At 35.9% G+C, this 126,415-nt stretch overlaps 1 protein-coding gene across 1 annotated transcript; it reads left to right on the forward strand.

Annotated features, from left to right (window-relative positions):
* Window positions 1-10,565: 10,565 nt before the first annotated feature.
* LOC124365405 (cilia- and flagella-associated protein 47-like) lies at window positions 10,566-119,764 on the forward strand. Its single transcript, XM_046821385.1, has 34 exons — window positions 10,566-10,803; window positions 23,299-23,497; window positions 26,373-26,527; window positions 31,500-31,662; window positions 33,297-33,394; window positions 36,028-36,250; window positions 39,183-39,289; window positions 48,930-49,066; window positions 53,358-53,435; window positions 53,997-54,144; window positions 54,828-54,982; window positions 61,709-61,858; window positions 64,972-65,170; window positions 66,168-66,312; window positions 70,768-70,932; window positions 71,686-71,876; window positions 72,302-72,533; window positions 75,698-75,982; window positions 78,002-78,163; window positions 79,140-79,528; window positions 84,191-84,417; window positions 85,743-85,957; window positions 89,496-89,729; window positions 91,112-91,399; window positions 92,345-92,401; window positions 95,424-95,465; window positions 96,715-96,801; window positions 98,882-99,040; window positions 99,140-99,309; window positions 101,726-101,876; window positions 107,962-108,095; window positions 109,805-109,943; window positions 116,063-116,206; window positions 119,690-119,764. Exons 1-34 carry the CDS (start codon window positions 10,598-10,600, stop codon window positions 119,762-119,764), a joined length of 5,709 nt encoding a protein of 1,902 aa, XP_046677341.1. The 5' UTR covers window positions 10,566-10,597.
* The last annotated feature ends 6,651 nt before the right edge of the window (window positions 119,765-126,415 follow it).

Below are 126,415 nucleotides of genomic sequence, written 5' to 3' on the forward strand. Positions count from 1 at the left end.
TAGTAATATTTGTATCCCTGTTTCCAGCCCAAAAAGGTAACAACGCTAATCCAACTGAGGAAGATGAATTGTATGTCTTTTGTTTACCATGTAGGTCTATAGTAATATTTGTATCTCTGTTTCAGCCCAAAAAAGGTAACAACGCTAATCCAACTGGAAAGATGAATTGTATGTCTGTTGTTTACCAGTAGGTCTAGTAATATTTGTATCTGTTTCAGCCCAAAAAGGTAACAACGGTAATCCAACTGGGAGATGAATTGTATGTATGTTGTTTACCAGTAGATCTAGTAATAATTTGTATCCCTGTTTCAGCCCAAAAAAGGTAACAACGCTAATCCAACTGGGAAGATGAATTGTATATATGTTGTTTACCAGTAGCTCTAGTAATATTTGTATCCCTGTGTTCAGCCCAAAAAGGTAACAACGCTAATCCAACTGGGGAAGATGAATTGTATGTATGTTGTTTACCAGTAGGGTCTAGTACATATTTGTATCCCTGTTTCAGCCCAAAAAGGTAACAACGCTAATCCAACTAGAAAGACGAATTGTATGTCTGTTGTGTACCAGTGGTCTAGTAATATTTGTATCCCCTGTTTCAGCCCAAAAAAAGGTAACAACGCTAATCCTAACTGGGGAAGATGAATTGTATGTATGTTGTTTAACCAGCAGGTCTTGTAATATTTGTATCCCTGTTTCAAGCCCAAAAAGGTAACAAACGCTAATCCAACTGGGAAGATTAATTGTATGTCTTTTGTTTACCAGTAGGTTCTAGTAATATTTTGTATCTCTTTTTCAGCCCAAAAAGTAACAACGCTAATCAACTGGGAAGATGAATTGTATGTCTTGTTGTTTACCAGTAGGTCTTAGTAATATTTGTATCCCTGTTTCAGCCAAAAAAGGTAACAACGCTATCCAAATGGGAAGATGAATTGTATGTATGTTGTTTACCAGTAGATCTAGTAATATTTGTGTATCCCTGTTTCAGCCCAAAAAGGGTAAACAACGCTAATCCACAACTGGGAAGATGAATTGTATATATGTTGTTTACCAGTAGCTCTAGTTAATATTTGTATCCCTGTTTTCAGCCCAAAAAGGTAACAACGCTAATCCAACTGGGAAGATGAATTGTATGTATGTTGTTTACCAGTAGGTCTAGTAAATATTTGTATCCCTGTTTCAGCCAAAAAAGGTAACAACGCTAATTCCAACTAGAAAGACGAATTGTATGTCTGTTGTTTCCCAGTAGGTCTTTTAGTAATCCAGCATCCTGTAGTGTATCCCTGTTTTTTTTTTTCAATAAGCCCAAAAAGGGTAACAACGCTAATCCCAACTGGGAAGATGGAATTGTATTATATGTTGTTTACCAGTAGGTCTAGTATATTTGTTATCCCTGTTTCAGCCAAAAAAGGTAACAACGCTAATCCAACTGGGAAGGATGAATTGTATATATGTTGTTTACCAGTAACACTAGCTCTACAGTAATATTTGTATCCCTGTTTCAGCCCAAAAAGGTAACAAACGCTAATCCAACTGGGAAGATGAATTGTATGTATGTTGTTTACCAGTAGGTCTAGTAATATTTGTATCCCTGTTTCGAGCCCAAAAAGGTAACAACGCTAATCCAACTAGAAAGGACGAATTGTATGTCTGTTGTTTACCAGTAGGTCTAGTAATATTTGTATCCCTGTTTCAGCCCAAAAAGGTAACAACGCTAATCCCAACTAGAAAGACGAATTGTATGTCTGTTGTTTACCAGTATGTCTAGTAATATTTGTATCCCTGTTTCAGCCCAAAAAGGTAACAACGCTAATCCAACTGGGAAGATGAATTGTATGTATGTTGTTTACCAGTAGGTCTAGTAATATTTGTATCCCTGTTTCAGCCCAAAAAGGTAACAACGGTAATCCAACTGGGAAGATGAATTGTATGTATGTTGTTTACCAGTAGGTCTAGTAATATTTGTATCCCTGTTTCAGCCCAAAAAAGTAACAACGCTAATCCAACTGGGAAGATGAATTGTATGTCTGTTGTTTACCAGTAGGTCTAGTAATATTTGTATCCCTGTTTCAGCCCAAAAAGGTAACAACGCTAATCCAACTGGGAAGATGAATTGTATGTATGTTGTTTACCAGTAGGCCTAGTAATATTTGTATCCCTGTTTTAGTCCAAAAAAGTAACAACGCTAATCCAACTGGTAAGAAGAATTGTTTCTGTACTGTTTGTGATATGTCTGCTTTGTCTACCGAAGTACGACATGTGAAGTAGGTCACATTACATTTGGTCATCACATTTCTGCGATGTCGTAACACCCTGTAATTGTGTCTAATACCATTGACAAGAGAACGGGTGAGTCATACGACCTAGTCCTCACATAGTATACATACAAATACCCTGTTCTATATTGTATTCCTTAAACGAAAATATTTTAACTTTTTAAAATATTTTGTAGTTAATTTTTAGACTTATATATTTAGTTATTTGGATGTAAATAAGGGATTTTAGTACTTATCGAGAAAAATTTTAATTTCTAACCAAAATATGTTGAATGGCATTTTAAATACATTAAAATTCGCGTGTTTTTAATTGGCACCTCTTAAAATTTGTATAGTACACATTTGGGTGTCTCAAATTAATAAAATACCTCAGTAATTAAAAAATGCATATCTCTGATCCAGTATTAGTGTACAGTTAATATTAAATAAAACTTACAATGACCTTCTTTTCTATCACTATAAATTCACTCACTATAAATTTAAACAAATGGAAAATAATAAACAATGTTTTAACAGAATATTCTTAATTATATTAGACACGCTCTTTTAATTAATATTTCACAACTTTAGAGTCCCTGATGGGATTTTTCGCTACTTTAAAGACCAGTGGGGCGTAGCCCTGAGAGGTTTTCGACATAAGAAGGCCTATATTCATACCATGGATTGCAAGAATATCCATGTAAAATTTTAGTGCAGTCGGTTGAATAGTTTACGCGCGAAAGCAAAAGAAACAAATAAAATCACTTTCGCATTTATAACGGTATTAGGATTAGGACAGGATATTAGCCTACTAGAAATGTTAAAAAATGTAACTAGAACAATTTACACCGAACTGTTGTTTCTGTATAGGCCTACTGTGTAGCCCACTGATACCATGAGCAAAAGGGTTTATCAATTACTAGTTATAAGAGAGCTTGATTATAAGACATGTGTACAAATGTTTTTCCTCTCATTTAAGCCTCAGCGTCTTAGCTATGGCGGCTTCGATATTCACTGGTTTTTATTGTCAAAGTACATGATTGGACTTCCCCGGGATTTGAACCCGTGATCTCTCGGTTAGAGAGCCGAGACTATAACCATTAGTCTACGGAGGAGGGCTACAAATATTTACTTGGTTTAAAATTATCCAAGACACAGAATGTTATTGTTTTACCAAAAACAGCTGATAAGAAAATACATAATTGAGAGCAAAAGTTTTTAGAGACTTGCTTATGGTAACAATACATTCCAAGTCCTCCGTAGACTAGTGGATAAAGTCACTGCTCTCAAGATCACGGGTTCAAATCCCAGGGGATTCCTGTCCATCAGACAGGAATAACAGCCGCAGTGACCCAGACAAGCAAGCATAGCCAGGAGCTGAGGCTTAAAAACATCCCAAGAAGTTTTAAGCTACTAATATTAAAAGCATGCGATTTAATTAATAACTGTACAAATCATTACGTAATATAATAATAAGTCATACAAAATAAGTAAGCCTAGATATTATTATTTATTTATCTATCGCATTAGACGATTTTTGATAAATGTAAATGTATTTTAATGTTATATAATTAGTTTAAATAAATAACAGTAAAATATCGTATTGTTTTAAAACCATGGCTAAAAAAATTATATTTCGATAAAAATCTTCTTGCGGTGCAAAAAGTGTATAAAATATAAAAGAAAATAATATAAACAAAGGTAAATAAACAGTTAATAAATAGTAAATGCAGATGTTATGAACTAATTATATGTAATATAAAATTAAGTTAATGTCATCTGCATTTACTATGTATTAACTGTTGTTTGCCTGTGTTTATATTATTTCCTTCTCTATTTATATATTATTTATAAACACCAGATGTTCAAATCTAAATTCAAAAACTTATATTCATTTCCTGTCTCAATATTGACCTATGGTCATAAAGACACGAAACTTCAAAATTGTCCGTACTACATGTTAAAATATAGATGGAGAGTATATTTGATGGTTTTTGTTAGTTACTATTGTACGTATTTTGTCCAATTGATACTCATTAAGACTTCCACACACAAAAAAGCTGTAAAGTTCAATTAAGCCAATGAATGTGATTTTATTTGACTTCAAATCGTGAGCATGACTTACGTTTAACTATGATCATTGTTGTACAACCCTCAGCTATTGTATACTCACAGACCTTTCATTGTAAATACGCTAACCTAACAGCTCCCACGAAAGCTACATTTATAAACTATCACTGTTTTATTAGCACCAAGAATCGGACCCGTAGGGATTCACCAACCCCACTGCTTTATTACGTAAGATATCGCGGACGGCAATGTTTGTTTTTGCCCTGCGGGGGTTGCGGGGAGGGTACCACCTGTGGATAATGGTTAATTATTGCTGCTATTCGATGCCGACCAGCTGTTGTTAGTCGCAATCATGTCTCGCTACCGTTACTAGCTACGAGTTACTTAGCTACACTAGTGTAGACCTGTATCAGTATTATTAAATTTTACACTAACTACGTTCGCATTAATTGCCCTATTCCTTTGTTATTCCTTCACAAAAGTAAATGTATTTGTACGTATCAACGCTCTGGTGTTTTAGATTCACTCTTTTTATAATACTATACAATAATACACCTTTTGACACTTTTTATCGATTTTTTTGTGCAGGCTACAATGTATTTCGAATTCGATGAATTCATCTTCAGGTAGTAGGTTAAGGTAAATTAAGTAAATAAATAATTGAAACCAAATCGTCATATGTTTTTTAACTACCTATGTGGCTAAATTTAGTATTTAATTTTGTATGTAACTAATTTATATCGCTTAAAAGTCTATCGAATAATCATTTTTCGTTAGAAAATATTCGTCATTTAATAATACATTAGGATTAATTTTGGCACTTTTGTAAATTTCAAGTCGTGTTAAACAAATCAAGACAATCATGTGATCACGACCGACCAGCTGGCAGGAAGTTGACTATGATCTTTTTTTCACAGTAGCGCTGTGACCATGATCGTTGTTCCCCTTTTAATATGTATTACATGTATTATTTCCTTCTTTTAATATTTTAGACTATGATCGTTTTTCCACAAAATCAGCAGTGCTGTGTTGTAGAGCTCCAACTCAGCTTTACAAAAACATAAATATGTCAATTTTTTTTGTTTTTGGACTTTGATCGTTTTTCCCCTGGACCCTTCAAATGTTCCAAAGTTGACAATAGGTGACTTTTTTGCAGGCGAGTAAATTTCAAGATTGTTTTCGATGTTTGTGTATGTATCATTTAAATGGTCAGCATATTTTGAATTTGATTATGTCCTCAATGCTTTTATTTGTTCATTAAATCTAATTTTGAATGATCGGCCGGTTTGTCTAATATTACAAATTCATTGCATCCTTGCAATTTAATTTTTATACTTCACTCTTGTTCAATTTTGAATTTTGATTTTGGTTTGTCTAATTACTTTTGCCTTTGATTATAAGGCTGAGGTTGTTAGAAGTCTTGAAAGCCAATTGATATCCTTGTTTATAAAAGGATTTGTTTATTTTGTGGCAATGTTTACCAAGGTAGTCTGATAGAATGTATTTGATATCTCTTTCTTCTTAAATTTAATTGTATATTACATATCAAACACTTTTCGAGGCTACATCTCTAACACTCTTTTTAATTTTAAGGCCATACAAAGAGGAATTTAATTTAAGCTGCCAATGCAGTAAATGACCCGAAACTATGTACGTGAGTAACGAACGGTCCAGTAGCCGCAGGTTTGCCAACTAACAATTATAGTAAAAAAGGAAAATCAGTTTAAAGCATAATATGGGCTCAGTGTGTTAGTAATGGGTATCTAAATCTAAGGCCTCATTTTCTGATCCAAATATTCTCTCGTGTTGCAAAAAATATAGGAATCTCGCATGTATTAAGTACTTGAGTAAGATATGAATTCAAAGGAATTCACTTGGAACACAATGTTTTTTTGAACTGAAAACTCAACGTATAAGCCTATTATTTCTCGTATTATCTCGTAATAAGATGATTTTATTACTTATACTCGAAACCTTAATGGATGACTACCTTACAGTAGTCCAATTCAGGACTCCATCATCCACCCGATCCAGCGACCTGTTTGTCAGCCAACACCACCCACTAACTACACAGAACACAGTGCGATGGCCCAGCTTCAAAGATTGTTGATTTTTTCGAGGACAGTGTAGCGATTCTTAAGACAAAAATCGCGTGGCATTCATGTGGAAAAATTATTTTGTGGCTTCAATTAATTTTTAGCGCTGAATGGAATGTTTGTCTCAACTTATGTCTGCTCTATTTATCATTATTAATTCGTTTTCATTGTTTTGTTGTTTGTTCGTTAGTTTTTTTTTTTTTTGTTATCATCTAATCGTATCAATTATTTACTGTTTAAATTTTCATCTGCATTGTTTTTTTGCGCTTTACACCCTATTATTATCTCTTTCTATTCTACTATTGTAAAAATGGAGATTTCCTTTGGAATTATCTATAAGAATAATTATTATCTATAAGAAACCCTAGTTCCGCTTTTGTTGTGGCAGCATCATAAAAATATAGCAATTTCTGATGTGGGTAAATTTTCTACACTCTTTTGTTACACTCTGTTTACCTAACTTATTATATAGTTATCATCCTGATTGTTGAAGTTTGTTCTAAGTTTATCTTTTGTTATTTCTTTTGGAAATTTAATTTTGTTATTTTCAAATTTTTTATCATAGGTATTGTTATAGTTTGTTTTCAAGTTTATCTCTTGTTATTGCTTTAAAAATGTTACTGTTGTTATAGTTGTTCAAATTTTATTTTTAATTGTCGCCCTCTTTTTCTTGTCTAGACACTAGACTTTTTACACTTGTTTGCTGTTTTTGCTCACTAGCTCCTGACTTCTTTTTTTGTCTTATTTGCTGTCCACATATTTAATGCATTGTATATTTATATAGTATTAGTAGGCCTATATTGGTATATTGTATTAGTTATACAAAATATTGATGTTATTGTAAAAATGGTGGACACTGTTGATGAATAAATAAATGAATTTAAAATAAAACAATACCTTTATAAGACAGTTTAGCAATTTCAGTAAATTTATTCTTCGTGTATTCAATTTATTCAACTGTCGCGTATTCAAGTGACGTTTTAAACATTTCAACAACTAAATTTCACTTTTTCTACTGTGGAATTTGTTTATTATACAATGTTTACCGGCTTACTCAGTGGATATATACAATATGGTACCGGCGATATCCACGACCAGAACACAGTTTGTGCTGCGCTATGAGCAATTAGTATGTGGCCGCGGAATGCTGGAAGGCTGAGACAGCCCACAGTGACTCTGGCGGGAATGTTGGCAGCCTGCAGATCAATAGGCGGGCCGCGGCGACCAATCAGAGTCGCCGTTCCACGGGCCCTCTACCGCCGCCATTTTGACCGGCCCGGGACCCGAGTATTTTGTCATCCCGGCATCGACTTTCCGGGCATTATCATAATCTTAAAAGCTCCCAAAATATGCTTCAATACTTTTAATTAGCGTTTAGTTAATAATACAGCGGAAACCCATTTGCCGGGCTCAAAGCACGGACGTAGGCCTAGTGGATTTGTAATGTTGCCTCACTGATGCGAGTACACCTTTGATTTTTGATCAATTTAAATAATGTTGACGTTGGACGTTAAAACTTTAAAATTAATTGGATACTGTTATGGTGGATTGGTCTATTTATGTACAGACGGTACAGACTTATAGTTGAGTTTTTTTGAACAATGTACCAAACAGGGGTGAAACACACTTAGACTATTCATTAACACTCAGTTTATACACATCTTACACATAGCCTACACAATGCGAAATATAACACTGATGTTTTAATATAAAATAACGAAGGTAGAAAGTTCACTGGTGCAGAATGAAATGTGTATTATGCAATAGTTTGCCAGAGAACTAAAGTACTAGGTTATGGACTAGAAATTGTTTATTTTTAAACTAATTTTCTGCTCTGTTTGACTGTATGATATCCACTGATCAGTTCTAGTGTGTCATATGACCTGTCCAGTGTTGTAGGGGTTGCTAACTATCAAAGTCCAAACCCTAGGCCTAAGTGTGTCTAAGTAGGTGTGTGTACCTGTGTGTATTTTATGGGCACTTAGATGACAAAATATAGTAGGCCTATATATAATCTAAGAGAAGATCTCGTCAGTATACAATGGACTAGGCGTTTCTAATGACGAGTGCTTCTTCTTCGCCGACTTTTATGGATCTCTACAGACGAACATGACTCCAGATTTCAGGAGTCAAGTCTGAGACAAGGTCAGATCCCAGACGCTGCACTAAGAGGAAGGCGAACTGGAGCTAAACTGAACCTTCACATAAAATAATATCATCATTTGTCCTCACATATACGTCGAACACAGATATAAACAGAATAAAAAAGATTTTCTCGGTAATCGAACTCGATATCTCCCATTTAACATTAACCTCAAGGCCGTAGTCAGCGAGAGGATCCAAAGGGTCCGGACCGCCCCAAATTTTCAGTAAAATAATACTTTTTTTAGTAAACGATTATTATTATTTAAATAATTCAGTATTACTGACGTACTGCTGAGAGATCGTTCTCAACAAGGAAACGGGCGAAGAACTTTATAAGGAACAAAATGGGGCCTTACTCTCTGTCCATTACGGGATAGTAATATCAGTTGTACTCTAACATATATTTTTCCCCCGACATTTTTTCCTGGCTACGTTCTTGCTTAACCTCACAAATGTGAGAAAGGTCACTTACTTAGTGCGGTAGTTACTTTTCCCCTTCCTTTGTTTATTTGATTTGTTATTTGCAATATATTATGGAATTTCCAAAACAGAATCCCTTAAAACAGAGTGTATTTTTATTCTTTTATCTGTGTATTAAGTTATAAATCACTAAACCATTCGATACTAGTATTTCTTCCTATTTTTTCTGAAAAAAGGTTAGGCCTATAACTAATAAAAATCTTTCAACAGACTTTTCTAACAAACTTTACGTTTATTTTGGCCAAGAGTAGTTTGTTAAATTCAATTAAAATATAGCACTTGAAAAGAAAAAAAAGATATTTGATGATTATTGGTTAATTTATTTACTCGTGGCCGATGATGCTTATAAACGCATACACGCAGTTAGGTTTTATACTATGGACTTTCTCTAAAAACCATAATTTTAAATCATAATACTCTCTTCTATATTATATAGTGTGAAAGTACAAACAAACTGACTGTATGTAGCCTACCAATTAGGCCTATGTTAGGTACCCTAAGTCACGGGAATGTGACTTGTTTAGATTATATCGTTGGGCGGTAACACATAGTCTACATGTTGTGGTCAATCGACATATACCAAGGACGTAGCAAGCGAGGGTGTTCAAGGGGTTCGGACCCTCCCCCAAATTTTCATATGTCATAAATTATTTTTTTAGTAAACAATATTATTATTATTTACATAATTCAGTATTATCGACATGTACAGTTGAAAGATCGTTCTCAACATAGATACAGGTCAAGCACTTTTTAAGGAATAAAATGGAGCCTTACTTTCTGTCCAATTTGGGAAAATATCAGTTGTTCTGACCCCTCTCCCCAAAACTTTTCCTGGTTATACGTTATTGAAGTATACCATATTTTGTTACTCTATTTTAGTCCTTTGAAGTGTTATATCTTTAGTCACTATTACTTGTAAGCTAAGAACAATGTTTTACTAAAAGACTAATATCAATATAACACTGAAGTGTTTTCTTGTATTCCTTACCGTGTGTTGACAAGTTCAAATTTGTTTTGCCTATAATGTACATTTTTTACATTACCAAAAAAGTACACTATTAAGTACAATAAAGTGCCAATGGCTCAGTGTAACGGGTACATTAGTTATCGCAAGATGACCGGATCAAGCATCGTCGAGCGTGGCTGCTGCTTGGATGGGTGACTGCAGAGCTATCCTGCCCGGCCGTTGGTGGTGGTTCGGAAGTCACCTTTAAGCCGTTGGTCCCCAGACTTCGCCTGGTAAAATAAGACTTATTTACTTTACTTTTATCAGTTACCATCACATTTACCAGTTATATTCGAAGCTCATTCCGTTAAATTAATAGGCCTATAAATGGAAAAGCACCGATACACTCCAAAGGCACCCGAAATTTATTAGATAAAATAGCGCATCAAGTGAAAATATATATTGTTAGAAATCGATCAATTTCAATCGTTAACACAACTGATTAACGGTTCTTAACAGCTGTTCTATATTTATTTTGTTGTTTGTCACACACTGTGGTTGCTTTCTAAACAATATCGTACAAAAAACAGTTCTGGGCATCAAAGAGAATGAAGCAGTTCAACAACAGCAACAAAGTAACTAGAGAATCCTCTACTTCCATTCCCTCCAGGGAACAACAATCCATCCTGGAGACTCCGCCCGGCACCAAGTCCTTGGTCAAGTACCGTTCCGTAGACGAGGTCAGCATCCTGTCTTCACTCAAGAGCTCGGGCCCGCCCAAGTCCTCCTCCATCTTTGTGGGAGACGATGTCAGGTCAGTGTTATGTCCTATGACCTGACCTTTTCAGGAGTTGGTACTTTGGCATTATCCGGAGGTCACTGATGTTGAAGAGTTTTCATCAGGCAAAGAACACAAATTGTCGGTACAAGAAGAGTTCCAAGAAAAAGTAATAAACGGAACTTAGGATTAAACGTAAGTAATGCATGTATTAATTGTTGTCAACCCTTTCACTACCGTGTCCGACTACTAGATTTTTACAAAGGTTGGAAGCTGTATAAGGTATCATAGTGATGGGTTTCCTCCACAGAAGAAATCAAGACAGTATCGTTAGAGTAAGGTACAGCGATCTTATATCTATTCTACAGTACGAGTGGGCGTTTCTCTGTTATCTCCATTGAAAATAAGTTAATTTATTTCTCTACACAATCCCACTGTAAAATTGTTATCGCCGATTATTATAAATGAGTGTTGGACATTTGCCTTTTATAAATAGCCTAAATGTACTTTGACGGTACAGTTCATATGATCTGTAAGACTGAGATACTGTGTAATGGTGAAACTTTGTTTTGTCGTGTAATGTTTTCGTCTCAACAAGACCTTTAATATTATACTTTAGACAGGTATGACCCATGGAAGGCTTCAGTTCTGTTCTCAGTCCAAGATCTCCCCCCCCCCCCCCCCTACATAGTGGTGAAGGGGGGGGGGTCTGCTGAAACCATATGGGACCCGTGTCTAATTATTCTAGCAACGATATTTGTTTTGAATCCAATTTTGGGTTTTTGTAGTATCCGAAATGTAAACATCTCAATTTCTTGCGGCAGGACTACGAAGTTGAAAGCCCACCCACGGTTACTGCAGCGTAATCTGAACCACAGAGTAATAAGGTATATACAGAGTGCTCGCGCCATAGGGAAAATTGACTCGGCCATTACTCTGTGATCTGAACGTCCAGTTGCTTGGGCAGATAACTTCTATATGCTCTTAACTTCTAATATAACTCATAACTTCTTAACTGTCCATTATCCTGGAGAATTGAAAGCTCTATGGATTGTCGGATGGTTTGTTGCGGTTAAAAATACAATTGTTAGTTTTTTTTTTTTTTTGTATCTTTGACTTTAGAATAAGATACTAATTATTACGTTCTGATGCTTATTTTATAAGCAAAGCACTGCATGGAATGTTTTCAACAAATTGTTCAGTACTCAACAAGTTATTTTTAAATGAGATTCCTGAAAATAGTATTTTTTTACACTTTGGAAGGGTTTTCTCAGTAACCACAAAATATAATTATCTGCATGGTTTTTTTACATATTGTGTTTTACTAACTGGTCTTTAAAATAAACTGAGGATTTTCAAATGTAATATTTACAAAACAGTATACATAGTTTTAAATATTAAAAAGTGTTAGATTTTATATGAAATTTTTAACAGCTTTTTAAAATTTTGGTAAATCAGTTTATTTTGTTTTCATTTATATCAGAAACAAAGTTATAGAAAATGTATATAGCCCCTCATAAAAACGTTCGTAAAGTTGAACATTTAAAGCATTAGCGAGATAGGAGTATCCAAGACAAAAAGACTTTAATATCCTTTAATATTTCGTTTTTCCGAATAATAATAATAATAAATATTAAAATATATAAATAATAGTAAACACTAAACGGTGTCATTGATAGGGGTTATGTTGTTTGACGTGGCAAGTAAGCGTGTCACAGAACAACATTGTATTAACGCCAGCTTAGTGTAACGCCTGCAAATATTAAGGAAGCAACCCGCAAAACAGTTCTGTTTTGGCGTTGCTGCTTTGTGCTTTGCAGGCAGGAGCGTTGACGCCTTTGTATACAAATATCTCTAAAAGAAGTGAAAATTATTTGACTTACGGATTTACCGACCTTTTGTCCTCCATATCAGCCCAGATTGTTAGAGGTCTACTGCATACACATTCGGCCTCTTATACACACGCACACACACGCAAACGCGCGCACATACATAGTGTATAAATGTTGCACTTGTCATTCAGTCAGGGCACTGTCGAACGCTTCTGAATGTGTGATCCCCACTTTCTTTATGACAACGCAAAGTCCCCAAATAATGTTCTTAATAAAAATACTTCTCTTTATCCGAGCATCTGCCATCGTTCAGTGATACAAAAACAAAAGTATCACTACGTTTCGAGATCTGCAATCTTGATCTCTTCTTCAGGTAAATAACTAACTAACACAAAATTACAAACTAGGTTAAAATAGAATAAATCATACCTAAGACGTGGGCATACCTATTGTGACCTGTACTCTGTAGTTTAGTTTTAATAATCAGTGTTGTGTTTAGTTTTGTATTAAGTGCATGTTTTAGAATGAGTGAAGTTAACACACACAACATGGTGGTTGTGATTCCTGACTTACGCATGTCACAACGCTCTGGTATGATTGGTTTATTTTAACCTAGTTTGTAATCATGTGTTAGGTTAGTTATTTACCTGAAGAAGAGATCAGACTGCAGATCTCGAAACGTAGTGTTACTGATGTTTTTGTATCACTGGACGTTGGTGTTCGAAAAATCCTGTTTCCCTCACAGTCCTTCCATCGCCAAAAACAAACTTCAAAAAAAGAACTCTTTAAGTGGGCGGCCTAATCTACACTAATCTTAGCTCCACGAAATAAGGATGATTACCATGAGATGGTGAGACCACGAATGTTGCTGCCACGAAATCTTCGACCACGAATCTTGACCACGATCCGCGCACACTGCTGACGGGAATTTGGCTTCGTGGCCGAGACAGGCCAATTTGGCCACCGGATATCACCACAGTTACACCGGAAGTGGGCGTTTGAATCGGCCACGCAAAAAAAGTGTCCATGACAATTATTATCGTGTAATTATTACTTGGTACAAAACAACCCAATAGAACAAACGCGTGATTTTTCACATGTTATGTTGTGAATTGTGTCTGATTTAGGTTCCACTGCGTAGCGTAAATTAGGCCAACCACAAAATCATGAAACCACGAAGTGATGAAGAGAAGAACGAAAGAAAAAGAATAATAAGGCTTAGTCCCTATTTTTTCTTTTTTTTTGTTATTTAACTGAGCCCGAGCAAAGGTACAGTGGAAGACGTAAATATTACTGCTTTTGATTCCGAAGAAAATGCAAAACTCACGAGCCATAAAATACTTATTTTTTTTAACAGTTTATACAGTTATGCAGTTTATAGCCTTCTAGAAAAAGCTGTATGTTCACGTGAGTACACAAAATACAATGATTTTGAACGAAATAAAGTGGCAATTTCTTACTGAGCGAATGTATGGAGTTGTTTAAAGATGTTGCAACAATAATAGTCTTCAGTTGTTCTTCAAGATGTGGACTTACATAACCGTGAACATTGTATAGTAGTTGCCAAAAGGGTTTTTTTAGTTTGTGCATACCTTTCACACTTTCCTACGAAGATCTTATTATGATAATATTAGGCTACACATTGTTGAAAACAAAATTAATCGAGAGGGAAACTTCCACTCCGACTATTCTATAGTTGTAGACCTAACAAAAACTGCTATTGTACACTAATTCTAGTGAACCTGTAGAATGATTTTTGAAATTCCTACCAAATATACAAATCTGAAGTTCTCCATAGATTTCAGTAGCGTAGCCAGAAATTTCATTGGGGGGGGGGGTCCGAAACCGGGGTATCCGGGGGACGTTTTGTGTGTTATTTGTTAATGAGTTCACTGGTAAAAGGTAAATACCAAAAATATGGAGCTTTAGTAACTGCGCCTCATAGAAAGTGGAAATATGTAATAGGCAAATTCAACTCTCATAGAAACTCTAGTACCACAAATTTTCTTGTATAGCTACAGACACTTTACGAAGTTCGATTCTGGCCGAGTAGAAGGCACCAACGTGATGTTGGATTCACTGGATAAGAAAGAAAAAGAACAAAACAGAACTTCACTCAAGCGTATAATTGACACAACTATATTCTGTGGACAAAATGAAATACCCCTTCGGGGACATTGGGTCACTGACGGCCGAAAACCCTTTAGAAAAGGAGGGCAATTTTCGAGCGTTGCTCGGGTACAGATCAAGCTAACGGTCGGGAAATGCACCGGAAAAACTCTACTGATTAGAAGTTCGGCTACTTTAGATTTCACTGATTGAGGTATTTATGAATGAGTTATAATGACGTTTTTTGTGTCATTACGCTGTAGACGAGTATATAATTATCGGAAAAAAAAAAATCACTTTAGGTCGGAAATAAAATACACCTGAAAAACTCTAATGATTAGAACTTCAACTACTTCGGACTTCAGTTATTGAGGTAAACGTGGTATTTTTGATTGAGTTAGGTTAGGACGACGATTTTTTGTTATCATTAAACTGTACTCGACTACCTATATAATTATCGAGAAAAAAAATCATTTCCGGTTGGTAAATACCGAAGAAAAGCTCTCTACAGATTCAATTTTGACAATTTTGGATTTCACTGGTTGAGTGGTTGAGGTAAAAGAGGTACTTATAATTATGTTAAGACATTGATTTTAGGTATTAATTCAACGCCGACTAATAAATATATAATCATCGAGAAAAGAAAAGAAAAATAATCACTTCCGATCGGAATATACTAAGGAAAATGAAATAATACCTCAATCAGTGAAATCCAAAGTAGTCGGAACATCTTATCAGTAGAGTTTTTCCGGTGTATTTTATTTCCGACCCAATGAATTCTTTGATAATTATATAGGTATTAGTCGGGCGTTCAATTGATACCTAAAATCAATGTTCTAACGTAATTCTAAGTACCCACTTTTATCTCAACGACTCAACCAGTGAAATCCAAAATCTCAATCAGTAGAGCTTTTCCTAGGTATTGTGATTTTATTGTTTTTTTCTCGATAATTATATATGTATTAGTCGGCGTTGAATTAATACCTAAAATCAACGTCCTAACATAATTATAAGTACCAATTTTACCTCAACCACTCAACCAGTGAAATCCAAAATCGTCAAAACTTGAATCTGTAGAGAGCTTTTCTTCGGTATTTACCGACCGTGATTTTTTTGATTTTTTCTCGATAATTATATAGGTACAGTCACGGTAGGTAGAATAGAAACGGTATGGGGCCACGCGCATGTTCCCCCACCACTGACGACGTCAACGGGGCCCACTCGCTGCGGTGCCCAGCTCATAACAACGTTACTAGTGCTCCTTCCCAGCATTGTTTTATTGCGTTCTTGCCATACTCTCCAATACAAATTTCCCGCAAGTCGTATTTTATAACTGAAATGATGTTTTGTCTGCTATTAATTGTTAATAAAAGCTTTAAAAATTTAACGAATATAATATTATCAATACACATTGTGAATAGTACAATAAATTACACTAGGTCTACACTTGGGCCTACATAGCTGCATTGATATGGTGATCCGAATAATATTTTACACATGAAATAATATTATTGTTAGTGAATTGAAATTTAAAATATTACCATCCTAAATGCTTACAATAATAATATTATAATTAAACATATAGTTTGTCGTGTCAAACAGTGTGCTTGAAAAGTCCCGGAATGGTTTTATTGTTTTACCATTTCTTGTGAAGCAATGAGACTTGGCATAAATGTATCAATATTACCCACAAATATAGATTTTTATACAATTTTAAAAATACGTTAAAGGAAACGTTAGGTTAAAACACAAATAGACAAAATAATGCATTAGCAGAGTTATTATGCATTACTTACTCGTTGAAATTATTGAAGTTTAGCTAGCTTTTTTGACTCTTTTCTTCCACAATTTTGTTTTTTTTGTTTCCATAATGTTTCCTCTTGTCACTTTTCTTCTTGTTCATTGCTTTTATCCTGAAGAATGTGCGTGTTCGCACAAAGCAAAGAATTGCATACTCATCTATATTGCAATATTTGGTTTTCAAAACACTAGTCAAGTTTTCATTACATTGCAGTCTTTATTAAGGCTATTTACACCATGAAAATTGTTAAAGTCGATTTCCATATTTTTTCACAGTCCATTCCCATTCTCTGGTCGGTCTCATCAGAGCTCCACGTGATATAGCAGAGAGCCAATCGTTTTGTGATGGAAATCTTTCGTTGGATGACCATAAATAAAATTTGATTCCAGTTTTTTTCTTCTTTACCCTATAGGGCTATATATCCAGCAGCCAGCATTTGAATCAAATCCGTCTTTTCTTTAGTCAAAACATCATATTCATTATAGTAGCTACGTTTCCGATATCTCCTGCTATTTCTGGCCTCAATAACTCCTATCAACTCATCTTCTTCTTGTGGTCCAACTTCTATAAAACTACTAGTTTCACTTTGTTCAACTTTTTCTCAGAGCCTTTTTCAGCAGCACAATCGAAACTGTTCAATAAATCAACGCTGAGGGTGGATGTCTCTTCACTTTGACAGTTTCCAGTAGCTACAATAGAACTTGCAAAGTGGCCTAAAAGTAAAGCTTTTATTCGTTGTCCAACAGCTATCGGTAGAGGGTGGTCATAAAATCGTCCAAGCCCACGAATCAGGGAAAAATACGATTCAAGGATGTCCTGATTGCACCTGGCTGCCATGATGTAAGGTAAAGCCTTCAGCTCTCAAATCATTGTAACAGTCCCTGAATACTCAATATAGAAATAAGAAAGCCATTTTGAAATGGTAACAAGTTGGACTTTCCCCAAGACACGCATAGAACTGAACAAATCAAAGAGCTCATTGAGAGCGTGATTTTGCTCTGCTAAATGTAGCCCATAGGCTACCTTTAGTTTGTTGCATGGGTGATTAGGCATTCGCGAATTAAGAACATCAAAGCCATTGTTAATGATCCTAATAAACTTCACAATGGATTCATTTCCGGGAAAGTTAAATTCAATTGCTGTAGCAACTGTCCCCAGAGAGTAGCTCTGCGGCTTTTCTTACATTTTGCCTCTCGGTACCTGACAAAAGTATATGAGAGGTGGAAATTTTGTAAGCAAACTTCAAATCCTTTTCATGTTGTAGTTCAACGAGTTTTAGAAAAAATTTCTTTTGAAACTAACTTCGCGCCAATTTCAATTGATAACCATGATCCAATAAATGGTTCCTACAAAGTTTAAGCAAATGTGGAACATCAAAAAACGCCCAAATTTGACGAGTGGCGTCAATTGGATTTTTTAAACTAGTTACTTTGCCAGGTATAATACCCAAGGTTTTCATAAGCTTTTGGTTAGATGGTCCCATGTCACTTACAAAGGCCCTTACTCGAAAACCTGTAGCTTCCACCTTTGCAATGGTTTCAAACAAAAGTGCCTTATCTACAGGTCGGTCAAAATCATAAAAAAACGGGTTTGCTTCCACTTACCTACTATGCCTTCTGACCACAATCACTTGTACCATGGAATATGGACCCAAAATTCGATCTTCCACATTATCATAACATAAGTCAGAGTTGACCTTCATTTCATCGTAACATAAAAACCACGTTTCTTTTCAAAATCACTAAACACGTTAACTGAGTTTTCCATAACTTTTAAAACTCATATCAATGAAACACCTGGTTTTATAGAAAAGTGACTTAGCCGACGTTTAATAGTAGTCTCACTTGGCAGTGGGTGCTTTAACACATCTCTAACGAATGAAAATGCCTTTTTTTGAAATACATCTTAATGTAATTGCCTTTGAGACATCCTCTTGGCTCCAACTCCTACACTGACCTTGCAAAATATACTGTTGTTGTGATTTTGTAAAAAGAGATTCATATGAACTTAAGTTTATTTTCCAACACGGAAATTTTTGCAATTGCTTCGGCTAATTGCTTATTCAACAATAAATTATATTCTGATTCACTTTTGTCGTTTACTATAAGGTTTTCATCATTGGTTGATTCTGGAATCGCATCAGACGGTTCATCTATGTTGGCGATCTCACAAAAATGTTTACTAATTTGTTTTTTTGTTTCCCTACTTTCAACTCGTTTTAAATCGTGAGATTGCACGTTCATTTAAATTTGACAGACCAAAGAAAGGAACTGCTGTGTTCTTTAAAATCCTTCTACTTTTCGTATTTAATAACTCAGATTTTAAGTCTCGCTCGAAATCATGTTCCCCAAAAATGGGCTGAGCATACTTTGGCGTTATCGACGTTAAATTCATCGGCCCTTTTTGCATGCATTTACCCATTGTTTTCTTAAATCAATATCCGTAGGGAAACGATGAAAAGATATTCCCGTTTTCTTTAGAATGTCTTGAATGGTTTGAACAACCAGCTACTGCACAACACGGCATTATTATTATTACATTTCACTAGGCCAACACATAGTCACATACGGTACTTTTTAACAAAAATTAAGACTGTAAATAACTTAAAACTTAAATATATCAACATCAAACGCACTATAGACACCTTCACTCAGCCTACTGTCAGACACAATGACAAAAAACGCGGGAAACATACAGCCGAATGACAGCCGGAAACAGACAGTAGCTTGTAGTTCCACGTAACCAGGTAGCGGTGAAGTCGGCGCTGGGCCCCGTTGACGTCACATGCTACTGCGCAATCCCTCCTCGCGACCCCTACCGTGTCTATTCTACCTACCGTGGGTACAGTGTACAGTTATAATGATAACAAAATTCGTCGTCCTAACTCAATCGAAACACGACGTTTACCTCATTCACTAAAAGTCCAAATTAGTTGAAGTTCTAGTTTTTCAAGTGTATTCACCAACCAAAAGTGATTTTATTATATTTTTTCGATAATTATATACACGTCTATAGTTGACAACCTAAAATCAACGTCGTAACCTAATTCTAAGCAGTCATTTTACGTCCCCGAGACGAATCTGAACGTAGTGATCGCTAATTTAAACTGTTCGCCGTGTTACGGTTTCAGGGTACTTTGCGACGTCACGTGACCGCGTCCTATAGAAATACCATGATTACATTACACTATCCGAAAGGCCCAGCCCAAAAGTATTGTTCGATACTTTAAGATTTAAACGAAAGGACAATTCTATTTTTAACAGTGGTTACTTTAATCAATTAAATCAATCAATTTAATGTTTGTAGACAAGATTAATGATAACTCTCCATTTTTCTCCTGCTCCATGCTTTATTTTTTTTAATATGTCTTAAAATTCCGGACCCCCTGGACCTCCCCCCCCTTCGCTACGCCACTGATAGATATTATAGAAATACTAGACATTGTTGGCTTTTCCCACCAGTTCCTGATGAAAAAAACCCGAATTCTGGCTGCCTGTACGCATGATAACTAGAAGCTGGGAGGAACGCCGATCCGAAGTCTGTCATGACTTTACTGTAGGCTAGTCACGAGATGACCCCTGGCCCAGTACACGGTGCAGCTGTGTATTGCAGTAGTACCACCTTATTTCGCAGGCACTTATGTCAGCAATTACGTATGCAACAGTAGAATACACGATTATAGTTAGAGTCTAGAGAGAGATGACTAGCGCCTTCAATTTACCGGTATGCAAAGAGGCCAAAGATCATCTCGTGACTCACCTACAGTAACCTTTTAGAGAGCAAAGCTTCAATATACAGCGAATATGTTTGCCGCATACTCTGGTCTACAGGCAAGAATAAAATAGTACTATAATACAAGAACGTAGCCAGGAAAAAAGGTTCGGGGGTCCAGACAACTGATATATTTTCGTAGTGGACAGAGAGTAAGACCCCATTTTCTTTCTTGAAAAGTTCTTGACCCTAGTAATTGTCAGTAATACTGAATTATTTAAATAATAATAATCGTCGCTGCCTACGTCCTTGCTATATAAACTGGCTGAATACATCATTTGTTCCACTAGCTCATTAAAACTTGTAATTACAACTGAAGCATGTGAACTGAACAGTGCTGTTGAGTTTAATCTTTAGTAAACAATTTATTTTCATCGTCGACTCGGCATTAGGCTACTTTCAAAGAAAGTTTGAAGGATAATTATCACACTCTTATGTTTACACCACTGTCAATCAAGAGGTTGACGCCAGGGCGTTCTCAACTAAACTTTCCGCCTGAGATAGCTAAATTATTGAAAGAAATCTTTGATGGCTAGGAAGTAACCAGCAAGGAGGTCCAAGGAGTCCGGACCTCTCCCAATTTTTCAGTCTTTTCAATAATTCATTATTGCTTATATGTACTGCTGACATATCGTTCTCAACACTGAAACGGGTCAGCAACTTTTTAAGGAACAAAATGCGGAATGAGTGGTTCACTGTACGTGCCTTACTTTTCTTTCTGTCCACTACGGAAAAATGTCAGTTTCTCCAGAGCAAGAACTAGATATGATGATTTAGAAGTCAAGATAAAATCAGTTATTAACTATTGTTTTGAGATTTTAAAAATAATTTATGATACTCTATGTAGTGGTCATGAATACTGATTAGCATTCGTAGTAATTAAATTTTGTAGTGGCGTAGAAGTCGGTATGATGACCCATCTCGTGTGCGTAATGGTGCTTGTATTGCAAAAGTGTCTCGTCCAGAAATGTGGACTTTGCTGAGTAGTAGTGTACAGTCAGTGTTCCTAATGATGACCTTTTGGAGGAGTATGAGATCATGAATATTTCTACGAGCATAAAGAGAAACAAGACCAAGCTGTTTTTATAGTCGGTGTGTAGCCTACAGTTAGATAATGGTGACCATCTTTGAACCGAGAAGTTTTAATAAGACGGTGCTGAATCCTCTCAAGTTGGGTTATAACTCCTCGTTGGAAAGGCATCCAGCTAGAAAGTTGTATTCCAGAATAGGACGTACAAGCACTCCGTAGAGGTATAGCAGGGCGTCCACTAACCAAGACAGAAGATAAATCCAAGAGTTGAGTTTTCTCTGTTACAGATGTGTTCTGCAGAGAGCAGAGTTGATGTAATGACTCCGAAATGTTTATTTTACCTACTCGATGAAGATTAATGATATACAGAGAATAGTTCAAGGAACTGGGATTTGAAGATCTTGATGAGAGGTCATACAAAGCATTTAGCTGCATTCAGTTTCAAATACATCAAAGCAGCAGTATTCTACTACGCACCTTAGTTCACTCCATTGCTACCTACAGCGCTAGCTGTCTGGCAATGTAGGGATTCAGCTGTTTTGTGCAGCACCTGTTTAGTTGTTGCTCTGTTACTGTTTTGTAGCTGCTAATATTCGATCAGCTGACTGATAACAAGTACATTTTTATCAAACATCTGTTGAGATTATTTACATTGTTTCGAGTCATTAACCTCAACGCGTTTTCATTAATTAATTAGTTGTCGTGTTAGCCATTTATTTGGTTCTAGTTAGTTAGAGAGTTAAAGTAGATAAACTTATAAGTTAATTAAATTTATACTTGGTAATTTTTATACGTTTATCACAACGTTTACTGATAGACACTTGTTTTACCTACACAAGATCAATACAGTTTATGAGTTGAACTGTAATAACCTGTAACAATAATAATATAAATTTTAAATGTTTTGAGAAGTTTATGATGCTTAGTTTCAGATAATTGTTATGACTTAGATAATTAATTATGTATATTACTTAATATAGGGATTTGGTTATTTGTAAATATGTTTTAGCTATATGCGGTAAATATGTCTTTATTAGTGTACCTACTGTCTTCATACACCATATTATCAATACCTGGATTTAGCACTAGAAAAGTCTGTAATGGCAAATACTTCCTGGCTCTCGATGTTAGCCCATCCACAATGCCCAATAGTACATGTACAACTCAAATAGTAACCTTCAATTTACTCTGTGCCCTTCGGGGGAGGGTAGGTTGCCATGTAACTCCCTTTTTTATACAGGTTATTTGATTTTGACCAAATTTGTTCTAAAACGTGTTTTAACGTCCAGTGAAATTGTAGAAATATGTAAGCACAGAAGATGTCATTAAAAGTTCAAGCTGACTATGCCCCAAAAGCCCTACTATGACCTCATTTTTAATGACTTGGGTTTTCTCCAAATTTGTGAATAGCCTATGTAAGATCAGACTCCTTGTCATGTAGCCCGACAATAGTCTGTTTAAATTTCCTACTTGAAAAGGAAATAATGCTTCTGTTTTCATTTACTTTGTTGTTGTAGAAACTGTTCATGTATTTAAAATAAAGGTGTATACACAATTTAATAAGATTAATTTTAGACTTAAAAATAACATTACAAATATTCAGGTAAAGAAAGGAAATAGTATTTAAAAACATTACCTGTATTAAGAATGTATAATTTAGGCATAATTTTTTAAATATTTTTCTGGCCCTCTTTCCACACTAGTGTGTTGGGGAATAAGAAATCAAATCTGTGGCGTGTTTTCTACAGATTAAACATTAAAACACAAATTGTAGAAACAACGTTGTCAAAATCTGAATTTCTTTTAGAAATGGAGGGTCTTGGTACCCCTCCCCATTGAAGAGTTTTTGCAATTCCTCTATATGGACTTTTAATGAATCCTTCTGTGGTTAAATATTGGAACATTTTCATTTTATTCAAACTTTTACACATACTTGTACCACCAAACAATGGCAAGGTGAATGTAGTATGCCTTGTTTATTGTTTCAGTTTTGGCACCTTATCTAAAGATTCAGGTTTGGGAGTAGTGTCTGGACCCAATTCTGTAGATGTTCATGGCATAAGAGTCGTACCATCAACAGTCACTTTCGCTGACACCTTTGAGAATCAGAGCTACGTCAAGAAAGTGTTTGTGCAGAACGTCTCAGATCGTTCTCTCACCATCAGAATATACAACCCAAGAGCATGGGTAAGTCTTGGGTTCTTCAGTTAACAGATTTATTGCTGCGGCAGAAGTGCACATGCAGTTATATACCTGACATGCTACAAATTTGTTGACTTATTCATTTTATTAAAGGCCTGTCACTTTTATTTTTGTGACATAAACTAAAGAAATTGCACATAGTAAGGAACTTGTAGCCTACACGTGTGTAATTGATGTAACCTCTAATGCAGTCACCTTCATCTCAGTTTTGTTAACTATACTTAGATACGAAAGAAATGTTTACAGTGTGAGGTGAACTCATAAAATTAACAGAAATCTATATATGACACAGAATGTTATACATTTGTTCTATCCTCATATTCTTACTCACCTGAAAGTCCAGATAGATGTGTACACGTGGGGTGTCATGTGTAATGAGTAATAATGAACAAATTGGCCTATTTACAACATGTTATTCATTAACATAATATTTCAGTTAAGTATCAGATAAAAGGAATAGTTCATGAATAAATGTAATGTGATCTGATGGTATACTCGTAGTTCAAGACAGTTGCTGCTCCAGCTAAGCAAAGAATCTAACAATTTAGTCAATAGACAATGCTCTTTATCATAAAGATTAAGTTTAGAATGATTTCCATGTTAACAAAGGAATGAAGTAGTCATCAATGTACAGTTTCTATTTGTAAATCTGTGGAAGGTGTGTCCTCCAGTCCAGAACTGAGAGTAGAAGTGGCGCTGAAGAAACACTTGGTAAGGAACTTCTTCAGATGTTCTGCTGTGGGAGTTTGGAGTAGTTTAAGTAGGCTGCTGCCTTGTATGATGGTTTCTTTTCGTACAAGGATAGATGGTGTGTTTCGAAATCAAAGTAGTGTCAGTTTTAACAGTAATGGTCTTTAGTTCAAGTCTGCCATCTGGCAACGAATGTAGAATTGTTTAGAGGATGCAAAGAGTCATTACTGTTAGTATTCTCAGTTCTCTGAAGACTTCCCAGCAGCAGTCTTGAGGCCTCAGTCCTGTAAGAACTCTAACAGCTCTCTGTTGCATTATGAGGTCTTTTCTGAGGTTTTTCCCTCCCCAGACTTATTCAATACCTAACGTGGGGGAGAAAATGATAGTATGTTGTAGTGCATTGCCAATTTGTTTAATTTTTCTTTTTACATAAAGGTCAGTTTTTGGCAGAATTTGTCCAAATGAGGCTTTCAGGTTAATGTGTTGTCTAAAGTAATCTCTGGGGATCGCTGGGAAATGCTTTGTGTAACTGGGAGCACTTCAGATTTTACTTTGTGCCGTGTTCCATTGTTCATTAATGTAAACTTTCCCAGCTCCTGTCTGTCACTCAAGTAGCTTTTGAAGCCCTCAAACTCTTTACTATTAATTCTTAGTTATTAAGCTGTAAATGTAATGTCCTAGGCAAGCTATAATAAAATGGAGAAAGATGCTTGTGGTCATGCAGCCTTCTTCAAGTTTGTTAATGCTAGTTTCAACTAGTATACAACAGCTGTTGTTAACTTTTACTTCATGAAGTAAGGAAGTAATGTTGTTCCAAGTGCCCTATTGATGTATTGGAAACTGCTCGTTTCAAGATGTTAGAAAAGATAATGATAGTGATATGGGGGGATAGCTGCTTGGGTCATTAATTTTGCCACTCTTACATTATAGTTATATTTTAACTGTTTTTTTTTTTTTTTGACAATTTGAGAATATTCCTTGGTAAAGAGATTAATTCATTAGTCTAATAATGGGATTATATCCCATAATTTTTACAGAATTCCACTACTTTTTATAATAAATCATCTCTTGATGAAGATTTTGCTTTAAATTTTTATATAAATTTACTAACTTCTTAACAGTTTTTCCGTAAAAGTACCATTTAGGAAAGTTGGATGATGTGTCTTGAGTGATTGTTATTGGCTTGCCCATTTTTTAAGAGTGTTTTTCAGTTATATTGACTAAAATTTATTATTCAATGGTTTGCTTTATCTAGTTGTGAGGAAATGAGTTAACTCTCTATGGTCGAATTATGTAGCAGAGGGTTTGAGGTGAGCACCTTTCTTATCTGGTTAATCACATTCCATATGGTCTCTTGTCTGTCTGCGAACATTTTGGCAATGTGCTCTTTCTGGAGAGATTTATGTTACAGATCCTATGTATTCTTCTTTTGTGCTGTGTCCTTCTTATCCTCCAGTCATCCTGTGAGAACTCAATGTAGAAAAGGAGGTTTTCAACGTAATACAATTTTTGACTTCTCTCCCCCCCCCCCCCCAATGGGGTATTTTGGAGGTAAATCAAAATTTTTAAATAGGAATCCCTAGGAACCCCCACAGTTTAAATTGCATTTAAAGTTATTGGAAGGCAAATAAAATATTCATTCAGTAATTATTTTGAGAACTTAGGACACAAAATCGTAAAACAAGTCATTACTAGGATCAAAAAACATCAACAACCTTGATTAACATAGCATTTACTAGGATGTGTTTTGTCTGACCAAAGCCCATTAGGAAGTCCTGGAAATACAAATAGCTTATTTTGCCATATCATCTACTATTGTTTACCAGTTAGTATGTGAGACACATTCAAACCACTTTGACACAGTAACTGGACTGAATTTGTCTTTCAATGTAATTTAAACTGAGGGGGTTTTATAAAATATTCAAACTTTATTGGCTACCAAATTTCATAAAGTAACACGAGAGCTCTTGTTTGCGCCATTCTTCTTTTTATAATACATTTAAAATGATATGTCACTTGCTAGGGTTTTCTATTTAAAAAGTTTGATGTACCCCATTTTGGGGGGAGGCAAAAATTTTCTTACGTCAAAAACCTCCACAGTTGGTTATATAAACATCCCTCAAAGTAAGTTATATATTCACTAAAGTTACGTCTTGATGCTTATTTGTAGTCATTCCGAGTGATACCGATAGAACGAGGATACCAGCTAGCTCCTGGACTGAAGATTGTACGCTGCATGCACTACACTTGCACCAAGTCCGGGATCGTACACTCCAGCCTGCCCATATATGTCAACGACAAGTGTTACCATCTCCCTTTGGAAGCGTGAGTTATCTTGACAGTACAACAAACAGTTGATGCTGAGAATGTTGAAACTGAGAATCAACATGATGTTGATGTTGAGTTCTGAGAATATTTATTTATATTATAATGAGTTACAATGTTACCACCCATCTGCCATGTAAAGTAACTCCAATGTTTCTTTAGATTTTTAGGGACTTTGGAGAAATGCAACTATCAGCTAGTGAATACAGAGGATAAGCATGTATACAGAATAGAATACAGAATACAGAAAGCTTTATTCATAAACGTCAAGTTTAGAACAGGTGTCAAATACAAAATAATATAAATAGAGATAACAGCTTTTAGATAATCAAATATTTATTTATTTCCATATCACAGTTAATACAGGTCAGGTCTAACCTAAATCACAGCAGTTAATGTTTCATGATCCCAGAAGAAAGGAACTGTAAATACAAAGAGTTCTTAACCAAAAAAACCCAAACTATCATGTCAAACTTTACTTCTTACTACTATGTACGATTAAATAAATAAGTAAGAAGATTATTTTTAACTCAATAATGATACCAGTACTAGTAAAAACTCTATCATAAATACGTAACATCATAACAATAAGACATAAAATCAAAATTTTTTAATTTATATCAAACTGATAATATAATGAAGCAGTAAAACTTTAGATATCTTAATAGAAATATTACAAATGTGTAATACATTTATGTTGCAATGGCATTAACAACATATTAGGACAAAATGCTATAAATATGAAAGAAAGAAAGAAAGAAAGAAATATTTTATTCCAAACTTTGTACAAATTGACAATAAATGAAATGGTGGAAATACTAGCCATCTGAACAAGTAGCGATGGCTAGAGCAAAGAAAACTTAACTAAGTGTTTTACACTGACAGTCAGTCTACATAGCTATCTTCTTGTGTACCTGGTCGACACCACAGCACTCGCAATCTAATGCTTGCTATTGCTTAAAATAACTCTTTTTTACAAAAAATAATATATACTTTAAAAAACATAATAAACGTAAAATTAAAATAAAGTATTACACCACATAATTGTTTCATCTACCACTTCTAAGTGAAAAAAAGATACTCTATTTTACATACAGATTAAAGTGTGGAAAATAACTCAATCTAATGATACCTGTTTCTATCTATTCTATATCTATATCTATTCTACCTGTTTTTTTAAATTACAGGCTTACGATAAAATCATAAATAAATAACTTACGTCATCTTTTAGTCAGTAACCATTTTCTAACTTTATCCAAGAATTGTTTGCAGTTTTTATTGTTTATTTTAACGAAATTTGGCAATTGATTGTAAATTTTCGGGCCCAAAAAAATGAAACTCTTTTTAAAAATAGATTTTTTTACTTTAGGATGAGTGTAGAGCCCGTGAGCCACACTTCTAGTATTGTTATAGGCTCTGTCGATGCCATAATTTCCACTTCTATTAAAAAATATTTTTAAGACTTTGTAGACAAATAAATGACTTAAGGGAAGAATCTTTAAGTGGTTGTATAATGGAGGCGCAGAGGCACGTTTTGGTTGGAAGGTAATTATACGCACAAAATAATTTTGCGTTACTATTAATAGGATTAATGGACAACTTTGTCTGTCCCTCCCCAGTTTTCAATTCCATAGTTTAGTCTTGACTCTATAAGTGAAAAATAAAGGGTCCGCATAAGATTTAAATTTACAATATTTCTTAAAAAATAAAATTTCCTTATGTTTTTCCTGAGTTTTATCTGTAATTGTGAAGTATGAGTTTTCCATGAAAGTTTATCGTCTATGTAAACACCAAGATATTTTAATTGATTAACTTGCTCAATTTTAACACAATCGCAAGGTTGGATGCACTCATTAACGACGTGAAAATGTAAATCCGTGTCGAAAGAAAAACCCTCTAAGGTCAAAATTTATAATTTTGGTCTTGGAAACGTTAATTACCATTTTATTATTGTTGCACCCAATTTCGAAGTGATTTGAGATCCTCAGTTATTTGTGTCCAAATGGGAGCCCAATGTTTATTTGTGTAACGAAGTGAGGACGTCGTCAGCAAAAGCACTGATTTTTTCCGTACATTGGGATATTTAATAGGCTGTTTATAAACACTAAGAATAAAAGAGGCAGAGAGCACGGACCCCTGAGGTACGCCTTTTGTTTATTATTTTTGGTGGACTTAAATTTTGCTGAATACGTACTTGCTGTGAGCGGCCAAATAGGTAGCTTCTGAACCACAATCAAGGGAATGCCTCTTATCCCAGCCTATTTCTAATTTTCCAAGTAAAATTTTCGTGATCGACAAGGTTCGAAGGCTTTAGAGAAGTCTATAAACATCCCCGATGGTTTTTTCGCCATTGTTAAAAACCCTTGTATACGCCTTCAGTAAAATCCACTATTGCCAACTCGGTATTTTTTCCCTTTAGTAAAGCCAAATTGTTTTGTACTGAAAAAATTTTGTTTATTTAAAATTTCTAGAGCCTTATTTTCATTGCTCTCTCTCACACACCTTCGATAGCACAGAAAGCAAAGCAATCGGTCTATAGTTTTGTAGGAGGTCCCGCTTACCATTCTTAAAGATTGGTACAAACAATACTTTCTTTTAATTTGGTTGGGAATTCCCCTGTTAAGAAGCTAATATCAATTAAATGTACCAATACATGACAAATTTCTGGAGCGATTTCCTTTAATAGCTGAACCGAGAGAGAGTCACTGCCCACTGATTTCTTATTCTTGAGAGATTTGATTATTTTAAGAATTTCTTGTTCACATACGGGATATAAGAACAGGCTGTTTATTTGGTAGACGCAACCAGATGCATCCACTCCACCAGTGTCGGGCAAGCCGGCCACTAGTGATAAGGGAGCGTTTATGAAGTATTCATTGAACATGTTTGCCAATTGTTGTTGTGGATCCTCTACACTGTTGCCGTCACTGTCTTGAACACACGTTATCAGCTGCTTATCTGTCTTATCAGTTAGGCTGTTAATCAACTTCCACTGCTGAGCACTGATACCTTTACACGCATCAAATAAACTTGAATAATATTTTTCTTTCGCCTTAGTAATATCTAAATTGAGTTTATTTACAAAATTACTGAAATATGTTTTGAACCCTAAGTCATATGGCCTTTTTCTTTTTATTTTACTTAATTTGTTTCTTCTTTCAATTTTATTCAAAAGGTACTCATTAATCCAAGGGCTTTTGTATTTTGCTTTTTGATATTTATATCTAATTACTTTAGTGTCCTTACTACATGACAAGGCCTCTTGGATTGCATTATAAAACGCTGTTACTGCAATGTTTACATTCAACTCAGTTTAACACATTATTCCAGTTAAAATCATTTAAAAAATTCTTTAACTTTTCAAAATCGACTTTTTCGCAAGTTACAGTAGAACTACTATGTTCAGAGAATCGGTTAACATTATTTTCATTTTTAATCAACAAAGCTATTAAATTGTGGTCAGTAATTTCGGACTTAAAGTTTCCTGATACAAATTTGTTTTAAATTTTTATGTCTGATAAAAATATGGTCTATGCAGGAGGAAGATTCTGGCGATATTCTAGTATGATTGTTAATAAAGGAAGAAAATCCATTATTGTACATTAAAGAAAGATATACTTCTGCCTCTGCATTGTATTTTTTTATGCAAATATTAACATCACCCAGATAAATTACATTTGTTGAAAGTTGGTTTAATATAGGTTCTAGTTCTTGAATGAAGTTATGTGCAGTATGACTTTGTAGTCTGTAAATGCAAAATATATTAAAAATATAATTTTTTATTTTAAGCTCTAGAATTAAAATATCGGCGGAGGTCATTTTTTATGCATTTGTCTCTGGTTCTAAATGTATCACGAACGAATGCTATAATACCGCCACTACGGTATGTTTGGTTACAGTTCGCAAAACTAGAATATCCCGGTATATTGTACAAGTAAATTTTCTTCTTTCGAAAATCCAGATTTCTGATAAAACTATTAAATCTATTTCGTGGTCTAATTTCGCTAAACTGGCTAGTAATATGTCAAAATTTTGTCTCAAACTTCTAATATTTATATGGATGCAGCTAAATGTAATTTCAGAGGAGGCAAAAAAATCCTTGCTTAATATTTAAAATTCAAAATATTATTTTCTGGGTCCATATGCTAAACTAATTATATACATGGCTGATTGCTATATGATACAGTTATATAACAAACTATGTACATCTCTGTACTCACATGTCTCTAACACTCGTTTCACCAGTGATCTTCAATACTCTATCGCCGCTGTCCTTCCGTGCGAAGATCTTCCCGTCCTTGGTCCAGACGAACTTGTAGCCGCGGAGTTCCCTTGCAGCCTCCTTGGTCTTGAAGAGGAGTTGCTTGTTCGCTGGTGAAAGGTGCTCATTGATGAACACCTTCTCCTTCGGCATCCTCGGGTTGATCTTTGTCAGCTGTCAGGGGTCGCGTCGCTTTGAAGCCGTTGATCCACGTCTCCTTGTCTCGTCGGGACTTGAACTTGACGACGATCCCGTCGTATATAAAAGCAAACAAACTCAAGTGACATAATAAAAACCAGACAGGCTCATGTCAACATAACATCTTTAATATTTTCAAAATATATGTCAAAATTAATGCATTAAAAATCCAAATTTCTGGATTGAAATGTTTTTTTTAGTTTAAGATGAGTTCTTATTTAAAACACAGGATTTACCCCCATGTTATAAGCGGAACCTCAAATGTGCGACCAGTAGCTAAAGTCTGTGACTATTACGTTTACAAGACGATAAAGCTTCTACATTTTTAAAAGTATTATAATAATTAGCCAACTAATAAAGTGCTGTCATGCCATCAATGTTGTATAAATTAACCTTCTGAAATAATAATGTATTTTAAATTTCACTATTCCACTGGGATGTTACCCAACTCTTTTCCCATTGCATGGTGATCTCTTTTGTGGTCATTACTGTAATTTTGGTATTTTGGTCCAGATACAAGGGGCAAGCATTTGTGGCAATCAGCCCAACATCAATAGATTTTGGCCGAGTTGACATCGGAGCGAAGCCTGTGGAGAAACGACTGGTGATACGCAACGCCAGCTCCTGCGCCACCAAATTCTTGGTAGATCTTGGCCGCAATGAATTGGATCTACAGGTATACCTCTTCGGATACCAACAACATATCAGTAAGGATAGCAAAAGTTCATTAGAATGCACATTAGCATGTACAGACCCATTAATTAGAAAATAATTTACAATCTGCCTTCCTGGTTTTAATATTTTTTGGGATTTGTAACTGTGTTGTACCTGTGTGACTTATTATTGCACTCAGCTTGTTTTAAGAAAGGGTGAGATTTTCTTAAGAATATTTGCCTCCCATTAATAATTGCATTTATTCAGGCAAATTTCACTTTTTTTGTTTAATACCTTTAAATTTTATTTTTAAATTTAATTTTGCCCTTCTTCAAATACTTCTGAAAAAAAAATTATATGTAGATAGTCCAAAAGGAACTTTCATGTTTCCTGAAAAGTCATAACTCTGTAGTAAAGATTTCATATTTTGTCAGAGAAAGAAGAGATGTCAGGATAGGTACATAAGAAAATGTTACATACAATATCATAAGAAGAGTATGTCTGGATCTCTGATCTTGAAATTCATAGAAGAATAATGGAAATTTAGAGGAATACCCAAATTCCTGATTAAGGCAAAAAAAGAGAACCATTTAGGAAAACTGAACTGATGCAGGTGATGAATAGCAACATTGATGATGCCATCATGAATGTAATTTCACGGATTCTGCAGCAGCATCTACAATACACCCACACCACCACTGGATAATTGCTATTCATATATAGGGATGCTCTGGAGTCTAATTTGAATTCGACAGCTAGAAGATCTTCTGGAAAGTATCACTCTAGAGATACGTATCCCCTATCTGAGAAAGATCCTAGAACCTCTTTTGGAAAGTATTTATACATAATTATCCCATTTCTTAGGAAGATCCTCTCTTCTGGAAAGTATCACTCTAGAGAAAGTTACTAGAAGCTCTTCTGGAAAATACCACAATAAACATACTTATCCCCTTTCTGAGAAAGATCCTAGAAGGTCTTCTGGAAATTATTACTCTAGATATACTTATCTACTTTCTGAGAATGATCCTAGAAGCTTTTCTGGAAAGTATCACTCTAGAGAAAACTCATAAAATCTAGAAGCTCTTCCATAAAATATAACCCTAGACATACTTATCCCCTTTCTGAGAAAGATCCTAGAAGGTCTTCTGGAAATTATTACTCTAGATATACTTATCTCCTTTCTGAGAATGATCCTAGAAGCTTTTCTGGAAAGTATCACTCTAGAGAAAACTCATAGAATCTAGAAGCTCTTCCATAAAATATAACCCTAGACATACTTATCCCCTTTCTGAGAAAGATCCTAGAAGTTCTTCTGGAAAGTATCACACTAGAGATACTTATCCCCTTTCTGAGAAAGATTCTAGAAGTTAAAGTGTTTAATTTATTACAGTATTATTTCATGTGTTCAGTGTTGTTTTCAAGTGAACGGATCATAAGGATTTTATTAGTAATAAACTGCTCTATAGGTTAAATATAGATTTATTTGAGAATATGTTATTTTTAGTTGTTATTTGTGATAGATTAGACAATGCTCACACGAATTATTCTAAATTGAAATATTAACAAATATTGTTATTGTTGAGTTAAAATTTTCTTATTTTTAACAGTCTCAGATTGATAAAATACTCCATGTTTAATAGCTAACTGTTTGTCCAGGTGACCCCACTGAAAGGTTGGATCCGTCCTCACTCCTCGGTTACAATTTGTCTTCAGCTGATACCTCTGCGAGTGGGCGAGCTGTCCTCCGAGATATGGTAACACCTCAGAGTTTTAACAGATTAAACAGTGTAGTGATTTTCAACACACTTACTGTAATAATTGTTGATTGATGTAATGCTCAATGCTAATCGTGACAGTACCATACTCAACTGAAGAACAACTGATTTGATTGCTAATGTCACTGCTCCAATGTCAATTTGTTACTGTATTCCTTGATCAATGGATGGAATAGATGCACTGGACATGTTATTTTCTGTCAAATGTGAGTTTCTGTCAAATGTGAGTTACCAGAGAAAACTCTCTCTCTCTGGTCTCTCTCTCTCTCTCTGTTTATCTCGGCTTAAGAAAGTGGTTATATGTTTAGCTTACTGTACAAAAACCATATTGTCTCTGATTTAATCCTAGGTTTTCAAGTTAAAAAGTTTTATTGGGCACCAAACCTACTTTGGTCTATTTACAAGCTTTCTTAAAAAAACTCATAACAAACACGTCTTAACCAAATATCAAAATGTTTGGCACTGTTTAATGTATAAAGTGTAGAATAATAATTTATAATTTATACTATTGTATTCTTATTATTTTATTGCACGTCTTTGGCTATGGAGAAATTTTCTAAAAACACCCATTCCAGAAAAGTTGTCATTGATTCATATAACAATCAGATAAGTAAAAAGTGAAAGCAACTCATTTAATAAATATTACTAAATGTAAAGAATAAATAACATTTTCAATTTATGTATCTATTTTTCGGGCAAATTCTTTAACTCATTTAATGTGACGAAAGAACAGAAGTCACTCTTGCCAATGCTCTACTAACTGGACATCTCTATAACAAAGATATTTTGCAGAAAATAATTTTTTTTAATAGCTGTCAGGCACTCCCCAATAGTAGGCACTTTTGTAGTAGTAACAACATTTTTTATATTTATTTTAATGTATTGTATCTAGTTTCGTACACTTTTGTTTGTATCAATATATGAAACTTGAATGACGATATCTTAGCTTTTCAATTAATTAGTTTTTCAATTAGAATAATTTTTATTGGTTACAAAAATAATTGTCGGCTGTGACCTTTCAATAATAATGTCCTCTCCATTAGCAGGAATGGGCTTACTATGCTGATTGGGAGCCACCTTCACAGAAAAGAGACCTCTCAGATAAGTTACTTCTGAGATTCCATTTTGAATATGCCACTGCCATCTGGAATAGTGGTAGGGGGTGGGGGGGGGGTTCACCTGTGAAGCTGATGAGGGAGTTCAAAGGAGGTTTCTTTCTTGAATGGCCTTCTAGTTTTCTGAGGCCTATGCCAACCTTGAGAAAGATGTTGTTAGAAAAGAACTTGGACTCTTGACCATGGTTGATTTGTGTTTTTCCCCATAAAGTACTCCATGGTACCTCAAATCTCAATGTTGATGTTGACCTCAGGGTTCCAGCATATCCTGTACGATCCAGGACAGTATTTGTTGGGAGATTACTGATGTCTGTTATAGTGTGTTTTTATTGGTATCAATTGATAACTAGGGGGCAGAGAGAGTTGACTTCATTGATAATGAAAGTAAATTAATATAATAAAGAAAATAAATTTAAATAAATTATATTATAACTTTGACTGTTATACATACAAAATAAAGAAAATCATACATGGGCAGTTTACCTGTGAGGAGGCTGGGTTGTTCCATCCACCATGTATAATTTGAGAGATTTAAAACAAGAGTTTTAAAAGGGAGTCAAAAATAAAATGCCAGAAACTTTAAATAGAATAAAAAATTAATATTTTTTAGATTAATCTAATTTCCGTTTATAATTAAAAGTCTATAAGTCAAAGATCAAAATTTATTAAATTGTGACTATGGAATTATAAACAGTATCAAAGCAATTCATTCAATTGAATTATGGAAAAATCCATATGAGATGAAAACACTTTGGATAACTAAGATCTGACATGTAATTGTGATCTTGTCAACAGATTGTTATGTATTTTTATTGTTGTATCATTTATAATCCAAATGAGAAAAGTTGATAACTGAACAAGAGAGAATTATGTATAAAAGGAGAGTGAGGAAAAATTGTATGCCCTTGTGTGGTTTTGTACAGCCACATTTCTGGTAGTCATGATATTTCACTTTACGGAGTCACTTCCGGTAATAATATTTAGATTCCCCAAACAAGACTGTTAAAACAGTCACCATCAATATTTAAACTCTTGTTAAGTTTTTGCTCCGGAGTTATAAAAGAAAATTGTGTCTGGTCCTTATAACCAGCCGGCACTATATTTTTTTAACATGTTATTGCTCTCCTATTGCTTCCTGCAAAATAATTCTCTTCAAAAAGTCCTTTATGAGTCTGTAGTTGCTAATCATGACAAAGGCCCATGGTCCAGTAATTAACATCAATACTTCTTAGTATGTACTGTCATTAATGTCATTTTCCTCGTCCTTTCTGTTAGTACATTGATGCAGTAAATATGTGTTTTAAAATTGAATAATATTATGAACTTAAGGGTCGATAAGATTATTAACTAGTGTAACTGCCAAAATACAGTATCTGCACTCCGGATACACTGACCTTTAATCGATTGTATTACCTTAAGGTACTCTTGTGCTCTCATCATTAATGAAATGTAAATCAGTTAACGGTTTTATATTACCTTTTTGATTGTTGCGAGCAGGATAACAACAGACCTGTCCCAGAATCGGATACAAGTATCCGGAGAGGCCTGCAAGCGCAGTCTAATGGCTCTACACCCCAACAGTACGAGTGATTTCACACTGGTGGAGTTCCCCACAACCTTCTACGGGTGCCGCCGCTACCAGACCGTGATAATTTACAACATGGCTGCGTCAAGTAGCGCTTTTGTGGTCCTGGTGGATTATGGCAACAAGCAGCACATTGTGAGTAATATACACCAAGAACGTAGCCAGGAACAGTTTAGGGGGGTCCAGACAACTAATATTTTTCTTTAGTGAACAGAGAGTAAGGCCCCATTTTGTTCCTTAAAAAGTTCTTGACCCGTTTCTTTTTTGAGAACGATCTTTCAGCAGTACATGTCAGTAATACTGCATTATTTAAATCAAAATATCGTTTACTAAAAAACTAATTGAAAATTTGGATGGGAGGTCCAGACCCCTTGGATCCCCACACTGGCTACATCATTGTTATACATTTTCTCCTTTTTTACACGAGACACAAGCTCAAACTTACACCGCAGACTAGAGGTGGCTGTGAAATATTTAGAACTCCGTGGATTTTATATAAAATCGAAATTAAATATCTTTAGTTAAAATATTTATTAATAAAGTTAAATTTATGCCATAATAAATCATGAGTGCTATAAATGAACCAAAATTCTCTACCATTTAATAACCAAAAAAAAGTTACACCAAAAAAAGTTATACTTTATGTAATTCTTACTATTTACTTTGATAAATTATCTCTACTATTTAAAAAGTTGGTCATAATTGATAAGAATTTTATGCTGAATTGTTACAAAATTGGTCTAGCTACACAGTGTTTATTTATAGAGTAATGAGACTGGTTAGTGAATAAAACTCCACTGACCAATATTGTGCATTCTCTACTGCCGTTGCAGGGTTTGTGGGGAGGGTCTAATCTAAGCAATCATCTGGTACGATGAGGATCATGTATGGTGCAACAGTTGTATTTGAGTATTGTATTTGTCTCAGCAAATCACGTCAAAAACACATTTATTGGTTTACTAGAGCAGTGCTGCGTGATTAGATTAACTTTAAAATTGGACAAAACCACTTCCTACATGCTTATTGTGGTGAAGGAAGCTTAAAAAGGTTTTCCGGTAGTTTAGTAAATTCAAGGTTGGGAATCTGTTGAAAATCGGAGTGATCTGGTTGCTCTTCAATTTGTCGTTTGGACAAAAAATATGGCCAAAGTAGGAACATTTCTTGAACTTTAACTAAGATTAATTACTGAAGACCTCAACACGTCTAAGATAATCATTTAAAATTTTCTTTATGTAAAACTTGAACATTAGAAAAATCTGTGTGAGATTGGTGTGACAGACTAGTTAATATTTCCTGTCAAGATGTTGGAGCAATTAGAAAGTGCGCCGGAACTTTTAGACAGGATTGTAGCAGGTGAGGAACCATGACTGGTTACCCAGCAGGGATCACTTCTGGCTGGTTTATACTTTCCAGTTGAACCAACCACTGGGCACAGCAAAAACTGATGTGTCACTTAAATCTGGCCAACCTTATGGATGTCCAGGAGTGGCACATCACTATCCGCAAATATCGAGTTCTGGAGTTCATGGGGAATTCAATAGGTATAGTCTACTGTAGTCAACTGTTGGAGTCGGTGGGCTTTGTTCCCTAACCTCAGAGGTTCTTGCTAGCCTCAGCAAGAGTGTGTCACCTCCTGCCTACTTTGACTGGAGAGGCTGGTTCAGAGCTGGCTTCCCCTTCTTTCTGGGAGACATGACTTTGAGATGTAGTGCCCTAAGTCTTCCTCATGGATCTCGATAGGAGGCGGCCCCTACTCCCTAACCTTACCCATCCTGAATATCCTGTCACTCCGGAAGCAGTGCAGAGGTTCTTACAGGACTAAGTGCAATTTATAAGCTTCTTGTCCTAAGAGAACAAAAAAAAACCATGACTGTTCCAGATAATGGTCATTGTCTTTTTGACAAACACAGGGTCATCCAAACAGATTTTTGTACACACAGAATAAACCATCCACACCGTTTTCTATAAAGATCTTTTGTGCCTGTAAAGAGCCACCATATGGAAACAAGTAATGGGATTGCTGAAGGTTGGCAAAATAACTTATGCGATTGTTTATAAGATAAAGATGAACAGCTTTTTTCATTCAGGACAAGAAGATGAGGAAATCCTAAAGGACCTATGCACTGCGTCTGGTACAACAGAATATTCAGGATGGGTATAGGATTTGCCTTTTGTCAAGATCCCATGAGGAGAAAAAACAGGCACTATCTTAGTCATGTAACCTTTATTTTTTTGTGTACTCAGTATGGGTTCTACTGGCTGGCATAAATCAACCAGAACAAGCCTCCTGGGGCATGAAAAACGTTATATATCTAGAAATCCACAACATTTATTATAATATATGGTAACGTAATACAAAGTTATTAGTTGCGTTGAAATTGCAGCATTGTGTAAACAATTAACTTTCGTCCAGAAATAAGGTTTGTACTATTTTTTGTAAGTGTAAAAAAATTATTTGTTCTCTTTTTAGTATGATATATGTGTTGATTTAAAAAGTATTGCTCAAGGAATTTATTGAATTAATTTTGTGATGACTTTTTAATCTTACAATTCTAAGTCTATGGCAAGTGCCACAGTAGGTTTGACTTTGGCTTGTCAGCGATCATATGTAATACGTGGACCCAATAGTCAGCGGAGCCTGGAACAAAGGGATCCAGGAACAGCATAAAATACTCCAATACAGGTTCTGGTAGGCAGATTCCTGCCAACCTTAAGCGAGTCAGAAGAGCAGACGTGTCTTAGAGTCATTATGCACTTATCTTGGAGAATGGGACGTAAAATGCTGCGAGTAACCTAGAACGTAGTTTGTATTGTTAGGGAACATTTCAGAATTATTAGTTATTAGCTGTCAGAATTATCTAAATTATTAGTTAAAAGTAACTTATTAAAGCTGGTTAGGATTTGGTAAACTTTTAATAATTGGTTTTCTAGTATGGTGCCCCTATTCTGGTTGTTACTTCATGAGGTTACAAGTCTTCAAAGGAAAAGAATAAGTCACTAAACAAATACGTTACTTCTGGAATGATTAAATTTGAAATGATCCAAATTAGTCGAACATTTGTTGCAGCCAATAAGAGAAGCCCAGAAAGGGAAGAACAAGCAAATAAAGATGTTTCATGTGGATACAGAAGAAGGAAGAATCAGACCATTTGAGGGCCGGATAATCACAATTTGGTAAGTATAGAAACTATTGAATACCGAGTTACAGTCTTATATTATAAACTAAACTTTCATAATATAAGTTAGCCATTGATGGACTAACAGATACAAATTGTGGAGCATTTCTCTACTTGTTAGGAACTAAATCATAATCAAAAAGAGATTTTTACTGTAATATTAAAAATTGTTACAATGCATGGACAATCGTCAATTGAATATTTAAGACTAAATCCTACAATTACCATGTACACTTGGTAAGGAAAAAATCTAAACCAATGAAGTAGGTATACACCAAGGCACGTGGATATACACAGGTTCCAAGAAATACGAAAGGTCATCTACTTTGTATAAACATTCAGAGATTAATATTTTGTTTATCTTATTTTAAAATTTTCCCTATGATAAAAATTGAATATGAATAGGCACTGAGTTATAAAGTTTAGTTGTGATATACATCCAATTTTTTGTGAGCTGGTATAACTATATTGTTTTATTCTCAATGAGTTTTTATTTCTTGTATTATAACAGAGAAAAATCTGCATTGATTCTAAATTGGTCAGCATTTTTATCAATATAAAATGCAATACATATAGGGAATATAAAGTTAATACACCAAGTTGAACAAGCAATGGCTTACAAGATGTTTGATTTTTTTCATCACAAATAATTCTAATAGCTTTTTTGTAAAATAAACATTTGTGGACCAGAAGAACTTGAACCCCAGAAAACGATATCATTAGGCAGCAAACTTTGAATATGCATAATTTACAGTGAGCAATGCAAGAACTTAGCCAGGAAACAATTTTGGGGGTGTCAAAGATGACTGATATTTACCAAAAGTTTTGGACTGCAAGTGCAGTCAACTGCTCATTCCCCATTTTGTTCCTTATAAAGTTCTCAACCTGTTTCAATGTTGAGAACGATCTTTCAGTAATTGAAAATTTGGGGGGGTCTAAACTCCTTGAACCCCCTCACTGGCTACGTCCTTGAAGCAATGCACTCCTGTTTACAATAGCTTCAAGTCTCCTCAACATGTATAGTCCTTTAGCTAACTTTTTTTTTAACTGATGAGATCTTGAGTTTGGTGGTCGCTCATGGACAGGCATTTTTGTACCCATTTTGAGCACAGTTTAAAGTTCAGTAATACATCATGGAGAACACTTCCTGTAACTTGAATTCCTCTGGTAATGAAGAAATCATAATGTCTGTTACTTTTTCACTTTTACATTCGCTTTCTGCACCAAGTGATCAGTGACATATGAACATCACCCACTCCTTTCCTCATCATAAACATTCTTTCTGCCATTTTTGAAAAGCTCTTATCCATTAGCATTTCATTCCATCCTTGTAATATAATGTGTTATTTGATTTTTACAATTCTCAACAGACCCCATTTTGCCCCCAGACCCCATTAAAGAAAACAACACAATTTTTTAACTCTTTCTCTTATCTATTCAAACCTATGTGTCAAATTTGGTTTGTTTAGCTTTCCTGGTTTTAGAAATAATAATTTTTTTTATTAAAAATTCATAATGGCAGCTAGCAGCTAAACAAGACTTTTCTCGATCTATATTTATGTGACATTTATTGTTCAAAATGATGAATACTATCACACACAGAAGTTTGTGACACCCATTTGCGAACACCCTGTATATATAATACACTTATAACGTACTCTAATCGATAGCCAATCTAAAATATTACAAAACAAAAAATAAATAATTCAAAGTTATATGAAAATTAAGGTCAGTACAGAGCGAAATATAAAGCACTATGAAAGTGTAGAAATAGGCCTTGGTAGTTTTGGTAGTACCGGCCTATCGGCCACAGACGGTCATGGGTTGGAAAGCAGCCTTAGGCACTGGAATCCAAAGAGTCAACTAACACTAAAACTGTATAACACATTACATTAAGTACACCTCTACTCTTGGATATAACTCAGCTGGAAAAGAGGGAGAATTAAATGGAGCACAGAATAAAGGAGCTCACTGTTTACTTCGACCATAACACCTTACCTAAACATGTCAATTACTTAATAAATCATAGTCCTTACTGCAGTAAACAAAAGTAACGAAGGCACAAACTCAAGGACCAAACTACTACCAGCTTTATAAAACCCAAAAATTCTGGAATATTTTTAGCGTGTCTCTGCAAGTGGCCAAAAAGTACAAAAAATAAAGAATTAGGGCTGAACAAAGGAAACATTCATACTTCAAATAAAACATTACCTACAACAACACTTTCAGGTGAATCCAACGAAGCGACAACTTCACAGGCAACAAGATCAACAGGGGGAATCAGCCAAACCCCACCAGAAAAACTGTCTGTAACAGCACAGACAGGGGAACTCAGCCAACCGACAACTTCACAGGCAACGAGTTCAACAGGGGGAATCAGCCAAACCCTGCCAGAAAAACTGTCTGTAACAGCACAGACAGGGGAACTCAGCCAACCGACAACTTCACAGGCAATGAGTTCAACAGGGGGAATCAGTCAATCCTGCCAGAAAAACTGTCTGTAACAGCACAGACAGGGGAACTCAGCCAACCGACAACTTCACAGGCAATGAGTTCAACAGGGGGAATCAGTCAATCCTGCCAGAAAAACTGTCTGTAACAGCACAGACAGGGGAACTCAGCCAACCGACAACTTCACAGGCAATGAGTTCAACAGGGGGAATCATCCAAACCCTGCCAGAAAAACTGTCTGTAACAGCACTGACAGGGAAACTCAGCCAACCGACAAGTTTAACAGGGGGAATCATCCAAACCCTGCCAGAAAAACTGTCTGTAACAGCACTGACAGGGAAACTCAGCCAACCGACAACTTCACAGGCAACAAGTTTAACAGGGGGAATCAGTCAATCCTGCCAGAAAAACTGTCTGTAACAGCATTAAGCGACGATGAAGATTTTAATATCATAGAGGTGGAAGCTGATATTCACTTCCCAGATCCCTCTTCTGTATTGGTCAAACCAATTTCTCATCTCAGAACTTCATCTTCTGCTAGATGTAGCCGTAAAAAACTTTCTATAACTGCAACAAAACTGGATTCATCTGAATCCATTGAAGAATTTTTTAATAAAAACATTGATTGCTTATAACGACTTGGATTGTAGATATTAATACTCCAGAATATTAATATTTAAATTATCACTGAGACATAGACAATATAAAATATTTTTTTATTAGTAACCTCCGAGTGAATATTCAGTACAATTTATTACTAAATTGTTAACTATTAAATATTATCTGGTTTGTCTAAAATAAAAATCACAGTTCTAAATAAAAATAAAGGATTTATTTTACACTGGCAAATTAATAAGTTCAAAGTTTCAGAATTTTCATTACTCTATTTTTCACAAAGAATTGACAAACCGTTTAGTAATTTTAAAAGGCCCTTTGGCAAGATATAAAAATATTAATCAAATATATCAAACTAAAATTCAGAGCTCTCTTCTAAAATAAAATAATAAAGTTTTCAAATAAAAATCAAATACCACTTGGAAATAACTAAAATAAAAATGTTCACTTCTAAGTTCACTCAAAATTAAAAAAATAAAAATTTAAACTTCTCTTTTCACTAGTTGAACCTTAACTTTCAAGTCTTTGCAATTCAGATTACAACTCTCTCAAACAATTATTAAAGTTCAATTCATTACCAATTAATAATTCACAATAAAACAATTCCAATTAAATATTAATAAATTACTAAATTTCCAAATTTCAATTAAAGTTATTGACAAAGTTCAATTTTAATTAACTTTTCTTGCAAGTTTGAACCAAATGTAACATGTATGATTCTATTATGCTCTATTGTTCATCGAGAATTAATTATGCAGATTGCTCTGTAGTTTCTATGAATTTAATTTTTCCTATAAAAAAAAGACAACAAAATTAATTTAATACCAGATCTGGAAGACTATTTCAATAAAACGTACAATAAATTTGGTGCTTACCTCAAAATCCCTCGCAGAAAAAAATTTAGAAAAACGGCACACTGTAATCAACTTAATTCATGAAAATTACCAAAAGAAGGGCGAAAATTATGAGCTGGCGCTTATATACTTCCCCCTTCTAACCAATTCTGATGGACATCTGCGGTGTTTTCTCATTGGCTCAGCTGTATCCAACAAGGAGAACAATAGCCATAACAAGACAAGTTCTGATCAATTCAAGGCAGTGAACCTCCTTCCTAACAATTTAAAACTACCAGTACTACTTGCCAAAGGATTACATATTCGTTGTTATCCTAATTTCTCACAATCTAATTTAAAATTAAATCGCAATATTTCGTTCCCAAAATTTTTATTTGATTTAAGTTAAAAAAAAAAATCTAATGTAGCTTTAAAAACGGTACATTGCTACAGGGAAAACCAACGCAAATTAACTAAATCCCCTGACAACAGTAATAAAAGCACTTATTTTTTAGACATGGAGCAAAAACAAAAAGACAAAGAGAACATACACTACAAAACCAGGACTTTTGTAAACAAATATATCAAGCCAAAAACAGTAAAAGATTAATAGTGGCACACCAAATGTAGATGGACTACAGAATAAAACTGAGAGAGTTACACACTTTCTCCACTACACTAAGCCCAACATAGTAATACTATCAGAACGTGGCCTAAAGTTTGAAAAGTTAGAACACACCAGACTTACAGGATAATGCTTAATTGGAAAGTTCAGCAGACAGAATCACAAAAAAAGAGGTGTTGCTGTATTTGCAAAATCCAATGTGCAAAACACTTGTCTCAATATCGAACCCATCCTCAGAATGTATATGTGAAACAACCCTTCTAGAAATATAACTGAAAAAACAGCAACTGTATATTCTAGGGGTATACAGATCACCTAGCAGCAATCTTGGCTAAGCCATTGAAGTATTCATGGCTCAACTAGACAACGCTCTTACAACAAATAACCGTATGATTGTAATGGGTGATATAAATGTAGATGCTATGACAGTGAATGAAAACACACTGAAACTGGAAGAAGCACTCCTAGGATATGACTTGTGAAGACTTAAATAGCCCCCTACAAGAATAACCCATAGTAGCCAAACCTCCATCAACTTTATATGTGAAGCTGACATATCTACCAAGTCCTCGATACAGGACCACTGTGCCCAGTTATGTAACATCAATACAGACAAAAGACCCATCCCAGCACAGATACTAACAAGAAAAATAAACAAACATACAATGGAGGATTTAAGACTTTTACTGAAAGTAAAGGACTGGAATAAGGTATTACAAACAAGCAATGTTGACGACGCATTTGAAATGTTCCACAAAACACTTCAACAAGCATTAGACATCTCCTGTCCTCTCTCTACTATGAAACTTAAAAAGAACAACCTCAAAAAAATACGGGTTGCAGAAAGCAATGAGCTTAAGGACAATTACCTAGAAGCCATAAACCGAGCAATTCTCACAGGGAAACCAGAGGATAAGATGGAAGCAGCACGAAAGGAGAAAACCTATGATCTGAAATTAAAAACACTTAGGAAAGAAGAGATCGCAAACAGATTTGAGGAAGCAGACTAACAAGACCAAAGTTTTATGGAATATAATTAACCAGGAAAGAAAGTCTCGTACCTCAAACGTACAGCTAGACACTCTCATCGTCAACAGGGAAACCATCTCTTCACCAACAGAAATAGCAAATCATATCAATGAATTTTTTGCAACCACAGCTGAAAGAACACTCATGAACAGTACGCAGAATAACAAGCACATGAAAACAATAAATACACTAAAACTAAAGTCCTCAGCAGAAGATGATTTTTCATAAAAATCGGTTAAATATTGCAAAAATTAAATTCTTACCCCACTAACAAACTTAATTAACAAATCTCTTTCCCAAGGAATATTTCCAAATTGTTTAAAAACTTCAAAAATATATCCTAAATATAAAGATGGTCAAACAAATGAACCATGCAACTACCGCCCCATTTGATTAATATCCACCTTCTCAAAGATTCTAGAACGTGTCATCCTGAAAAGACTTCTAGACCACCTGAATCAAAATGAACTTCTTACTCCAAGACAGCATGGCTTCAAGAAGAACAAATCAACAACCACAGCAATAACTCAGCCAGTTGAATCTATTATCGACAAACTAGAAGAAGGTTGTATAGCCACAAGTATCTTCCTAGACTTCAGTAAGCCTTTGACTGCCTAGAGCATGGCTTAGTAATTAAAAAACTCAGATCATTAGGAATTGAAGACAAAGAGGCAGACTGGTTCAAAAGCTACTTGAGGAACAGGAAACAACTGGTACAGCTTACATCATCAGGCAACGGAATAATTCACAAAATAAAGTTGGAACTGTTACCAGTAACAAGAGGCGTACCTTAGGGATCTGTACTTGGTCCAGTGCTGTACACTCTTTTGACAAATGACTTCTCACAATATCTGGGGAAATACTGCAAAGTTGTGATGTATGCTGATGACACTGCCCTTATTATTACTGAGAAAGACAAAGAACAACTTGACATCAATTCGTATATAGCTTTTGATATGGCAAAGCAATACTGCCATATCAATATTATCTGCTACTAAATGAGAAGAAAACACAGCAGCAAATTTTCACTGCCTTCCGAAACCATCACATGGGTCTCCCAGAGCTAGAGGTAACAACATCAACAAAATACCTAGGTCTGACTCTAGACAACAAACTATCCTGGGAGCCTCATGTGGATGAACTCTGCACAAAACTTAGCTCCTGCCTTTATGTAGTACGACGAATTAAACAAATTAGCAATATACGAGGTGTGTCCAAAAAGTATCCGACCTTGACGTTACTCGGCGGCAACGGCAATCTGGTCCCCTTCAAAGTACTCCCCTCCACAAGTCACTACCTTATTCCAACGCTCCTCCCACTTCCGGAAACACTCCTTAAATTCATTTTGCGGAATGGCTAACAGGTCCTTCGTCACATTTTGTTTTATTTGTTCAGCATCGTCAAATCTTTTTCCTTTCAAAGGAATTTTTAATTTCGAAAATAGCCAGAAGTCACAAGGAGCTATGTCAGGACTGTAGGGAGGCTGTCGTAGTTGATTGATATCATGTTTGGCCAAAAATGCTGAATAAGATTTGAGGAATGAGCTGGCGTGTTGTCGTGGTGCTGGATCCAGTCACGGCTTGTCCACAGTTCAGGTCGTTTCCTTCGCACTGCATCTCGTAGCCGCCTTAGGACCTCAGGATAATACTCCTTATTCACTCACTGTCTGGCCTGTTGGAGCATATTCGTGATGAACAACGCCGTCCTGGTCAAAAAAAAAAAAAACTGTCAGCATTGTCTTGATATTGCTTTGACTTTGTCTTGCTTTTTTCGGCTGTTGCTCTTTGCGAGTTTTCCACTGTGAAGATTGAGCCTTTGTTTCAGGGTCGTAGCCATAAACCCATGACTCATCACCAGTAATAACTTTTTTAAATAGCCCTGGGTCACTTTTTATCAAATCCAGATTGTCCTGTGTGATTTCAAGTCGACAGTTCTTTTGGTCTTCTGTCAGCAGCCGAGGAACAAATTTTGCCGAAACACGGTTTATTTTTAAATCTTCGTGTAAAATGTTACAAACTGACGATTTTGGTTTCCTAAATCTTCTTCCAGCTCTTGGACAGTCAGTCGACGGTTTTTATTAATTGCTGCACAAACACGTTCAACATTTTCAGCGTTTCTGGCCGTTGAAGGCCTGCCAGATCGGTCATCACTCTCCACTGATATGGGCCATTTTTAAACTGCCTAAACCACTCTTTTATTTGTGTATCACCCATAGACACGTCACCATAAACTTTCCGTATCATAGTAATCGTCTCTGATGCTGAATGGCCAAGTTTTTGGTAAAATTTAATGCAAATGCGCTGTGCTCAACACGTTGTTATATTGAAATGTGACGCGCACACACGGCAGTACTGTACGGAACAGAGCGCTGTGACTCACTGAGTGACTGGATCGTATTCAATGCCTAATATAGGAAGGAGTAGGCTCACCCCTCCCCTCCAATAACCGGTTCGAGCCGGTCGGTTACGCCACGGCCGCCTACTGGTCGGCGATCGGATACTTTTTGGACAGACCTCGTAGATATGGGTAAATCAGCCTACCATTCTCTCTTTGAGTCCCATCTTAGATACAGATTAATTGTATGGGGAAGTACAACAGCAACAAATTTACAAAGAGTATTAGTAATACAAAAGAGAACCATCAGAGTTCTTACTGGACTGACACCACAAGTCAGCTGCAGGGAAGGCTACAGAGAACTGAGGATTTTAAAAGTAATAGCTCTTTATATAATTGATACTATTTTGCACTCCGTAACAATTGGACAGACTAGAACTGGAGACCATCACTGCTACAACACAAGAAATAGACACCACTTTGCTCTTGAAACACATCACCTAAGTTTATATGAGAGGAAACCATCATACAAAGGAGCAATCTATTTCAACGTTCTACTAGACTCTCTGAAGAAAACACCAATCAAACACCTGAAGATCTCACTCAAAAGTTGGTTTCTCCAACGACCCTTCTACACTATTCAAGAGTTTATGAACTGGAAATCAATTGCATCATGAACTGATATTTTAAACTTTATGTTTTTAATGTCCTTTATTGTATTGACAAAAATTCTAAACTCAACGTTTATGAATAAAGAATATTGTCTATTGTCTACTTCATGAACTAATATTACTTATGTGTTTCTTACATCTCGATTCTTCAATGTGTACATCTATTTCACTCATCTTGCTCTTTACATAGTCCTTGTAATTCTTAATTAACATTATTTTAATTTATTACAATCTAATCCCTCTATTAATTTCCTTTTGTAGTTATTGTGCCTTGTGAGTTTATTGTGATATATTGTATTTCATGGTTTGGTTATAAAAATGGCATAGCAAATATTATAAATTAAGTATAGAATGTTGTAAATACGTGAATGGTGAAGTGTTTTAACAGTAAATATAAGACTTGATTAAAACAGTGTAATTACATTTTGTTTTTTCCCTTAAAATTTAATCCTTGTTTTATCAAATTCAAAACCCTGCATTAGTGACATAGCATTTTCTTGATCTTTTGTCAGTGTCATCATCATCATCCGACGTTTCCGTTATCACGGGTCGTCGTACACAGCCTCCTCCACTTTTGTCTGTCATTCCAGGTCTCCTCTTCCTCCACCTGTATTTTCTGTAGTCCCATTCTCTCTATGTCTTTCCACACTTGGTCCTCCCATCTTCCTCTCGGTCTTCCTCTTGGTCTTCTTCCTCTTTCCTCCTTCTCCAGTGCTATTCTAGGCATTCTATTATCTCCCATCCTCTTCACATGCCCCATCCACTGTATTCTTCTTCTTTCCATTGTCTCTTGCAGTAAAACTACCTTCAATCTTTCTCTGGTTATTTCGTTCCTTATTCTATCTCTTCTTGTAGTCTTCTCTATCCCTCTTAAAAATCTCATTTCTGCAGTGTATTTCTCAATTTTCCTAATGCCTTATTTATTTATTGAACTAATATTAAATTTGATCTAATAATGATTTACTATTATCTAAGACATTTTATATGACGAATTGCTCTATGTAGATGTATATTGTGATCTACCGCACATGTTACAAGTACTCTAGTACTGTCTCAGCGAGTGAGGTTCATAACTTGCAGGTTCCAGCCTATAGCCCCAGAGGAATGCACGACCGGCTGGAAGTCCAAAGATGTGGAAGAAGTTAACGATTATCTTTGTGCCATCAGAATAAAAAGGATCCAGGTGGATGAGTTTGGAATGGAAGGAGCAATTACAAGTACTGTAATTAAAATCCAGTTTTTATAGTACATTTTACACTACTGAAATAAATATTTAAGTTAATAATTTACGAAAAAGTCTCAACACAATGCATAAAAATCAGTAATCATGTCTATTGACACATACTTGATTGTTTTTTTATGATACACATAGCTTTTAATTTGTATATTTATATCAGCAACCTCTGACTAATTAGTCTTAATTCAGCATGGAAAACTAAAGACTGCTAGCAATTTATATTTTTTACAACCAGAATTAAATGTAAATTATAGGATTTTAACGGGTTATCTTGGTGATGAGACAATGAGAATACCTCTTCACCGAGATGACTCTATATTTTGTAGTCCAGGTGTCTCTGATGTCAAAACAATGAAAAGAGTTCATTTTGAGCTTCTTCATCGCAGACTTTTTTTATCTCTTCAGACGAACATGACTCCAGATTGCAAGAGTCAAGTCTGTGACAGCATCAGATTCCAGATGCTTCACTAAGAGGATGGCGAACTGGAGCTAAACTCAACATTCACATTCAAATTATTGTCCAGTTTGCCAGTGATGTTAACATCAATTTACGTTTCAAAATCAATACCAGTAATAAAGTATGGATCATTTTACATTCATGGGTATTGCTCAATATCATTGACTCCACAATATCATTACCACTTATCATTCTGGTTTGATAGATTATATCAATCACTTGATCTTAGCAGATTATCACATATTTTTCTTAAACATCAGAACACTACATACAGTACCAGCATAACGTTAATAAAAACTGGGGCATGAGATGACTTTGTGCACCTTCCCAGCATACAATCATGCCATCAAGTTTTCAATAGTGAATAAGAACTTATTGCTAGGATACTGTGCTCATCCCTATTGCTCAGTTATTCAACAAGAAACAGTGTGAGTGTGCTTGCAAGGTCCTGTCATTAAACTGTCTCTTAACCTTACTAATGCTTACTATGTCACCAACACACTGTACAAGCACTTGGTGATAAGAGACCTACAGGAAAAACTATTAACAGCTTCAAGCGGCTGGTCACTGCCTGGCTTCGCATGATCGTTCCGGACAATACTGAGTCCGGACTTTGTTTTGTATTACAATTTGTAATAGTATATAAATTTCATGTGTTAATAACTGAGTGACATAACTTATGAATTTTCTCCTACAGCAAAGCTCTTGTAAAAAGCTCTTGATTGGGAAAAGAGGGTTATATCCTTAAACTGGAGTAGAACCAGAGGATTAAGACAATCTAATATGTTTATCTCTCCTTATTCTAAAGAGTGAGCAGCTCTCCTAGAACAAAGTAAGGAGGATATAAAACTGATATTATGGATGTTGACAGGACATGGCCCCCTTAGAAAACATCTTTATAAAGGTGGGTCTTAGTCAGACAGATGAATGCAGACTCTACAGAGAAGCAGGAGATTCTGAGGAACACATCTGGTGAAACTGTCGTGCCATATCTAAAAGTAGGATGAAAATTCCTAGAGGCTATCTTCTCAGCCCTAAGAACATCAGGGAACAGGAGCCCTCAAATTTGATTGGCTTCTGTAAAAGTCTCAGATTCTGAGGGCACAAACATAAGTAAAAGAGGTGCAAAGGTTCTTTTAGGACTACGTGCAGAAGTAACTGTCTCATTCCCTCGAAAAACGTACAAATTCCTCCTCACTCCTATGTATCACACTGATGTTACTGATAGGATACTATTACTGATAGGATACTATTACTGATAGGATACTATTACTGATAGGATACTATTACTGATAGGATACTATTACTGATAGGATACTATTACTGATAGGATACTATTACTGATACCATTCATAACTTGCACTAAGCGATATTCTCTGAAACTCTGTGACATTTTTATTTATGTTTTATTTTACCATTTATATATTCTTCGTGTGTTTAATTTAAATATTTGTTAATATTTAATAGGTGTTGTTTTTAATTTCTAATGTAATATATTGCATAATTACATTGTATATGTCATTCTTCAGTGTATACATGAACTGTTTAGATTTTTCAATTCTTTTTGTTATTTTTATGCAGGATTTTTTATTTTATAATCGTCTATTTTACGCTTATCTATATTGGGACTGGACAGACCCTGCAGGCTTTGTTTTAAGTTCTTTTAATTCTTATGGTTTATGTAAACAAAATATGTGGTACTGTTTTAAAAATAAATTAATTTGAATTTGTGGCTAGTAGTGTTAAGTGAAGAAAAAAAAACCCAATACTGAGAATTTACTTTAAAATACAAATAATTTCACCACTAAAATAATGTTTGGCATTGGCAGGTAACTTACTGAACAAGAACGTAGCTAGCAAGGTGATCCAAGGGGTCCGGAACCCTCAAATTTTCAAATTTTTCAATTACTTTTTTAGTAAACTATTATTATTATTTAAATAACTCGTTATTACTGACATGTACTCCTGAAAAATTGTTCTCAACAAAGAAACGGTCAAGGATTTTTTTTAAGGAACATAATGGGGCCTTACTCTCTGTCCACTATGGGAAAATATCAGTTATCTGGACCTCCCGTAGCCTTTTTCTGGCTACGTTCTTGATTCCTGAATGTTTTATTTTCAGTGTCAGGGGAGAAAAATAAGTAGATTTTTATATAAAACTTAAAAAATGTACTAGTGACTAAATGCACTTAAAAATGTGTACCTTTAGTGTTTGATTTCGGGATATGAAGGAACGTATTTTTATTTCTTCTATGATTTACTAAGTTACCTCATTTACAAATTATATATTGTTCATATGAAATATAAAACCTCAGCAAGGCCAGTTTATTGTGCTCTTATAAGGCATAAAATCTCTTGCCAAGGTAATGTTCTTATTTAACTGTTTTGTAACTATAAGATAATTATGATCTTAAATTTAATTCACATAAGAACATAGAGTTGTAGACTGTAGACACTTTTAAATAAATTTATTCCAGGAACATGTTTCAAGTTGTTTCATTACACCTATGAACTGAAACTAATTTAATGAATTAGAAATTTATAAGAGTATTTTTGTCATGTATATGCAAAATATAAAATAGAATTTCTAAGTAAAATGATATGAATGTAGGGCAAAAGTGAATATGAGTGTTTTGTTCCTGAACGCACAAGACTCCTTTAAATGTATGTTAGATAGAATCAACACAACCTCACAGTTCATATTATTTTATCTTAAAATGAATAATTTACAATTTTCTATTATTTATAGATCCTTACAAACAATGGTAATCTTTCTGTTTATTCCAAAACAATGGATCAACACAACTATTGTGAATCCAAGTAGGAAGCTTGACATTAATATAGTTATTTCTTAAGCTTACACAGCTGATGTTAAGGACGTAGCCAGAAAAATGTGGAGGGGGAGGGGATAGTCAAGACAACATTCAAACTTTGAACTTTCAAATTTAAGGAGCAAAATAGTAAATTTTGACAAAGATTTAATGTATTCGAATAGGTTATATTGATGATTGATATTCATAATTGTGGAGGTACTGCATTAGTAGGATGTCTAGGATTAATAATTTAAATTTATTAGACTTATGTAGTAATGTAATTGCAAAAAATATGATTTTATTGCCTGCAAAACACAGTACTTAGTATACAAATTTACATTAAGAAATGATCATATGTAAAAGAGTTAAAAAAAATAAAATTCATCTTGACTTCTGAGCCATCGTATCTAAAACTTGCTCTGGAAAAACTTATATTTTCCCGTAGTGGACAACGGGAAGTGCAGTCAACCGCTCGTTCTCTATTTTATTCCTTTAAAAGTTCTTGGCCCATTTCAATGTTGAGAATGATCTTTCAACAGTACATGTTAGTAATACTGAATTATTTAAATAATTATAAGTGTTTGCTAAAAAAAAAGTAATTGAAAACAATTTGGGGGGATCTGGACCCTTTGGATCCCCTTACTGGCTAAGTCCTTGAATGATGTCATAACTAATATTTGTTTTCCAGTTCACACTGTGTTGAAATATTGCTTACACACTAAATTCTTGAAATATTTCGGCGTCACTGTGGAATATCAACACATGTTAAACAGAAACTAATCGAATAAGCAATGTGTCTACACAGTATAAACCAGAACCTTAGATGTTAGTTGTAAAAACTTGGACGTCTTAGTTAAATCCCCAAAAAGAAGTGGGAGTAGACAAACTGGTTCATTTATATTATCTGCACGGATTATTTATCCAGTAGTATATACGAGTTTACATCAGTGCTCACCTCTAGCCAGTAAGAGTGTATTATCTGTAATGTATGTTTTGTATAGGTGAGCCAGAACTTCTGAGTCCCAAACCAAAATTTGTTGCCACTGCAAAAAACCACTCTGTTCCTGACTTGGATTTGTGTGAGTAACTTATGTAATGTTATGCTATTATTTGTTCAAACTTCATCCTTTAACCATTATAACTGTGATTCACCCTGAATTTTAAAAGCAGTTAAGGAGTCTAACTTACAACTAATATTAAATTATCAACTAATCAATAATTTCCAATTTCAGTGTTTTAATGAAAGTAAAAGTATTTTAAGTACAAGTTTTGTCAAAATTTAAAATTAACAAAACTGAAAGTAAATTAATAACGATGAATCTTTTTTATTTATGCCACAGTCTAGTCTTCGAAGAGAACTTTTATGTCCTAAAAGTTTAAATTAAATTCTGAATTAATTTAAATTGTATTGAACAAAGTTTTGTAACTCAAATTAACTCAAAAGATTAAAAGTTAATAAATGATATGATTGTCTTTAATTTAACCACTGTCCCAAGGAGGTCTCCTGTCAAGGCTTGCCCTAGGGCCCCCATACTTATAGTTACGGCCCTGTATGCACATATTATTATCTATTAATATCAGCTTCTGGTTACACTCCATGATGCTCTGGTTTGCAGCTCTAACTCAGCTTAATGTTACAGTAATGGCCGAAGGACAGACTACAGCCAGAATTATCCCAGTGTTTAATGAAATCTCTGTGCTGTTGTGTCTATATGGAGAGGCTGAGTGGGCAAAGCTCTCAGTGGTACCAGACACTCTCTACTTCTCCTGTGTCTCTGTTGGCTTCCGGTAATAGTACATGATGTTCTGGTTGCAGATCCATCTTAGTTTATCTTATGCAGAGGTTATTTTTATGTTAATGTCTGGGATATTATTTATCACTCCAAGGTGATGTTATTCCAAAAGAACTTTACCTTTTTTGTTTTTTCAGTCAGTCATGTCTTGGGTAATTTATTTTTCAACATAATTCTGCACTATAACCTCACTTTTGGACACTTGACGTTTTGAGAGTTGTACTGATATGATGCCGCTGGCCATAGTATGTTTTTGTGGGAGCTCCACTGTAGAGTTTATTCAATTTATGTAACAAGCTAGAAATTTATAGTTTGTAGCTTGGTGTTAGGCCAAAAACTCACAACTTAGTGCTAGGAATAAACTTAGATTTGATCTTGGGTCCGAGCAACAATAAGCTATGTTAAACATTCAACAAGCAATAGTTGGGACCTATCTGAGATTGCTAGCTGCTTGTTAAAGGTTAAATTAGATCATAAATTCAAGGCAATCTCGTTAAAGTAATTTAATTTAAATAAGTGCTGTCTTTTTACAAGCACCAATCAATAAATGTCTTAAAATATTAGAATAATAAAATTCTTTATTTCAAATGTACTTTTAAAATGTGTGTTTATGACTTCTATTGTAAGTGTATCTTTTTAGAATGTATTTTCGTTTATGATTAACATGTTATGTTTCAGACAAAACAAGGTCCTCCATATAACCAACAAGTCGACTCAGAATCTGGCTTTTCGTTACAGCAAAATACCATTTTTCAAGGTTTCACCGGCCTTTCAGAAGCTTGCACCAAAAGCTACTTGCGATGTTTCTGTTACACACTGTGCCCATAATCTCGGTAAGAGCATATAATAGTATTGTTTTAACCTGATTAGTAATAAAATATTTTAATAGTTTGGATCTTAATATATTATATGCAGGCATAATAGGAAGCAATTATATTAAACTAAATTCCATTCTTATATTTTTATATGACCTTGGAGACTGCTGGAACCAATGTCATTTTTATCTTACCTCTTTTCCGTTGTTTGTGCAAAGGATGACTAGAAAGTTTAACACGTTCATGACTTCAGTGTTTTTCCAGATTATTTTATTTGCCATCGAATTTTTCAATAATAATGGCAAATAAACCATAATCGGTTTTTGTACATCAAACGTCTAAGAAAACGAGAAAGGTGTGTAGGCTTCGCAGTTTTGCACAGACAATTATTTCATTATGTTTTTTTCAATTTTTCATCGCGTGCCCCAAGAGGTCCCAAAAAAAAAATTAATTTACCTTAAAAATTAAGCAATTATGCGTCTGATGGGGTACACAATAGTCTGAGGTATGCATTTAACCACTGTATCAAATTTAAAAAACCACCAAGACAGACAAACAATAAAAACGCAATAATGAAATGCATAGCAATGTGTACTCCATCGGGCGCAGGACACATTCTTGAAAAGCCCGGTGTGGACCCGATTGGGTACATGTCGTTGTGAACGTGTTAACGCTGCTGTGAGAAACTTCTTGAGCTAATTACCTATTCACAATACCAGTCAAGAGAAACTGATTTATTGTCATGGAACTTTTTTTTTTTTTCCTTGGGGCGGCCTACTGCCATGCACTTAAGCCTCAAGGGCTTTTTGCGCACCCCAGAAACACCATGAGGCCCACCACTAGTCTACAACTTCAGCAGTTCAACAAACCGCCAAAAAACAACCTATCAAAGTCCTCCTGGGAAAATTCACCACCCTGTCCAAGCTACCAAAGATGGGCATACCGCTCTCTTGCTATTGCAGGGCAATCAAAGAGCAGGTGCTCAGCAGTCTCCTCCTGCTCATTACACCTTCCACAGAGCGGATCCTCCTGAAGGATGCCAACTCTGTGTAGGTGCTTCCTCAGGTGACCATGCCCGTAATGAGACCAATGACCTTAGAAGACATTGATCTGTTTAATGAGAGAAGGTCCGAAGCCACCTTGGAGGAAGGTGACTGTAATACCAAATCTACTCACTCTCAAACCCGGCTGCAACCCCCACCTTCTCCCATGCTCCGCACGAATCCATTTCGAGACAACCCTAGAGGATTCACACCTTTGGAACACCGCAGAACGGTTGAGGGCCCGTCATAATTGTTGCTGAGCCCTGGTTGGCCAGGGCATCAGCTCTTTCGTTTCCCAAGAATCCCCTCATGACCAGGAACCCAACAAACGGTTACATTGTTGATTCTGGCAAGGGAGGAAAAGGTCTGATAGCAATCCCAAACCAGTTTGGATTTGATTGCGCAAGTATCCAGCGCCATCAGTGCTGCCTGACTGTCCGTGAAAATGTTAATCGTCTTGCCCCTATATCGCAGACGAAGATTCTCACGAGCACATTCCATAATGACTGCGGACCTCCGCTTGAAAGACTGTCGGATACGGACCCATAGGAACCACCAGCTCCCTGCATGGTCTCACTCCCAGGAATTCCAGCGCCTGTGCCACTTTTTGTTTCGGAGCCGTCTGCGTACCATTCGAGCTCCGCTGGTGGAAGAGATTTCTTCCCCTCTGACCAATCATCCCTTGAGGGTAAAATAATCCTAAAGGGTTTGTCAAAGGAAAACTTTTGTGGCATCTGATCAGAGATCATGTGCAAAACATCCTCCTGTATCAGAGTGCTTAATTCTGCAGTGCCCACGCTGCAGGACCGACCAGAGTCCCATCTGCTGAAGACAGTAGGCACTCCTCCTGGCCATAGCTCGAATGACAATGTCCAGGGGGGGCGGAGATTAAGACAACAGTCCAGAGCCGCGCCTGGCGCACTAGGAAAAGCCCCAGTGATAGCAAGGCAGGCCATCCTTTGGATACCCGCCAAGTCGTGCTACCACCGTCTTGGCTTCCGTTTTTGGCCACCATACGACAGCTCCGTACATTAGTGCAGGTCTCACCACGGAAACTTAAAGCCAGTACAAGAGCCTCGGCTTCAGTCCCCAGGGCCCACCTATCACACTGTCTGCATTGCATTAGAGACCACTTACCCCTGGCAATGACCCTTTCTAGATGAGGTCCCCAGTTTAGAACCCTATCTAGGATCACGCCCAGGTACTTGACCTCAGGCTTCAGCTCAACGGGTGACCTTTAAATAGAAAGGGACCAATGCCCTCCATCTGTCGCCTCCTGGTAAAGGCAACCACGGTAGCCTTGGTGGGGTTGACGGTGAGGCCAACTTATCACACCAGTTTCCCACCATGTTCAGAGCAGCATTGGTCAGTTCCATGATTGTTGTGTTGAACTTGCCACTCACAAGAATCACAATATCATCTGCGTACCCTTGTGCAAAGACACCGCTGCTATTCAAAGAATTTAGCAGGTCATCCACAACCAGGTTCCACAGAAGAGGAGAGAGGAGGACGCTGCCTTGCGGGACAGCCCCTCGTAGCCTTCGCACTAACACACTTGCTCCCATGAGGGTAACAACAACCCTGTCCGTGAGCAAGGCCCCTATCCAGTCACACACACCTGACCATCAACGCCACGTCTTGAGACCGCATTGATAATCGCCTGAGTGGCTGTATTGTCAAAGGCACCTTCAATGTATAAAAAGACTCCTATGGCTAACTCTTTTGCCGCCAGCGTCTTCTCAATCCTGCATACCAATTGATGCAGGGCCGGAGTCGCATGACTTTCCTGGAGTGTAGGCATGCTGGTTAGGATGCAAAGGTCGCTCCAGATGAGCTTCCCTCCCAAACAAACCTGGCAAACCATTTTCTCCATGGTTTTGAGAAGGAAGGAGGACAGGCATATCGGCCTGAAAGGACTTCGGTCGATCCATGCCCGCCCTCCCCTGCTTCGGTATGAACACCACTCTGGACACTCTCCAGGATAGTGGGATGTACCTGTGAGCCACGGAGGCTCTGAACAGTCTGCACAGCTGGGGAAGGAGAATATCCGATCCCCGCTGCAAAGCAAACCGGTCTCACCCCGTCGCCCCCAGGAGCCTTGTAAGGACTGAATGAGTTAATAGCCCACTCAATCCTACTGAAGGTAACAATACGGTGCGCCAGACTCCACAGCAAATGGGTGGCGCGACCCGCATGTCTCCCCTCACTTTCGGGTGGTTGTTCACCCTCATGAACAATACAGTCCGGGAAGTGTGTTCCCATCGTAACTTTCAGAACTCTTTCCGGCTCAGAAATGTAAACACCTTGATCGTCCTTGAGACTACCAAGCGGCGAGATGGGATTCTTTGCTAATAGCTTTTGTAGCCTTGCACAGCCTGCACACTGTCAATATCGGTGCAGAGCTTCTTCCAGGCTAACCTCTTAGCCGTACGAACCTTGCGGTTGTACAGTGCAAGAGCCTCATGGTAGGTTGTCCCAAGTGCCCCAAGTTTTGGCTCTCCTGAATAGGAGCCCTGACCCTCTTCCTCAAAGAGGCCAGTTCAGAGCTCCACCAGACTACCTTTGATCTATTTTTGTTGATAAACCGGGCAGCTGAGATCGAAGGAGCCGACAATCGCAGAAAGTTAGACCGTCAGCAGATTCGTCAAGCTGCGCCGCGCTGTGAATCCGTTTCCCCATTAGTGGAATCAGAATCCAGCCGTGCCCTGAGGTTTTCCTTCTATGATACCCAGTTTGTGTTCCTTGGATTCCTATACTGAACTTTTTCCAGCATCTGCTTTCACCGATCTTTAAAAACAGATGTGAGCATGATCAGAGAGGGAAGGCTCGTCAGACACATGCCAGCCATGCATCCGACCAGCTATACCCTCTGACATCATGGTCACATCTAGCACCTCCCTTCTTCTCATCGTGCGAAACGTGAGTACATTTCCCACATTTGCAATCATTAGACTACGGGGACATTATATATTCTAGAAGTAACTTACCTCTGTTATTGGTGTTGGTGCTGCCCCACGCCTCGTTGTGCAAGTTGGCGTCGCATCCCACCACCAGTTCCGCTCCACTCCTCCCAACATGGTCCACCAAGGCAGCCAGTTCCCTGGAGGGCGTGGACTCCGTATCATCATACGGTGGATATGATGATGCAACTAGCAGGGCTCGTCCAGTAACCAGCCACCATCAGCCTGACTGTGGCGAGATCCCTGCAACAAAATTCCAGAACAGGAATGCTGTCCACCTTGCTGCTTACAACAATACATGTCCTGGCATTTTCAACCTGGGCACTAACAATTATCACCCTGTCATTGAAAGCCCTGATATTTTTCCCTTGCTGATCCAAGGGTTCCTTTATCAGAGCCACATGAAAATCTTCCGACAGGAAGCGTCTGCAGAATACAGCCGAGGCAGCCTTATTGTGCTGCAGGTTAATCTGAAGAACCTTGATCCCCATGATCAGCCGCCCCACCCCGCCGCCCTCAGCTGGACCTGCTCCACACCAATGAACACCCTCCAGCCCCTCCCCTTAAGAGTGGCTGAAGATTGTTCATCTATTAAAATTACGAGTGTTCTGGAATCTCCCGTATGGACATCTCCAACAACCCTCCAGTCCGACACAGAGATACCAGCATTCTGTTTATTTTTGGCCTTGAGAATGGTCGCAGAGTCCTTCTCGGCCATGGGACCATCAACCCTTAGGAAGACCTTGGTAGATCTTATGAGGTCTTTGTAGTCCCCACAGATCACCCCTATTCCCCCAGGGCCACCGATCCCCAGCCCCGGAGCCAGACCCCGCAGCCAATCCCTGGTCTCGTCACTGCCACACAGCATGACGAGAGCCCCCCTTTCCGGGAAACACCTCTTGAACTGCAGGCACACACCCTCTGCTGAGAGTACCTCGTCGAGAATGCGCGCCCGAAGCTCCATAGCCTCCTCCTCTGAGAGGCGCCTCTCAGGAAAGTTCGCAGGGACCAAGACTAGCTTATGTACCGTCAGAACCTCCCCGAATGTTTCTCCCAATCCCTCCTCCGTTGAGGGGATTGGTTACTCCTCGCACGCTCTGCTTGCTCAGGAGGTGCGGTCGGGCGTCTCTTCGGCAGGGGTTTTTTCCGCCGAAGAACCGCCCGAGCGCCCTCTCTTCCCACTAGGAGTAGAGACCGCACCTGCAGTTGCCCCCCAAGGGGCTCCGTTTACGACGCACAACCCCCTGCGCCATGCATCCCTAAGGCACGGGTCGCCTCACACCGTGGGATTGGGGTGCCCTCAGTCAAAAAACAAGTTTTTTGTGTGGTGCGATTCCAGGCGGACCCGGACTGGCACCACTACTGCGCGGCGCCGAGGGCCGTCACCGCGCAGAGTGCACAATCGAGGCACTACCCTAGATCCTGGGGTTTTGTTGACAGCAGGGCCACCTCAAGCAGGACGCTAAGTAAGCGTTTATCCGAGCCCAACCATTGGTTAGGTGGTTGGATTCGGATCCCCCTTCGGTCTTGAGCGACACCTTGGCGGTGCCGCCCCTGGAGAGGTACTTTCCCAGTTCATTGGGGTTCACCCGAACTAAGGTCAGCCCGTCTCCTAGACCCCCTCCTAGACCATGGAACTTTAGAAACTTTAATGATTTGTTAATACCTGGTATGTTGTGGAATCCAAGTGTTAAATAACTGTCACTATTTCTTTGTGTGTGATAAAGTTCTCAGTACACTCTTAGATGAGATTGGGGATTGTTAATTCTGAGAATTTCTTCAGCCAATGATATAAACATGAGTTATACTATTTATCTATTATTTCTGTATTAGTTTTAGTTCTTTTACCTTACTCCAGCTTGAGTTTAATCTTTTTCTCTACTAAGATTGTTGGCCTTAAGAAATTATCTCCTTAGTCGCTATATTTCTGGTGTTGATATTCTATGATTTTTAAGATTGTTAATCTGTACGGGTAGGATACATGTAGCGTATTTGCTAAATCCTTATATAATGTGAGGCCTCAGCACCCTTGCACTGTACATCCTATCCAGGGCCATACTTAGCTTTAGCGGGCCCCAAAAAAGATATTCGGCCGGGCCTCGTTATGTCCTTCCATCATATATTCATGCTGTCTGTCGACACAATCACTTTAAATATACGTGTGGTGTGGCCCTGCCTGGGCTCCCTGAGTGCCTGGGTCCTGGTAAAAATGTCCGAAAAAACCGATCTGAGTACAGGCCTGACCCTACCCCTAGGTTCATATTTATAGGTGTTTCAAATTTACTAAGTTTCACATGTTGAACTTCCTGTGACTGTTTACCTTTGCAAATCATTATATTTCCTACATTTTTATATTTCTTTTAAAACCCTGTTTATTCTCTACAACACGGTAACAATTGGAAGAAAATATGTAAAATAAAGAAAAGGGGAAATGTTTCCTAACACTCTATATTTTGAACAAAATTGATAAAAGGCATTAAAAGGGTTAGTTGTGTTCATAAAAGTTTGTTCACAGTTTCTTTGTATTTTCCCTGTTAGCTTATGAAAAGTACAAATAAATTGTTAAGAGAAATGTGTTTCTTAAAGGAAAGTTGACACACTAAGAGCAAATCACTAAATATAGGTGATCTTTATTTTGATGATTGAAGTTAACATAAGTTATGGATTATATAGCTCTTCAAGTGTGTTTCCATTTAGAAGTTTTGCGTTTGATAACTAAACCATAATTGTTGTTCATGTAGGTGCAATACAAAACAAGCTAGTGTTTGAAATCCTGGCCCATTCTGACAGCACTGATGGGGTAGACTACAAAGTGGTGAATCATTTGAACGTGAAAATGTTCGGTAATGTGAAATCTCAAACGAAAGTTCCAGAACCTAAGTTTAATCCAGGTACTAGTATTCATCTTGTGTTATTAAAGAAGTATTAATTGTCATCCTTTCTTCTGATTTTGCTAAAAATATTATTTTCAATGCTCTGCAATGTGGTTTTTTTATACTCACTATTTGTACACAGAAAACGGGTGTTTTAAGAACTGAGAATGAAAATTGTCATTCCTAGTCTAAACAACCAATTTTATAGATTCAGTTCATTAAATAAACACATGGCATATCAATTTGTTTTAAAAAGAGTTAACTTTAAGAAATAAACGTTTGCATTACAAATATTTTTGGGTGCATTTACTTTTGAGTCATGCATTTTTGTTTTCATGAAGATGTAAAAATACACATACCAGAAAAATGTTATTTACTTAAAAGTTTGAAAATTCATTATGGTTTTTATCTTAGAAAACTAAACACAGTATAAAACTAAAGCTACTAAGCGTTAATCTTTCAAAAATATATTTTTGTGCTTGCATTATTCTTACACTTGACTTTGCTTCACATGCCCCAATTTAAATTATTGTTCAGAAATGTGATTTAAATACCATTTACCACAAATTTGAGAGCAAATATTCTTAGGTTTATGATTATTGTAATGTTTTTATCAACATACTTCTATCATTATGTATTAAGTTAATACTTGTAATTGAATATTGTAATAAAAAAATTAACAATAAATCAATCAATCAACACTTTCCATAAAAACACAGATAATTGACAAAATCTCATTTCAGCTTTCATTGATAGCCACAAGAGGTTTTTGTGAGGAATCAGTTTCTAGACATAAAGAGTCAGTACTGTACATTTATTTTATATTTATAAAATTGTAGGATAATGTTTACAAACTACGAGGGCCATCCGGAAAGTAGTACCCGTTTGTGAAATAAAGACACAGAAGTAAATATTAACAAATATAAACATTTTTATTGAAAAGAGCATACCTTAAACTACTTCTCCACATAATCTCCAAGCAAATTTAAGCATTTGTCATAACGTGTGACGAGTTTTTGTATTCCAGCGTCATATTCCTCTGCCGCCAGCCGATTGAAATACGTAGTCACGCCTTCTTTAAGTTCTTCATCGCTGTCAAATCTTTTTCCCGCCAAAAACTCTTTAAGTTTTGTAAAGAGATGAAAATCTGAAGGGGCCAAGTCCGGGCTATACGGTGGATAGTCGAAAATTTCCCAATTGAATTGCTGCAGAAGTTGTGTTATCCCCGCTGCATGAGGCCTGGCATTGTCATGGAGGAGAATGACGCCATCAGACAATAGACCTCTCTGTCGATTTTGTATTGCCCGCCGTAATTTCTTTAATGTTTCACAATACACATTAGCGTTAATAGTGTCTCCACGGGCCATAAAATCAATAAGCAGTACACCACGTCGATCCCAGAAAATGGTTGCCATAAGTTTCCTGGTGGACAGAACAGTCTTGAATTTTTTTGGTTTCTTTGGTGAATGAGTATGATGCCACTCCATTGACTGTCGTTTACTCTCAGGTGAAGCATAACAAACCCATGTTTCATCACCAGTAACTATGCGATTCAAGAACGTGTCTGCTTCATCAGAATAACGTTCCAAAAATGTGAATGCAGCAGCCATATGCTTGGTTTTGTGCTCATGTGTAAGCATGCGAGGGACCCACCTTGCACAAATTTTTGAATAATGCAGATGGTCTTTGACAATTTCATGAACAATTGTTCGACAAACATTAGGGAAATGTTCACAGATGTCATCAATTGTGACGTGCCGATCGTTCCTCACGAATTCGTCTACTGACCTCAGCAGTTGATCTGTAATGACAGATGGTCTCCCTGAACACTCATCGTCGTGTGTGTTCCCCCTCCCCAAGTTGAAATTACGACACCAGCGCCGAACAGATGACTCTTCCATCACATTGTCTCCATACACTTCCTTTAATTGGCGATGAATATCACAAGGTCGAACGTTTCTTGCGTTGAGAAATTTTATTACAGCCCTCACTTCACAACTGGCGGCGTTTTCAATTTTTTTAAACATTATGAACTGCCACAGAAACAACACAGGCAATGCTAGCATCACGGAACTTGTAACAGAGAAGGCAGACAAGCCACTGAAGCGATCTGACCTTGACCGGCGGCTACTCGCGTCATCAGCGCCTCACGCGGCGGAATCGGGTACTACTTTCCGGATGGCCCTCGTACATACAGTTGAGAAGTATGTTTAAAACCGTGAGTATTGAAATGAAACAATGCTTCACTATAGTTATTAAAACATTAACTATAGTGGATTTTATTCTTTTTTTTTTAATTAAAGAAGTCATTTGGTGGAATAAACTGTCTTCACACATTAGTTCTGGTATGCGAGCAGCCACAGCTATTGTAAACTGTGTATGGAGTTGCACGCACAGTCCTGTGTCAGTAAGCTGTATGGAGTATTAGCTGCTTTTAACTATTATTACGTCTTGCACACTTTGTGCGGAACATTCAATTTGCAAATTTAAAAGGATTCACCCGAATTTTATTTTTTGAAAATTTTCCAAAAATTGAAAAACAACAAATATTTTCATAAACTTAAACTTTTGACATGAACGATGAGTGTAGAATCTTTTGAAAGTTATGATTTCACAATATCACGATTAGTGACAGGTAGAAGCTGAACCTCGTATCTAATAACTCTTCAAATAAGTACTCACAAATAACACTTTATGGGCAATACACGAATTATGGATTGCTAAAAGGTATTATTGTCTTATATTCTTTATAAAAAAATTTATATGATTGCAAATTACTATAGTTTTATGTACATTATTTTGCTTACAGTTTGTATTTTGTATGTCTATCTATTTTCATGCATTACTCTTGCATTTATGTGCTGACGTCCGCTCCTGAGCAGTAAACAAACACAAATTCACTAATTTTGCTTACAGTTTGTATTTTTGATGTATATCTTATTTTCATGCATCACAGATCACGTTCACTAAGTTTGTAATTTATGTAGTGGTATAAAATATGTCCTCTACAAGAATATAATTATGTTTTATATAATTGTATACCTTAAAATGTTTTATCATTGCTGAGGTTTGAAATTTGTGGCTATAAATTACTTACAGTCAGTGTTGATTACTAAAAATGTTGATTCCAGGAATTACACCATTGATATCACACGAAGTGGGGTTTCTGACAGACGAAGTGACCTTCCTGAGCAAAGTGGAAAAGCCAGTGTGCGCGATGGGTGCCGTCTCCAAAAATGACCGCCCCTGGCTCAAGACTGATGCAACGATTGCGTTCCCCAATGATAGGCCTCCCATATTGAGGCCTAGACTTACCGATCACACTGCCAAGTATGCACGCAAGTCGTGTGTTACATAGTAAACTAGTATATAATCAATTAACCGATACAACATACCCAGCAGGGATCACTTCTGGCTGGTTTATACCTACCAGTTAAACCAATCACTGGGCACAGCAACAACCGATGTGCCACTTCAATCTGGGCAACCTTATGGATGTCCAGTAGCGGCACATCACTAACCGCAAATGTTGAGATTCTGGGGTTCATGGGCAATTCGATAGGTCTAGTCTACTGTGGAAGATGACTGTTGGAGTTGGTGGGGTTTGTTCCCTTACCTCAGAGGTTCTTGTTAACCTCAACAAGGATGTGCCACCCCCTGCCTACTTTGACTGGAGAGGCTGGTTCAGAGCTGGCCTCCCCTTCTTCCGGGATGACTTTGAGATGTAGTGTCCTAATTCTTCCTCATGGATCTCGATAGGAGGCGGCCCCTACTCCCTACCCTTACCCATCCTGAATATCCTATCACTCCAGAAGCAGTGCAAAGGTTCTTACAGGACTAAGTGCAATTTATAAGCTTCTTATCCTAAAAGAACAAAAAAAAAATACCAATACATCAGAGTATCACAGGATCCAGAAGGTCATAACATAACATTTCTCTGTGGAGCTTCTTGCAATTTTACTACCCTATGATCATTTGATCCTTAAATCGAAAAGGTTCTTCCTTGGATCAAGCAAAACCTATGTACCAACTTTCAAAGGCCTTTCTATCAAGAGTTATTGCATAGGCAGACAGACTAAACTACAATTTTAAGAAAGATATGTCAGGTCTTTAAAAATTTATTTTGTAAAATTTCTCCTTCTTCCACATAGTCCTAACTTTTTTGAAATACATATTTTTTATTTCAATCTGCAAATTGGACTTATTAACTTCCAGTTAAATCTTATTAAATATTAGCATTGTTATATTTATTAAGACTTATATTAGTTTGCTACTAAAGAACTTGTGCTGTAAAAAATGTTGGATATTTTCTGAACAATTGCTGTAGGACTATATTCAAGGGCCTGAGCAGATATATAGCTCCAGTGGATGAAACATTGACCTACACAATGGAGGAACTGTTGCGAAAAAGAATGAATGAGAAGCAGATATTAAATTACATTCGAGGAACAGCTGCACTCTCTGTATCGAAGGTAAAGTGATTTCATCTGTGTTTATTTTCTGCAAGCTTCCTGTTACATAAGCACAGGTCCTTAGTTGTAAGTTAATTATATAAAGAGATTATATAATTGGCCCTTGGAAACAATTCAATTTAGGTTCTGGACGATAGAGATTCAGCACAAAACCAAAAATAATGTGAAATATTCCATATTAGAGATGTAGCCTCAAAAAGTGTTTGAAATATTATGAAAAAATCACTGTGCCAGGGAAAATCTAGACCAAACACTAAAGATCAGATCACCTTCTCTCTCCAGACCCTCAAACACAGAATATTGCCGACATCCACGGACCATGGGACACCAATACTGCCTCACAACAACCATGTACCATAAGACACCATTACCGCCTCACAACATTCACACAACATAGAACACCAGTACCGCCTCACAACATCTATATGCCATAGGACACCAATACTGCATCACAACATCCACACATCATAGGATACTAGTACTGCATCACAACATTCACACACCATAGGACACCAGTACTGCCTCACAACATCCACACACCATAGGACACCAGTACTGCATCACAACATCTATATGCCATAGGACACCAATACTGCATCACAACATCCACACACCATCTACTAGTACTGCATCACAACATTCACACACCATCTACTAGTACTGCATCACAACATCCACACACCATAGGATACTAGTACTGCATCACAACATCCACACACCATAGGACACCAGTACTGCATCACAACATTCACAGAACATAGGACACCAGTACCGCCTCACAACATCTATATGCCATAGGACACCAATACTGCATCACAACATCTACACATCATAAGATACTAGTACTGCATCACAACATCCACACACCATAGGACACCAGTACTGCATCACAACATTCACAGAACATAGGACACCAGTACCGCCTCACAACATCTATATGCCATAGGACACCAATACTGCATCACAACATCTACACATCATAAGATACTAGTACTGCATCACAACATCCACACACCATAGGACACCAGTACTGCCTCACAACATCCACACATCATAGGATACTAGTACTGCCTCACAACATCCATACACCATAGGATACTAGTACTGCATCACAACATTCACACAACATAGGACACCAGTACCGCCTCACAACATCTATATGCCATAGGACACCAATACTGCATCACAACATCCACACACCATCTACTAGTACTGCATCACAACATTCACACACCATCTACTAGTACTGCATCACAACATCCACACACCATAGAATACTAGTCCTGCATCACACCATTCACACACCATAGGATACTAGTACTGCATCACAACATCCACACACCATAGGACACCAGTACTGCATCACAACATTCACAGAACATAGGACACCAGTACCGCCTCACAACATCTATATGCCATAGGACACCAATACTGCATCACAACATCTACACATCATAAGATACTAGTACTGCATCACAACATCCACACACCATAGGACACCAGTACTGCATCACAACATTCACAGAACATAGGACACCAGTACCGCCTCACAACATCTATATGCCATAGGACACCAATACTGCATCACAACATCTACACATCATAAGATACTAGTACTGCATCACAACATCCACACACCATAGGACACCAGTACTGCCTCACAACATCCACACATCATAGGATACTAGTACTGCCTCACAACATCCATACACCATAGGATACTAGTACTGCATCACAACATTCACACAACATAGGACACCAGTACCGCCTCACAACATCTATATGCCATAGGACACCAATACTGCATCACAACATCCACACACCATCTACTAGTACTGCATCACAACATTCACACACCATCTACTAGTACTGCATCACAACATCCACACACCATAGAATACTAGTCCTGCATCACACCATTCACACACCATAGGATACTAGTACTGCATCACAACATCCACACACCATAGGACACCAGTACTGCATCACAACATTCACAGAACATAGGACACCAGTACCGCCTCACAACATCTATATGCCATAGGACACCAATACTGCATCACAACATCTACACATCATAAGATACTAGTACTGCATCACAACATCCACACACCATAGGACACCAGTACTGCCTCACAACATCCACACATCATAGGATACTAGTACTGCCTCACAACATCCATACACCATAGGATACTAGTACTGCATCACAACATTCACACAACATAGGACACCAGTACCGCCTCACAACATCTATATGCCATAGGACACCAATACTGCATCACAACATCCACACACCATCTACTAGTACTGCATCACAACATTCACACACCATCTACTAGTACTGCATCACAACATCCACACACCATAGAATACTAGTCCTGCATCACACCATTCACACACCATAGGATACTAGTACTGCATCACAACATCCACACACCATAGGACACCAGTACTGCATCACAACATCCACACACCATAGGATATACTAGTACTGCATCACAACATCCACACACCATAGGACACCAGTACTGCATCACAACATCCACACACCATAGGATACTAGTACTGCATCACAACATCCACACACCATAGGACACCAGTACTGCCTCACAACATCCACACACCATAGGATACTAGTACTGCCTCACAACATCCATACACCATAGGATACTAGTACTGCATCACAACATCCACACACCATAGCACAGTACTGTCTCATGATACCTACATACCATAGGACACCATACCATATCATACCATAGGTACTGTACAAAACAGTACACTTTAAACTAATCAACAAAATAGGACATTATTAGGATGAAAACACGTGATTAACATTCACACTAGTACGTAATGAACATTACATAATAAATCCAAGTAACAATTAGACACTGAAAATCAGGTATGATAAACTCACATATGGTGACTTGGTCCATGGTACATACCTTCTTTGGTTAAGGGCACCAGTTGGTTATCGTGCCAAAAGGAGGGTTACTTATGTTTCTCAGTTTCTGAGTGGCTGTGGACTTATACTGGAGTATTAATATCAAAATATTGGCTGCCAAAAAAAACTCACGTGGTTATTCATTATTTACATTTCTTGTCATTGAGTTACCGGTATAGTTTTTTTTTTTTTTTAAGTAGAGCCCAATCTCCTTTTAAAAGCCATATTCTGCACGTCTTCACGAGTCACTGGCCTGTGTGAGGATCTTATTAAACAGAATAATGGGAAGAGTCATTACAGTACAAGGTTAATGATGCTGATAAAAGTGCTGTGGTTACTGACACAATTTGAACATGCGCTATCTCTAACTCAAATCCAAAGTCCGATGTCTTACACTGCTTGGCAATTGGCCCTCCCAAACTATTAGCACAATTATCCACATTGTTTAATTCTCTTGTTAACTGTTTAGCATTGTTTAATTTAGGCTCTGCATATTTAATTTAATTGATTAAAAACTGTGTTTATGACGCTTGTAGACTCAGTTTTCTTTGGTCTTTTAACTTATTAACACTTTATATGTTGCATGACAAATTGATGTTGTATGTTTATAATGTATTGCAATCAAAATGTTAACAACTGGAGTGAAACGCCTATGAAACAAAGTCAACAGAATTATTACTACTTTTGGTAGTATCAATGTGGTATTAATAAATTTGAAATTGTTGCCATGTGTTGAGGTGCTGAAAAATAGGGCCTCCAGTTTTCAGTGATGTAGGATGAGTACTACAATGAAAGAGTGCACTGAAATCAGGTTTTTGCAACGACTTTTAACAGTAACTTTTGACTCTTTAATGTTTTTTCTTTTTCACTCTATGTTGAAAATTAAACTATTATTGTGAAATAAAAAGAGTTTTTTTCAAATAATGCAGTAAAATTCTTTTATTAGAATGGAAAAAATCCATAAATAAAAAAGTATTTTGTATAAGCCACTTATAAAATCTTTTTTAATAAATTAGGAACCACAAATCTCCTAAAATCTCCTCTGGTAGATTTTTATACCAATTAAAATTTTTTCCAGAGTTATTTCATTAAAAAAGCATACTATTCACTTGTTTAAAAGTTTAAATTTTTGAAATATCACTGGAACCATTGGCATGCTCATCAAATTCAGCTACTTAGAAGTAAAATTTGAAGGACAGTTAGAGGCTAGAGTAGGTCCCAACCTGTGCATCTGCACAACCACACACAACCCATAGGTGTGAGACTCGGTATTGGAAACAGGATTCAGTAACCTCCCAGAATCCTCATGACCCAAACTCCATGTAAAACTACAGGACTCCTCTGTGTTCACTACATTCGTTCATACCCACATAGCGTCTCAAGGTTGTAACTGTTGTAGTAGTATTGTTTGTTGTATTTATCAATGTATTCTTGTATCAGTTCTGGTCAGAACTGTTTATCGCATGATGTGCTGAGGTACCAACGACTCTGTCATACTTTGTTCGAAGGAACGGGGCTGTAATACGAAGGCCATGCAGCCGCAGAGTGAACCACTGTTACCGCCGCAGCTGTATGGGAGAAAAAACAATAATCCAAAGGACGTTTTGGTATCTTTGACCTTCACGCAGCTGTACCGCATCAAAGTTACCCCGGCACTCATCTCCTTTGGTAGTGTATGTACCATTATATATCTCTTGCAACACTGACAACCGGTTTTGATGTACAATGTCTCTCATAGCTCTTGTCGAATATTTTTCAGTTTTGTTCCTTCAGTCCAAACATAGATGCAGTATCCTATAAATAAAAACACTTAGTTTCTCATCTATCTTTACATATGTGTTATTTTAGTTCAAAAATTAAGATGTACACATGGTTAAAGCAACACAGTTATAATTTTGCACAACTAATTATAATTATAATTCAAACAACGAAGAAGTATATAAATATAGTAAGTTGTTTGTGAAGATTCAACAATAATTATGAAGAAGTATATAAAATAACCTACAAATATAGTAAGTTCTTTGTGAAGATTCGATGATATAAATTAGAAAATTAATTTGATTAATAATGATATATAAATATCTTGTGCAACTGTAAAGTATTTATAATTCATATTTATTTCAACAGTAAATATACATTTTCCCAGGTATTTTTCTTTATTTTAACAAATAAGGTAAATATCCAAGAAATAATTAATAAAATATCTGACTAGAACATGAAACAGTCTGTGTTATCTTTAAAATATCAATATCTTTTAATTTAACAGTAAAGTTTTATTTCAAAAAGTATATTAGTAAACTAAAGTAAGATTTATTTTATCTTTATTTCTGAGCCACATATAAGAATCTTTGAACATAATCCATCTTTTAAAAAGTTGTACATTTACAAGTAGAACCTGTTGTAAAATCAGTTTTTTAATCTTTCAGGTAACAACAAATAAAGTTTGTACTCAAGTACTCACCGTTGAAAACAAAAATGACTTCCAAATAAGTGCTAAAATATTGCCACTTGCATCTGGAGTGCAAGTCCAAATCCTGGACATCTTCATCGTTCCAGCCCAGTCGGAGACGAGGGTGGTTTTGAATTTCCATCGTGAGGTTCTCGGTAGATACAGTGGGTATGTTCCGATGAGTATTAAGTAATTTTAGTGTCTAATCAACATACTGCAATATGTATGAGTAAAGAATTCTCTGTACATGTTATGTATTACCGTGATTGCAGTTGCAACTCTTGATGTAGCCTTACAAAAATTGGTTCTATATGGAGGTCTTGTTTATGGTCTCACAGCTTCCTCAAGCAATGAGACCATATCTCAAATGGGTTTCGACACAAAACATGGCAGTGCCCCAGACCCTCACTGTGTCCCCAGATCGAATCAACTACAAACTGCCAGAACTTCCGTTCGCCCAAACCTTTGTACCCCTGGCTATCTACAACCATCTCAACACTGCGGTTTCCGTCACCTGGTACATCGCTGAAGGGAGTGGCCTTAGAAAATTCTTGAAACATAACAATTGATACCTAGATGTGGAATGTATACAGGACCATAACATGCGTGATCAATGGTTTCCACTCGTTTGACATCGCAGTGGTGGCCGAGGTGGTGCCCAAGAGCCTCACCGTGTCCCCAGACCGGGTCGACTACAAGCTGCCAGAAGTTCCGTTCGCCCAGACCTTTGTACCCCTGGCCATCTACAACCCTCTCAATACTGCAGTTTCCTTCACCTGGTACATCGCTGAAGGGTCGCCATTCAAAGTGGAACCTCTTCTCGGGGTATGTCTCAAGTTAACAAAATATTCCTATAAACAATTACTTATTATAAGTGAATCTGAAATGAAAAGTAAAAACCAACCAAAGAATCAGTATAAACTTCAGCTATATATGTTGAGAATAAAGCACCCCCCTCCATTCCTCTTAAGTGTTTGCCACTAATGAAAATAGAATCAATAGCTTTAGATTGTTTTCTGAAATTCTTGCATAATTATAACAGGGTATCTTAAAGTTTCCTTTTTTGAAATTTTTGAAATTGGTAAAAAGGTTTCGGAAATTTCAAAATGTTCTAAAGGAAAATAGTACTTTTACCAATCCAATGAAAGAATTAAAAAAAGTAAATCAAACGCAGTTATAAATAATGTGTCTCTATACATCATGATAACCGTTTAAAATTTAGAATTTCATATTCAAAACAGAAGATTTTATTTTTACTTTTAACCATTACAGTACAGTAGACAATACAACAGAATCTGGTTAAATGGCCGATAACTAAGTAGTCTGATTAATGTGCTGTGTGGTTTGATGTTGTGTTTGACACTATGAGTATTTTGAATTCAAATGAATCCCTGCAAGAATCCAGTGAGCCTAGGTCAGAGAGAATGCGAATTGTCTTTTTTTCTGGAGTATCATGACTCTATGGAGGTTTCCTTTAGAGTAGCTACCTCAGGCAGTGAGACGATATCTCTAATGGGTATAGTTATCTCGAACAAAACATGGTAGGCTATTTTAACAGCATTGGCACTGCTTACCTGCTTAAACCTCCTCAAGATATGTAGAGAGGAGCTTAATTTTTACACAACTGGTTTACGTGACGGTTCCAGGATGTATGGTTTCATCAGTGCTTTTTTTTCTTGATGCAGTCAAGTCAGTTCTGGTATTCAGCTGCCTCATTTTTCTTCTTCCAAAGAAAGTCCGCTGACTTTTACTTATGTTTAGAATCAGATCATTATTGACTGCAATGCACGGTTGTGTCTCCAGTATTTCAGTTGTCTTGTTCTGGAGGGAGTTCAGTGCCATACGCATACATTAATGATTTGCTAAGTATACATTATGGTACATTACATATATTATGAAAAGAACTTATCCCAGAACAAATCCTTGTAACACACCTCTGGTCACAACCATTTGGCTAAATGTGATATTTCAAGTCTAATTATTCAAAGAAGTTTTTATTTCAATAGATTAGGTTCAATTTGTGAGGTAAATCTGAAACCCCTTAATACATTTTTTCACACCTATATTTTCCAACTTGCACAGCAACATTTCATGACTTATATTGTTGAAAACCTTGCTATAATCTAGTAAAATTGCAGTTACTGTGTCACCTTGTTCTTAAGATTGTATTAGATATAATAATAATAAAAAACAATAGTAATTTCTTTATTGCAATAATACAATTACAATTGTGTTGTAAATGTCATTGTTTAACTTTCTAACCAAACCATTCACACTTAATTAAACACATTCAGACATGCATTTTGTTAACAGTCATACTATCATACAGCAGAATATTGGGGTGGAGTTGATTTCCAGCGGCATGGAAAAACCTCCTCAACTGTATCAAAAGCACTTGACACTAAATGATTTTTTAAACGAGTTTTGAAAAGGTTCTGGTTTTGAAATCATCAATTTTAGAAATTTCTGTATTTTGAGCCAGTTCTAATTCTATGTGTAATGGTACAGATATAACAGGTTATGAGCATCTGCAATGAAAGCATAGTTTATTTTTTAGACAATTTGTTTGGTTAAGTATCTTAAGCATGCCAGTAATGTTACAAATAAATAATAAGGTGCCCAGAATAGACCCCTCGGGAATACCATGGTCATTTTTTTTTCACAAAGAAATAGCCTTTCTTGTCTGATTGTGAAATACGAAAGTTCGACACACTGTCCTCTGTTGCTTTGATATGACTTTGAACTATTTTTCAAAAGTTCTACCAATCCCTAACTGTTTAAATTTATTCAATAATTTGTCATGTGATGAGCTATCAAAGGCTCTGCATAGATCCACGTAACTTTATTTTTAAAATCAATAGATTCTTTTATAAATTCAGTCAGAGCTGTTGATGTAGATTTATTTGCCTGGAAACTATGTTCTTTTGAACCAAAAAGATTGTTTTTTCCCAAGTGGTCAAATAATCTGTTATGCATAGGTTTTTTTATAAATGTTTGATACATCTGGTAAAATAAAAGCTAGATGGTAATTATTAACTTGTTTTTTTCTCCTCCCTTGAAGACTGGAATCACTTTAGCTGTTCTTTCAAGGTTTTTAGCTATTCCGAGAATATTCCAGAAATAAAAGAAGAGTTAATCTCATGTATTAAAGGCATCATTAAAGGAATCTTAACAAATTTCAACAAAACAACCGGAACTTTATCATACCCACTTGACTATTTGTTATTGAAAGAATCAACAATCTCAAGCAAGTCTATCTCTTTGCATTCGGAACAGTCAAAGCTTGAAATCATATTAAAACTAAAAGATGATATAGACTGTTGAATTAAATTCACCCAATGTATGGTTAATTACATTTATACAATAACTATTAAAATGATTACTTACAATGAATGGCCTTGAACTAAATTTACTGTATATATTTAAAAGAATTTATTTCTCTATTAATAATTTCCTTAGTAAATCAAATAAAATCAAAATATATGTATTCATTTTACAGATATACATACAGTACAAGAATAGTGTCATAAAAGTTCTTAATAACGAACTTAACCTAAATTCATTTATATTACTGAATTAATATTTCTGTAAATATTCATCTGTTTAATTTAGTGGTCTTTCAATAATGTTTCAAATTTCGTGTTTCCTCTTTCCTTTTTTATTGCTATTGGTAAATATCTAGAGAAATATTTTCTATTTTATAAGAATTATTTTTTTATAGAATGAATTATTGGTAATTCTAGGTGGAAATAGTCCAAGATGTGAGATGTTGTAATGGGGGAGAAGTTCTTGTTCTTGTTTTTCATTCCTTCTGGTGTTTTGTTTAATACCATATTAACACATACCATTATTACTATAATTCTATTCCATAAAGGAATAGTTTCCAAAAAGTTTGAAATGGTTTCTAGAGCTTCTGGAAAATTTCGGTCGTGTCTGTAGTGGACTTCTATTATGTACATTGTTTTTCTTTCAAAATTTGTCTATTCCAGGTGACTCCTAAAAAGGGGATGGTGTGGTGTGCAGTTTACTTCGAGCCCGACAGCCCCAACTACAAACTTCACCCTGTGGATTTGTTTGTAGAGAATATACTCTGTCACAAATTTAAATGTGGTGTGACCATGTCAAGACCTGTCGTCTACTTCCTGGAGCCTACCTTCAACATTGGCTTCATCCCACTGAACTTACTGACCACCAAACGCTTCACTGTGTTCAACCAGCAGTACTGTGACACCATGTTTGTTGTACTCAACAAGGAGCCTGTCAAAGGGGTTGTGGTTAGTGTTCAAACTCTTGATACAACTTGTAAATATTGTTTAATCCTTTCATTGATGTCTGGTTTTCCTGAAGTCAACAATACATTTTACGCAGGGTCCAATTTATCGAATGTTTGAAAAAATAATAATAAAATATGACGTCACATTAGAAGTTATTTAAGTCAGGCTGCGCTAAAGGCACTTGACACCTGCTCCTTTGACTAAAGTAGTATGGAATGTAAGAATGTTCTAGCAAAACTGGCAAAGAGAAACATAGTTCACTCAGTTGGGTGAAAAGGATTCACTGCGTTCAAGGAAAAAAAAAGCAGATACCCTTGCCAAAATAGGTACAAAAACCCTTATTGTAGGGCCAGAGCCTGGCTGTAGAGTAGCTTTCTCCTACAGCAAAGCTCTAGTAAAATATTGGGAAAAGAGGATTAGATCCTTAAACTGGAGAAGGACCTCTGGACTAAGACAGTCTAAAATGTTTATATCTTGTTATGCTAAAGGGTGGGCAGCTCTCCTAGAACAAAATAAAGAGGATATATAATTGATACTAGGGATGTTCACAAGACATGCCCACTTAGAAAACATCTAATGAAGGTGGGTCTGAACCAGACTGATAAATGCAGACTTTGCAGAGAAGCCGAAAAATCAGCTAAACTGTTCTCAAGAACAGGAGCCCTCAAATATCATTGACTTGTGTAAAAGTCTCAGATTCTGAGGGTTTAAGCATAAGTAAGGGAGGTGCAAAGATCCGTTCGGAGGCTAGAGCCTCTTTCCCTCTAGACAAAAAAAGTTATTTACAATAAGTATTTAGAATTAAACACATTCAAATTTAAATTAAAAATCCTTTATTCATATATTGTGTATATATTCATAAATACATATATGTATATTTATTTAATCTATGTTAAGAATTGACCATTTATAATGCCAAATTCCGATTGGTACAAATTGTTTAAGTTATGTAACATAGAAATATAAATTCTATATAATTTTTCCTATACTTTGTAAAACATTAAAACTTATTTCAAAAGAGTGGATTACTTTTAATAAACCAGTTTTACACAAATCATACATGGATCTCAGCCTTTTGTTTGTAATGTCAGAGAAAAGTTTTGAGACCGAAAGTGTACAAAACTAGTAATAATTTAGGATCTCAGTGAAATCTTCCTACAGAACTGACTGTAATATGTATATGTGAGAGTATTTGTATTTGTGTATATTATATACCTTCAACCAATTTATCAAACTTTCTCGTGCAACTTTTCAGTTCTTTTGTCACTAATGACAAATAACTGACCACATTTTTAATCATGGAAATTGATTCATCTACGTCAAAAAATAGGGCAGTATTAGTCACAGCATATTACTATTAATGTTTCTACTACAAAATCACATACTATATTTATATATGCTAACTCAGTTCTTTTCAAAATGAGGTAATTTCTTCACTTTTTACTTTTTGTTTATTTTAATTACACCAAATATTAACCATAATAAAAACGAAGCATGCAAACACAGCCAAACAGTTAAGAAATACTACTACAAAATAGAAATAAAGAAAACCAATATTATTTTTGAAATTGTCAGCTGATTAATAATTTAGTTGAGAACTACTAACACTGCTTTACAAGACACAGAAGATGTTAAGTAGGACAAAGTGTATATGTGCACAAACTCTGTAGATGTGGAAATAGTTCTTTGGCTTAATTAGAAGAAAAAAATTAAAATGAAATTCACTGGGTTCTAATTTTATGTTTTGTTAAGTGAGATTAATGATTTTGTCCTTTAATAGTAAAATTAATTTTGAATCACCAATCTATCTATTAGGAAAATTCATGTAAAATTAAATAATTGCATTGCAATAAATTACAACTTGACTAGAAACTGCTGATATTTGCAAATAAATATGTTCTTATCAGTTAATGATTTTCTGAAAATCACTTTGATGCATTCTGGTTACCAGTAAACTCAGTACAAAAATTATATATTGAAAATTTAAATTGAAGTTAGTTTGAATCGTACCATTTCTAGGTGAAGCCTCCTAGTGGAAATATTAAGGGACGAAGCTGTTTCTCCTTAACACTTGAGATGAACATCTCTGAAGAGGGTCCACTGGAGTTTGTGGTCTACATGAATGTACAGAACAGTGTGACCATAGAGATGAAAGTCAATGGTGTAGCAGTTTACCCACAGGTAATAGCTATTCAGCACATGCTACTGCCCTTACACTATAAAGTAGTCTAACTGGTATTTACATAACAAGTTATATAATGCTCTCTGTTACAGCATAAGAAAACATTGCTATCAAAATGAATAAGAATTACAAGAATAACCCAACTACTGTATAAACTATACACAAAGAAATGGTACCTTAGACGCTTTTTTACAGACAATATTTGAACACGGAATGTTACTGCAGCTTCAATGTTAAGGGCTACGGTCCCAATTTTAAAACAAAATATAAAAACATTGGTAGCAATTTTGTCAGGTTTGATAAAATATCACACAGAACTCTTTAGTTCTTTACAAATGTGTAAATACATTTCTAGCATTACCTATTTTATTTTTAAGCAGATAAATGAAAAAGCATCTTGTACTTCAAAAGAAAATGTATCTAATAGAATAACAACATTTAAAATTAAATTTGATTTCATTGTAAGTGACTGTATTCATAATTTGATTCTTTTCCTCAGGCAGTATTACCAACTTAGGTGCAGGGAACAAAAAATTTGTAATCATTTTAAAAATAAAGTAAACGAAAGATTAACAGGTTTGAAGGTCAGGTGAAGAAATATATTAGACATAATTAGACAAACCCGGAAGCATATTCTTAATTTCAAACATATGGCCAAATTATAAAATTAGCGGCAAACTGCCATGGGTGCAATATGTATTGTATTAATTTAAGCAAGTCAAAAAATCTCTAAATTCTTTTATAATGACTTTTTTTTTTTTTTTACTCGTTCCCACAAAGCAGCTTGGATTGTATTACTTCAATCAATAAGTTGATTATTTTCATATTGATCCTAAATTACTAATTACTCGCAATTATCTGCTTTTATAATTAGCACTCTTATTACCCTACGATTGGCTAAGATGTTCAATTTCTTAAATTTAGTATGAAAAGATTTTTGAACAACTTAAAATAAACTGTCACTTGATTTTTCAGGTGGAAATAACACCGAAATACATCAGTCTGACTCGTGTACCATGTAATTCAGTAACTCGTACAACACTGTTAGCCGAGAACAAGAGCAAAGCGAAAATAGAAGTCAGTTTCAACATGGAGGAATACCTGCAGTTGAAGTTGTCTCTGTCGAAACGCCACCATGATCCGGGTCTTTGCAGGAGAAGTATTGAACTCGAGCCTGGCGCCACCCAGAAGTTCTATTTGCATTTTATTCCTGAGGACTTGACCTCTTACGATTTTTATCTTCCGATTGTGGTGAATGGCTTGAGTGGTTTGCGCAACTCAACAGTTAAAGAGTTTGAAGTGCATTCCAAGAAGATAAAATCCATGTACAGGAAGGCGTCCTTGGATGATTCCTCCAATCAAAAGTAAATGTTGTATTTAAAATATTAGAATTTTCTGCTACAGTCGATTTTGATGTTCTGCGCCTATTTAACATGGACTATTGTTTATTTCTATTAGAATATTTAAAAGTATATTTTACTTCAGTAACCTTTAACCCTTTAATCACTGATGACATTTTTCAAGATATAACACTGTGAGTGATTTGCACATTTTAAAACGTGTTAGGCTGTTCTGTGTTGTTATTGATTTGTCAAGAAGTTGGAGCACTCTGGCGGGTAGGAGGGTATTGTGAATGTACTAATATTGATTGTGCAAGGAGAAGGCCATTTTGTGCTTCTGCTCAGTGGGTTTTCAAATTAAATGTAATCACATTTATTTTTTCAATTTTTACCATAACTAATTACTCTTTTACAGAACAACTCTAGTCACAATAAATACACTGAAATATATAAAAGTGGGGATATAATTATGTACTGAAGTGCTACATTAACTCTAACTAACTTTTCACATACAGATGTCCCTTTAATATTTTTTTTTAGCCCAAGTTAAAAGTATATTCCCTAACCTATTTTTCATCTCCAGGGAGGCAGTTGTACTATATAGAGCCAAATATGACGATCTCTTCTCCCTAACTCAAATATCACTTTAGGGAAATGAAGGAAGTTGTTCTATTTTGTACTGCAAGTAGCAATCTCGCTCTTGAAGGACCAGGATGTTTGCATTACAGCAAGTTTGTATTCTATGTAGAACTTCCATCAGCATAAGTGCAGCAGTTTATATCTCAAGAGACAGATACATGGTAAAAGCTATACATTTTATATTTAAAGTGTATATCCTTGTTCTGTAGCTTTTGAATGTTTGTATGTGGTATCCTTTTGTAGAATAATGGATTCTATACCAAGCAGATCATTAGCACACGGGCAGAATTGTTTGGAATCTGTATGTCCCCTTAGTCTTCCAAGAGTTCTCTGGTTAATATTATGGTAATATGGTAATATTATTCTCTGGTATAATATAAATGATTTGGTCAGAAAGAGTAAGTTGACTGTTGAGCACTATGCCCAGTGTTTCGACAGTGACTGTGAGTTTTAACATTTTGTCTCCAAGCTATTTGTACGCATGGTTATCTTTCATCATGTGAAGGTCAGTGAGGGTGCACAAACTTGTCAACATTTAAGCTTAAGATCATGCTTAACTGACCTCTTACTTACTGTAAGTTTGATCTTAAGATCAGAGTTCATTTTTGGAATAGGTAACTCAGCCGAGTTAGGTGCATTCGACAGATGTATTTGGCAATCATCTACATAGGCATGGATACTGCAGTGTTTAGCTGTGCTGACTTGTCAGATCAGCTGTGTACAAAATGAACATAATGGATGTGGCATTTTGTTCAACAAACAGCTTCCATGTGGCACCCTTAGTGCTTTTGAGAGCGAAACTTCAGCATGAAATTTTATCATCTCAAATCGAGATAAGATCTGAACCAGGAAACTGCAATTTCATGTAAACCAAAGAACTTTAGTTTTGCAAGAAGTAAACTGTAATGGGAAGAGTTGATTCAATGTGAATTTTGAGTTTAGCTCCATGTCACCTTTCACTTTAGTGCAGCATCTGGAGTCTGACGACGTCACAGACTTGGCTCTTGGAATCTGGAGTCAAATTCTGTCTAAAGAGATTGTCAATAATGAAGAAGTTCAAAACAAACTCTTGCATCGTTTCCTCTTCAGAGACACCTAGACTATAAAATATAGTGTAATCTAGATGAATATATATTCTTATTGTCTCACAGGTGCACAATTGAGAGCACTGTAGTATGATGTTCTAGACACAACTCTTGTAAATATTGAAAACCTTGTAATGTGGTCATATGTACATAGGTAATATCTGAGGTGTGACAAATAAAATATTTTGAAACAAACACAAGGTACCTGACTGGAACACCACAACAGCATGAAGTTCTTTGGCCAAACTGGAGAGAATAAACCCAAGCGATGTCACTGGACAAAAACCAAGAGCACAAACATGTTACACAATCACTAGCAAAGGTGAACACTGATGGGAAAATTAATATCAGCATTTTCTGTTTTAATGCAACACATAATCTGAAACAAACAGAACAGAAAAGCGTTGATCTGGAGGAGGAGGGACAAAGATCTACCATCTCTGGCATTATGTTTTGATCCTGAACCTCAATTTGTATGAATTATATTGGTTGAGATTTATTTCATTGTTAAAATGATTTTGGTCTAGAGGATGAAGAATTAATTCTTTGATTGAGGAATTAAATCATTGAGAAAATACATATTGATTTTATTATTCCCGTCACACACTTTGAAGCCTAATGTTTATAACTATCAGATCACAAATTCAGTTATAAAAATAAATAAATTCAACATACTATACTCATCACTTTATCTGGTTTGGGAATATGAGGCAGAGGGAGAAACAAGTAAATTACGGAATCCATATTTAATATCCAACTCCATTTTATACAACAAGAGAGTGGCAACACAAACCACCTAGAGACTGACATTGTAAAGGCCCTACCTAAATTTGAAGGATTCAGAAGCAAAAATCACCCCTAATTTTACAAAAAGATTACTACACAGACTGTCTAGAGAAAGATATCGCAGAAGCTTCAAATCGAAAGTACATCGCCCAAAATACTTCCCTTAAACAAAATTCAAAAATAACTACACCAAAAGTAAGATTGTTCAATTATTGTAATTATTAATATACATTTCCAAAACTCCATAATTAAAGTGAATCCCAACTTTTATGGTGTCAGTTAAAAATTAAATTTAGCCAAGGAACAGAATCCACAACCTTGAAATAAAAAAAGGGGCATTGTACGTATAATACAAACATAATTATTTGTATACATACTTACATAATTTTATACAATAAACATAAATTATATGTTTTAAAATAATTATGACTTGTTTCAGAAGTAAATATATAAGTTAACGTGTGATTATTACACTGTTTCCATCTGGAATTAATCCGGATAAATAAGGTTGTACTACATTCCGTTAACTTTGGAACTTTCAAGCAAACATAAAATTATTTTATAAGTAAAAAGTTTAAATTCATTACTGACAACAAAGTTTATCTTCATTTTTCCACATCGTAATTAAAATAATATTTAACACTAGCTGTTTCCCGTGGCTTCGCACGCTTTTCGTAAGCTTTGCCCGTGTATGTGCACTTCTGGTTCAAGTGAATTATATTTCCAATGACGATGTAGAGTTTGTATTGTTGCCACGATCAAGAAAATCTGTCAACAGTGCATGTTTATAGCCATTTTCGACGTACATGTACTTTATTATAAAGTGGTCTAACACTCAAGCTTTAAGTTCAACCAGAAATGTATTTTGAAGACAAATATACATCAAAGCTTAGCGCCTTCAAATAGTTTTTCACTATTTAATATACGTAACTGTCTCGTAAACGCAGTTTATAGTGTGCAGGTGCTTTAAAAACTTTTAACTTTTGCAGCGCCGCCTGGTGGTGAGATACGTCAATAGGCATAGCATAAAAACCTTCTCCATCGAAAAATATATATACATACAAATTTTCATAATGATCGGTCAAATAGTTTACGATTTCATAAAGGACAAACACACAAACATTCATTTTTATATACAGGGTGTCCAAAAAGTCCCGTGGTCTTGAATATTTTTCAAAATATTTAAAATAGAGCTACAAAACCTTGCACAAAGTTACTGGACATAAAAATCTATTTTATCACATATTCAGTGATCGGCTACTTCCTCAGGGGGGCGGCCCGCTAGGAGTCAGAAGAAAATCTTAAACGTAAGCATAGGTTGATATGCATATCAAATGTAAAGGTCTTTATTAGTAGAGTACAAAGCCGCAAACCCGACCTCAAAAGGATGACCGAGTCAAAAATGACAGCCGTTCAAAGATGGCTAGAGTTTGCAACTTAGGTTAATGTAACAAAATACACTGATGAGATTTTTGACTTTAACTTTCCTAACATTAAAAAATGGACATGAGGTGTTTCTTGAGGTGTTTGAGGGTCATTTGAATAACTCATTAAATTGTAAACAGTTTTGGGTTAGTAAAGTTAAAATCAAAAAGCTCATCAGTGTATTTTGTTACATTAACCTAAGTTGCAAACTCTTAGCCATCATTGAACAGCTGTCATTTTTGACTCGGTTATCCATTTGAGGTCGGGTTTGTGGCTCTGTACTCTACTAATATAGACCTTTAATTTGATATGCATATCGACCTATGCTTACGTTTAAGATTTTCTTCTGACTCCTAGCGGGCCGCCCCCCTGAGGAAGTAGCGGATGACTGAATATGTGATAAAATAGATTTTTATGTCCAGTAACTTTTTGTAAGGTTTTGGAGCTCTATTTTAAATATCTGGACAAAATATTTAACCGACCCGGTACTTTTTGGACACCCTGTATATAGATTAACACTAAAGATCTGCAAAATTACTTTATCTCAATATAAATCCTTAATTTTAAACTGATTATTAACGACACTGCTTATCTGTAATATAATAGAAGCCAAAATCACTTTAATATAGATAAATACATAACATTTCCTTAAAAATCGGGTTTTTGTGATTGAATTTAAGATGTGCCGTACTGATAAGTTTTTATATGCAGACAGAATGCTTTTATTACTAACTATGACAAATCATTGCAGCTTCAAAAGCATGACAATACCATCGCAGAAGGCGGCGATGTCACATCTTGTGTTAATTGAAGTCGGGGTGCTCAAGCCCTCGCTGACCTTCTCAGGCACAAAACTTAGCTTCACCTCAACATTCCAGTCTGACTCCATCACGATTACCAACAACTGTGATGAGCCACTCAATATTATCTTCCGCTGTGAAGAAACCCAGACAGCTTTCACTCTCAAGATCGACAATGGTAAGCATTTCTGTCCTGTAGTATTAAAAGGTCCATTTACAGATTATCTGAACTGGAATTATTACATTTTGGATTACAGCTTTGGTACTTATAATCCTTGAAACAAGTTTGTCTCTGGTGCCACACGTATCCAATGAACTTCCATTATTTGAAGTAAAGTTGGTACGGTACTTATTTTTTGCAACTGTCATAGTTGGTCCATCACATTTTATTTCATTACCACTGTGTAAAACCTGTGTCTCCTGCATCAGGAGGGGATGTGCCAATCCAAATAACATGTTTAATTTCGGTTCCACAATATTTTTTTATCTCAAGTGGGTTTTACCAAATATTTTTTAAATGAAACATACATAGTATATAGTCATGGATAAAATCGGTCCAAGCATTTGTCCTACAAGATGAGTTGGTGTTTGAGGTGTGAGATAAATATATAAGTTATTAATTTCATGTTTCGATTGCCACTGCAACAGAGATTGGTATCCAAAAGTCGGCCAGTACCCTTATTTATTGATAGGAAACTTATGTGCTCCTTATCATCATCGTCTACATCCAGCTGTCTGGGGTCTGAATAAAAAACAATAGCTCCTCCTGGTGACAAAATTAGCAAGTTGGTCAAGAGTTGAGGAGCAATTTACATCCTGAACTTATATCAGTCCTAGTTGGTTGGTCAGTGAGTGCAGGCCTATTGTGACCTGTGTTCAGTTTTAATGATTAGTGTTGTTTTTTTTTATTAAGTGCATGTTTTATGCACTTGTACGAGTATTAAGTGCATGACCACGTATTAAGTGAGTTGACGTGGTGGTTTTGATTCCTGACTTATGCGTGTCACAACACTCTGGTATGATTTGTTTATCTCAATCTAGATTCATGTGTTAAGTTAGTTATCCACCTGAGGAAGAGAGCAGATTACGATCTTGAAACGTAGTGTTACTGATTTTTGGTGTCACTAAATGATGGCAAATGTCCGGAAATATCTTGTTCCTTCACAATTTTCAAAAACAAACTTCAAACAAAGAATCCTGAACTTGCTATACCAAAATAGACTAAAATACAGGAGTAAACCTTTTTCTCAAATAAAATTATTTGTTACAATTCCATGGATTTTACACCTTTATTTGTTAAAACATGGCAATAACCTGTTGTGCGTGGATGATGTAACCTTTCCGGTAGAGTGGCTGTTGCATCACAATAACAGCTCCTCATATATCTCATATCCTCTCATATCTTTGTCCACAAATATTCTTGCATGGATGTACATTTACTCTTTGTACCTGACTTAATAATATCATTCTTGTTTATAATACTAAAGAGCATTGTTGATATAGGCGAGTGTGTGAAGGAGAGGGGATCTCTCCGTACAGCATTGGAACCAAGCAAGGAGATGACATTGACAGCCAAGTTCGTAGCCACGGCAATCGGCCAGTACTCTACTGACGTGGTGGTTGTGTTGGCAACACCGGAGCACAACACCGTCTACAATTGTATCCGAGTCTGTGGTACCATCAGCCCTCCCTGCGTCATCAGTGCGACCACAGACAATGTGAGTTATTAGACTAATAAATTTGAAAATACTAATGCCCAAACTTAGCAACATAAAAAAATACTAAGGACAGAATTGTTTGTAAAGAAAATGGCAAAAATGTGTTGTCTTGTGTAGTGTATATATATTTTTCAACGTATTTGTAAATTTATCTTTCCTTTTTTTACAAAGTATGTAGGTACATATTTCTAGGATACATAAACTTGGTAATATTAATATTATTTTTGAAATACTTGAATATTGACTAATAGTAAATAGTACTAAATGTTAATAAAATAAAACTTTCCAATATAGTTTATTTTGTGGACAAGGCATTTTGAAACCAAAGGTTTCATCATCAGGTGACTCCACAAAATAAGGTTTAAAAAAGGTACATTAATACCGTAATCGTGAATACGTGATAGGTTTAGAGCCATCCATTCTAGGTTTACACTGGGTACACACTGACTTAACCTAACCTGGCAAGGAGTCGAGGGTCATTAGTTGGCGGGATCGTGGACTTTTCTGATTGGTTGAATAGGATCACACGACCACGTGACTTTATTCAGCACAGACATATGCTGTGTTTCCAACATACATAGGCATCAACCCCAAATAAAATGACAATCTATACTCGAATACAAGACTAATAACTACATATAACAATATATCTAACACCTTCCTAACACAATTGGAACAAATTGAAAAAAATTACATATCCTTTAACATATAACCAATATTTACAGATCAAGACTTTCAATCGGTTTGCGCTATCTAGTAGAGTGTCTAACAACAATAGGTTTATTTATGTTTACTCAATCAGCTGGGCATCAGACAGGTATACTAGGAGAGGCTTGCACAAGAGTGACTGATCAATATCGGTAAGGTGATACATCATTGGCAATGACAGTATGGGTTCTAATCAAGGACCTTCTAAGTTACATCCAGTATAGTCCTAAAAGGGGAGCACTCAGCTGATCTTACAACTGTCAAGTCTGAAAATTTTAAAAGCTCCACAACTAGCTGTTCAGTGACTTCAGTTGTTTCTTTATCTACTCCTATGTCAACCACACCACTCTCTATTGCTATGATTTAGTCAATATGTTTATTCCACAATACCCCGTCACTTATCTTTACTATACGAGGGGATACCCAAAAAAAAAACCGGAATTATTTTATAAAAATTATATATATTATCAAATTTTTTACAATACGACTTTATCTCCTTCAAAATAATCTCCATTACAACTAATACACTTGTCCCAACGGTATTTCCATTGATCAAAACATTTTTTGTAGTCATCTTTAGAAATGGCTGCAAGCTCGAGCTTCGTTTTTTTTCTTAACCTCTTCAACGCTGTCAAATCGTTGACCTTTCAAGCCTCTTTTCATGTGTGGAAATAAAAAAAAGTCGCATGGAGCGAGGTCAGGCGAGTAAGGTGCGTGGGGCAGCGGAACCATGCCGTTTTTGGCTATAAACCGCCTAACTGAGATGGCTGTGTGTGCCGGTGCGTTGTCGTGGTGGAAGAACCAGTCTCCAGTCTACCACAAATCGGGTCTTTTCTGGCGAACACTGTTGCGCAATCTTCTTAAAATCTCCAAATAAAATGTTTGGTTGACAGTCTAACCTGGAGGAACAAACTCAGAATGAACAATGCCTTTAGCATCAAAAAAGCAAATCAACATGGTTTTGATGTTTGATTTGACTTGCCGACATTTTTTTGGACAAGGTGAAGATGGCGACTTCCATTGGCTTGACTGTTGCTTCGTTTCTGGGTCATAACCATAGCATCATGACTCATCACCAGTAATTGCCTTTTCCAGAAAATCGGGATCATTTTCAAGATGTTCTTTCAGAAGGCGGCAAGTTTCAACTCGATGTGCCTTTTGTCAGTCAGAAGTCGAGGAACAAATTTGGCAGCAACCCTTTTCAGTCCTAAATCTCCTGTTAAAATTCGCTGAACCGAGCTCCAAGTTAACCCACTACTCTCTGATAGTTCCTCAATTGTCTGTCGACGGTCGGTGAGCACAAGTTCACAAATTTTCTCAACATTTTCATCCGTTCGAGAGGTTGATGGACGTCCAGAACGAGGTTTGTCTTCAATCGACATGTCGCCATTTTTAAATTGAGCGAACCACTCGTAGACCTGAGTTTTCCCCATAGCATCATCTTTGTAAGCTGTATTCAACATTAAAATAGTTTCTGCAGCATTTTTACTAAGTAAAAAACAAAATTTCACAGCTGCACGTTGTTCACTTAAACTTGCCATGACAAAAAACGAAACAAGAACAAAACAGGGTTAGCGAAAACAGTCACTACGAACGAACAGAATGCACTAGGACAACGGAACTGGGGTCACTGAGCTCGAAATGGGTTGCGCGACACACGCCTAGCGGCAGGAATGTGTACTACACGCTGCCGGCTGCCAGCAATACAATTCCGGTTTTTTTTTTGGGTACCCCCTCGTATACATGACACAACTCAACCTTGTCCAATACCTTCTCCTTTTTACCTCCTATTTTCTCTTTTTTTTGCTATCACTGCTGTCCACCTCAGCCTCACTGCCTTTCTTCCCTGTATCACCCTCTTCCTCCCCCATCTCTCCGTTCATGTAAACCTCTCCATTACACAGTCCTGCGGCACCCTCTGCATAGCGGCTAAAGGAACTGCTCAATTCCGTATCCTCTGTCACTCAGGTTGATCGACTGGTGCCTGCGTCTGAGTACCTGTCTCAACTACCACTTGTGCTCCCAGAGGAGGATCGGCAACCTCTCAACATGGGTGACATTGGCGGCTTTGCCTCCCCCTTCACAGTAGTCCAGCACCTTTGTATCTTGCTATCACCTGATCAGTGACATGTGTGCCTCTTGCACATCCTTCACCCTTTTATTCTTACCCTTGCACACTCTTGCAAAACCCATCTATTGTTTTCTCCTCATCCTCGGAGCCAGATCCAGCCTCTTCATCGGAACCAGGATTTTCTCCATTTTTACTGTTAGCTATAGCTTTTAGGGAGAAACTACTTCTGGTGTGGCCAAAGTAGCATTGAAACTAAGGAAAGCATCTTTAAGTGCCTGTTCAATCTCTCCTTTAATATAGTTCTCTGCTTTCTTTATACAATCAGGCAGATTTTTGGAGCAATATTCTGTTGCTTCATGACTGCAACCAAAACCTCAAAAACGTTTTCAATTCAATATCAAAGAGTTAATTTCTTGTAATTCCATTTTTCAGTTCCTGTACTTCTATACTTTCTGTAGTGCCCTAATTTACTGGATTTCCCATTTACATGTTGTGTTCAATAAACAGACGATTAAATGTCATACAGATAATTATTGATTATTACTGTATTGTACTCGTATTATTTAACATGAAACTTGTTAAAAATCAATGACTTTGTGTATGACTAAGTACCTCATGTAAACTGTCATACTTGCAGATATCTACTTATTAACCTTGTCATTGAACGTGCCATATCAGTTACTAGTGATAATCTAAATAGTGAACTGGTAAATTATGATAAAAATGTGTATATTTGGTATTAGTTATAATGTTTTGCAGTTGTACTTCCCACCAGTGCCACTGGGTGTGGACCTGAGCTACAGTTTCCGCCTATTTGTGGACGCACAGAGGTGTACACAAGAGACAGTGGTTGTGGCTGACGTTTCTGGTCCCCATGCAGATAAGTTCTCTGTGAAGTTTGTCGACGGTAACACAATCCCTACGCACACCAGTGCTCCACTGCTGGTCACTGTTACATTCAAAAGTTCTGTTCCTATATCAATCAACAAACAGGTGAGTCAAGATTTCAGTAGTAAACTACCCCTTCCCTCCCTTTTCTGTTACTTAAATTATTTGATTTGATTCTAATTTTATTTTCAACCACCAGGTAGTTATATATTTGAATGATTGGGAAACATATTTTCCTTTTTTCAATGGTGCTCTAGTCAGAGTTCCAAGTCTTGAAGTTATAATATGAAATAGGATAAAACCATTAAAATATGTAGTGATATTTCAACATTTTGGTAACATCCCTATTTAAGAACATGAACTTAATGCAGGGAAACAAGATGCTCTGAATGTGGGTGTTTCTACCGATAACAATTACAGACATCCAGAATATATTTTTTATATCTAGAGATATCTTAGCAATTAAAGAAATGTATCTTTGAGCATCATTATTTATGAAGTATGAATATATGAGCCCAGTGCAGAAAGATCAAGTATTTTTAAGATAGGGAATCCTTTTCTGCTTTGTATCCTTGGTGGAAGTAAGTTGGTTTTAATGGAAAAGACATTTTTTGTGTACTTCCACATAAAATTTATTAAAATAGCGCTTTCGCCGGTTAAGGCATCATAAGTTGAAACTGATGATGCCTTAACCGGCGAAAGCGCTATTTTAATAAATTTTATGTGGAAGTACACAAAAAATGTCTTTTCCATTAAAAAAAAAAAAATAGGGAATCCTTTCAGTAACAATTAGAGACCTCAGAAATATCTGTAGATATCTCAACATATTGAGTAATGCATATAAGGACGTGCCTGTTTGAGTGTAGTGTAGAGAGATAGGATGTTGTAGAGATTGAGGGTTTCTTCCAATAGTCATTATAGGCCTCAGGAATATCTGTAGATATCACAACATATAGGTTAATATATCTGAGGACATGCCTATTTGAGCCTAGTGTAGAAGGACAGAATTTTGTAAAGGCTGGATGTTTCTTCCAGTAGCCGTTACAGTACAGTCCTCAGTAATATCTATCATTTGACATTTGAACATCCCTTTGAACTTGGAGCTAGATGCAGGGAGACAAGATGTTGTAAATGTGTAGATTCTTAAAAGACAATAGACAATATTCTTTATTCACATAGTCATTGAGGTTAAAATCGAAAATGTACATGTTCGCTACAGAGTTGCAACTAGCAAACACATAATTGGTTGGTAATAAGGTGATGAACACACAAACTTCAAGACTTTACGAAACAAAGGCATTTACTTATACCCATAACCAAACCATCCCTTATATTATCCTAGCTAACGATGGTTAGTATTGGGCCAGATTTATGTACAGTGGTGCAAAATAGTACATATTGTTACTTCTTATCTTCAACTATAGAATCTTCATTTTATCATCTTTAACTTGAAACACGAGTAGACTAATGTTAATGGGAAATTCCAGATAACATTTCATTCAGTGGCAAGCCAGAACTACAACTTGCAGATCATCGCTAGTGCTGACAACTGTCTGCTGACGACACACGCATTCGCAAAGTCACACATTTCAAGTGACACGCTTTGCGATGATGAGGATGACGATAATTGTGATGATGATGATGAAGACGGCCCAGTCAATGGCAATAAAAGAGCTCCCCAGCTCCAGCTGCCAGACAACTGTGTCATGCAGCCAATTATTAAACCACTTGTTGCAGTTACAAAGTTTTCAGCTGATTCGCCTTTATACCAACGGGTATGTGCAGGTTAGAGATTACTTAATATAGTAGACTGGACGTAACCATTGCTTCATTTTATTAAATATCAAATAGGTAGAATTTGAATGTAACATGTAAAGGATAATTTATTTTTAAAAATATCAATGTGATTTTCAAAAGCAACTAAATTAAGTAAATTATTATTTGGCAAACACTTTGCAACTAATAAATCCTTTGATTTCCCTGTAATGCCAAGATACAGTATCCATAAAATATAATTTTCTTTTAGTTCAAAGTTATTTTTGACTATAAATATGCCATAAGAGGTAAACAAAAAAAAATTATTTATATACAAAACACTGCATTTTATTTAAAATTAGCATCTTTATTGATGAAAATCTAAAAATAACTGTTAATTTGATCTAAATTCAAATTCATGGTACAATCTAATAAAACTGAAAACTTATATAAAATAATAATTATTATAGCATTTATCTAAGATTTTGTAGATAAGGTGTATCATCTTATTTTAACATTTTGGAATTTTGGGCAGACAATATATATATATTTGGTATGGCTCAGTAGGACACTTAGAACAGATGAGTAGGTGGACTGAACTAGCCAAAGGGCACCCTCCTACCCCTGCCAAGGAGTAAAGGTTGTATATAAATACTTCCTTGTCAACTGAGATAAGCATGCTTTGTGGCCATTTCAAAGGTCTTTTGTGCTGGCCACACTGAACTACACGGTTCAGTTTGTACATCATTACTAAGGCAAATATCACCTGACATTTCTATTGTCCTCAAAACTGAGTTGGTGTTTTTTTACAAAGGTTATAATAATTCTAATTAAAAAATATTTTCGCTTGAAACATTTTAAAATCAATATCAACAATCGCATGGCTGGTTCTCAAGAGTCGACCCAGTTGATACGTGGGTATTTTGTACTTTGTCCTGTTAGTGACTGGTACACCTATTTTGCAGGAGGAGGACAGCTCTTCTGACAGCTCAATATCTGTGATGTCTCTCCTAGGAACTCCAGTGAGTAAAAATTGTCTGTTTTTATCTGATAATGCCTTTCTGAATCATTCTGTTCCCAAGTTGTGATTTATTATTTAGGACACTTAGTCCTCATAAACATAGAATGTTATAATACTTGATATTCCAAAAGTTTTTAACAGATTTAAGCATGGAATTCTACCCATCATTTAAAATTGTAATTTTTTTACCTTTCACAACTCTTTATCTCCTAAGGAGTCAGTAAAATTTCTTAAATATGGGAAAAGGCCATTACAAAAAGAAAAAAATATAATTAAAAAAATAACAAAAAACAAATTTGTTTTTGTATTATATATAATTTAAAAGTTCATATTATTATATTGTTTTTCATTTAATTGTACAGTGACCAATTATACAGAAAACATTTGAAGTACCTTAATAAAACATTAACTATTTCATGTTTGAATCTTGGATATAGTAATAATTAAATGTACAGTAACATTCTAAATCTCTCTAAGACAATAATTAAATTGTGTACTTTGTTTCAAATACCTGATAAGCAAACTGGAAATATTCTAAATATAATATTAATTTAATTATTTTATTCAACCTGTCATACAGTAATTCCCATCTTATGAGAGCGACTCGCCTTCGGCTCGCTGGGGGCTACGCCCCCAGGCCCCCAAAGTAAACGCTTGCAAATTCGGGGATAAGCGGAATTCGGTGACTGACTGGTTAAGTCCGGACATTAAGTAAATGACAAGGGATTTAAAAATTGACCTTTTTCATAGATTTTTTTCCGGATTCGTAAAAACTTTTGACTTTGAGGGCATTTTGCGGTTAAACCGTTAGAGATATGACAAAAAGTGACTGGACCTTTCTTGTCGGAAATTTAATTTTGTCTCTCGATTGTGCCCTCAGATCTGATCTACGACCTATGGTTTAGCCAGAAATGAGCTCGGGAGAAAAGTCTGCACGGGTCAGCTATCTTGAATTGTTTAGTATAAACATAATAAAAACCGACCTCAAGGCAGTATTTTAAGTCGAACAGGGGGTTTAATATCACCAGGAGACTATCTAGTCAAGGCGAGAAATTCCCTGGGTGGGTGATTAATGTTAAGGAGGTTAAGACAAGAGGGGGTTTAATTTCGTCAGGATATTGTCTGGTCATATGAACAAATTCCCAGGGGGGGTTAACGTTACCGGGGGATAAGTCTCCAGGGGGTTATCTGGTCATACCAGGATCTTCCCGGGGGGGGGGGGTTAAGAGATTTGGTGACTGGTAAAATTCGGACATGAGGTCATGGCAGGAAATTCCCTGGGGGGGTTTAATGTTACCAGGGGGGTTAACACATCAGGGGGTTGAATGTACAGGAGGTTATCAGGTCATACCAGGAAATCCCCGGGGGGGGGGGTTAATATTACCGGGGGTTAATGACACACTTGGGCCTTTTTTAGAGGGTATTGTGTCTGTGAACATAATAAATATTCCTCTGTCCCTATCTACTATTGACGCTTAGCTAACGCTCAGCCAACTCCCGAAGTCACTGAACCTTTTCTGTAGATCACGTGATTTCCTAAATCCCGTTTAAAATTTGTTTTGAGTTACGACCAACCGTTTAGCCACTATCAAGCCCGGAATGTAAATTTTTAGGCGAAAATGTCCAATATTTTCACTTAATCGCGTTTTGCGGTCAAACTAAGGGAAATATAGTAAAAAGTCACTGGACCTTTTTTGTAGGTCATCTTATTTCCTAAATAAAACGTTAGTCTTATTTTGACCTCCGACCAATGGTTTCGCCGCTATCGACCCCAAAAACAAAAGTTTCGCGTAAAAGTTACAACAAAATTGTACATAATCACGTTTTTCGGCCAAACCAATCGAGATAGGGCAAAAGATTACTGGACCTTTTCTGTAGATCGCGCAATTTGCTAATTTGTTGGGTCAATCAGATTTGAGCTACGACCAACGGTTCGGCCGCTATCGGGCTTGAAACATTATTTTTATCGAAAAAATCTCTGGAATTTCAAATGTTCGAGCGTTTTGTCGCTTAACCATGGAAGATAGAGCAAAAAGTCATTAGACCTTTTTTGTAGTTCACTTCATTCCTGACTATGAATTTTCCGTCAGATCCGAGCTAGCTCCAACGGTTCGCCCGCTATCGGGCTTACAAAAAATGCCTGCAGGGGTGAAGAATGCGCGATTTTTTTGGGAATTTTTTTGAGGGGTTGAAAATGAAAAATTCTCACTTTTCGGGATTTTCCTGGTGGTTACACGTGGAAAGCTATCTGTGTACCAAATTTCAAGTCTCTAACTCATCTGGAAGTAGGTTAGAATTAGTATACGTGAGTGAGTCAGTCAGTCAGTTACACATGCGGTTGTATATATATTAGATTATGAGTTGGTTAGTTTGATTTGCTGTGTAATAGGTTTTAATACTCAATACTCTGTTAATTAGCGATGCTCACAAGATACTCAAACTTCCGTTACAAATCTTATAATTTTTTCAGTAAGTATTACCTGTCTCCAACTCCGAATATTGTTAATAAAATGATGTGTTGTTAAAGTTTCAAATTCAATAATTATTGAAGAAAAAAATATAAAATACGGTGTACATCAAGGAAGTCTGATGTGGCCACTTCTGTTCGTAATATACCTAAATTGTAAGGGTCAAATACAAACATTCCAATGCAACATTAACGCTTGATTAAAAATATTATTGTATAAGAAGGGCTTTGTTACATTCATTGTTATTACACAAAAGACAAGAAGACGGCTTGTATTTTAATGATTTATTATTTGGAAGTTGGAAAAACACACATATAAAAATGAAAAAAAAACCACAATATTAATATTATAAGTTTTTATCAATCTTGTTGAATGTTACATAACATGACAAGCCATGAATATACTTCATTTCCACTTTATATATATATATATATATATATATATATATATATATATATTTTAATAACGATTCTTGCAGAAGGTTATGTTTACCTTAAGAAATGTCTTTCTTTTAAAGATTTAATTTTTAAACCATTTCTTTTATTTTACCAACAGGCACCTGCATCAAAAACTGTGCAGCACAACACACGTGCCTCTGTAAGTATGTTTAATCAGCCATTTTGAGTCAATCAGTTCAAAGTCAATAAATTGAATCTTGGAAGTAAGAATTAAAACAATTTAATATGAAAAATGTTCAAAATGTCAGTGTAAAATAGTTAATCTGTTAGAATAATCTATGTTTACGTTTCAATATTGGACTTAGAAAACTACACATTTGTTCAGCGCTGTTGTAATGCTTTTATCATACCTTGGTTAGTCCAAAAAAGTCAATCAAACTTAAAATTATGGACTTGTTATTAGATGAAAGCATAATGTGGGATTGTACATAAAGGTCAACCAAAAGAAGATATGTTCCATACACATTAAAATTATTTAAAATATTGTAATCAGGAGACTTTAAATAATGGTTTACTGTTCTCATATTCACACCCATATTTCTTTTGGTGTAGTGGTGTAACGTGTGATGAAGTTTATAAAGTACTTATATTGTCATTTACAAAAAGCTATTTGAATTGTGTTCAATTCACAGATGAGGAATCAGTGAAACAAATATTTTCAGACAATCATTTAAACCAAATAATAAATGTGGGCCACACATCAGGCAAACTGTCATATCAGTAAGGCTAGCTAAGGACAGTTTACCTAAATTAGGCACTTACCACAATTATACAACTAGAAACCATGACAAGGGCAGAACCAGTACCAAATTTTGGAGGGGGCCATCTGCTTTTAGTTGACCATTATCAAAAGCAGGAAATGTTGCATTTTAATACAACAAAATGTAAAAACTTATGGAAAAACATTCTTGTACTCAAATTTTAGTTCATAAAGTTACGTTAATTTGATTTTTTATGGTTACAATGTGATAATGATTGTTTTTTACCATAAAAATGTGATAAATGGCAATAAAAATTATGGTTATGATTATGAAAAACATCTTTTTTCAAAATTTTGGAGGGGGGCATGGCCCCTCCTCTGGATCCGCCACTGAACCATGATCAGTTAGCAGCCCCACAGATTAATCTACAAGTTCACTAGGAAAAACCAGTACTTTAGTTGCAGGAATTAGTATTACAATAATTTACTTAAAGATACTGTAGCACTATACAATTTTTCTAATTTTTAAAGGAAGCTAAAACAGTTGTTGATGCAAAATCTTTGTATCTTTTCAGGTTTTTTTGGCAACTTTAAAGTCTTAAATGTATAATATTTTATATTTATTATTTGCATTATTCACAGTCAAACTTGAAGTTCTTAGCTGTTTAATTATGACACTATGTTTCAGGCTCTGGAACAAAACTCAACTTTAGAGTTCTCTAATCCTATTGCGTCTGAGATCGTGGAGCTGTCGTTGCAATCAGACGTCAAAGAGGTGCGTAAGTACAAGTACTTGATTGCTGTACAAGACAAATGTAAACAATTTGTGGGTCAGAAGAAAATATTATTGTTCTGTAACTTTTTACGAATTACAATCACTTTGGAGATAAGGTAATTTTAACACGTAAATAATTGTTTAGATAAGCATTATTGTCTGTCAACTGTAGTATACATACAAAATATACAAAAATAAGAATTTCTATGTGCTTTTAACAGTGCAAAATTAATTAACATTTGTATTTTGATCTGGCTGAATATAAATCGTATATTATGTACTGAAAGCTTTAAGCAATCCATTATATCTTTAAGCGTGATGCAATCCATTAGATCCATTAAAAATATGGAGAAAAACATGTCAGTACAGCCAATTAAGCGGCATACACTATTTTTAACTATTTTAACCTTGTTGACACGCCCAGGCAAACTTTTAATTCATTTATTTTGTGTCATGTGTTAGTGTGTGTGGGCCTACACTGATTTTTTTATTTATTTGAGTGTGCGTTTGACAATGCCATGATCGAGTGAATCGCTTCACGCTTAAGGATATAAAGGATTGTTTCAAGGTGTGAGTACATAATATAAGAAAATTAATTAAATTAATTTTTTCATAGCAAAAGTTATCATAGAAATTAAGAGAATATACTGAAGGAAATTCTCACTCAAAAGGTACACAGTGTGCATATAATAGATAAATTTGTATTGTAAATATATAAGTAAAATGAACGATAAAATCTTGATCTTCATACTCTGCACCTCAATTTTTCTACCTCAGAATTATTAATTGGCTGAGTGTTCAGCAAAGCCTCTCCCACCAGTTTTTTATGAACCAAGTCTGATTTCTGCCTGTCTGTACACGCAATAACTGTCAAACAAATTGATATAAACGGTTGAAATTTTTTGTGAAACTTTACCTCTACTATCTTTACGCCGTATTGAAAATATTAACTCTTGGACTGGAAGTCGACATTATAATGTCGTTCTAATTCGTTTTACAAGTGGTAATTGACATAATAATGTCGATCTGACATGCACGTGTTTTGACAGTTCATATAGTACATAAATCAACACTACCACCACTATTTATATACCATTTCAAACAGAAAGAATAGCTGATTTCAATGGTGAAATTTGTGTTGATGTTTTGGTAACAGTGATGATACAGATATGGCAGCATCGGTGAGAGAAGTGTGTAGAGTTACATGATTGACTAATGTAGTGTCAAAATATTATAACAAAATTGAGGAAAGATGTTTTGTATCTTTGTTAGGTTGGAAACTTTTCAGACCACCCTTGTAGTTGTAATAGAGTGAGAGCTGATGCCATTTTCTATGTTTCTTGTGGATGTGACAGTGAATTTTACTGGCATTTGTTTGCAGAATAAATTTCAGGGTCAGTAGTGGTGACTTCAGTAGCAGTAGTAGAGGGAGATCTGATGGTTTCCTGTAGACGTGACAGTGACTGATAATGCTATTTGATTGCAGGATAAATCTCTGGAAGAGCAGTAGTGGTGGCTTCAGTAGCAGTAGTAGAGGGAGAACTGAAGGTTTCCTGTGGATGTGACAGGGACTGATAATGCTATTTGATTGCAGGATAAATCTCTGGTGAGCAGTAGGCTTTAGTAGCAGTAGTAGAGGGAGAACTGAAAGTTTCCTGTGGATGTGACTGATAATGCTATTTGATTGCAGGATAAATCTCTGGAAGATCAGTAATCAGTCGTAGAGGGATAACTGAAGAGACAGGGACTGATAATGCTAGATTGCAGGATAAATCTCTGGGAGAGCAATCAGTAGCAGTAGTAGAGGGAGAACTGAAGGTTTCCTGTGGATGTGACAGGGACTGATAATGCTATTTGATTGCAGGATAAATCTCTGGAAGAGCAGTAGTGGTGGCTTCAGTAGCAGTAGTAGAGGGAGAACTGAAGGTTTCCTGTGGATGTGACAGGGACTGATAATGCTATTTGATTGCAGGATAAATCTCTGGAAGAGCAGTAGTGGTGGCTTCAGTAGCAGTAGTAGAGGGAGAACTGAAGGTTTCCTGCGGATGTTACAGTGAATGATAATGATATTTTGTTGCAGGATAAATGCCTAGAAAAGTCTGTTGTGGCGACTTCTGTAGCAGTAGTAGAGGGAGATCTGATGCCATTTCCTTTGTTTCCTGTAGACGTGACAGTGACTGAGTATGCAATTCACATGCACCAGACCTGTGAGGCAGTACAGCAGTGGTTCTATGAACAGGTACTTACAGATAGTTGATTAATTCTATTTGTGGCCATTGACAGAATCTGTGCTGATTACTTACAATATACTCCTTATTCGCATGTATGGTACCACTAGGTGTTCAACTGTTCGTACTACCCTGTCCTGGGCAGCCACTGTTTCTCCACTCTAGCACAGAGCTCCAAGAAGGAGTATGGTCGTAGCCCACCGGTAGCCATGAGAAACGTATTTGACGTATTGGAGCGAATCTGTGGCAGGAACGTTCGCAGATACTTCACGCCTCTCGAGTGAGTTTAATAGCACTAGCTTACGTTATCAGGTGTATCTATTTCTCAACGTGCATGTCCAATTTTGTGTAAGGATGTAAGTGTAAAATAATGTTAATGAAAGAATATAAAGTGAAATAATAATGTAAATAATTTCAAAATGTGATGAAATACACGACACATAATTTAGGTTGTTACACTTTGTTTCCACACAAATTATTATTTAGGATTACTTATTTCAGTAATACATAATAAATTGTAATTCGACGTGTGGTTTGCAAATGCTTTGCTTTATCATTTATAAACTTTTCCAATTTCTAGCTTATCTTATTTTCTTGTATTAATTAATCCATTCAATTGGTTATGTTCATCAAAATATATTATGTTGTGTAAATTTAAAACTAATAAACAGCTGACTTTATTCGACAACTTCATACTTCCACAATAAAAAGTAGAAATCGTCATGCTACTATATGGTACACAGCTAGGTACCTAGGTCCAGTAAATCCAATATTAAGTCAAAGCATTATCACTCATTTCCCTTACGCCGTCTGTACCTGAACAAATTGTTTAGTATATTACATCTTTTGACCTAGGTGAGGGTAAACTGTTAAGCACATTGCTCCTTCTGTCCACATAATTATAAAATTTACATTGATACTATTATACAAACTTATTAATAGTTCCTCTCAGTTTCTATATTTTTATTGGAAACATTGTCTTGTTTTATTTGTTGAATTAGTTTTTATCAATATGTTTAGGTTAGGGAATTAAATGTTGCTTTGTACTAAATAACACATGTTATTGTACTCAAACAACGGCAGAGCTATAGATGAACCGCTCTCAAAAAAACCTGTGCAGAAGCAAATATCTGAGCAGCCAGGCGCAGGAGAGGCCTCCCTCCAATGATGGGGAGTGGGACAAGTATCTCCTCATCTCAGTTTTATCAGCTGTGTGGGTTGTGTCTCATTCGCGCCATTTTGTTTACACTGCAGCTTCTTACCTATTCTATAAGTATATTGTATTTTTGGGTGTAGGCCTATACAAGCGTTAAATATTAATTGAACAGACTAATGCAGCCATAGACGTATCCAGGGAGCTTGCATTTTGGTGTGAGGTTAGCCGCTAAGTGGCAGTGGCCCGGTCAGGGGATAGAGCAAGCGGGCGAGTGCCCAGCAGTGGTGGGGAGTCTGGGAGAGGTACACAGCAGCGGAGCGGTATTTAGCAAACTGCGTGAACTAAAATTGCCCAGTGTCTTTTTGTAAGCGGTTTATCTATGGGCAAGGTACACCCCCTAAGAGTATTAGTTGAGATAACAAAAATAAAAGTAAAATGGAGCCCCCCACTAATCAAAACTAATTGGGACTGAACCCAGTTTGGATTAGCCGGAATGACAGAAAAATACGGTTTTAAACATGAGAATGGGTTTATTTTGTTATAAAATTATCAACATTGTTTATTAAAACAGGTTTTCTGACTGTTGCAATGTACTTCATGCAACAAATGTGTTGGACTGCGATACTAAGCACAGTTAGTAAGTTACAGTACACCGTAGTTCACTCTTGTAGTGTGATAGTTCTATTGTTATGCAATGTGAGCGTACACTGCACATATTCACTCACTACGGACCAGACTGCACTCTCCCTCCCTGGTCATGCAAAAATAATCACTGACTCATAGAACACCTGCACATTGTGCTGTAGTCTGATCGACATTATGTTGTCTGTTGTCTCAGTGCAAACATCAATTCCACTGTTGTGATTATTTGCCAAGTTAAATATTATTTAGAAAGCCCAGGGAACTCTGCTCAATGACGTGGAGTACAAGTACTTTATGAGCAACCATTGTGTTTCAGCAAACAGCCTGAGGATCCCAATAGTAAGGTGATGTTTGTATACTTTGAATACAAGCAGCTGGTGGACTTTATGAAAGATCAGGGAACTCTGCTCAACCATGTGGAGCCCAAATACCTAATAAACTACGAAAACCATTATGTTTCAGCAAACAGCCTGAGGACCCTTATGGTAAGATGATGTTTGTAACTTAGCCTACAAGCAGCTGAAGGACTTTATGAAAGCCCAGGGAGCTCTGCTCAACCAAGTGGAGTCCAAATACCTAATAAGATACGAAAATCATTATGTTTCAGCAAACAGCCTGAGGACCCTTATGGTAAGGTGATGTTTGTAACTTAGCCTACAAGCAGCTGAAGGACTTTATGAAAGCCCAGGAAGCTCTGGTCAACCACGTAGAGCCCCAGTACCTTATGAGCTACAATAACTATTGTGTTTCAGCAAACAGCCTGAGGACCCCAATGGCAAGGTGATGTTTGTATACTTTGCTTACAAGCAGTTGGTTGACTTTATGAAAGCCCAGGGAGCTTTAATCAACCATGTGGAGCCCAAGTACCTTATGAGCTACGATAACTATTGTGTTTCAGTAAACAGCCTGAGGACCCCAATGGCAAGGTGATGTTTGTATACTTTGCTTACAAGCAGTTGGTTGACTTTATGAAAGCCCAGGGAGCTTTAATCAACCATGTGGAGCCCAAGTACCTTATGAGCTACGACGACTATTGCGTTTACTCGCAGGTCAGAACCTTTCTTGTGTACAGTAATTATTATTGCAAAATTTAATTGCATTTACAGTGTCATCAAAAAATAATGCCTAGATTTAATAAAATTATAACATCAAAACCTTTCATGTTAAATGAGTAATTCTTTCACTGGACGATAACTGGTGAACGCAAGTTTTGTTTTTAGTTCGTCTGTTTGTGTTTCCCTGTCTTTGTGATGCGCAGACAAGCTGCGCAATCGTCAAGGTCAGCCGGCCACAGACGCGCCGCCGCCGCTCAGTACGATGTTGACCGTGCAACAAAAAGCAGAGTGCGTGATTTGGTACGCGGAGTCAAAGTCAATTGTTAGTGTACAGCGGCTCTTTCGGAGAACATATCCGGGTCAAACAGCACCTGATAACAAAGCTATCGTTCGAATGGTTTAACCAGTTTAGGGGAAACAGGGACCGTCGGCAAAAAATCTAGACCAGGACGACCAAGAACATCAGAAGAGAATGTTTGAGCGTATCCGGCAATCTTGTGTTAGGAGCCCAAAAAAATCCATTGCTCAACGAAGTCTTCAACTAAACATTCCAAAAACAACAATACAAAATGTACTGCACAAACGGCTAAGACTTCATGCGTATAAAATTCAGATAAAACAGCAAATAAAACCTACCGACCGCCCTAAATGAACTGAATTTGCAAGTTTTATGTTAAATGAAATTTATGATAATCCAAATTTTTCTAAAGAGAGTGTTGTTTAGTGATGAAGCTACGTTTTACATAAATGGATGTGTAAATCGTCACAATTGCCGTGTATGGGGATCTCAACAGCCAAACGAAATCCACGAGTATGTGTGTGATTCTCCCAAACTCAATGTGTGGTGCGCGTTATTTCATAAGTTATTGGACCTTTCTTTTTTGTAGAAAAAACCATTACAGGCCTAGTTTACCTGGACATGCTTGAACTGTTTGTGTTCCCCCAATTAGACGATATCGAACAACAGACTGGACAGCGAATCATTTTTATGCAAGATGGGGCTCCACCTCACTACCATCGCGAGGTACGCGCTGCACTAAACGCTCGCTTTCCCAAACGGTTGGATTGGCCCCATTTCATGGCCTCCTAGAAGTCCTGATCTTACCCCTTTGGATTTCTTTTTCTGGGGGTACATAAAAAATATAGTTTACGTAGAAAAGATTCGGGATTTGGACCATCTTCGGGAGCGAATTTCTTCCGCAATCTTAACTGTTACGCGAGATATGATTGGACGCACGTGGCAGGAAGTTGACTACAGACTTGATATCTGCAGGGCAACGAACGGTGCTCACATTGAAACATACTAAGGTATGAAAAATAATTTATTTTTTTCCGCACATTTTAAGACTACAACCTTTAAATTACCTTTAATAGTTTTTTTTATGACAGTTATTTAAAATCTAGGCATTATTTTTCGATGACCCTGTATAACGTTTTCTATGTATATTATATCAACAATAACAAATTGAGAAATGGATTGTCAAGTATTTTATCCCAGAATTTGCCATTGTACAGTGATACAAGAAATCGGTATCATTTCATTTTGAGAATAGGATATTAAAAGAAGAAAATGATGATGCAATGGCACTTGTACCCATAATATTGAATAACATTATTTACCATTCTGATGGGTGATGGATCACCTGATTGTCATTTTGTTATGCTACAGTGTGTATGGTAGATGCTATTTGGAATTTTGCTTGGGAAGCTGTTCCATCATTCTTACTATGGGTGAATACCTAATTTTGTCCTGTCTTGATTAGGTTTGGACTATAGCCTGTGTTCGTTGTTTCCATAATCATAATATACAGTTATTCAGTATTACAACAACACAGAATATATTTGATTTTTGGAACTGGCAATGTTTTGAATTAAGGCTGCAACGACAAAAAATGTTTAGTGTTTTATATACTTGTGTTTTTGTTGGATTCTTTTATCCTTATTACGAAATACATGAACACCAATTTGCATTATTCACTTTTTTAAATTTCAATTAGACTACATAATGCTGTTGCCAATTTGGATAGTTTATATTTTTGTATGAAAATGTCATAAAATGTACGGAGTTTGTTTTCTAAATAGTTTTGAGGAAAAATACATCACTATCTAATGACAAAGTAAATCCCACTTTTGCTGTAGAATGTCTGTGAAATCTATATATCCAAGGCATATGTTTTTGTCATCCGTACAGGGACTAGGGCAGAGAGCCCACACACAAAAAAAAAAAAAATATATATATATATATATATATATATATATAATAGTATTTATACTAATTAGTATTTTATTTAATAAAGTAACTATATGTATAATAGGGTGGCTCGAAAAAAACCTTTTTTGGAGTAATCAAATTCTAATAGCACAAAAAACTTGCGCATAGACGTCATTATTAAGGAAAAAATATAAAATAAAAATCATTTTCAAAATTTGAAATCGCGCAGAGGGCTTAAAATTACGAAAAAAATAAAAATTTTGGCAATTTTCGAAAACACGCAAAAAATTCAAATTTTAATTTTTTTGGGGTCTAATAGTTTAAAAAAGGGTTTAAATAGTGGCCTTAATAAATATAAATAAAATGTAGACTCATTCCTTTTAAACTGAAACCCGCGCAAAAAGGCCTGAAGTTGAGGCGGTTTTGTAAAAAAACGATCTTTCATGATTATGATAATTTTTGTGATTTTCAATATTTAACGTGTGTTTTTGCATAACATATTATATTTAGGTTTGTATTAAGACACTTTGCAAGTGATAATCAAATAAATTTATTAGCCAATCACATCATATTACATCATATTTTACATTATGCATGTTATTGTGATAGGCAAAAGGTTATTTTTAGATGGAAACTCCTTTGAATTGTGACTTGAAATCAATGTGGGCATCAGCTGTCTTGATTTTAAGGTAGCTCTAATATATCCATCTCGATTTTCTTGCCCGCACACTTTTTCTGCTGATTCTGTAACCAGTTTTACACACCTCTCAACTGCCTGGGTGTGGCATGGGAACTTGAGGTAGTTAAACTCCGGTAAGGCCTTTTCTTTCAATAAAGAAGCAATATGTTCAGTTGACATCTTAGACAGAAGTGGCGGTGGTGTTAACTTACAGGTAGACCAATCAATTAGTTCGGTATAGTTGTTTTGCACTAAAATTGAGATTGAAGGTATGATGAAGTCTCTAACAAATCCTTCGGCTAATGGTTAATTTCTGGATTTTTAGGATCCTCCTGTATCCGAGTTCTCTAATGTTTTGGGTTCTTATCCATTATCATAGCCAACATGATATTTCAGGGTGACAGAAGAATGCGTTCCTTTGAATCACTGGAATCAATGATATTCTTGATACTTTCTGGCAGATATCTGGTTGATTTGACTACCTTCAAAATATGCTTCGGTCCATCTTTCACAGTCCAGTTTTTTTCTTTATATCAAACCACACAGGCGCATATGTCTTCACTATGTAATTTGCAAGAGTCTGTAACTCAATTGTTTGGACTAGTTTGGGAGACATTACAATCTTAAAACCCGGTTAGCACAGGTAAGCCAACGAGAGTGACTGATGGGTCCAAGATCCTATTAGCAGCCAAGTTTGGATTACAGATTCCTGTGTTTTGACTGCTCTTACAATGTCTAAGAGGTACTGCTGATATTTAACTCAGATTGGATTTAGTAATATCAATTACTTCTGATTGTATCGGCTCAAAAATCTACAACAGGAAGTTTCTCACAGCCAGGGAGTTGTTTTCCGATTGGACCACTAAATGAAGCTGGCCCTGTTGTAGTTCCATCCAAGTGTTCAAATAAATGCCTATATGGCAACTCATTAAAATGTAGCAAACATATAAACCATTGCAACGAACGGCGACACTTAAGTTCTATTTTGTGTATAACACCATTTCTCCATCCAGTGTTTGTGGCTGTTCCATCACATCCGACGGCCTCCACTGCACTCATATCAAATCCCTTACTTTCTAAGTGTTCCCCAAATACTGTCTGCAATTCCATTCCCGGTCCCGTTTTTTTGGTGTTACATGGTCAATGTATTTACCACCAGGCTCACTTATCACACTGACATGTTCCTCTTTTATAGTCCTCCGGTACATTTTCGATCCAATCTTCCTCCTGAGTTATAGTTTTGTCTTTTCTTCCGTCAAAATAGATTGCGTTTACTTCTTTCATCTGGTTTGTCTTCTTCCGTAATTACTTTTCGAATCTTCTCTTTCTCTCTTCTTATTTTATTTCTGTCTATTACTTTTGCCATGTTTTCATCACATATTATTCCCAAATCGTGCAAGACACCAGTAGCTATTGCTGCGGTGGCTCTGTCCGACACCCCAAACCTGTCACTCATCAAGGATGTTGTTGTCAACGTTGAACGCATTTGTGTAGACGAAGAAGGCCAACAAACCCCTACATCACACTCCCACATCTGGTAAATTTTTCTTAATTTTCTTTTTTTCATTACTGCAACCACTTACAGCACCTTTGCTTGTACTGGGAGTACTAGGCTCAAAAGTAGTTTGCGATTCTTGAGACAACAATTGTGTTCTTCTCTCTTTCTTAATTCAGTTGTTTTTCTTGTACATCTAAACTACCAATAGCCATAATTCTGGTTGTTCTTTGATCATACATAAATTTCAACTCAATGTCTGGAATTCTTCTAGTTTTATCACATTTACAGGCTACACTCAAAGGACAGTTGCCCTTACAGATGAACAGTACCAACATGTGCAATTCAAAGTTATTTTGCATTTACACGCAGCAATATCAAAAAGTTTGCTTTTTGCATTCTGTAATGAAAGTCTAAAATTTTGTTCTTGTAAAAATCTTTTTCACAGTCTCGGTTATAAGATTTTTTTTTAATGCAATATAAGAGTTGTAATATGATTGGATCAATTGGACCACACGAGTGTGTGTGACTGTTGGAATTGTGGCCTTGTTGTAAATTCCAACTACTTGAGTAGCTACACAATCGGCAATTGCTAAAAATCCTAATTCTTTTCTTATTATTAGGGCTAAATAACAAAGAACGTTTATACTTCTCATCAAAGCAACAGAGCAGGATGTCCTCGTATGTTGGCAGCGACAATCCACTTAGTTCTTTGGCACACACCGATGATAGGGCACGCAATAGTCTGTCTTGTGACACGGGGAGCGTTTGGACATGCCATTTTCAAAATTACAACATATAAAAACACTTTATCACAATGTTCATCACATCACTGTTTGATTGCAACAACAACGTAAGCACTAGCAGTAACGCGGATGATTTGCAACTGACCGCTCCGCGTGTCCCCCCGTAGCCTGGGCGAGTCTATCCGTCCAAGGGGAAGGGGAGTATGTTTTTTGAGGAGAAGCTAACTAGTACCTTTACTTTCGGCCTCTTGCGCGAATACAGTTTTAGGATTATCTGTTCGGAAAGTATGTTTTTCCGTGTTGGGAGAACAATTTTTGAATGGTTTTCAGTCTATTAAAATATTAACTTACTAATTTTTAGATTGAGGCATAAATTTAAAAATCGTTAAAAATCATGAAAGATCGTTTTTTTACAAAACCGCCTCAACTTCAGGCCTTTTGCGCGGTTTCAGTTTAAAAGGAATGAGTCTACATTTTATTTATATTTATTAAGGCCACTATTTAAACCCTTTTTTTAACTATTAGACCCCAAAAAAAATTAAAATTTGAATTTTTGCGTGTTTTCGAAAATTGCCAAAAAATTTTTATTTTTTTCGTAACCTTTAAGCCCTCTGCGCGATTTCAAATTTTGAAAATGATTTTATTTTATATTTCTTCGTTAATAAATGACGTCTATGCGCAAGTTTTTTGCGCTATTAGAATTTGATTACTCCCAAAAAAGGTTTTTTCGAGCCACCCTAATGTATAATGGAAAGAAGAATCAAATGAAATTAACAAAAAATCAGAGACAGTACAACTAACTAGTATATTTGCAAATATAAGGGTTGGCCTTTGTTGCTCACCAACATAAGTATTTTATATTAAATTTTCCATCCACATTATATTGAGTTCAGGCTTTAAAATAAAGTGTAATTCATTATTAATACTTGAAAATGTTAAAATTCTAGAGTTCTGACAAAAAGGAGGAGTGTAACAATGAGTTACTGAGCATCGGGGTGTTCAAATGTGTTACAACTCAGTGTTGGTTGGACCTGTTCCTGCAGATTTACAGAACTCTGATCCTTGGACCAACTGTTGGAGTGTGAGTGCTGAACAAACTGTTACTGTATCCACTCTCCTCTATATCTAGACTAAGAAATGTAATACAGTAATGATCCCCACAACATCCAAAAATATAATTTTGGATTTGTGTGTGTGTGAGTTCAAGTTCAAATAATCTTTTATTATTCAGGAAAAAACACATAATACATTTGTCTAAAGTTCCCTTGCAACTCATAGGTTGCACGTGGGATAAATATAATTATTCTACAGTTATAATATAAATTTATATAATGTCCTGATGATAGTAATTACGTGGTGAGAGAGAGTGTGTGTGTGTGGGCGCACACGTGTGTGCATGTTTTTCAGTATCATAAAATTATGTAATGAAACAAACAAATTAAGTTTGAGTGAATGCGGTTTGCAGTTTTAGTAGATAAGCTCTTAAATGCATATTGGTTTTAAATTTTTAATTAGGTTTTTAATTTTAAATGTCACATTGATTGTAAAACAACAAATTATGGTGGTGATTACGTTTTGCTTGTTAAATAATACTACTGACTGCATCACTCACAATTGAACTATTGGAACACAAAATCAGATCCCACATGTGAACTGCCCAGACGTCTTGTTATAGTATGGAAGTGTTGAAAACCATGAGAGTTTTGGTTTTCTGTTCAAATTAGGTCCTATGGTTAGGAGTAAACCATAAGGTCCCTCATATCTTGAACTGTTCAGAGCTCCATAGTGATATAATAACAGTGAAAACTATGAGAACATAAATGAGGCCCCAACCTGAAATTTCCAGAGATATATGATGATATGGCAATGATGAAAGCCACAAGGTCCCTCATATCTTGAACTGTTCAGAGCTCCATAGTGATATAATAACAGTGAAAACTATGAGAACATAAATGAGGCCCCAACCTGAAATTTCCAGAGATCTATGATGATATGGCAATGATGAAAGCCACAAGGTCCCTCCCATCTTGAACTGTTAAGAGCTTTATTGTGATATGATAACAATGAAAACTATGAGAATACAAATGAGGCCCCAACCTGAAATTTCCAGAGATCTATGATGATATGGCAATGATGAAAGCCACAAGGTCCCTCCCATCTTGAACTGTTCAGAGCTTTATTGTGATATGATAACAATGAAAACTATGAGAATACAAATGAGGCCCCAACCTGAAATTTCCAGAGATCTATAATGATATGGCAATGATGAAAACCACTAGGTCCCTCCCATCTTGAAGTGTTCAGAGCTTTATTGTAATATGATAACAATGAAAACCATAAGAACACAAATGAGATCCCAACCTGGAATTTCCAGAGATCTGTGGTGATATAGCAATGATGAAAACTACAAGGTCCCTCCCATCTTGAAGTGTTAGGAGTTTCATTGCGATATGATAACAGTAAAAGACATGAGAACACAAATGACGTCCCAACCTTGAATTTCCAGAGATCTATAATGATATGACAATGGAAAAAAACTTAAGATCCCTCCTATCTTGAACTATCCACAGCTCCATGGTGGCATAGTAATCATTAAAACCATGGGGACACAAACAAGGCCCCAACCTGATATTTTGAGAGATCTATGATGATATGGCAATGATGAAAATCACAAGGTCCCTCCCATCTTGAACTGTCCAGAGCTCGAGTGTCCTAACCTGAAATTGTAAGTGTTGTATAGTAGTGCTGTGGTTGTGAAATCAAGATACAAGTACCTACATGTGTTGACAGGAAGGTGGGAATGTTGGATCAAGAGGCGGCAGTCAGTGAGGTGCCACACAAGACCAAGTATGGGAGACCGGAGGATGTGCTGATGAGCTGGCTGACTCATCACTACAACACTCAGCGACTTATAGTCTGGCCTGATAAGGTAACAACATATCCTTTGTTATGTGTCAGACCATGTACTAGTTATAGGGCCATACAAGACCATGGCTCGGAGATGAGAGGATGTGCTGATGAGCTGGCTGACTCATCACTACAACACTCAGCGACTTATAGTCTGGCCTGATAAGGTAACAACATACGCTTTGTTATGTGTCAGACCATGTACTAGTTATAGGGCCATACAAGACCATGGCTCGGAGATGAGAGGATGTGCTGATGAGCTGGCTGACTCATCACTACAACACTCAGCGACCTATAGTCTGGCCTGATAAGGTAACAACATACGCTTTGTTATGTGTCAGACCATGTACTAGTTATAGGGCCATACAAGACCATGGCTCGGAGATGAGAGGATGTGCTGATGAGCTGGCTGACTCATCACTACAACATTCAGCGACCTATAGTCTGGCCTGATAAGGTAACAAGATACATATACTTTGTTATGGGCCAGATCATGTGATAGTTGTGCTACTTTGCTGATAACAACTAACCTTTTAAGGTAACAAAAAACAATACATTTTAATTTTTAATTTGATACCAGTTCTTTTTTCAAATCATATAACTGTGAGTATTCACTTAAGCTATTACAACTAACATAATAATAAACATTTAGTTTCATGAATTAATATCTTATTACAATATGATGAAAAATAACATAACTACATTTATGGGTGCATCTAGATAAATTCTAAATTACTGTCCTAGTCTCCTCAATGTCCTAGACTCTATAAAACATAACATTTATATAAAATCCATAATTGACATATTGCAAGAAAACTTTTAATGAACTGTGCGCTTTGTTATTAATAATAACAAAATTTCAATTTTCGTTGATTTATGAATTCATTACTGTCAAATTTTAAAGAAATCATAGCAAATCTGGTAAAACTATACCAGATCTGATTTTATTATAGATGTTAGAACGCTGACAACACAGAAATTTTGGCAGATGTGGTCATAGGCATATCTAGGATGACCAAATGGAGGGGACTGCAAATTTTTCATGGCTCCAAGTTAAGGTGGGGTATGAGAGCACCCCTCTAGAATGTATTAAATACTAATAATATAACAAATTTCACAGCCATCCGAGAACATATCATTCTTATTTTATGTTGTACAAAAACGGCTATAACATAATATTATGCAGACTGCCCGATAATACAAAAGAATTTAGAGAAAATGATGCTATCAAGAAAATAACAGAGGCTCGGGAAAACAGCAATATCTTACGAACTACAACACACATCCTCCAATTTTTACATATAATTTGTACATCCTAAAATGGGCTTCCAGGTTACATATATATTTTACTTTAAAATATGATTGTGGATTTGTATTACTTAAAAAATGTTTATTAATTTCAAGCCATACCATCCCTGATAAAAAGATGTTGGGATATAAATCGACATGTATTTTTTCAGAGGATATATTTACTGTGTATATGTACAACTACACAAATTTCGATACATGAAATTAGTAATTTTGTGTTTTTTTACCACTGATGAGCAATTGATGTCCATTGCGTGCAATGCATGTAGACACGGCAGACACTTGGAAACAAACAAATTTACACGTACAATATATAAACCTTAAGTTAAATATTATTTAGAAAGCACATTTTGGCTATCTAACTTTTGGGTTTCTTACACATGTTTGTACACAAAATGTGACAGAAACACGTTATAGCGATCGGTTAATAACTATTGCAATAATTAATACAAATGTGAATTTATTGGTACACGAATATAAATCGACAAAAATAAATCTATTTTGTTTGTTGGTGATTTTAATGTCATCGTACTAGTCATAAGACTCTAATGCCACATTAGATATTCTTTTTGGTTACAGTCTTAGACAAACTATTATAGACATTAATCTGAGATCTGACAGGGGAGGCACGGTATAGACAACATTTTTGTTAATATCCCACATAGCAAATAAGCCTTTTATTTAGCAGTTTCTTAGAAGCAAGTACGTAGAAGCTAAAAAAATTTAACAGAACAGAAATTCTGTTAAAAACTGAATTGTATTTTTGCATTGACATGTATTTTTTTCAGATTTACTGTGTATATGTACAACTACACAAATTTCGATACATGAAATTAGTAATTTTTGTGTTTTTTTACCACTGATGAGCAATTGATGTCCATTGCGTGCAATGCATGTAGACACGGCAGACACTTGGAAACAAACAAATTTACACGTACAATATATAAAACCTTAAGTTAAATATTATTTAGAAAGCACATTTTGGCTATCTAACTTTTGGGTTTCTTACACATGTTTGTACACAAAATGTGACAGAAACACGTTATAGCGATCGGTTAATAACTATTGCAATAATTAATACAAATGTGAATTTATTGGTACACGAATATAAATCGACAAAAATAAATCTATTTTGTTTGTTGGTGATTTTAATGTCATCGTACTAATCATAAGACTCTAATGCCACATTAGATATTCTTTTTGGTTACAGTCTTAGACAAACTATTATAGACATTAATCTGAGATCTGACAGGGGAGGCACGGTATAGACAACATTTTTGTTAATATCCCACATAGCAAATAAGCCTTTTATTTAGCAGTTTCTTAGAAGCAAGTACGTAGAAGCTAAAAAAATTTAACAGAACAGAAATTCTGTTAAAACTGAATTGTATTTTTGCATCGACATGTATTTTTTCAGATTTACTGTGTATATGTACAACTACACAAATTTCGATACATGAAATTAGTAATTTTGTGTTTTTTTTACCACTGATGAGCAATTGATGTCCATTGCGTGCAATGTATGTAGACACGGCAGACACTTGGAAACAAACAAATTTACACGTACAATATATAAACCTTAAGTTAAATATTATTTAGAAAGCACATTTTGGCTATCTAACTTTTGGGTTTCTTACACATGTTTGTACACAAAATGTGACAGAAACACGTTATAGCGATCGGTTAATAACTATTGCAATAATTAATACAAATGTGAATTTATTGGTACACGAATATAAATCGACAAAAATAAATCTATTTTGTTTGTTGGTGATTTTAATGTCATCGTACTAATCATAAGACTCTAATGCCACATTAGATATTCTTTTTGGTTACAGTCTTAGACAAACTATTATAGACATAATCTGAGATCTGACAGGGGAGGCACGGTATAGACAACATTTTTGTTAATATCCCACATAGCAAATAAGCCTTTTATTTAGCAGTTTCTTAGAAGCAAGTACGTAGAAGCTAAAAAAATAAAACTGATAATTTTTAGTGAGAAAACTATCAAAAACTATTGCAACATTAAAATTAGAATAGTGTTTTCAATGAAAGACAGTTAATTATTTTTTATATACTATTCAAACAAAATGTTCCCTTTAATTTAATAAACAATAACAGGTCATAAGAAACAAAAGTTTTTTTTAACCATAAAATTAGAAATAACAGACAACTTCAAGATGCTTATATGTTACAGATCAATGGTCCACCGAAATTAAATACTGATTATAAATTAAACAAGTTTTAAGATAAAACTTGTTAGAGTAAAATTCGGGCTTGATTGTTGCCTGTGTGCAACGTGTCTACATGCGTGTCTAGGTTATCACTATCTCTGATAACCTAAAAAACAAATTTTAATTTAAAAGTTTTATTTAAGTAAACAGGCCAGTTTTAAAACTCACTGGATTCAATCTAAATTTAAAATTGTCTGAGTATTAATATATTTTCATTCATTTTTACTTCTACAAAATCCAGCTACCTGAATTTTTTTGGAATGCTTTCAGCGTCTCTTAAATAATCCAGCTACCACTCTTAAAAATTACAACCTTTTTTTGTATGTCTTCCTCATTCTTCAAACAATACATTTTTAGCTAATTAATTTCCCTAACTGATTTTAAGATTATCAAAGCTATCCTAACCCTAAAATTTGAAATTTTAACCTTGATAGATTGAGGTCAATTTTGATTTAACCAGAGTTTAAAAAATTGAGAAAATGAATATCTGCATAACGTAAAATCTATAGTGTGTTACTATAGTACAGTATACATTACTTAAGCTCATTACTGTACTGCAGTACTAGATGTTCATCTCAATCTGGGTTGCATCGTAATCTCTTCACAAATCCTCCATTTTTTGTATTTGTTGACAAAGCTGTCACTGTTTACTGTTTTCATGAAATTCTCTAGTTTATTTTAATATGAGCTTAACATTTACTTATAATATTTGTTATTATTATTTATTTATTTTTTAATTCATGGAATTGATGTAAGCAAACAATTTTCTTCTAGTATGTAAGATAAAACGTAAAAATACAAACTTCACCCATAATATTTCTTTACTTTGATTGTGGATTTAAATTTAACTAAATTTGTTTAACTATATTAAAATGTGTTATAAAATAAATTACATGGGTTATTGTGATATATCAGAAGTCCACCGCCAAAGGGTTTAAAATTAATTATTTTATTTTTATAGGTAGGTGAACAATAAAATAAGTTTTGATAAGCAACTAATTTTGTAAATGTCCTAGACAATTTTGGTTGAAACAATGCCGAGAAGTGTAACAGTGTCAGCAAGTGAAGTTTAATCACTTTTAAGAAATAAAATATTTTAAAATAGTAAAATCAGCAAACTAAAGGATTTGTACTTTTTATTTGGTTACCACTACCACTATTGGTATTCATTACTAATAAAAGTCAATAATACACGAGTAGCACCAACAATAAAAGTGATAAGAACTATTTTAAGACTATTACAAATTAGCCATTTAAAGAGATGACTGGTAGGTGTTCATGAATATTACTCGCTGTCTCTTTTGATTGAATTGCAGGATAGAAGTACTAGAGCGACAGTGACTGTATTATATTTGCCAATCCCTATGGTTTGCAGATGGGACTCATATTTCCGAACAATTACTAAGCACGAGGCTTGTATTTTACTATATGTTAGTTCAAATAGATAAAATATAAAAAAAATAAAAACAATACAGAACTATGATACATGGTTGACACAAGTATACTATTAGTTTAACATAAAACAATATAATAATAAAAATATATAACATAATATAATAGTAGTAAAATAAAATATATGTTGAATGTATGTATCAATGGGAGGGGGGTTACAACCCCCAAAACACCTCCCTGAATACACCTATGGATGTGATGTATTTCCTAATGGTGTTATGTGGTTGACGAGACAGGAAGATCTTGGCAAATCTAGTATACTCCTTATGATGCACGGTATAGACAACATTTTTTGTTAATATCCCACATCTAGCAAATAAGCCTTTTATTTAGCAGTTTCTTAGAAGCAAGTACGTAGAAGCTAAAAAAATAAAACTGATAATTTTTAGTGAGAAAACTATCAAAAACTATTGCAACATTAAAATTAGAATAGTGTTTTTCAATGAAAGACAGTTAATTATTTTTTATATACTATTCAAACAAAACGTTCCCTTTAATTTACTAAACAATAACAGGTCATAAGAAACGAAAGTTTTTTTTAACCATAAAATTAGAAATAACAGACAACTTAAAGATGCTTATATGTTACAGATCAATGGTCCACCGAAATTAAATACTGATTATAAATTAAACAAGTTTTAAGATAAAACTTGTTAAGAGTAAAATTCGGGCTTGATTGTTGCCTGTGGCAACATTTACATATATTACCCCTAGGTTACCCTTTAGGGGTAACCTAGAAAATTATTACCAATTTTAATTTAAAAGTTTTTTCATCTAAACATGGGGTGGGTGAAATTAAAACTCAACGGGATTATTACACACGATCTCCAAAAATAGTATACTCCTTATGATGCAATAAGGACTTGTAGTGTGAAAAATTGCTAATGAAAATAATATGATTATGGAGGAATATTATGGTATTGCAAAGAGAATTGGAAAAGGTCTGTTAGGTGGTTTCATTAATTTCTTTGCAGTTTGCTGTAACAATTTTACTTCTCTAATGTGAGGAAAAGATTTGTTGCCAATATAAAACATATTTAAGCAAGAAATTGGGTAAAATAATTTAATCCCATTGCTGTACTTATTATTATAACATGCAGTACTGATAATATATTTACTAATCCATTCATAAAATTCGCAACAGCCTTCCAGGCCCAGAACTGTCACCAACCTGGATTCAGATCTGGAAGATGGACTGGTTCTAGCCACAGTCACAGCAGCTTACTGTCCCTTTCTATCACCCCTTCACTTCCAGGCCATGTTTACCCAGCCCACCACTGTCAGTCAGGTAATACAGATGTCAAATTGTCACTTATGTTATATGTGAAAGCAGTGGCGTAGCTGGACAGAGTGGCGCCCCCGCAGCGTATTGAAATGTGCCCTTCCTTTCTGCTCTAGTAACCCCCCCCCCCACGTCTTCCAACCTACCCGTATCCTTCTATACATACTCTACTGCCTCGTTGGGGTACATTTTGCTCTCATTATGTATAAATAATACCAAAATAATTGTTTTGATCAATGTCTACAATACAACTATGATACTTTTTTATTTATCTTAATGTCTAGACTCACGTCTGGTTCATTATTTGTGAGTTCAGGTTGGGTCGGTGATGATTTTTCATTTTCAGTCTTGATGGTAAATAGGTTGAAACTTATTTCACTATATCAACTAACAAAACCGAAAGTTTATTTTCTCCCCCTACATTTTCATTGTTTTTACTTATAGATACATACAATTTTAAAAACAAATTGATTTTCTTATGTTTCTTTTTCATCCTGCTTCTTCCTAAAAACAAGTGCAAAGCAGCATGGAAGGTAGTTAGAGTAGAATCTGGTGGAAACAGTAGAAATCTTGAGTGTCCCAATCAAGTCAAACGATTTTAATGACTACTTTATTAATGCACCAACAGAAATTAACATTAACAAACCTATTGATGTCATGGGAGCAACCTTACTTGTAAATCAATACTTACATAGTAACAATCTAATAATGCAAAAGAAAACATTTTTCTGGCATGCAATAACTGAACAACAAGTAAAAAAAGATTGTCAGTAATTTTAGCACATCTAATAGTGAAGACATATATGGGTTTTCAAATAGAATAATCAAAGAAAATCATTGATTTTATAATTAAGCCATTAGTTTTCTTGTTCAATAGAGCTTTAACTGAAGGTGTGTTCCCAGATGTGTTAAAATTTACAAAGGTAATACCAATCTATAAGAAAGGAACAAAGTCTGAACCATCAAGTTACAGACCAATATTAATCCCCGTAATAAGTAAAGTTTTTGAAGCATGTATTAAAGATCAATTATATAATTTCTTTGTAAATAATAATTTGCTTTGTGTTGAACAGTTTGGTTTTATACCAGGCTTGAATACAATTAAGGCCGTTGAATGTGTTGTTAATTATGTTTTGAACGGTTTTTGAAGATAAAATATTGACATGTGCTACTCTGATTGACCTGACCAAACCTTTTGATTGTGTTCTCTCATGAAATATTATTGAAAAAATTGCAATGTTATGGTTTTGGGGGGTAAGGAACTTGGCTTAATGACATCCTACTTGTGTAACAGGAAACAAATGGTATATCAAAATAATGATGGATCTAATTTTCAGTTAATTAAATCTGGTGTTCCCCAGGGATCTGTCTTGGGACCATTCCTATTTTTAATTGCAATAAATGATTTTCCAGGTAATATACCATGCAAATCAGTATTATACGCAGAACGATACTACTTTAGTTTTGGAATGGAAAAGACATGGAAAAATTGAAAATGGATCAGAAATGTATCAATGAATATTGCAGAGAGCTGGTTTAAAACAAATCATTTAAATATAAATAATAAAAAGACAGAATCAATTATGTTTTCACTAACTAAAATTAACTGAAGCAGAGTCTATTAAACTACTTGGCCTATACTTAGACAGCAGTTTGAAATGGGATGTACATATACAATACCTTTGCAAAAAGCTATCTAAAATCACTTATTTACTAAGAAAACTTAAACTGTGTGTTAGTAGTGATATGTTGATCAATGCGTATTACGCTTTTTTCACTCTCAGATTGTATATGGTGTTGCTTTATGGGGAAATAGTACTTATATGGAACAAGTTTTTTTAAGATGGCAAAAATATGCTATACGGATCATAAAAGGACTGGACAATCGTGAATCTTGCTTTCCCCATTTTTAAAGAATTAAAAAATAAATGACACTCCCATGTTTATATATATATATATATATATATATATATATATATATATATATATATATATATATATTTTTATATTTCTGTCTAATAAACGTAAAAGAAAATTTGCATAAATATAAAATTAGATCTGATATACATAATTATAACACAGAAATAACTATGCCTTAGATTTACTACCTGCTAGACTTACAAAAACAAATAACAGCATATTTTGCATGAGAAATAGATTATTTAACAAAATTGCCACAATCCGCTCACACTGTCACTATTAATAAATTCCAAATATTGCTTAAAAAAAATGGTTAAAGGAACAAGTTTTCTACAAGGTTGATGACTGATTATAGTAAATTTAAGGACATCTTCTACTAATTTTGAATTGGAAGCTGAATTCAGATTAGATAATTAAATGTATGTATTTTTATAAATGTTGATGTAATGTATATAGGCTATTCATTGTTGACATTGTTTTTTAAATTTTATTAGTTTATGTGTTTTTTAATGTTGTTAACTGTTGTCTAATTATTTATTTGTAAATATATGTCTTTTAGTCTATTAATAATTTATGTTTTTAATGTTAAAGAATTAATATGTAGTTTTATAGTGTTTATAACTAATTTATAATGTTATATGTTTGTTTTTAGTTTTCACTTAAATATAGTGATTATATAGTATGTTTCTAAATCTATTAATAATTTATGTTTTTAATGTTAAAACTATTACAGTGTAGTGTATATAAGTGTTGTAACTATTTATTATTATGTTATTCTATATTTATTTTAATTTTCACTGAAATATAGTAGTTACAAACAGAATTCAACAAACAATGATAAAGTAAAATGTGTTATATTACGACTGACGACGAAATCTATTGCATCACTGTATGTTTAATGATGAATAAAATCTTGAATCTTGAATCCTTTGCTTTCTGTACTCAGCACCTATAGGCTTTTCAGACATTGCTTTTAATTTCAATAAAAAAAATTCTAATTAACAATTATTATATATCATCTGTTAAGAAGTAGCACAGTCAAAGCTTATCTTTAAAAGCCGTCACAGTCATATTAATTCAATTACCATTTTTGAGATGTTCAGTAAACATAACGAGTAATGTCTAGATTCGTTTATGACCAATAAACACTTAATGTCATGACTGATGTTTTCAGAAGGAACCAAGAAGGAATAATGAATATATTGGTCGTCACAACATTAAACAATTCAGCACACACATTGCGGTCTGCAGTACACGTGCTAATTTATTTGCTGTTATTGCTTATTTAACAAGTAAGGTCTTTCATTTACTCGTGAGTTATATGAAAGTTTTATATATCATTATAATAAAAATAGTAATATTCGTTGTATTTTTCATTGACGTGGTGAAAATTTGACTGCATTTTATGAATTTTATTAACATTTTTCATCTCCCCGGGTTGTGCCCTTTGACATGCAGCGCCTACCTGAAAATGCGGTGGTGTACTTTACACCACTCTTTTTAGAGTGATTATGTTATTCATCTATATTAATTATCAAAATTAGTGTTTGCAAGATTAGCACTGTTCAGGCCTACCACAACACAGTGTGCCTGACAAAGTGCGTGGGACAAGATCAGACTTGGTTACTCTGTGACTCCACGTGATCTGATGCGACCCAACGTTGTTAACATGCTGATGTTTAGTCGCACACCTCTACCGCAACCTGTCCTCCTACAAGCTGGAGACCACCGTCTCGTTCCAAGGCCACTCTCAACACCAGTGAGACTCAGGTAACACTGTTAGTTCACTGTGTCCTACTTCATTTATGTCTAATTATGCTAGCAATCTCACAATATTTAGCCAAGCCTATGGCACACCTCTACCGCAACCTGCCCTCCTACAAAACTGGAGACCACCATCTTATTCATGGCCACTCTCAACACAGTGAGAGTCAGGTAACTCTGTTAGTTCACTGTGTCCTACTTCATTTATGTCTAATATGCTAGCAATCTCACAATATTTAGCCAAGCCTATGGCACACCTCTACCGCAACCTGCCATCCTACAAGCTGGAGACCACCGTCTCGTTCATGGCCACACCTCAACACCAGTGAGACTCAGGTAACACTGTTAGTTCACTGTGTCCTACTTCATTTTATGTCTAATATGCTAGCAATCTCACAATATTTAACCAAGCCATGGCACACCTCTACCGCAACCTGCCTTCCTACAAGCTGGAGACCACCGTCTTGTTCATGGCCACCCTCAACACCAGTGAGACTCAGGTAACACTGTTAGTTCACTGTGTCCTACTTCATTCATGTCTAATATGCTAGCAATCTCACAATATTTAGCCAAGCCTATGGCACACCTCTACCGCAATCTGCCTTCGTACAAGCTGGAGACCACCATCTCATTCATGGCCACTCTCAACACCAGTGAGACTCAGTAACTCTGTTAGTTCACTGTGTCCTACGTCAATTCATGTCTAATATTATTCCATCAAGCCTATGGCATACTGAAACCACCTCCTCACAGGCTTATCTGACGTATCAAGTGGCTCTTTAAACTGCTGGCCACAGCTAAACTTCCATGTCAGGAGGGAAATTTCTTGCATAATATGAGCAAGAGAAGTAAGGGGGTTTTCAGATAAGAAATTCGCCCAGTGTAGTTCCCTGGATATAACATATTAAACTGATTTAACATGTCACTTGCTGGTAGAGAAGAAGTATATCGAATACACTTGGTTATAATAATAATAATAATAATAATTAAGATGTGTTCTATCAGCAAGTGAGGAAATTGTACTTTATTGAGTTAGTTTAGTGATTTATAAATCAATCAACCCATAAATTAATTTACCCTTGCCATCGTTCAGTGATACAAAAAAATTAGTAACAAACGTTTCGAGATCTGTAATCTGATCACATCATCTTCAAGTAAATAACTAATCAACATATAATTACAAACTAGATTAAATTTTTTTTTAAACATACCAGAGCATTGTGACATACCTCAGACAGGAATCTTAACTACCATGTTGTGTGTCAACTTCACTAACTCTAAAACATACACTTAATAAAAAACAAAACGCTAATCATTAAAACTGAACTACAGAATACAGGTCACAATAGGTCTGCCTTACCAACCAACCTGTTATTCTAGTTACAGGTTTCATGAGTCCTTTGCTTTAACAGGATGTGTTGCAGTAAAAATTCTATACGATTACCTTTATACTTTATGTAGTGGAATAGTATTTTTTGTTTTGTTTTCTTAGGTCAAGATTTCACTTAGCCCTAAAAGACCTTTGTGTTTGCCTTCTGGAGTGACAGGATATTCAGTAAGGGTAAGGTTGGGGGTAGGACCGCCTCCTGTTAAGTAGCATGAGGAAGGACGTTTGGTATTAATCTGAGTCAAATCTTCTTGCAAGGGGAAGCCAGCTCTGTACCAAACTCTCCATTCAAAGAGGGGTGGCACATCCTTATGTTCAGGCTAGTCAATTACTTTAACACATAGGAGGCCCCACAAAGTCCAACAGTCCACCTCCCACAGTAGACTATACCTATCGATATACCCTTATACTCTCCAATATCTCAACATTTGCAGTAGGGATGTGTTATCCTTGAACTTCCATAAGGTTTGCCTGCACAGTGTAAGTTTAACTGGAAGGTATACACAATCCAAAAATTGAACCCCCTCTGAGTGTAGTGGTACAGTTCTTTACAAATACTTTTGTGAAATATGTTGTGAGTTACTAGTTACGAGGCTCAACTTGTCGTTAGGTTGTGACTCTGGAGAACTCAGAAGAGTCGGCTGTAACATACCACATTGAAATTTTACCAAATAACAGCAGCTTCGAGATAGATGATATGAAAGATTCGTTTGTGCTCAAAAAAAAACAGAGAGAGGAGAGATTGTTTGTGAGGTATACGGGCCCGCAGCATGGTCAAAGTTGATGGTAAGTGTTTCATAAATGATATGTTTTTAGTTGATAAAACAAGGAAACTATTGTCCAAAGGAATATTTAGTAAATTTTTCATGTTATATTTTCACATTATCCTGTCTTTACACTAGTAGAGTTTGCACATTTATACTAGTACTGAAATACTTTTGACATGCTGCTTAGTATATTTAAGAAACTGATGAATTTACTGTTACATTTTTTTATAACTTTATAAAATGTTATTCATAAAGAACTTCCTTCACCATTGTTCCACCTCATAGGTTTAGTACCAAATATCCAACTTTCTTTACCTTATTTTCTGAGAGAAACCCTGAATGGGTGGCTTTATATTAGCTTCTCTCATAGTTATATTTTATCAAAATTGTCAATCTTAACTTGATCAGGTGTACCAGTTTAGGATAGCTATCCAATGGTAATTACATAACTGGTAACCTATAATTTTAGATTACACAATATCAAGTGTAGATATGCACCAAATGTTAGTTGGTAATTAGACCTAAATTATGCAATACTAAAAAATTTAAAAAAAAATCAATTTCTCAATTTTAGCATTGACGGGAGCAGTAGTAATAATTTTGAGGAAAGTTTTACACCAAGTTTTCCCAAATATGAGATTAAGTGCCATGTATTGTATTAGTAATGATTCATTATGTTGCGTTTTTCTTAACATTTATTGACAAGCCTAGATGCCACCTAAGATTGGTCGCAACTAAGTTTTCGGATTGGAAGTGAATAGTTAGTAACAGCTGTATATTGTTTGTGTTGCCAGCAATACTGCTGCTTTGCGGTGCCTGCCATGCCACCTAAGTTTGGTTGCAACTATGTTTTCGGATTGGAAGTAATAGTTAGCAACAGCTGTATATATTGTTTGTGTTGCCAGCAATACTGCTGCTTTTGCGGTGCCTACATGCCACCTAAGTTTGGTTGCCAACTATGTTTTCGGGATTTGGAAGTAATAGTAGCAACAGCTGTATGTATTGTTTGTGTTGCCAGCAATACTGCTGCTCTGCGGTGCCTGCATGCCACCTAAGTTTGGTTGCAAACTATTTTTCGGATTGGAAGTGATAGTAGCAACAGCTGTATAAATTGTTTTTGTTGCCAGCAATACTGCTGCTCTGCGGTGCCTGCATGCCACCTAAGTTTTGGTTGCAACTATGTTTTCGGATTGGAAGTGACAGTAGCAACAGCTGTATAAATTGTTTGTGTGTTGCCAGCAATACTGCTGGCTCTGCGGTGCCTGCATGCCACCTAAGTTTGGTTTGCAACTATGTTTTCGGATTGGAAGTGACAGTAGCAACAGCTGTATAAATTGTTTGTGTTGCCAGCAATACTGCTGCTCTGCGGTGGTGCCCTGCATGCCACCTAAGTTTGGTTGCAACTATGTTTTTCGGATTGGAAGTGATAGTAGCAACAGCTGTATAAATTGTTTGTGTTGCCAGCAATACTGCTGCTTTGCGGTGCCTGCATGCCACCTAAGTTTGGTTTGCAACTATGTTTTCGGATTGGAAGTGACAGTAGCAACAGCTGTATAAATTGTTTGTGTTGCCAGCAATACTGCTGCTCTGCGGTGCCTGCATGCCACCTAAGTTTTGGTTGCAACTATGTTTTCGGATTGGAAGTGATAGTATAACACAGATGTATAAATTGTTTGTGTTGCCAGCAATACTGCTGCTCTGCGGTGCCTGCATGCCACCTAAGTTTGGTTGCAACTATGTTTTCGGATTGGAAGTGATAGTAGCAACAGCTGTATAAATTGTTTGTGTTGCCAGCAATACTGCTGCTTTGCGGTGCCTGCATATGCCACCTAATTTGGGTTGCAACTATGTTTTCGGATTGGATAGTGATAGTAGCAACAGCTGTATAAATTGTTTGTGTTGCCCAACAATACTGCTGCTTTGCCGGTGCCTGCATGCCACCTAAGTTTGGTTGCAACTATGTTTTCGGATTGGAAGTGATAGTAGCAACAGCTGTAATGTATTTTGTTTGTGTTGCCAGCAATACTGCTGCTTTGCGGTGCCTGCATGCCACCTAAGTTTTTGGTTGCAACTATGTTTTCGGATTGGAAGTGATAGTAGCAACAGCCTGTATAAATTGTTTGTGTTGCCAGCAATACTGCTGCTTTGCGGTGCCTGCATGCCACCTAAGTTTGGTTGCAACTACGTTTTCGGATTGGAAGTGATAGTAGCAACAGCTGTATAAATTGTTTGTGTTGCCAGCAATACTGCTGCTCTGCGGTGCCTGCATGCCACCTAAGTTTTGGTTGCAACTACGTTTTCGGATTGGAAGTGATAGTAGCAACAGCTGTATAAATTGTTTTTGTTGCCAGCAATAACTGCTGTCTCTGCTGTGCCTGCAATGCCACCTAAGTTTGGTTGCAACTAACGTTTTCGGATTGGAAGTGATAGTAGCAACAGCTGTATAAATTGTTTTGTGTTGCCAGCAATACTGCTGCTCTGCGGTGCCTGCATGCCACCTAAGTTTGGTTGCAACTACGTTTTCCGGATTGGAAGTGATAGTAGCAACAGCTGTATAAATTGTTGTGTGTTGCCAGCAATACTGCTGCTCTGCGGTGCCTGCCATGCCACCTAAGTTTGGTCGCAACTACGTTTTCGGATTGGGAAGGCCACCCAGTGAAGCTGCCTGTATCTGCGATCTTCAACATCATATCTCCCCTCAATACAGCAGCTGTCACACATATTTCTGTGGAGACACCACACACGCTGGAGCAAGGCGGAGCCACAGTTCTGTACGATATCTGGACTACCATGTCAGAACCACAGCCAGGTTAGATAAAGCATATCAGTTGTTCTAACCTTATAAGCATGTTATTTTGCTTGCTGGTGTGAATTTGCCTGAATACCAGCCCTTTATCACTAATATTTTACTTACAACTTGAATTTAGTTTTTATATTGTACTGTGTTGAACGTTATTTAAGTCTATTTAATAATGCCATATAACTGTGTGAAATGTAACACACCTGATACAAACACCAGCAAAACTCGTGACAGTGTCAAATGTGACAAGTGAGGTTCAATATTCTAGGTTAGACACATTCATCCAACTTTCAAAAATGACCACTTTTTACTGTGGTATGTGTAGAGCAACTGGACCAATCCTCATTCATTAGTAACATAGATTCCAAAGATCTAGCTGTCAAAGCTATCAGTGATATGAGAAACTAGAACATAAAAATGGGTTAATTTGGAATAGAAAATGAATGATACATTATTAGTATTTTAAGGAACGATTGATAAAATTTTCAGTTTTTCAAGCTAGTGCTGGATAAGCACTGAAAACAGTGTTGTGAGGAAAACGTGAAGTGTTAAAGTCACTTTGAGTAGGTCGACATGGTTAAAATATGAGATGCTTGATGTACAAAATACAGCAGAGTACATAATCTAGATATTGCAGATGTGCCTATGAAACACAATGAAGACGATTAGGGTGTCCTTAAGGCTGTTTCCCGAATTATCTGCATGCTAAGGCGGTGAAAATACATACCTGTTGCACACCATCTATCTAATTACAAGAAGGCTCCAATCCCCCCACATGTTTATCCATATTCGAGTCGATCTACCAGAGCTGACTGATTGGCGGCAGCCAACAGTAAGAAAGATCAGGATACGGTACATCTCAGCTCCAGATTCAACGCCATCATCGGTGTACAAACAACCTAAATTTATACACAAAATTGTCACTCAGACAGGCCCAGAAGTTTGAAATATTGAGATGCTGGAGATTGTTAAGGCTACAAGCGCAAAGCTGTTGAGACTGCAGGTTTTGAATGTTTGTGGTTGTTTACAGGCAACCTGAATGCTCTCAGTTGGGCCAAGGAGAGAAAACGAAGAGTGCCACGGCGGTTGTTCATTCTCTCAGAGAGATGCTGGAGATTCAGCCTATCAAGCGCTAACAAGAGCGGACAGCTGAGACTACAAGTGTGCTGTTTTCTCCCAGGCTGTCCAACACTACTGGATCATTTTTCAAGAACGCAGAGATCGGGTTGATTTCATCGTGCAGGTTGTTACATTTTTTTTGAAATTTATCTTACAATAGTCACTACCTGGCTTTATGCTGTAATGTTTTCTGTAAGTTGTATTTAAGAATGGTACGGACTATTATGAAAATATAACTATAACCATTTGAACAGGAAAAGGCAGAGGAAACATTGAAAAAGTCTAAACTTGAGTTATTCTTTCCGTGGAGAGTATATAAAAACTAAAAAAATGTATTTTTGTCTATTGAAATATTTGAAGTTTAATCACTCCCCAATGGAAAGCAAGCTAGCTAATAGCAAAATAGTATATTACAGCACTGTCTGTTTTGTGTAGGGAAGTTCACACGAAATAGCATT

This window comes from Homalodisca vitripennis, chromosome 6 (genome assembly GCF_021130785.1).
Source record: "Homalodisca vitripennis isolate AUS2020 chromosome 6, UT_GWSS_2.1, whole genome shotgun sequence".
Taxonomy (NCBI): Eukaryota; Metazoa; Arthropoda; class Insecta; order Hemiptera; family Cicadellidae; genus Homalodisca; species Homalodisca vitripennis.

Bases quoted from the DNA above. Each gene is read 5' to 3' on its own strand.
- LOC124365405 (XM_046821385.1), top strand. From the start codon at position 10,598: ATGAAGCAGTTCAACAACAGCAACAAAGTAACTAGAGAATCCTCTACT. The intron at 66,313-70,767 runs GTAAAGTGATTT...CTTTGTTCGAAG, and splicing joins CTGCACTCTCTGTATCGAAG to GAACGGGGCTGTAATACGAA. The intron at 72,534-75,697 runs GTATGTCTCAAG...TGTCTATTCCAG, and splicing joins AAGTGGAACCTCTTCTCGGG to GTGACTCCTAAAAAGGGGAT.